General features: G+C 37.3%; 2 protein-coding genes across 3 annotated transcripts; one reads left to right on the top strand and one right to left on the bottom strand.

The window, feature by feature from the left end:
• The first annotated feature begins 39338 nt into the window (after positions 1-39338).
• On the top strand, positions 39339-42551 carry CCN2 (cellular communication network factor 2). 2 transcript variants are annotated; one of them, XM_069487587.1, is made up of 5 exons: positions 39339-39638; positions 39753-39969; positions 40198-40449; positions 40571-40782; positions 41168-42551. In XM_069487587.1, exons 1-5 carry the CDS (start codon positions 39573-39575, stop codon positions 41462-41464), a joined length of 1044 nt encoding a protein of 347 aa, XP_069343688.1. In that variant the 5' UTR covers positions 39339-39572; the 3' UTR covers positions 41465-42551. The 2 variants fall into 2 exon arrangements, with proteins under 2 accessions (XP_069343688.1, XP_069343689.1); XM_069487588.1 differs by having other exon boundaries at positions 39756-39969; positions 41168-42503.
• A 41176-nt stretch (positions 42552-83727) lies between these two features.
• Positions 83728-142245, bottom strand: ENPP1 (ectonucleotide pyrophosphatase/phosphodiesterase 1). The gene is made up of 25 exons (XM_069489166.1): positions 142006-142245; positions 117828-117900; positions 115537-115653; positions 114617-114742; positions 113661-113721; positions 112006-112103; positions 110030-110109; positions 108991-109110; positions 107849-107958; positions 106354-106419; positions 105993-106065; positions 103247-103355; positions 102160-102291; positions 100136-100167; positions 99281-99408; positions 98037-98106; positions 97229-97316; positions 95765-95934; positions 94521-94572; positions 92675-92829; positions 91017-91146; positions 89865-89945; positions 88884-89016; positions 87103-87265; positions 83728-84284 (listed from the first exon to the last, which is right to left on the bottom strand). The coding sequence occupies exons 1-25, from the start codon at positions 142243-142245 to the stop codon at positions 84114-84116; spliced, it is 2778 nt and encodes a 925-aa protein (XP_069345267.1). The 3' UTR covers positions 83728-84113.
• Positions 142246-144179: the final 1934 nt, after the last annotated feature.

The raw sequence follows: 144179 nt of genomic DNA, 5'->3' as shown, positions 1-144179 counted from the left end.
CAGCAAGCCCAGCTCACTGCCTGGCAAAGAAGAAGCCCATACTAAGCATTAGCTGCAGCAATGACAATAATGCCAATGAAGACCCCTCTAAATATGAAGCATCCCCAAAATTCTGTGCTTTCACTTTTCACAAATACATTGTGCTACTGATTTTGTTTTTAATAACAACCAACTCTATCTACCATTTACAGTGCAGGGCCAGGAAAAGAGGATTAGACAAATACCCAAAAACCTATAACACAACGTGTAATGTGATTAGAGAGATACAAACAAAGTATTATGGTTGCTTAAAATAGAGTGTGGAAAGGAAGAAAGACTGTCTTCTTGTAGGAGTTGATATGTGAGCTGTGTTTTGAAAGATGGAAAACAGCTCACTAAAAAGTTCAGCTAGATTACGGAATACATTAAAGGGGAGCTGGCAGGCCGAACCATGGCCAGTTTTGAAAGCTAGGCTAAGAGCTATCTTGACTTTATTCACCAAGGAATAGGGAGCCAGTAAAGATATTTGAAGAAGAGAGTAACACACACACACACACACACACACACATTTATAGCCATATGTTTGTATATATTTACATATCTTAATGTACTACTCCAAAAATAGTTTCTTCCTAGGTAATCAATAATTTATTCTTACATTGGATATGAAAGCCCAAGTCTTTCTGGTTATTAAGCAATAATGGAGAGCATTCTGGGGAAATGATGGTCTGGCTGCAGAAAGCAAGCTAGAAAAACTGGGGGTGTACATGAAGCTCTGCTGACGTCAGGCCCTGTGTCCTCATTTGTGGCAGGTTGGAGCATAGGCCCATGGTGGGGCAACTGGATGAGGATGCTTCTGCCTCTCAAGACCTGGGCGTGTGCTCCAGGCAGGTCGGAGGCTGCCTGCTGTGTCCCAGGAGGAATGCCTAACTTGTGCTCTAGCTCTGGCATTGGAGGGTGGTACTGGAAGATTCAAAATGTTACCCCTCCTAGAGGATGGGAGAGAGCTCCTGCTTAGACCTGGAGGGCGTCTGGGAACAGAAAGTTTTCCTGTCTACATCATTAATAGTTGGATGATTCTTTTTTCTACAGGTTCCAAAACTAACTGGGTAAGTTAAAACAACAGAAATTTATTCTCTCACAGTTTAGGAAGTCAGAGTCCAAAGTCAAGCTGTTGGTAGAGGCATGCTCTCTCTCTGAAGGTTCTGGAGGGGAGAATCCTTCCTTGCCTCTCTCTAGCTTCTGGTGATTGCTGACAATTCTGCCAGTCCTTGGCTTGTAGATACAACACTCCAATCTCTGCCTCCTTCTTTGCGTGGTCTTCTCCCCTGTGTATATCTGTGTCCAAAGGTTCTGTGGGTCAGGACTCCAACATATCATTTTGGAGGACACAATTCAACTTCTAACAGTTGCTTTTGATCACTAAAGACAAAATGTTGTGTCTCCCACCATTCAATGGCTGTTTCTGGTCCAGTGACCCTAATAGCTTAACCAAGGATATACAGAGCCATGAGAGAGCAGGATTCCAGGAGATAGGGGTAGAAAGCTCTAAAAATGCCTGGAAAAAACAGCCTCCAACCTCCTAATAGTCCTTACCTCCCCTGACTACAAACTGTCCAAGAGTTCAGTCTCAAGAAGGAAGGAAGCCACAGTCAGAAGTGATGATTCATCTGAAGTGATGAAACCTATAGGATAACCCCGTCCTGCTTTATATCTCTGTTAACCTCAGTCCCTCAGGAATTTCTCTCCAGGCGCTGCTCAGACTCAGCCCAACACTTCTCAAAAGCGTATGCCTATATGCACAGGTGAGAGCTCTCAGGAAAGGAGGATGTTCTCCTGCAAGGGGGACATGGTTAAGCTATTTGTCCCGAGGTAACCAAAAGAAACGCACCAGAAGGCAGTGTTAAGAACATTACTGACTTGTGCAAAAATAGCCACGTTGACAAATTTCCACTTTTTTCTTTCGTTTAATACAAAATCTATAAAAGGGCAACAAAAACTTCAAATTTTTCTCTAAAACAAAAAGGAAAAAAACCATAGGTTTTACTATAGTTTTTGAGTTGCCAGCTCAGCATCAGTTAGAATTTCACCAGGTTAGACATATGACTCAGAGTGTTGCAGGGAACTCTATTCTTAGGATGTGTTTATGTTTACACTGACCCAGGATAACTAGTGACAGCTGATGGAATTTATCAAAATTATAATATATTTTTTAATACCTTAAGTAAATAAATTATAATAGGTTCTTTGTTTAGTAACTTCTAAAAATTATTTCCTTCAAGTCTGCTTTGTTATTTATAAATTCTAAACTCCATGAAGATTGAGCCTCTGTTTGATTTGCTTCTATGCCCCTAATATGATGCCAGTTATATAGTGGTTCGATAAATATTTGGAAAATGATTATAGGCCAAAAAAATCATAGAAAAATCCCCTTACAAGAGTTAAGGGCTACCCTTACAGGGAAATGGAAAGGAAGATCCCGTGAGTCATTCTGCAGTTATGGTCCATGTCATGAAATGAATATGAATCACAATCAGCCCCCAGGATTATTGGGCTGGGAAATTGTTTACTTCGCAGCTTGGCCAGGCGTATGATTGACTTGATCTGTATCCCACACAAAATTAAGGGACCAAATCCAATGTCTAGCACTAATTTAGAACATAAGTGGCTTAAAAATTTTGCTCATATCTTAAATTCAAATCCAAAGGTATTTTTTTTAAAGTAGTAAAATCTGTATTCATATTGGTTTACAGAAAATTCCTAATTGTTGGAAAAAAACTAATTAAGTAAATTATAGATGAATCCACTGCACTATAGCCAAGAATTTGTATACAGTTGCAAAATATTACTGTGATTTTATTTTTAGTTTTTTACTTTTCCAGTACTTCCTTGGCCTCCCATGGGAATAGACTGCTGTATCTACTAATTCAGGGTTCTAGAGACAATATGGACATACTCATTTTTGATAGTTTTATTCATTAAAATTAGTAGGTATGAAGGTGTTCACTATATAATTTTTTCTGTATGTTTAAAATGCTTCATAATAAAATTTTGAGAAAATTAAATGCATTAAGAAAAAACCAATCCAATAGAAAAATTAACAAAAGAATGAACCAACATTTCATAGAGGCAAAAAGAGAAATGGCCAGCAAACATATGAAAACATAATCAACCCTAACAGTAGTCAAATAATTTCAATTAAGGTAACAATGAATTAAGACAACAAAACCAATATATGAATCTATGGGAATTCTTACACATTGCCAGTGGGAGTATAAAACTTTACATAGAAAAATAAATTGGTAGTATCTTAAAGAGTTGATCATTTGTATACCCTATGACTCAGTAAATTCATTACAAAATATATACAACCCAGAAAATCTCTTTATTTACGTGTCAGGAGAAATGTGTGAGTATTCAGAGAAGCATATTTCATAATAACAAAAAAAACTGGGAAACCATGTACAAAAGAATGGACAAATTTGGACATTTTCACAAAAGTTAGTATTACACAGCAATGAAAATGAATGACTTACAATTACAGACATTACTATGCATTATCTTAAAAACAGTATTAAGTAGGAAAAAACTAAATACAAACAAGACACTCAATAAGATATTATTTAGATTCATATGGCAATGTAGTAAAACTATTTTCTAAAGAGAATGATAAACAAAAAATTTCAGCACGGAGGTTAGTTACTTCTAGAGGGCGATAGATAAGTAAGTATAAAAGGTATTGCTACTTTTCTAATTATTAAGGAGATGACAGATTTGCGAATATTTCTTTTATATGTCACAAATATAATCTTTTGTATGTATAAAATACTAATACATTAAAATGTAAAAGATGTAGAAAATGAGAGGAGTTTGGAAAAAGATAAATAATAGCCTAATAGCCAGAAGGATATCTTGCTGCCATATTTTTAGCTGAGGTGTATTTATTTGGCTAAATATATTTTTTGTAAAACCTAACTAGCATGACACTTAATTAATCAAATGTCTTTTAGAATTAGCTCACTTTTGGAGCAATAAGGCTTTCGAAATTCATGGCTGTGTTAAAAAAATGATAGTCTATTTATAAACTAATAACTTGCATAAAACATATTTTTGCTGATTTTGACATCAATTTTATGTATAGATATCGTGGCTCTTACAACTTAGTTCTTTATCTATTGTGTAAATGGACCCTTCCCTTTGGTTTACAGTGAGTTTGATAGTACTATAAATCAAGGAACTATTCTCATTGAAACAGAAAATATAAAAATATATCATTCCTAAATAAAGTTTTTGAGTTAAATCTTCTCCTTCCCCAACATCTTGTCTAAACTGTAAGGTGCTTTTTCTTTTCAAAATGTGGGTCTTTCAAAAAGATACAAATCTTTTCAGAAGAAAATCACGTATGGTTAATGCTAACTAGAAAAGAGATCTTAAAAATTCTGTGAACTTCTAAACATCAGATGTTGAAAGAAAGCTATTTGGGATCATATTGCAGATTTCCCAAAAAGGCCATTGAGCCTTTTTCTAGTGATGTTATACAGTTCCTCTTGAAAGCAGCTGCGAATATTTAGGGAAATAGTCACAATTTGGAATGTAATTAGATTCTTAGTCATTAGGGTAAAGAACATACCAGACAACAATCAATATGCCAGGCTTTCTCAGACCAAGGACAGAAAGTAATTGTAAATCTATAAAGAATCCCAGAGGGGGGAAAAAATTCCTTATTTGTTTATTCTACTTACCAAATATGTTATAAGTTCTCATGGGTCAGTTTCTCCAATCTGATGATACTGGAACATTAAAAAATAAAAGTCTTAGTGATTAACAGCAGGTAAGAGGCCTAAGCAGAATAAAACTGAGATCCTATTCAAGTGTGGTCTGCATACCAGCTGGAGCTTAATGGAAATGCAGAATCTTGGGTCCACTCAGACTGATGGAGTCAGAATCTTCATTTCCAAAAAATCCTCAGGTGATTTATGTGCACATTAAATTGAGGAATCACTGGTGTAGATTAAGTTTATTTCAAACAAGGTTGCATAAAAATCATTTGCTTTTCTTCAGGTCATAAAAGTCCACAGAAATGCACATGAATAATGAGGAAAGCCTAGAGAGAGGTATTGCTATTTTCTTGTAATCTCTAGTCTAACAACAATGACAAAATTCTATTATTATAGCTCCTTTTCTGGATATTTGTTTTTGTGAACTTGGAAAGCCAGAAAAGCAGGTGTTTCCCTTAGGTCGAAGGACATATACAAGGTCTTCAAGGACAAATACTATGCTTGAATTATTGTTCTGTTAAAAAAAAAAAAAAAAAAAAAAAAACTACTTTCCTGGTTTTTTTTTTAATTAAGAAAAAGAGAAAGCAAAAAACAATTATCCTAGTAGATATTAACCTTTTAATTTATGAAGATTGAGCTAAGAAAAAGAATTGGAAGTACTCAGTTAAGATGTTGCCATTAGAGTTTACCCATAATACAAAATTTAAAGTTTCTAAAATACTTACAAACTAGCCTTTTCCTTATTCCCCAGATGTCATCCATTAGGAAGCCCTGCCAGGCCTAGCTGCACTGTACATCTCCAGTTGGTTTCCATCTCCCCTGAAACCCTCTCGCCCTAATCAGCATCATCTCTGTCCTGGGCCAGAGCCTCAGCCTCCTCACTGGTCTCCCTGCACCCCTCTTGCCTCTCTCCAATCCTTCTCTGGCACCCGTCAGAGGGACCTTCGTACTGTAAATATAAATCAGACTGTCATTGCACTGGCTGAAGGCCTTCCACTGGCTCCCTTACCTTGGCCCACTGGGCTCTGCATGAAAAGGCCCAGGCCTCGCTCACCACATGGCCTCCCCTGCTCTCTCCAAGGCGCCTCTGGTTCTCTGCACCTCACTCCTCTCCTCCCAGCCTCAACACACACATTCTGGCTTTTCCACACCTGACTCATTCTTATCCTTCCACTCCAAGGTTATCTTTGCAGAGAGGCTGTTTCTGGCCTGTCCCCCTTCTCTGAAATACCACCCAGCCCCCTCGCACCCTGGTCACTTTATCAGATCACTCGGTTTATTTCCATAGTATCATCTGTCATACTTTTGTCTTAGTTTGGGCTGCCATCACACAAGTACTATAGACTGGGTGGCTTAAACAACAGACATTTATTTCTCACGGTTCTGGAGGTTGGAAGTACAAAATCAGGGTGCCAGCGTGGCTGGGCTCTGGTGAGGGCCCCCTCTTCCTAAAAACAGAGCTGTGGAAGGAAGAAAGGAAACAAGGAAAAGGGAGTAGAGGGAGAGAAAGAGGGAGGGAGGGAGGGAAATTGACACCAGAAAAAAAGTAAAAATCTGAATAGTACTATATCTATGAAAGAAATTAAATCTGTAATTTCTCTTCCAGGAAGAACCCTTCAGGCCCAAATGATTTCATCAGCGATTCCTATAAAACATTTAAGGAAGAAATTATACCAACCTTACACAAAGTTTTCCAGAGAAGAGAAACAAGAAACTATTACCAATCTCATTTAATGAGGGCAGCATAATGTTGATAGCAAAATCTGATAAGAATTTTACCAGAAACGTAAGAAGCCAATCTGTCTCACGAACATAGATATAAAACTCATACACAAAATATAAGCACAGCAAATCCATGGGTATATAAAAAGTATAAAACACCACAACCAAGATGAGTTTCCCCTCAAAATACAAAAGTGATTTAATATTTGAAATCTATTAACAAAATTCAACAAACTTACAGGGAAATAAAAGAGAGAGAGAAATCATCTGGACATCTCAAAAGATCCAGAAAAAGAAATCATTTGATAAAACTCAACATCCATTCAAGGTCACTCTTTTTAAGGCCTGGATTTTTCTTATTGTAAAAGAAATACCTAAATAATACAAAATCCTGAAAGACATTGTTCTTTCCTATATAAAAATATTTTCTTCTTGAAAAGAAATTTAAAAGTCTGTCTCGAAATATAGATATTAATATTTAAATTATAGACAAAAAATCCCTGTAGCCTTTACTTTGGTGGATATGGTAGGAGGAGCAGAGATTATTTGTGAACAAAATTACTTCCTAAAGTATTATGACAGTTAGTTATTAACATGGGACATTATCCATCTGTATTGGGGTTCTGGGTTATTTAAATCAGAATGAAGCTTTCCCTGCAACTTAAACATTATAGTTCCACATGAATAGTAGAAATAATGGTATTTTGCATTCTTAAATCATATTCTAAAATACAAACAGCAAAATTTTGTGCACATTCTGCTAACCTTGAAAAAGTCTTTTTTTCTCCCTAACATTGGAATGATTCCCAAAGCATAAATACAGTGGCTAGGCTCTAAGCTCCTTGGGGGAAGAAGCTGTGTTAGCCAACTGGCACATGGTAGGTGCTCAATAAAGAGATGTCCAATGAATAAATCAGCTTTAATTAAATTCATTTTAAAATAGAAGCACTAAAACATGCTTGTTACGAAATAAAATTATCATAGATAATAACTGCTACTAGAAAATATTTCCAAATTGTCTGTTAAAAATAAATAAAACATCCGGACTGAGGCAGGAGGATCCCTTGAGCCCAGGAGTTCAAGTTCAGCCTGGGCCACACAGTGAGACCCCCTCATCTCTAAATAAATAAATAAAACATCTGACGATAGCACCAATCTTCGGGAACTTAGCCTGATCTAGTCACTTTACATTTGTTACTTTATTTAATCCTTACAAAAGCCCTGTGAAGCAGATAATATTAGTATCCACATTTTACAGATGGGAGAAGGGAGGCTCAGAGTTACCTGATTTGCATAAGTCACCCAGCTACTAAATGGCAGAGCAAGAATTTGACCTCAAACAATGTCTTCCGGGTTCACCCTTTTAACCACTATGGTATCCTATTTTCAGTTATTCAAACCACTTTTTATTTACTGTACATAGTCTTTGAAAGCCAGTAAGAAAAAAAAAAAAAAAGCGACAGACTCCTGCTTCCTAAAAGGAGATAGGAGACATAATCGAGACATAATGAAAGTGCTGGTAATGGCACATATTGAAGCCAAGATGGTGGTTTTCAATAAAACTGAGAAAGGGTGGATTGCTTTCCCACAGAAATTGTGGAAACATAGATGCTATCCAACCTTAGAAATGTAAAATTGTTCATGTTTTTGATCTTAGGACCAAAGGAAAAACTACAAATTCCACTGTTTGGAACATTTAATGGAAGAGTTTGAAAGGAAACCATTATTATAATCATGGTACCCACCAGCACTGTGAGAATCCAAGCTCTGTCAACATTTTCTTTATAAATTCACTGTTAGGACTTTCTAACTCATCCAGGATTATTCAGCTAGAGCTAAAAAATCTAAAATGTAAGATCTTAAATTGTGAGTGATATTATTCCAAGAATTAAGGAAGAAAATGGATATCATGTGATTCAGACACAATAGAAGAATGTTTGGCTTGTGCAGCATTTTAACAGGTATTAGCCGTCTTTTACCTTGTTTTTCTTGCTTTGGAGGAAGGTTTAGGGAAGGGGGGTTGACCTGGAGTGGAAGGTTGTATCATCAAGTAGCCATGAGAAAAATCTTAAAAGTTGAGTATGCTATATACAGTTTGACAAATTCTTTAAAAACCTAGATGTTGTCTTCACTTTTTGAGTCTGCACAAGGGCTTGGAATCTCATAAAGAGAGATTACTTTGAAGAACTCTGGCACTTTGCTTTTAGTCTGAACCATAAAAAAAAACTGAAAGAACAGCCATTTCTAATCCTGTCCAGTACATTCCAGCTAAATGGAAGTAAGAAGACACGGAATAAAAAGAACTATTCAGTCATTTCAGAACTTCCACAAATACTGAATTAAATTCCTTTTTCAATAAGGGTTAAAGCTGAAGGGCTCTGATTCTTCTGAATGTTTCTGTTATCTCTATATTTTCCTTGACAATTTTTTTTCTTCTTCCTTCCTTCAAACGACTTGCTTTTAATACAAATCAGAGGTGAAAAGATAAATGTAGCAAATCATATCAGACTAAAGCAAGTGAAATAAATGTATTTAACAACTCAATCTGGAATTATGGTTATTTTGCCATTTATCATGCCTCGGAAAGCATAACTGGTGTGTAGGATCACATTAGATGGCTACATCAGAAGAGAACAAATAAAACAATGCAATCCATTGAATTTCCTAAGGCCAATCTACACTGTTGCAAAATGCGGAAGAGACTAAGAAAGATTAAGTTACTCACCAATATTGAAAAATAACACAAAGAATTGTCCAAGATTATGCTACTCACCTGGAATTAAATATAACCTTATCTGGCTTCTCTGGCTAATCCATCCAATTACATTTTTACCTCAGTGTATCTAAAAATGTATATATAGTCTACATAAAGTTGTAACTTTAAACTCTGTCTCCTAGGATTACTAAAAATCAGTTGAATGATTATTAGAGCACAAAGTAATTTAGATTTATTTTCTGGGAGGGCCTGGTATTCCCTACCAAAAGAGTCGTCAGACTATTTTACTCAACCCAGAATTTTTTCTCCTGGATTTATTTTAAATAGTACATTTCTTCATTAAACATTCACTAATGAATGCAACCTTATAAGAATAGACCTGCTATGGTCTAAATGTATGTCCCTCTGAAACTCACGTTGAAACCTAATCCCCAGTGTGGCAGTATTGAAAGGTGGGGCCTCTAAAAAGTGACTGGGTCATGAGATCTCTGCCCTTATGAATGGATGAATCACTTCATGGATTAATGAGTTAATGGGAGAGTAGACTAATGAGTTAATATGGGAGTGTACCTAGTGGCTTTATAAGAAGAGGAAGAAAGACCTGAGCTGACATGATTAGCCCCCTTGCCATATGTTGCCCTGGGCCAGCTTAGAACTCTGCAGAGTCCCCACCATCAAAAGATGCAGCCACTTGACCTTGGACTTCTCAGCCTCCATAACTAAAACAAATAGATTCCTTTCCTTTGTAAATTACCCAGTTTCAGGTATTCTGTTATAAGCAGCAGAAAATAGTCTAAGACAAGACCGTTTTAAATAAACTATCCAATAAATAAGCAAAGTCCTGAAACTATGAAAATGATGGTTTTTTTCCACTATGAGGCATTGTATCTTATAATTCACACAATTTTATGTACATTTTTTGCCTACAAATACATCCTGATATTAAGTAAAAATGGTTTACAAATAAACTGAGTCATGCATCAGCATAATCTAAATACAGCTGGCATCTTCTTATAAGTAGGAATTGTGCTAAAATTCTGAAGTTAGAAGGTTTACTGTAACGGAGAAGCCAAAAGTTCAGACACTCAACCAAAGTTGATCCAAACCTCTTGGGTTGGAAATCTCACAAAACGGGCTTTTCCACGAAATGGCCTCTACTTCCTGTTTTTAGCCAAGCTGGAAATGCAACAGGAACAACACTTCTTAGAGCATGTCATTGCTTCTACTTTTGGTCTGAAAACACTAAGCAGAGACTATGAGTGTGACGAATCAAAAGAAAAAAAGTTGAGTGGAGAGGTGTTCTGGGCTAAGAAAGGGAGAGTTAATGGGAACAGAATTTCCTAACTTGACCACCAGTTAACCATAGCTTGGACGCCATAGCACTATGAGTCACTAGCAACTTGCTCCAAAATAACACAAGAACATCTTGGGCTAGATCGTTACTGGAGTATATTGTTAATAACATTTCCAGAATAAAAAATTAAGCAGAAACAGTTATTTAATGGGTAAAATGGTACTTACATAAACTTCTTGTTATAGAATAATCTGGAAATGAGATGGCACAAACAACTTGCTAGACATATAGTCTGATAATGTTATTCACCATGTTCATTTAGAAAGTTTAAGCAAAAAATCACAGCTTTCATCAACAGGGTTGATAATAATATCTCTTCACAGGAGGAGTGTGGAATTGTTAAAGACAGAACACACACTGAATTCTCAAAAGCAAAATTTCAAAAGTTTTATAGATTGTGAAAAAAAGAGATGTATTTTACATTTTCCAGAAGGGCACTTGATACTGTTGTCTCTAACTTAATTTCTTTAAATAGAGTCTTTAAAGCTTCTTACCTGATGAACTCAAACTATCAATACTCATCCATTCGGTTAATATATTTGTAGGATCTGTACCTTGATTGTGCATTCTCAATTAAGAAATCAGATTTGGAAGCTATTGCTCTTTTCTACTTGATTTCACCACGATAAGTGGCAGGGTTTGAGGTTGGACAAGTCACTTAATGATGCAATATGGAGACATCTTCTATAACTTGGAAATATTACTTGCCCCTTAATAAATAATTCCCAGAGATAAGGTACATACCCCTCCCACAAAAAACATAAATAAATAAACATAGAAGCGAAAGAAAATAAGTATTTAGGATTTGCAACTGAGATGAGAGCACCTTAATAGTATAATATATTGACACCAACCTACAAATGTGAGAATCCCTGCAGAAAAGAGTGAAAACTTAATGAAATGAGACAGCAGGACAGAGACAAAGGTCTAGATGTCACTGGCCTCCTCAGCCATCCCTTTGTGGAGACCTGTCAATCCTAGCAAAAGGAACAGGCCAAGCAGCCTGGTGGTCAAGACAGGATCCTGGGGGTCTGGGACTTGGTGGTCTAGTGACCCAAACAAGGCAATCCAGAAGAGCAGAGGCTGCATGGCTCAGAACTAGTTCAAGTTAAGTTCTCCACCAAGATCACTACAAGAAGCCAAGCAAGGCAAGAGTCAGTAAATTCTAGACTAAGCGAGCAATGCCAGAATCAGAAACAGAAAGATAATGAGAAAGCCCAGACCTTTGGCAGGATTAATGATGACAGGCCTAGAACGTGCTTTAGGTGGGTGCAGAGAATGGGGACTTGCCTTACAGGCTGGGGAAAAATGTGGCCCTGGCGTGCATTGTTTTGTTTCTTTGTTTCGGCAGTCTCTGTTTGGGCACACTTCCTGCCTCTCCCTTGGTTTACACACTCCATACTTCATCTGTGTGTTTCCCCAGTGTCCCCAGGAGTTTGCACTCCAGGTCTGAATAATACTTAACATGAAAACAAGTTAATCAAGTGCACATACAGTATGTTTATAATTCATTTTTACAGCTGGGTTAATAATTTCATAATTTTAGCTAATGGTTTTAAAAAAAAGAGATAAAGTCATAATGGGTCTCTTGTTTGGTGCAGTCAGGCTTCCTTCCTGGAGCCATGCAGTTGGCAGACTCTGAAACAGGCACGAGCTACACTGTGAAACCATATTTAGTTGATGGTAAAGCTGGGGAATAGCATTTGGGGACTTTCATCTAGCAAACTGTGTGTATTTGTCTATTAAACTTTGACTCCATGACAAAGACTGTGTTTGATTTCTTGAGGAGAACTGGCCTGGCGGAGGTAATCCTGAGACAACGAGATTCAAACTACACAGAAACAAAATAAATCCATAAAGAGCGGCTCTCTTAATTTATAAATTACATGACAATGAAACCCTTATAGTGAGCTATTTACTGGGGGCAAAGACCATGTCTTATTCATTTTTTATTTCCCAGCATCTAAGCACTGTATCTGGCATATGGCAGACATTCTGTAAACATTCATTTAACTGAACTAAACTGCACTGCTTCATATCCACACCGCTGCTGGTCCCCTTTCATCAGGTTAACTGCTGCACTTAACCTTGGCTCGGACCCTCCCTGCCCTTGACTCAATCAATTCACTGTAATATCTTTACTGTTATGGTCTCTCCTTCAAAGCACCTATCACAGCTATAAACTACACTTACAGCTTTGTGTTGCATAAGGATGTTTTGTTCACCAACAGACTGCATATAAGACAGTGGTCCCATAAGATTAAAATGGAGGTTTTATATCATATTTTTACTGGATCTTCTCTATATTTAGATATGCTTAGATACACAAATACTTACCATTGTGTTACGATTGCCTTCAGTATTCAATACAGTAACATGCTGTACAAGTTTGTAGCCTGGGAGCGATAGGCTATGCCTCGTAGCCTAGGTGTGTAGTAGGCTGTGCCATCTAGGTTTGTGCAAACACATGTTATCATGTCCAACAACAAAATCACCCTAAGGACTCATTTCTCAGAACATATCCCCATTGTTAAGCAATGCATGAGTGTACTTACAAAGCTCTTTGATATAAACAATGCAAAATATAAATAATACATTCCAAGGAGGCAAGGACCATGTCTTTTTGTTTTTTGGTCATGCGGTAAATATTGTTTTTATTGGCACTCAGTAACTTTTTGTTAAAGTAGTGAACCAAGAATCCATCATTTTCATGGTTTCCTCTCATTCTGCTAATACAAGGCCTCAAATAATACAAAATAAATTATCCAGCACATATGCACATAATAGTTAGAGCTGGGAAAGCAATATTTTGTGATACTCCAGTTAGGGAAAATTCTGATAAGAAAACAAAAAAACACAAATAGCATTCATTATGGCCAGAAGTTATTCTCCATCCTAGAGTAAACCATGGAAATGTTTGTGGAGAAATGTTTATTCTTTTGTAGGCATTTCAATTGTTTTATTTTCTAAAAAACACAATACAGTAAGTTAACCTAAAGGATTTTGACTAAAGGTTAAAAACTCAACCTACTCAACCTAACAGTTTGTTCATATGTAAATACTTTTTCTATAACATCATTCTCGGTACCTTCAGAGTCAGAGTAGAGAAATACTGTTCTGATTCAAAATACAATACTAAAAAATATGAAATCTAGTGATCAATGAGGTTCTTTTCTGGTTAAAGAAAAGGAAAGAGCAGAAACCAAAACAATCATGTTTAATCTAATACAGGAATGTTTATAATAAGCCTAAATATTCAATTATTCCAGTCAACAACTTAATAAATAAAATTCCAGGGGAATGATTAAGGAAAAAAAGAACACCCAAGAGAGCTGTTGCTTTAATTCAATCTGACCTTACGAAGCAATTGCTGTGTGTCAGGCGTACTCAGCACAAAGGCAGCAACAGAGAAAGACACAGACACTGCCTGCCCTCAGGAACTTTCAATCAATGAGAGATTACTCAGCCTGTACCTTATACCCTTCCTGGCTCCTCAGTCTTCCTCCTGATCCCTGGAGTAAACTCCTGACCTCCGGCAGGACCACAGAGGATGCTCTCCTTCCCTTAGGAATTACTTGTCTTCACCTGGCCAGTATTCCTTAGGGGCAGTGCCGTGCACCAAGTCAAGTTTCAATAAATATTTTCAGAATCAATTAAATAATTACTTAATCAATTACCCAATTGATACGAGAGAAAGGGAGATCTGTAAATGAGTAGAGCCGCAACACCAGTGGCTTGCTTTCAGTAAGAGTCAGGTTTATCAGGCGTGGCTCTGATCTGCCAAGCTTTCAACTATGTTATCTGATGACCTCTCTATCACCTGAGATAAAGAAGACGTTTTTATGACTGATTTGATCCAGCCTTACCCAAAAACAAAACTTCCACTTTCTTTTTAACCACATAATATGTTCAGCAGATTCCCCTGGCTCTTAGAAGGTGTTGGAATCTCAGTTCTGTCACTGAGAGACTTCAGAAAAATTACATAACCCCTCTGTGTCCACTTATATATCTGATAAATGTTGATAATCATCCAGTAACTTTGTGAGGATTAAATGAGACAGTAACTATATATCTGGCATATAGTAACCACTCAGCGAACATTGGCATGATGATTAATATTACCATAGTACGTGTAGCGTTATTATTCCTTTCCATGTATTCCTTATTGGGAAAACCAAGATCCTAGTTAGATTGAAGAGCTCTGGGGAAAGGCTTCCAAAAAGACCCCATGCCTCCATTCAATCATTCCACAAATATTTATTGAGCTTCTGCAAGGTATCGGAGTGGCCAGCTCCCCAATTCAAATGGGTGACTTACCGGGGGGCTCAGAAGAAAGAGGTAGAGTTGCAGAAAAATACGAGAAGCACTTATGAATGGGACCAAACTAAGACTGAAATACTGAGTAAAGATCAATAAAAAGTCTGATGGGGTCAGATACAGAAGTGAATGTCAGGGTCGCTGGGCAGTCTTAAGTCTTAGAAAATCACATTGACCTTGAACAAGAAGAGAGCCCAAGCTTGGAGAACTTTCTTATCCATAACTGGGCCCTACTTAATGTATAATGCTAACAAAAAACTCCCAATCTTAAATGAGCATAAATCTCATCAGAGATGATTTGTTGTGGTATTGGTTCATCATCTTAAATAATTAAGAGACAACATGGTTATATTGACAAGAGTTATCATGCCAACAAGACTGGAGGTCTATTCAAAAATGGAAGTCCAGCACTGGGTTAGGGATCAAAATCCAGCCTAGTGAGGAAGAGTGAAGATAATTTCCAAATGTGCTGAACAATAAAATGGAAAAATGAAAGCAGCTCCTCAGACCGAAGACCTATATTCCAGGTTGCTCACAGCAGGTCTTAAAGGGACCGAAGTCAGCAGTGGAGGATGAGCAGCAAATTATCTGAAAGTCTCCAAGCTGTTTGCAGTATTGTTATTTGCTTACTGCTTTTCACCAGCTACATATCTGGTTTTCATAGACAATGGTTAATTGTGAAATGTCAGAATCATCTTGCTAGAAATACAAAACTCAGAAAACTGCATATGCACAGACTCTAAATGCCTTGTGATTTTTTTATTTTGCATTAGGCTAGAGGTGGGGTAGGAGGATGTCCTGTGATTTGTCAAGAACTTCAAAAGCTATTGCAAGCTAATAATTAGCTTATCATACTTTCATGGATGCTGGAAGAAGATGTGACATTCCTGAGTCAGAAACCATTGACTTTAGTACTCTCAGCAACAGCAGCAGTCAGAGTATCAGTTCTTGGAGTGCCAGTTCTCACACGACAACATAAAGAGCATCAGGTGGCACTTGCATACAGTAAGAATCATAGGAGAAGGACCCCGAGCTTAGGGAAACTGAATCTTTTGTGGGGGACGGTATGCATGCCTGCCCTTTGCTCTGGAGGGAGATGCTATTTCCACCTTCCAAGGCTGTTCACTGTAAAAACATTCTTGAAATGATAGAATGGAATAAAGTCAGTTCCTCTGCTCACAAGACATGTAGAAATGTGAGAAACCCATGGAGAGTTGTCTACCAGCATGACCTGGATACTAAGAGTACCTACACAGAACATGCGTACGTGTTTGGCATCATGCTGGTGGACAGTTTAAATGACTGGAACTCCAAAGCCCTTATCTGGACAAATCATTATTGCACATTCCCAGGAACATCTTCCGGAGTTTCTCAAACCACCTATAGGTATCCATTTCCTCCTTTTTGAAGTGTGAATTACAACAGTAAAAGATAAAAGTTTCAAAAATTTCTGAAACTTTTGTCTTTTACCATTTCCCAGAAGAATGTGGGGATTCACATTCGAAAAGGCTTCTGAAATATAGAACACCTATCTTCAACTAGCACTAAAATAGCATTCCAAAATATAGTCTATAACTATTATGGGTTTGAGGTAGGCATAGTCTTACTGCAGACTATGAAGGCATTTCAATAACGATGTTGCCTGCATCCCCCTACCAAGCTACTCAAGCTTCTTAAGTAAGTATGTTAACACTGAATAGTAACAACAGCCTGAGTCCCAGCTTAATGCTTACTAGCTGTTGCTTGGCTGAGTCACTTCTACCTTAGTCTCCTCATTGCGAAATGGGGATGATAATATTCATTCTTCCTACTTCACACAATTTTTTAGAAAGTCAAATGACATAGCATTCGTGAAAGCATTTTATAATCTAGAAAAGATCTTTAAGGTACTTCAATACTGTAATTAGTATTTCCTACAGCTTGCTTTTGCCATCTTTTATATACCAAACCTAGTCTTTTCTTACCCTCAGAAACTGGGGTAGTTTCTGCATCGGGCAGAGTTGTGGGGCAATCACTTACTTGCAATTAGATTCATGTGTTATTGATGTCCAGGGGGTACCTCTTTACCATCAAGGATTTGGGAGGAAGTTGTGGGGTGAGTAGGGAGATGAAGGGAATATCATATTTTTTCTAGGCCAGGAGCCGTTTCTGGATATACAAAATGGTCAATGTTTTATGATACCGAACATTGGCTTTTGGTTAATTTTTTGTTGAGGATCAGTGACTAGGAAAGAGATAAAACATACTATCCACTTTTCATTAGAGTCTTCATAAATAGGCCTTCCATATTTTTATTTTTTTCTTAAGGAACCAATAAGACTATTGTCAAAATATATTCTTTTTCCCCAATGGTGTCAGGGTGGGTCTACAGGCAAAACACAAAAAGTCTCAAGAGAAATAGTTTAAGACTCATAAGAGGTGCATTGCAGCTGGTGAAATTACACCATGTTGTAACTTACAAGGACTTGGAGCAAAAATTCTGATTTCTGCCTAACTTTCCAACAGTGGAAAACCTTATAGACTCTTAATACAGTAAAAGGGCAAGGAGCACAAGCTCTGGCAGATCAAAAGTGGAAAGCAAACAGGAGAAAGTGAAGGGGGCAGGGACCTTCCACTGATCCAAATAGTTTTAGAATGAAAACCAGAATAAATGAAAAAGAAATAAAACATGGAAATATTAATATATTCTTACGACACTGTACTATTTCCTTTAGGAAGAAAACTTGATCCAGATTGTTCCTACTTCCCAGAATCTTTTACTCAGTTCTCTTTTCAGAAGTTGTCAAATGCTGGCAAAGATACTCCTTTAAAAAAAACCAAATTTTTCCATTAAAATTAAACTTAAAAAAATACCTCTCAATTCCCTAAGTTACCTTGAAAACTCAAATGCTTTGAATCAGCACTGGAATTAGATTTGTCTGAGTATGTTTCTAATAGTATCAAATGGTCTAGAAAGAAGTGATTCATAGAGCTAAGTATGAAGTCTCTTTCCAAAGAATAGTGAGTCCAAAAGTCTGTTTGTGTACCACGTGTTTTGTTATACTCTATTCTGTTTTTTCATCCTTCTTCTCTCTTTGCTTCATTTTGACCTGTCTTCCAGTTCGCCATGCTCTGATGAATTCACCCATCAGAACATCCAAAATTCTTAACATTAAATAATATATTTTTCGGCCGGGCACGGTGGCTTACGCCTGTAATCCTAGCACTCTGGGAGGCCGAGGCGGGTGGATCGCTTGAGGTCAGGAGTTCGAGACCAGCCTGAGCAAAAGAGAGAACCCGTCTCTACTAAAAATAGAAAGAAATTATCTGGCCAACTAAAAATATATATAGAAAAAATTAGCTGGGCATGGTGGCACATGCCTGTAGTCCCAGCTACTCGGGAGGCTGAGGCAGTAGGATCGCTTGAGCCCAGGAGTTTGAGGTTGCTGTGAGCTAGGCTGACGCCACGGCACTCACTCTAGCCCGGACAACAGAGTGAGACTCTGTCTCAAAAAAAAAAATAAAAATAAAAATAATGTATTTTTCAGTTCTAGAATATCCATTTGGTTATTTTATATAGACTCCAGTCTCTGAAGTTCTCCATCTTTTCATCTATGTTGCCCATCATTTTCTCTATTTTCTTGATCATGTTAATCAGTTACTTTTAAGTCCCTACCTAATATCTAAATTCTTTATGGGCTTCTTGTCTTTTTTTCTCTTGGGTTGAGGTCATTCCTTCCTGTTTGACGGCAGGCCTTGCCATTTTTTATTGAATGCTGAATATTGTGGATGAAAACTTGTGAGGCTCTGAATGATATCTTCCTTCAAGGAGAGTTAAATTTTCTTCTGGCAGACAGAAAACAATTACTGGTAGATCACCTTGATCCTGTCTAGACCTGATTTAAAATTCTGGTAGAGCTTGTCTATTTCAGTTTTTTCCTAGGGTATGGTCCCTACTCCTAGAGCTTGACAGAGGGTCTCACTAAAAGCCTGTGGTGGTTTGCCATGGTCCTCTATGTTGGCAGCACTTTAATGCCTATGTCTCTCCCCAACACCATGTGGCCATAAAATACCTTAGATCAGCTATTTGGCCATCCAGATGTTCTTTTGCTCTGGGTTTCTTGGGGTCTTGAGTGCAGATGAGTAATTAGTAAATGACTTGAGAAGAATTTATATGCACATATTTGGGCTACTTTTCTGTGGTTTCCACTGCTCCAGAATTTTGCTCCTCTGGTCCTAGCCACTTTGGTTGCCCCAAATTCTGACTTCCTCCTTCAACCCGTAAGAATGCCACTTTCTTCCTATATTTCATTCACCTGTGCTGTGATTTAGAAAATGCCCTCATAGAAGAAGCCAGGGAGAATTTAAGCTTATCTCTTGCGCTTCTCTTCTCTCAAGGACCATAATTTTGTCCAATTGTGTTGGTTGCTCCCCAATGCCTTCAATCTATCAATATTATCTTACACATTCTGTCCTGCCTACGTGATTATTTATGCAGAAGTGTTTATCTACTGAAAATGACTCCATCATGGAAATTGGGATTCTGACTCCTACACTGCGGCCGTTCCTTAATCTTTCCAATGCATCCCCATGTTGACTTAGGTCAAAACAGCTCACATACTCTCTCTTCCACCCATACCAGAGCATTCCCAAAGTCAATACTGTTCACACCACTCCTAAGGTCTGAATGGCCATGCTATTCCTCTCTTCCTCATCCTTTAACCCAGCTTGTGTCCATAAAAAAAATCAGTCAGGCAGAGTTTTTGCATGTTGGTTACTTCTTCCTTTTCACTCATGGAACACTTAGTGCTATATCCCTCCATGACCACTTAATAACTTACCACCAACTCACTGACACTTGAACGAGAACTCTCAAGCCTCAGGATGCATGGCTCTATCATAATCTGTGCCTCAAAGCTCCTCAAAAGTTCTAATTTCAGGTTCATGACATATTCCATTACACCAATCCTTCAGAATTTTCAGCATCCTGTAGTTCTCAGATAGTACAACTATGAGGATCATTGATCAAACTTCTAGTCCAAACAGATCATACTTTTGTAAATAGATTAGAACCTCTGTGTAAGCAAGAACCAGATATCTTTTTATATCCCATGTGATTAACACAATGCTAGAAATATAACAAATGTTCAGAATATTTGTGAATTATTCATTTTATTGAGAGGTAAAGAACAATGAGTGACTGACTGACTTTTAATTTGGGGCATTTGAATATATGTATTAGTCTGGAAGAGTTTCACACTAAGATCTTTTTGTGCCTAAGGTTAGGCAACTTTGACAACTACATTAATTTTTTAAATTCCATCAGCCAGTCGGTTAATCAGCAACTTTTCCTAAACACCTAATAGTGTTACTATCCAATTTTCTAGAGAATTATTTATTCATAAATTATGGCTTGAATAAAATAAACACTGTATTCCTTAGTATTCTGAAAAACACAAACTTACCAGGTATAAATCCATAAGCCTCAGAAATTTTATTTATATAATCAATAAATACAAAATACTCATCTATGAATTGATGTAAATATGCTATATTATATACCATCATAGTTCCTAACACCTTAGTAATTATGCAATTTTAGCCAAATATAGAATATTTATAGAATATTTTAAAGTTCAAGCTTGTTCCCAAATTTTACATAAGGAATCCATTCAATGGTGGATTGGTTCATACTTGATGCTATGTGAGAGGTTATTCACAAATACTCAGAAGTCAACTTCCAAGAAATACCTTAAATTACCTAGAAACTTCAGAAAAAAAAGTAGCAATTTACCAGTAAGCTCCCCTTTGATCTTTGATATCTTTAAACCAAAGAATTTCTATACCTTTCTTTTATAGAATTTTAGACCTTTTAGACAGTCTTTGCCCCAAAATGCCATAAAAATGTTATCATTTCCTATATATTCCATTATGGTTTTTTTTTTTTTCCAAAAAAAAAAAAAGGCTGGAAAGAATTGGTATATCCTAATACTATGATAGAATTTGAAAATGCTATAAGTAATTATATTAGAAAATATTAATGTGAAAGTAAAATTATATCTCTCTCACACTGGTGAAGTCTGTATGAGGTAGGACAGGGGTGGGGAAACCTTTCATGCTGGAAGGCTGCATTAATTTAGCTATAATCAAATAAGGCCACATTCAAGAAACTTCAATTAGGCCAGCTGCCCAGCTCCGCACCACCCTTGCCCAAGGATTTTTACACCTTCTTCCCGGCTGGGGGCACACGCAAGGATAGGGACTGACTGACGGGGAGGATTACCCATGAGCCTGGCAAACCCAGAACCACATTTGAACTGCCTTGCCTTACCCACAGTTCTAAGAGAAAGTGCAGCACACTGGAAATAAAAGCAAAACTAAAGAAACAAAACTGAGATCTGTCAATCAATAACATAGGATGAGAATACCTTTACAGGAGTCTGGGAGACTAGTTAAGAGATTCCAGCACCTCAGAAGAGCAAAAATCTCCAAGAATAGACACACTGAAGAGGGTAAGAAAAATATTTCACTTTACCGACATCATCCTCCCCGAAGGCAGCACAGCTCAGTGCCAAGAGAGGCCCCTTTGACCCACGAGTTCTCCTAGGGGAGAAAGTAAGAGTGAAGTGAGTGGCTGGCTTTCCCAGCCGTCCATGATTCTGCCCAACAGGCCCACTTCTATTTTTCCCACCCAGAACACTAAGGAAATTTTCATGGATGAATAGTCTGGGGATAGCAAAGAACAAGGAAAAGAGGTGGAGGCTCACAGCAACCAACACACAGTTCTCCACAGTTGGCCACAAATCTCGGCTTGCAGAAAGAGATGTGCCCATGAACATCACAGGGACGTTTCACTTGCAGACCTCCTCAGCTAACTGACAAGAACCCCCAGCACTCCATGCTCCCACTCTGTAGCCACCACCTCACCCTCCTCTGCAGATGGCATGTGCAGGCCCCTGAAGACAGCACACAGAAATCAGCAACTGGCTCCTGCTGGACTGGAAGAAGGCACACGTTTTGAACACTTCAGGGCACTGCCCTAGGGAAAATAAACAGGAGATGCTCAGCACCTAGCCTGGCTTTGTGGGATCAAGAGAAGGCACATAATCCTAAGACTTGCTTGCATGCCCCCCAAGAGAAACAAGAGGAGTGGCGTGGGTATATATTCATAGAAAAGGTCTGAGAGAACCACAGAATCTCTAGTCAAGCTGACTGGTGAAGGTCTTTCTTTCCTGAAGCTAGTCAGTAAAGACAAGGAGGTGACTGTTTCTTCACATATGAAGACAGCAATGTCAGACTTCAAAGAACAAACCAAACAAACAAAACACATAAAAAAATAAAGAAAAATTATGACACCACCAAAGGAACAAAACAAAGTTCTAGGGGCTTACCTCAAATAATTGGAGACCTACAAACTGCCTGACAAAGAACTCAAATTAATCACCTGAAGCTCAATGAGCTACAGGAGAACACAGGCAACTAACCAAAACAAGGAGAACAATACATGAACAGGCACGTGGCTCACGCCTGTAATCCTGGCACCCTGGGAGGCCAAGGCGGGAGGATTGCTTGAGCTCAGGAGATCAAGACCAACCTGATCAAGAGTGAGACCCCATCTCTATTGAAAATAGAAAAAATTAGCCGGGCCTGATAATGTGCACCTGCAGTCCCAGCTACTTGGGAGGCTGAGGCAGGAGGATCACTAGAGCCCAGGAGTTTGAGGTTGCTGTGAGCTAGGCTGATGCCACGGCACTCTAGTCCAGGCAACAGAGCGAGACACTGTCTCAAAAAAACAAATGAACAAAAAAAAGACAAAAGAACAAAATGAGAATTTCAACAAGAGATAGAAACCAATAAAAAGAACCAAATTCTGGAGCTGAAGAATACAGTGACTGAACAGAAAAATTCAAAAGTGAGCTTCATTCTCAGACTCAATTAAGCAGAAGAATCAATGAACTGACAGATTATTTGAAATTATCCACTCAGGGGAACAAAAAGAAAAAAGAATGAAAAACAGTGAAGGAAGCCTAAAAGACTGTGGGACACCATCAGGTGAAACAAAATATGCATTATGGAAGTTACAGAGTAAGGAGAGAGAGAGAAAAAGGACAGAAACTTTATTAAAAGAAATAATGACAGAAAACTGCCCAAATCTGGGTAGAGAAATGAACATCCAGATCCATGATGCCCAAAGAACTTCAAATACATTGAATATAAGGGCATAGAAGTATAAGTGTAGAGTTTTATATGAGACTGAAGTTATCAGCCTAAAATAAAACATATCCCCAAACTCATTGTATTTTATACAGAAAGTATGTACAGCTTTTTACACATCAATCATACCTCAGTAAAGTGGATTTAAAAGAAAATCACCATGCTGTCTCCAGAATTGTTGCCTTACAATTCATAGCCATTAACTCGGAAGCTTTCTTTACCTTCCAAATGGATATAAATACAACATTTTTTTAAGTTGAAAATGAACTCACCTTGTATAGTTTCTGAAAATCATCTGATGCTCCCACAGATGCCAGATCTATTTCTTGTTAAAAGTAAGCAAAGAAATACTAGGATCCACAAGTTGTGCAACATGTCCCAACAGTTTGTCACATGTGTCTCTAACAAGAAAAACATCACAAAGAATTGTTATACAAGCTGCTTTAAACCACCACTGGTAGAACGTTTAAAATTCTAAATATAACCCTTGTTACTATAATTAATTACCATAACCATGTTTCATAAGTTCTAAGACTTTTTATCCAATTTTAAAATCTCAGAATTCCAGATGCATCTTAAAATCAATGGCATCTTAAATTACATGATATACAATATTTTGAATAAAATAATAGTAACCACTAAAAAAAGAAACTTCAATAAGATATACTTAAAAATGTACATTATATTGTAAAAATCTAACTACTATGTACTTAATATTAATAATTTCAAACAATGAAAAGTATTTGTTAATTTTAACGTTAACTAACCTTTTAATGACTTTGTTGTGTCTGCTTTTTATTGGAAAGCATTTGAATATTTGGTTGCAGTATGGAGGTCTGTAGTTTCAGTTAATGCTCTAGATGGGTATCAGCCATTTGTGACCTAAGGGCATCTTGATTTGGCTTAGGTAGGAGAATATAGATTCACAGCAATACTTGTTTGAAAGTCAAGAAAGCATTTTTGGGGCATGTTGCCAAACACATGGGTATTCTACTGCATTTTTCCATATTTCAATTGGATCTTTCTTAGCATCTTACAATGACTTTAACATGTCATCTACTGAGAGCTCAATCAATTCCATCTGCAGTTCTTTCAGTGCCTTGGGGATATCAAGGCATCTAAGTAGAGCTGCAATGCTAATTTGAGTGAGACGACATGATTTTCAATGTCAGTGAACCTTTCATTGTATTCTCTAATTAATAGGTTTATAACACCTGCATATTCTTCAAATGATTTATATATATCATCCTGCTCATCGGTGTTTGCTAACTGGGGAAAATGTTTATCCAATATTTCCTTTTGAAGAAGTTTTTTGAAAAAAGATAGCTTTTTTCTGAAATGCTTATACTTTTTGCCACATATCATATATAGACTTAGTTTTACCTTGCAAAGAAATATTCCAGTCATTTTTGATTTGACATGATATGATATAGAAATGCTACACTCCTATAGAAATCTTTCAATAATTCACATTGCTGATTCTGTTCTTCATAAAGTTTAACTATCTTTTCTCACAGAGATAAAATTTTGGCTAACACCTGTCCCTGCAATAGCCAATGCACTTTGGAATGATATGGCAAATCCACACTGAATACTTCGTTGTTCAACTTTAGCATGTTACAAAACTGAGGATGCCAAGTTGCATTTGCATGAATACAGTTAACAATACTTATAACTTGTTGCAAGGTCTCACTTAAAATAGTAGCTTTTACACAGAGATTTTGCTGATGCAAGATACAATGAAAAGAAATGAGAGCATCTGGATCTATTAATATTTTTTTTTATCTGTACAATAAACCCTTCATGTTTTCCTGTCACGGAAGGTGCACCATCTGTACATACACTCACTAAATTTACCAAATTCAGTCCAACTTCACATTTATCTTGAAAGTTGTTAAAGATATCTATTCCCCACATTCTCTTTGTAAGAGTGCCCAAAGCAAGTAACTCTTTGAAGCAAAGAAAAGCTGTTTGACCTGAATGAAGTATAAAACCTGCACTGAGTCAGTAGTGTCAACTGACTCATCCAAAGCGATTGAATAACATATATTTTCCTTTTGAAGTATTGCATGTTGTTCTGTTAAGTTAAAGGCTGATTCATACTGCTGATCGGTTATGGTTATCCTTGAAAGAAGCAGTTGTTTGTACTTTGAAATGTTATTGGGGTCTAAGCATCCTACAACTTTGACAATGCATTCTTTCACAATTTCTACATCACTGAATAGCTTCCCTTTTTTCCCAAGGATGTAAGCTACTTTATAAGTTTCTTCAGTGACACTATTCCCAGGTCTTATTGCTGCTTGAAACAATTGTCTTTGCTTTTAATCTTTTAATTTCTGCAATACAACCTTTCATGTCTCTCCCTCTAATTTAAAATGTTTGTGGTCCTTTTGAGTGTTATAATGCTGATGAACATTGAATTTCTTTAATGTTGATATTGCAATATGACAAAGCAAGCAAATCATCTTATCTTTAGCAGAAACAAAATAATATTGCAGTTCCCAATCCTCATTAAAAAATCTGTTTTCTTTCTTCAGCATTCTGTTGGTCTTCTTTGACATGATGAGCTGTTAAGCAGACAGAATTAAAAATACTGTGGAGCTATGCAACTATTCACAAATTCCACTTCAAACAGAAACACAGTGCACCATTGTCAAAAGCTGATAACAGACTGGTGTACTCAAACCCCATAAACTCTCACCAATCACCCTCCCGCAGGTGTGACACCAGTCAGGTGGGGGCAAGTTAGAACTAAATCACGAGCATAGCAGCTGTCCAATTAGCTACTATGGCTTACTAATGTTTTGATTGTGCCAGTTAGTCTGGGAGGATTATTTCATTGAAACACATTTTATTCTTTGATATTTTAAATATATTCCTTTTAAATATAAAAGATGAACAAAAATGTATTAATAAAAATAACAGGATTTGTTCTGTTAAATGTGGATTCAGTCAAAAGGCCACACTTAAGGACCTAGAAGGCCCTAGGTTTCCCACTCCTGATCTAGGACATTTTGTAGTACACAATACCCAGAACTATATTTTAAGTGGGAGTGGGGGCATATTGGCTCATGAAACTGCTAAGTTGAGAGACAGGGCTAACTTGATTTAGCACTAAAAATCAAGGTGTTCTGCTCTGTATTTCAGTGTAATGCCTTCATCATTGGCCTCCCAGAAAACTACAAGTGCTCCCAAAATGTCCACAGCATCTCTGCATCCCCAAACCTCACATCCTCACACCATCTCCCTCTACTTCTCATTCAGATAGCCTATCCTGATCATTTGGGATTCAAGAAAATACACACACACACACACACACACACACATAAATCTTATTTCCAATATTAGATTCAACTAGACAATAAAATAAACTTGGTGATGAAAACTAGAATTTTCTTTAAAATGGAATGGAACAGATTTTAAAATAACATGGGCAGCACATATAGTAACAATAAAAATTTTTTCTATAAAGTTTGTTTCACTGTGTATGTATATGTGTGAGTATATATTTATTGGACCAAAATTTAAAAAGAGCTTCCTACTATAGTCAAAAGTTTATTTGATGTGAGTACACCTTACTGCTCCTCCAAGCACTAAAAGAGCAATGTGAGCAAGTTACAAAGGCATTAAGTAGCATGATAGGCCGGGCACGGTGGCTCATGCCTATAATCCTAGCGCTCTGGGAGGCCAAGGTAGGAGGATCACTCGAGGTAAGGAGTTTGGGACCAGCCTGAGCAAGAGAGAGACCCCATCTCTACTAAAAATAGAAAGGAAGTAGTTAGAAAAATAAAAATATAGAGAGAAAATTAGCCGGGCATAGTGGCGCATGCCTGTAGTCCCAGCTACTTGAGAGGCTGAGGCAGGAGGATCGCTTGAGCCCAGGAGTTTGAGGTTGCTGTGAGCCAGGCTGATGCCACAGCACTCTAGCCCAGGCAACAGAGTGAGACTCTGTCTCCAAAAATAAATAAATAAATAGCATGATAAAATTTTAAGTTATTCAGATGGACTGGAGCAAAGTAGGAGGTAAGAAACAAGGAGTAGGGCAGGAGTGGTGGGCAGTGGTGGTAGAGAAGAATGAAGAAGACAGGCGCGAAACAAAGGGCCTATCTTAGAGGCAGGGGAAGCCATGTATGGTTTTAAGCAGGTGAATAAGCACTTCACATTGGTAGATTCTTCAGGCAGAGGTGGAGAGAATGAATCAGAGAGGACAATAATGTAGGTCAGACGACCAGTTAATAACAGGAAGACCAACGCATTGATCCAGGTAAAAGATGTTGAGAACATGATGTGTGAAGAAGATACAATGAGAGGTGGAGTCCACAGAGCTTTATGACTGCCTGAATATAGGGATTGAAAGAGAAAAAAGAATGTCAGACAATGTGCCGGTTTCAGTACAGAGTGATTGGGAAGATTGTGGTTCCAATCACTAAGGCAGGGAACATATTTAAAGGGAACAGATTTTGGAATGAGGAGGAAGAGGTAATTAGTTTACTTCATAAAATATTCTTACTGTAAAATCTGCGTAGGACATTCACATGAACATCCTCTTAACAGCACAAATGAACTCAGAAAAGAGTTTCTGGTTGGGATCCAGAGAGCAGGGAACCATCAACAATGTGGCAGTTAAAAGAAGACCAGGGACAAAAGACTATGGGTCACCCACGTCACAGCAGGAGGCAGAAGGAAATGAGTCTGCAAAGGAGATCAAAGGAAAGGGTGGAAGAGCTGGAGAGAACAGGATTTAATGTATTACCTACAGAAAGATCAAGTTACATGAGAGCTGAAAAGAACCCACTAGATTTGGTGACAAAGAGGTTATTTGGTGAAATTTACTGTGCAACGGTCGGAGGGGTTATTGCCATGGACGGAATGGCAACTGGAAGGTGTGTATTTGGAGATGGTAGACACAGGGGATTTGCATGCATGTTTGTCATGAGTGTGAGTGTGCATGTGTTTTAGGAGCTTCAGGGTGAAAAAAGCAGTATCAAAAGGGCTGTGTAAGACAAAAGGAGTATTGTTTTATTTCATTTGTTTGGGTTTATTCTTTTTCATATGAGAGAAATGTGCACGTTTATAGGTTGAGAAGAAGCCACTAGAGAAAAACAAATTGAAAGATAAGAGAAAGGGGAAAAGAGAGAACATGGTTCCACAGAAGACAGGAGGAATTTGGATCAAAAGCACGAGTAGAGGTCTGTCTCAACTGGCACTACCTGTTGAACTTTCTGCAATGATGGAAAGGTTCCTCACACCATCCAATACAGTAACCACTAGCCATATGTGGCTCCTGGGCACTTGATGTGCAACTAGTACAACTGAGGAACTGAATTTTTGATTTTCATTAAATTTAAATAGCCATATACATGTACATGTGTATATACATATATGTGTATGTATATACACATGTGTGTATATATGTATAAACAGATTTATCATAAGGTATTGGCTCACACAATTATGGAGGTAGAGAAGTCCCACAATCTGCCATCTGCAAGCTGGAGACCCAGAAAAGCCAGTGATGTAGTTAGAACATGAGCCAGGAGCTCATAGTTTAGATTCCAGTTTGGGTCTGGAGGTTTAAGAAGCAGGACCACCAAGGGCAGGAGATCAGTGTCCCAGATTGAGCAGTCAGGCAGAGAGAGAGAGTAAATCAAACCTTCCTCCACCTTTTTGTTCTATTTAGACTCCAATCAGTGGATTGGATGAGGCACACCCAAATTGGGGAGGGCCATCTGCTTTATTCTAGTCCACCAATTCAAACGCTAATCTCTTCTGGAAACACTCTCCCAGACACATCCAGAAATAATTTGTCATAAGATATCTAGGCATCCCTCAACCTAGTCAAGCGGGCACACAAAATTAACCATCATGGGACACAATGGAAGGAAGTGAGCCATGTACAAAGGCCTCAACAAGTCAGAAAATCAATAAGCCTGGTGTGTTGCAAACAGGAAAGACACACATGAGGAAATCCCATAAGAAAAAGAATCTTTAGCCTGGGGCTTCTTCAGAACACTGCACCAAATGGGGAAGGGATGAAGGCGAGGAAGAGTGTGGCCAAGGTAGCACCAACTGTGGCAGATCAGGAGGTCCTAAGCAAAGACTTGTAGGAAGAAGCAGAGAGACGGAAGGAAAGCTGACCAATCATCTGCAAAAGATGATCACCTCCCATCAGGAAAGGGTCACACTGGTGCCATCATCAAACTACTCAACCCTAAAGATCCTCTATTCTGTTTCCCTAAGACTTTTGCTGTACTTCACTTGTTTCAAAGAGGCAGAGGAAATAACCATGTCTTTGACTATTAGTATTATGAAATTAGGTCACGGCTTTTGTAGCTGTTGAATGCATTGTATTATTCAAAGGGATATTTCATTTTCCACTTGAACAGTTCTCTCTATTTTGGAATCGTCTCATCTAGTTATTGAATTTCATAAGGTTAAATACCCCCATATGTACAGAATGCGTTCAGTATTACCCATATTGTGAGGCCTTATGACATCATTGCATCCAAGCCATTCTCATCCTCATTTTATACAGACTAATGCTTTCTCATTTTCTTTCTCTCTCGCCCTCCCTCTTTCACTTCATGACTTTAATGGCAAAAACTACAAACTTACATTTGTCCCTTCTCCTACATCATCAGTATTGTGTACACAAACACATACACGCACACACACTCACATCTCTGTGTCACACCGAGACATTTTCTAGATACAGCTTTTGCAATTATCACAAAATTATTAAATCCAAGATTACACAGTGGCTTAATTTATTATTTTACCATAAATATTTCTACTTTCTACAGGTATTAATATGATCTCTTTAGATGCTTTAGATATGGACATTTTTAATAATAATTGGTACCAAATTCCTTGAATTGCATTTTTCGCTTCTTTCAAGAACTTATACTCCCCCCTGTGGCAATTTGATGACCAAAAAAAAGTGAAAACAAGATCCTAAAGACAGAATTACAATTCATAAATCATTCAATAATGGTATGTTTCTTGCTAGAAAAAGGCTGTCAATATGAACTTTCATGATATTCCTACTTTTTTTTCAGTGTGATCTGCATAATACATGACCCTAAAAGCTACTGGATTAAGTGCTAACATATGGAAAATATGCTAAGGTAGAAATTTAGTATCTAAAAATATTTAGAGATGAACTAAAAGGAAAGTTTTATTTTACTTTAACAAACATTTATTGAGTACTTAGTCTTGACAAGTATTGTTCTAGGTGCTTTATAAGATTTTTGGTATTTAATCCTTGCTAGCTGTCACAACTTTATGAAATCTCATGAAGTGGGTGCCAATATTATCTCCAAGTTAAGAGAAACAAATGGAGGCTTAGAGGGATCAAGAAGTTTGCTTAATGTCATGCATTTAATAATAGGGCTAAATGTACAGATAAATAGAGAAAAAAAATCTCTCCTAAAATAATTAGAAAGAGAAATACAAAGTCCTGCAAATTCTATACTCAGATTAATTCTATATTATTACCTCTACATATAGAACACTTGAAATCAAGATAAAAATTTGGCCTCTCTAAATTCAAAATGGTAGCTAGTTTTATGAAATGCTTTAAACTATAAAATTAACTTACTTTAAGTCATAAAATTTCATACTAGAATGTCAAACTATAATTGTTAAAAATCTTGTTTAATTAATTAAATGTGAAGCACATTTATTTTGTCAGGCTCTGTTCTTAAGATCTTAAAAACAAAATACAAATACCAAGTGTTTTAAAAATGTTCTATTGGTGTCTTCCCCACGCTACCGCCCTTTGCTTTTGTAGACCTAGCCTGGTTGAATAGTGGACTGCCCAAAACAGTACAACAGCAGTATTTCCCTACCACCACCGGTGCCAGGAAAAACAAGGAAGCCTAAGCAAAATGACCCACAACATTGCTTCTCTAAAGGATGCCAGGCGATGTGCCTGTCAATGCATTTTGTGCATTGCTGCTGCCTGTGGCCTCCTGCCCCCACATGCAGGTCTAAGAATTCCCCTCATCCTTGGCAATTACGGTAGATGAAATGGCTTCCAGATGGCCATTTCTGCTCAACATAAAGTCATTTGCCCTACTTGGCAAGTTGCATGTGATGCATGAGAAATATAGGAGTTCGGAGTTCTTGAGTCCTCTTTAGATTAAGGCCAGGCTTCCGTGTCTACAATGAGAACATATGAGAGACAGGAGTGCTACCACCATGCTGGGGCACTCACTCCCCCAGCCCCTGCATCCAGCTCCCTGCCCCCACCTCCCATGAGAGCTGCTTCAAAAGCTGGCTAGGAAAAATTTGCTTGACCCACGAGGGATGGACCTGCCTGGAAAGGGGTCTAAGCTAACAAGGGATACATTTGGCTATGGCTGTGTCCAGCCCTACTGCAAAGTAAAATTGGTTCAAAGTCTATCTGAAGCTGGGCCAGGAGTTTGCTTGCTTACCTACAGAGCTGAAAGCTAGTACTTGGAACCTTAGGAAATCACCCACACATGGAACCAACAGGGCAAACCACCATCAAGAAGAACCAACACAGAGATGTCAGAAATGATGAAAATGCTGCCAAAAGTTCATTCGGACAAAATAAGCTTTCATCATTTACATGTGAAAAATAGCTTAACGGTGAAATATTTCCAGCCATTAGCAAGTCTATGGTTATATGAAACTTTATCCTTTAGTTGTTAACTTGCACACACATGCATGGGTCAATAAGAAAATTCCCTCATTATAAACCTGCCATTCCTGGATAACACTCTCAATCTCTGCCATGTGCAGTTATGACATAAATTTCATTCCATTAACAACGTGGACTAGTCATGATTCAAATCAAATCCTTTCATGGCTAAAGGAGAGAAGGGGAAAACTGTAAGCCTGAAACACAAAGTATATGCAGCTTGAGGAAAGTACATTTGCAGTAAAGGCAAGTGCATAAAATAAACACTGTGTCAATAACATGTCGGACATGTTTATTAAGGGATACTTGTGAAAACCCTGTTTGTAGTAGATATTGCTTCAGTGCCTGATGGCCTGTCCCATACTCTGTCACGATATTTACTCATTAGGGTAGCTTGTCAGTGCGTGGTGCAATTATTCAAGAAGAACTTTATGATGCCTGTGGTTGGTCCCTGTCTCAGCCTAAACAAGACTTCACAGCATGAGAGACAACACTTGCAGTGTGGGCTGAAGCTGATGTCACAGCAGTGCACGCCCTGATATTAAGCCGCCCAAAGCATACCTATCATCTTGATTCATTTTTCCTTTTTTAGCTGCATCAGTTCATTAGCAGATAAGAAGCAACACATCTGTCTACATAGCAAAATCACAAAAATCTTTATTGCTAAAAAATAATCTAAGCTCAACTTTCTCTATTAATACAGTTCAGTAAACATTATCTTTCTACTTTGTGTTTATTATTCTGTCTCACACCACAGAATAATATTGGTTGCTCATTAGCCCACGGGTTTTACTTGTCTTCTAGGGTGCAAGCTTTAAAGGTTTAAGATCTGAGATAACTATATTAAGGACAGACAGTGTTCAGAGATCACTGTATACAGAATGTGAAGAAAAGAAGTAGTGAAGTTTGGAAGAAAAGGCAAGGGTGTTTTCTTTAGAAGAAATGAATTAAAACTCACACATTCCCTCTCCACCTCTAACCAAGTTTGTGTTATATCAGCATCCTCGGACCTCAATTTCCTCTCTTGCAAAATGGGGAGAATAATACCTCATGGGGTTGTTATAAAACTAAAGTAAGATAGTATCTGTGAAAGGGCTTTGTAAATATAAGATTTATATATATAGGCTGGGCGAGGTGGCTCACGCCTGTAATCCTAGCACTCTGGGAGGCCGAGGTGGGCGGATCGTTTGAGCTCAGGAGTTCGAGACCAGCCTGAGCAAGAGCGAGACCCCATCTCTACTAAAAATAGAAAGAAATTATATGGACAGCTAAAAATATATATAGAAAAAATTAGCCGGGCATGGTGGTGCATGCCTGTAGTCCCAGCTACTCGGGAGGCTGAGACAGGAGGATCCCTTGAGCTCAGGAGTTTGAGGTTGCTGTGAGCTAGGCTGATGCCATGGCACTCACTCTAGCCTGGGCAACAGAGAGAGACTCTGTCTCAAAAAAAAAAAAAAAAAAGATTTATATATATAAATGGAAGGTTATATAGTCAAACTTGGATATCCATTTCACGTCCCCAGACATAGCTCTAAGAAGCATTCCTGTTAAATTGATCAGACAAAATCAGCACTGTGCATTCTAATGTCAAATTAAACAATGCATTAATTCACTTTTACTTCAAATCTCATACTGTCAAGAGTTAAAGTAGAAAGTGATTTTCTTCTTTATGTATGGTGAAAATTCTAACTTAGCAGATAAGATACTTTCTCAAAAAGCTTTATCCATGTGTTAAGATTTTAATATATGATTCCCACAGGCATATTTATTTAAAAATTTACACATACAAAAATAGTTCAGAAACTCCTTGGACAATGTGAACAACTTAGTTTTCAGCATTCTAGGACATACTTGCTACTAGTTTGCTTTTCATTTGAAAACTTACTTGTCGTCATCATGGCTACCTAAGTTCACATTACAAAATGAAATGAAAGAAAACTGTCAACCCAGCCCATGCGGTGGCTCACACCTGTAATCCCAGTAACTCAGAAGCCTGAGGCAGAAGGATCACTTAACGCCAGGAGTTTCAGAAAACTGTCAGCCCAAATACATGTAGAGTGTAAAAGTCTGTGGCATCATGTTAAGCAAAAGGATACAACGTTGGTTTCCAAGAAATTCAAATCTAAACAAAACCATCATGGACACAGTCAATAATAAATTTTTAGCTGTTTCTTTATTATTTATTCTTCTTAGCGGTAGCTTACACATTTTCATTGAAGAAAAGAAGACTATTTGGAACTCCTTAACCTCTCCCGAAAAAATGAATGAAAACTATATACATATAATGGAAATTAAGGGATTAGATGCTATCAGGTAATGAAAATAAGCTGGGTATAGAATTTCTTTTTATGCATCCTGAAAACTATGATTAAAACAGAAACACACTGCCATATTTCTGTCATACAGGTGACATATAAGAGATGTGAGAGGTATAAGACAAATAAAAAAGTGACATTTGTTACATGTCTCTATCAATTCTGAACATCTAATCTAAAAAATGCAGAAGAAGGATTTGATTTTCTCTGAGTTCTCACCTAGTGGTAACTCTTGAAAATCCCTGTGGAGTTGGACAGTGTTATAAAGTCAAACTGTGTTGGGCTTTTAAAGTCATTCTGAGTTAGACTTAGTTTTAAGAGCAAGGAAGAGCCATTGAAGAATGGAAGAGAACGGTAATTTTAAAACTCTAATACCTTGTATGAAAGTGATTTCGTATATATTGTTTCCTTGAACTGCACAGTAACTATGAATAGGTGGGAAATTTTAGGCTCAGAGAGGGTAAATGCCTTCCCTTGAGTTCACCTGGAAGGTAAATGGCAGGTATGGAACTCACACCTTCACCTCCTAACCAGTCCTCCAGGCTGTATCGAATGGTTTTCTAAAAGTATCCCAGGGATCCCAAAAGTTGTGCGAGGGGACCTCAAGCCTCCTGGCCAGAAGTAGGAGCTCATTTCCAAGAATGCATGATGGGGCCTGGCCTAGTTCACTGCCCTCCCTCTCCTTCCCCCACCCCAAAATCCCTAGGGAAACATTCATGTATATTTCACTCCAGTCCTTTCAAAACATTTGTCCTTTCACTTACTCCTATTCTTTGAAATAAGTTAGCTAGTCCCAATTCTCTCTTCCTCCTAAACCTATTGATTTGGTCTCCCCAAAGCACACTTTTGAAGGAATGGTCACCTCCCCTCTTTTTCCTTCCCACTCACTTAAATATACCTTCAGTATCACCAAGGGGACTCTTCACATTCAGTTTGATAAAACAAGGAATTGTAAATACTCCTGGCTGCTAAACTGTAATGAATTTGAGATTCTAACCTGGCAGGGAACGTGTTAGAGGCCACAGTGGCTCTAGTGGCATCCACTTTCTGTGTCACCACCTTAGATTAACAAAAGCCGAGTACAGGCAACACAGGATTCTAAGTAAACCAGTAAAACAAGAGTTTAACTAAATGAACAAAATCAGTGAAACAAATGGTAAATTGAAAGAATATCTTATTAAAAACTGAAACTTTCTTCCCTTTCTCACGCCTCTGGCCCCCCACTCCATGGACAAGCAAGGAATAAGCAAACATAAAACACAAACCACATGCAACAGCCCTGACTGCCTTCTGACAAATACCTTTGCATCAGAAAATATCCCAAGAAAGTCAGAGAACTAATTATAAGGAGGAAAAAGCATGAAGGTAATGCATGTAATTTAGATAGCAAACATCCGCGCTTGTCCCCACTTCTGAATGCCCAGCAAATACGCCCTCTTCTTGACCTTCATCTGAAGCAAACAGAAGGTCACATAAGCCAAGCCAGGGTCCCTGAAGATTTCAGAATAATATTTATTACTATTTCTCAAAAGCCTCTGGCATACCTTTTTTTTTTTTTTTTTTTTTTGGTGGAATTAATTTACATGATTGAATTTGAGGCTCTCTAGAAACATCAGAAGCCCACTCCCAACCCACGGAAAGGACAAATGGCTCACTGTCCACTGTCCAGATGACCATATACGGCCAGACTTCCTTTAACTCTGACAGCTCAGTGTATGCATTGCGTATGGGTCTTGGCTCTGAGGCACATTCCTCCCGTATGTTTCCTTGGGAGCTTTGATTTCCGCTTTGAGGGCTGGCACTGACTCCTACTTGCTCTTATAAGAAAATGTCTACAACTAAAAGTTGAAAATGTGCAAGATTCCTTCTTTAAGTACACAAACACTCCAAGTCTGGCCACTTTTCTGTAGTCCTGCCAGGTTTTCTCTGTGTCTGATACCTGATCAAGTAACCTTTTTTTGTAGGGGGGGAAAAACAACAAAAAACATAAGGGAAGGAATGTAGTACATCCACAGCTGAACATCTTACAAGACTTAACCAAACGACCAGTACAAATGATGCCCTAGTAAACACACACGCATACCTCATATAGCTTGGTAAACAGGACTCAGTGGCCAGCTTAGTGAATTCCTCATTTTACCAGGGGAGAAAAAATGCTCTCTAAAAAGCATTTGCTAGATAAACACTTGCTTACAAGTCAAAATTAGTGCATCTTAACCATTTTGCACGCAAATTCAAAGACCTTTTTCTCCCACTTCTGACCTGCTGTCAATCACAAGAGTTGGGATAAGTCAGAGTTGGACGAAGTCATAAAAAGCCACTATTTCCACTTTACCGCCCAGGCACACACAAACATTTGCTGAGTCATTTATAATAGTGCAAGAATTCAGATTCCATGGCAATGAATTAAGGATGGAGTGTCAGCCTTTCCCTTTAAATTTCCTGGCACTTGATGGTCTGTATCACAATGAAAACATACTTTTGAGTCTGTGAATGTCTTGGGTGTCTTCTCTTATTCTCTCTCTCTCTCTCTCTCTCTGGGAGCATGTATATGTGTGTGTCTTTCTCTCTCTGTCTCTGTGTCACTCTCTTAATAATAATCTTTTATTTTAACCCCTTCAAAAGAAGTTTTGATTATAAAGCCTCAACCTAACGTTAAAATGCACAGAATCTTTTCTATTCTGAGATTTCATATATTCTATATATCTCAGTATGCTTATTTTCTCTTAACCAATATTAAAATCATCCATTTAAAACTTACTATAGACTTTTTGAGACTTCGAGGGACCACGTGAATTTTACAATATAAACAAACTCTTTTTATGTGTCTTGACATTTTTAACAAGAGAGTAGAATGGAAATATACTTGTTATATATGGATAGAAAGAAAATCAAGAAAGATTAAAAAAAAAAAAAAAAAAAAAGCAACAAGTCCCTGAGAATTTTCATCTACTTAACCCTTGCAATAAAAAATTCTATAAATGGAAACTTGGGAATATGGCTCTTGCTTGTGACTTACTCTGAGATTTATGAAAGGCAGTTCCAAGAATACAACCTAGGTCACCCAACTATAAACCAGTACAGCAGTTTATCCCCTCCATGAATGAGAGTGTCCCTGCTGCCTGCATGAAACTGTTGGCGGTGGCTTTCAGACTCTCCTGAGGATTCAAAAATTCCCTGACCATTGGCCCATCTACCTCAGCTGCAAGCTACCAGGGCTCACCACCAATCCCACATCCCACCTTAGGTGAGGCTCGCACTTCACATCCCTACCCTTCCCCATCCACCACACCTTTCCAACCATTAGTGGTGGATGTAATTGGGGGTTTAGGTCTTGAAAGATTTCACTGTGGCTTCCCACATATTTTGGACTTTTAAAATCATCCACAAGGGAAGAAAAAGTTGGGGGCTAAGTTGCCTTTAATACACATGTGGCTATTAACTTGGAATGTTCCTTCTTTAAATAGGAACTCTTAGGACTCTTCTCTTTGAGGAATGCTTGGAAAGAACATTAAATAACAATGATGAAAATTCTTCCTGAGCTTCAGAGGCTTCCTTTGCTGGCCCTTCACACTATTGACATGCAACTACACTGTACAACATGTGGCTTGCTTAACGAGGTAATTGTGCACAGATGATGCGGTCAGGGCTGCAGTTGGAGTGGTTATTTTTTTCTTGGCTATTTTTCAATCGAATGAATTGAAACTTTAAAAATTTGGCCAGTTTAAATAGGCTGTTTTCAAGTGATAAATCTATAATGTGTTGTTTCTAAAGCTGGCCTTTTGTATCAGAAACAGATATGCTTATCTTAAACTTACACTCTGAAGCATCAGGAATTTAAAGGAATCTACTCATTGGTAACACCGGTGTCAAATGATATGTCATTACAGAAAACAGAAATGGCACGGTCATAGAATCACTCTCTTTACACAAAATGGTAACTGGCGTTACTAACCCCAAAAAGCCACTAAACCAACATATTCTAAGTGAAAGCACAGTGAATTAATTAGGTCCTTAGTGAAGCTGTGGACATATGCTTAGATTTATCGGTCATGCTTGACATCTGCACACAAGCAGGAAGAAGAAAACCTATTCTTTCCTTGACTTGACCTCCCTCCATTAGGCCATATGCTTCTTGGGCAGTAAGTGACATTCGCTAGTCACAGATGTGCAGGGAGTCACTAAAAACATATTATTCACTGACAATCTTAGTTTGTAATCAGATACAACAGGGTACACTACTCTTGTTAGAGAAGCAAATTTTTTACTTCAAGACAAACCAAATCCAATCCACCTTTGACGATTGCAGATTTCAGTATAAGAAAATTCACTCATTTCTCAAAGACCCTAGCACACTGTGGTTAAAGTGACCCCAAGTAAACCCCAAGCCACTTGCTGTCCTCCTCCTGCCTTATTCCCCCTTCTCATCCCTGTGTTCCCATCCTGACACCCAGAGCTTCTACCTGCCCAACACAGAATCATTTACTCTGACATAACAACTGACCCACTTTTCAGGAAATGTGGATGGTCACTTTTGCTCTTTCCTTCCATACACCCACAACAATAAAACTCCTACATGTATTAAAACAAAGCAAGAGTACTAGAAATCTACCCCAGGAAACTGCATCCAGACTCAGACCCCTGGCTTTGTTCTCTTTTTTTGTCTGGCAACGAGCAACCAAACCGTTATCTCAAATGACAAAGGATCAAATTCCTACTTTTCGGATATAGAATTCAGGGTTTTGCAGGTAGACGTCTTGGTGATTTCAAATGGTTAAAAGCAACTCACTCCTTTTCTGCTCTCTGGAAAGTTTCAAGAGCCTATAGCAAATCATTACAAAATCAATAAAAAGGAAACCCTTTTGAATTTTTAGGAATCCCTGAGGTCTGCCTCTTCAGCTACCTACCTCCTAAAAAAAAAATCTGTGTCAGTGGATAGAACAGGGAAAAGCTATTAGAAACAGAAGTGGTATTTAAAACATAATAATTACTGGTGTGTTTTTAAATGATATATATCAGGAGTAATGTGAAGAGGATAGGAGGAAAAATCCTATTTGATGCTGGAAATACTGTGCTTTTTTTTTTTTTCTGGTTAGCTGGAGTGTGCCAGCTTTTTCAGACGGAGGAATGCTGAGTGTCAAGGGGTCAGGATCAATCCGGTGTGAGTTGATGAGGCAGGAAGGTGGGGAGGAATGCGAGGAATGTCCCTGTTTGTGTAGGACTCCATTCAGCTCATTGGCGAGCCCCGCCGCCCGGAGCGTATAAAAGCCTGGGGCCGCCCGCCCCAGCCTCACACAACAACTCTTCCCTGCTGAGAGGAGGCAGCCAGTGCAACTGCAACCTCAGGCGACCGACCGCCTCCAGCCTGACAGCAGCCGTCCGGGACCGACAGCCCCAGAGACGACAGCCCGGCGCGTCCAGGCACCCATCTCCGCCCAGAGCAGCGCCCCCGGTCCTGCCACCCGCGCCGCGCCCCATTCGCCGCCGCCGTCTCCGCGCCCTGCTCCCCGACGCCCGCAGCGCCCCGACCATGTCCGCCGCCGGCGTGGGTCCCGTCCGCTTCGCCTTCGTGCTCCTCCTCGCCCTCTGCAGCCGGGTAAGCGCCGGGAGCCCCCGCCGCGGCCGGCGGCTGCTGGGAGGGACTGGGGCCTGGCCGGGGAGGGCGTGCGCGCCGACCGAGCGCCTGCTCACCGCCCCTTCCTCCCTGCAGCAGGCCGTCGGCCAGGACTGCGGCGGCCAGTGCCAGTGTCCCGCCGCGCCGCGCTGCCCGGCCGGCGTGAGCCTCGTGCTGGACGGCTGCGGCTGCTGCCGCGTCTGCGCCAAGCAGCTGGGCGAGCTGTGCACCGATCGCGACCCCTGCGACCCACACAAGGGCCTCTTCTGCGACTTCGGCTCCCCAGCCAACCGCAAGATCGGCGTGTGCACCGGTAAGACCCGCAGCCCCCGCCGCCCGGCGCCCGGCCACCTCCTCCCTGTCGCCCACCCGCCCGCTAGAAAAAGAAAGCGCTCCAGCGGAGTTTCTTCCTCCGGCTGCATCCAGCCCGCCCCCTGCAGCCTCGGTCCCAACTCACATCCCCGGCGCTTACTGTGAGAGCGCGGGGAACCCGAGCCTGACCTCCGCATCCCCTCTCTTTCCCTTCCTTCCTCTCCTTCAGCTAAGGATGGTGCGCCCTGCGTCTTCGGCGGGACGGTGTACCGGAGCGGGGAGTCCTTCCAGAGCAGCTGCAAATACCAGTGCACCTGCCTGGACGGGGCGGTGGGCTGCGTGCCCCTGTGCAGCATGGACGTTCGCCTGCCCAGCCCTGACTGCCCCTTCCCGAGGAGGGTCAAACTGCCTGGGAAATGCTGCGAGGAGTGGGTGTGTGACGAGCCTAAGGACCAAACCGTGGTTGGCCCTGCCCTGGCCGGTGAGTTGCGTCTTGTCTAAGGCAGTGTTGCCACTCTCTGTCCGAGGGAGTGAGTCGAGCGAAGGGGGGAAATCTCTCATCCAGTCGTTTTACCTCGTGTTTGTGTGCTCCGCTCTCACAGCTTACCGACTGGAAGACACGTTTGGCCCAGACCCAACTATGATCCGAGCCAACTGCCTGGTCCAGACCACAGAGTGGAGCGCCTGTTCCAAGACCTGTGGGATGGGCATCTCCACCCGGGTTACCAATGACAACGCCTTCTGCAGGCTGGAGAAGCAGAGCCGCCTCTGCATGGTTAGGCCTTGCGAAGTTGACCTGGAAGAGAATATTAAGGTAAGAGTTCTGCTCCTATTAGCTAATTTTCACCGAATTGATAGCAGATAGCACCAAAGTTAGGTCTCTTGTCACCCTTGTTGTTATGCCCCCATTATCTCCAAAAATATCTAACCATGGAGCTGTTTTGCTGCAGTGAGAGATTGTGTAATAGGAACCACCAATTTTCCACTACAAAATCCTCCACAGTGTTAGTTAATTCAAGACATTCCAAAAGAGGCCATGTCTATTTTTGGAAAACTGGCAAATGAGACTCAAACTTCCTCTCCTCAAAATATAAACAGAAGTCAGACAACACAAGACTAGAACAGAGGGTTGAAGAAAGCCACTCCCCTTGTAGAGTCATTGATTTTTTTTTTTTTCTCTTCTCCCTTGTTTCCCTTAGAAGGGCAAAAAGTGCATCCGTACCCCCAAAATCTCCAAGCCTGTCAAGTTCGAGCTTTCTGGCTGCACCAGCGTGAAGACATATCGGGCTAAATTCTGCGGAGTGTGCACCGATGGCCGGTGCTGCACCCCACACAGAACCACCACCCTGCCTGTGGAGTTCAAGTGTCCTGACGGTGAGGTCATGAAAAAGAGCATGATGTTCATCAAGACCTGTGCCTGCCATTACAATTGTCCCGGAGACAATGACATCTTTGAGTCACTGTACTACAGGAAGATGTATGGAGACATGGCGTGAAGCCAAAGAGTGAGAGACATTAACTCGTTAGACTGGAACTTGAACTGAGTCACATCTCATTTTTATGTAAAGATGATTTCAGTAGCACAAGTTATTTAAATCTGTTTTTCTAACTGGGGGAAAAAATTCCCACCCAATTCAGAACATTGTGCCATGTCAAACAAATAGCCTATCAACCCCAAACACTGGTTTGAAGAAAGTTAAGACTTGACTGTGGGACTACATTAGCACACTGTGCCAGAATGTATACTAAAATGTGGCTTTAGGAGCAGGGGGAGGGTACTAGTAGAAAGGATGGTACCATCACATGTCATGTTAAAGTAGCTATATGCCTGCTATTTGGAATGTAATTGAGAAGGAAAATTTTAGCATGCTCGCTGACCTGCCCGGAGCTCCAGCGACAGCTAAGATGGGCCATTCTCCAGCCATCATGAGGCTGAGTCAAGTTGTTCTTTAAGTCACAACAGCAGATTCAGCTCTGACATTCTGATTCAAATGACAGTGTTCAGGAATCAGAATCCTGTCTATTAGACTGGACAGCTTGTGGCAAGTTAATTTGCCTGTAACAAGCCAGATTTTTTTATTGATATTGTAAATATTGTGTGTGTGTGTATATATATATATATTTGTACAGGTATCTAAGTTAATTTAAAGTTGTTTGTGCCTTTTTGTTTTTGTTTTTAATGCTTTGATATTTCAATGTTAGCCTCAACTTCTGAATACCATAGGTAGGATGTACAGCTTGTCTGATAATTCAAAGCATGAAATGGATACGTAAATGGAAATTCTGCTCAGTTAGAGTGGACAGTCCATCAAAACAGATTGTTTACTAAAGGTGAGGCAGCAATGTCCTTGGAAGTCTGAATTCTAGGTAGGAAATGTGGTAGCCTCACTTTTAATAAACAAATGGCCTTTAAAAAAAAAAAATGGGTGACTCTATATAGCTGATCGGTCTTTTCACCTGGAAGCATTTGTTTCTACTTAGACTATGACTGTTTTCTGGACAGTTTATTTGTTGAGAGTGTGACCAAAAGTTACATGTTTGCACCTTTCTAGTTGAAAATAAAGTATATATTTTTTCTATAAAGGGCTCGATTATTCATTTATTCTTCTATACATTTCTGAGTTTTCTTGAGTATAAATAGGAAATATTTGTTTATCTTAAAATAATTCATCAATAATGTTCTAAATTTTTTATCGTATATATTAATACATTGGTTAATTCATAGTATTTTTACATAAACATACTTCACACTGAATCGAGTGTCACAGATTTGTAGGCATGCACGCCACATTGAGTGCACAGGCATTTTTTGTTACCTTCACAGTAATTTATAGACACTTTAAATTCAATTCTCTCTAGATTACTTCAGTCTCCATTAACCCCTGTTATATTACACCGGTCCTCTTTGCATTTAGGACCTCTCTGGCCATTGCAAGTTAATTTCCAACCTTTCACATCACCAATTAGTCTACCTGCCTTGCACATGGAAAATGTTTAAATATTTTCTTAAATTGTATGCTCTACTGTAGGTCTATTTCTGAACTTCAGTATCCTATTGTTAAATCTGAAATGTATGAAATGAACTCTATATTAAAATGGAGCCATTTAATAAGTCTTATTTTGTATAATTCTGTTTTCAGTTGCCATAGCAACCAGTGACCAATGATGGCATAAATAGGAAATAAAGGATAAGCAAATCTTCCATTCATTAACATTAATAGAAATGTCTTAAAAGCAATTTTTCCATGTTCCCAAGTCTTTGGCTTTCTCAGACCTCAATATTAGTAAGTCTCACCTTACCAAGTGGTTTGTGAATAATAAAATGAAATTGTTCAAGAAGCCCTGGTGTGGAAATTATACCATACCTACCCAGGTAGGTTTTTACTCTCCAGAAAAGTGAACTGAAGTGAATGGCAAACGAAAGAAAAACTCCAGGGGCAACTAGAAGCCCATTTTTTTCCAGATGAGAATAGCTGTGGATTACAGGAGGAAAAAATTGCAGACAGACTAACCTTTCCCAGGGTAATTAGCAATGTTGTAGTGCCAGTGTCATTCTGAGAGACAAAAATACAACTGAAAATAAAGACTCGTTCTACAAACAGTGCCCACACCACAAACCAAAGGGAAAACTTCCCGTGTTCAAAATGTGAAGAGTATTTCTGGTCAAAACATTTGGCTTTTAGAATACACCCACATATGTACATAGCAACGCTGTCAGCAGCAGCACCCCACGTCCCCAAATAAACACACACCACGCACGCACACACATATACACGTACACAGAGTGCATTGTTAATTCACATTTACTTTCTGTCAGTTGACAGGTGCAAAGAAGAAAGGCCATGATAAATGAGCTTGACTGTTCTGAAAAGAATCAGAGAATTCTGGAAAGATAAAATTAGTAGTAGAAGCATAGATTTCAGATTTCCCAAATCCCCACATAAAAACAGAATAACTAGATTGCAAAACCAAACCCTATAAGCAATATTTATAACAAAATAAGATGATAAGACACCCCTTGGCCCCCAAAATATGAGTGGGGACAAATCATCAACCTCCCTCAGAACTGCTCTGTGTCAGCATGTGTGTGAAAAAAGCAGAGAAACAACAGGGTATTGGATGCTTCTGAGAAGAGGAGACCTCCAAAACAGCCAGCAAATTTCCACAAGAAATACAGGAAGCCAATTTGAGAACAATTGCTGAAACTTGTAGGGGTTTTGGCCAACCACTCCAGCAAAACTTAAAAGCCAGGGCGCCTTTCCAAGAGAGGACCCCCACACTCTTGGGAGTGGAATCAAAATTGAGCAGGTCACTGAATAGATATTTCTCAAAAGAAGGGACACAAATGGCCAATAGGTACATGAAAAAGAAATGTTAACTAATCATTAGGGACATGCAAATCAAAACCACAATGAGATTTCACTTCATTGTTAGAATGGTGATTATCAAAAACATGAAAGATAGCAAGTATTGGTGAGGATGTGGAGAAAAAGGAATCCTGCACAATGCTATTGAGAATGTAAATTAGTCCAGCTATTATAGATAATTCTAGAAAACACAATGAAGATTCCACGAAAAATTAAAAATAGAATTACCATATGATCTAGCAAGCCCAGTACTGTGTATATATCCAAAAGAGATGAAGTCAGTATGTCCAAGTGTTATCTGCACCCCTGTGTTCATTGCAGCACTATTCACAATAGCCAAGTTATGAAATGCACCTAAGTGTTTATCAACAGATGAATGCATAAAGAAAATGTAGTATATATACACGACGGAATACTATTCAGCCATAAAAAAGATGGAAACCCTGTCATTTGTGACATGAATGAACCTGGAGGACATTACGTTATGTGAAATAAGCCACATACAAAAAGACAAATACTGTATGATTTCACTCATATGTGGAATCTAAAAAAGCTGATCTCATAGTAAAGAATAAAATGGTGGTTACCAGGGGCTTGGGTGGTTGGGAGAAGGGGGTTGGGGAGATGTTGGTCAAAGGATACAAAATTTCAGTTAGGAGGAATAAGTTTAAGAGATCTGTTGTACAAAAGTGACCCTAGTTAATAATACATCGAATCGTATTCTTGAAAAATGCTAAGAGAGTAAAGTATTATCAACACAAAAATGATAACTATGTGAGGTAACACATATGCTAATTAGCTAGATTTAGTCATCACTCACGTAATACATGCTTCAAAACATCATGATGTACATGGTGAATTATGACTTTATCTGTAAATGTAAAAAAATAATATGATAAAATAAAACTTGAGAGGGTCAGGGACAACAAGGACATTAAGAGAAGACCTAGATTAAAATGAGGAGGGGAACAGAGGCTCAAAATCTCAGGAAGTAAACTGCCATATTTTTAACACTGCAAGAAAACAAAGAGGATGCTCTGTGAATTTAGAAAAGCTACTAAACCAAGCCTCCTTCTTGAACAAAGTTTAGGAAAATTAATTTTACATAAATTAGGAAAAGAAAATTATTGAAGCCAAATCACTTACAAAATTACCATATCAAAATAGAAGATAAAGGACAGAATGACATTTCTCCAGATAATAAAAGCATGTGAGATATACATGTCTACAAAACATAGCAAAACAATAATGTACTATTTCAAAAGAACATTAAGGAAATGATGTTAGACATAAATGATAATAAGGAAACAATGTAGCATGCCATGTACCTAATAAAATCAGCCAACACCAAGACATATTCTAGTAAAATTGCTGGGATTTAAAGAAAAAGGTAAAATTGTCTGGACATGAAGACAAAAAGAACACGAGCCTTTTAAGTAAAAAGAAAATTAGCTCATCATTAGATTTTTTGACAGCAATACTTTATGCCAGAAAATAATAAATAACATATTTAAGATACGTAAGGGAAAAAATGTGAGCGAAAGAATTTTTTTCCTTCAAAACTGACACTCCAGAATGAAGGATACAAATAAACTATTAAAAACATACAAGAACTCAGGGCACATTGTTCCTGTGAGCACTTCCTGAGGAACCTCCTAGCAAACACCCTCAAACAGTGAAAATGACTGAGGGATATTATTAATAACACAAGTACTGGTAGTGAGAATTGAATATAGTTTATCTTTAGAACTAAGACTAAATAAAGGTTAAAAAGGAGAAAGTACAGTGTAAAGTGGCTATATGCTCTGACAGTGTAAAGTACAACTAGAAAAAGTAGGGTAGAGAATGGAGATAGTATATGCCTTACCCTCTCAAAAATTTAATTGCTTTTATTGATGGTGGTGATATTAATATTGTTATTCGGAGACTGTTGGGCGTGGGATATGGAATAAAGCAAATCAGCCACTGTGGGTATTCTCATCCTATCCCCAGGGTTCATAAGTACTGGGATTCTCAGTGAGCAAGTCAAAAAATATAGATATAATATTAATATGGTAAGTAAAATTCTGTAGTCCTGAATTTGAACTGGAAATATCAGCATACACTCACGAGGTATTTTATCTTTTAAAATGCACACACGCACACGCACACATACATATAAACATATTTATTTCCGATGTCTGCCCACTGAAGAGATTAGGTAGAATGACAACTCAAGAACAATGAACATCCCTAGGACTGGATTGTACTCTTGAAATTTTACTTTCCTCTGAAGAAACTAGGGCTTCTTGGAGAATGGCTGATTCCAAGTCTGGGACAAGAAATGTGTAAGATAAATACATTTATGTTCAGAACATCTTTTCATATTAGGTAATAAAGAAGTTAACAAATGCCCTTAAGATCATATCGAAAGGACTCAGAAGACAAATGGAAGAGATTCCTAGTAGAGATAAGGCAATCTGAGGCAATTAAGCTTCAATAAGGATGAGAATGGCAGTGCATAAAGCTTACCAACTATGCTCACATATTATTAGTTCATAATAATAGTTAAAGAAAAAAACCTAACTGGTTACTTTCTGCAGATGATAGGAAAGCAATTCAGTATACACCACATATAATTTTTAATGATGACTTTAGTATCATTTCTTTGTACACTTCATACCTCATAGTGCCTCAGAAGATATTGGCCCAATCTGTACCAACCCAGACATAATCTAGAGATGGCTTTTAAAAAAAAAATAAATCTTTGATCAATAGTATTCATCTCATGATGGTTAGTTTAAAGTAATTTTGTATGCTTTTTAAATAGTTTTTTGTACTTTTATAAATTTTCTGAAATGAATATGCATTATTTTATAAGAGATTTTTTTTAAATACATATTCCACCTCCTCATTAAAAAATAGCAAAGAGAATGCCAAAAAATGTTAGAGTTTGTCATGGTTTTGGATTTAGATAAACAGCTCATAATACATACAAAAATAAATGGCTTAGCTATTCAGGCCACCATATCTTAATTAGCCATGTGCCTAGGAGTAAATGCAACACACATACAACCTCTAAGGAATTCATATTCATTGCGTATTAAGTATATTCTTTTACCCCATTTCTCCATGCCACAAATAAAATCATGGAAAGTTATTCTCTGTAAGTTTATGACTATGGTTTACCTCATGAATCATTATATATAGACTGTAACTAAGACTAAGATTAAGTAAACAAAGTAAAATACATTCTTAAAATACTAAGTTAGATTCACAATCTAAATACAGGATCCAAATAGAAATGTAGACAATCTTCTATGTTGATGTTTAAAAGATAAGCAAAGAAGAGTTATTAAGAAATGTAGAGTATCGTTGATTAATTAGAATTTATATCTCAAGAACATAAAACATGTTAAGATTTGCATTAGGTCAACAAATTCTAACATTTTTGTCAGTACAGTTAACATGTATAATTTAGAGAAACATGATAACTTTTAAAAAAGTATGTGGTAGCATTTAATAAAGCTAAACATACCTACCTATGACATAGCAAACTTACTCTTTGGTGTATATATCCAAGAGAAATGAGCAAAAGCCATATACAAAATTCTTAAAGCAGTTTTATCTACCCCCAAACATAAAACAATCCAAATTTTATCAACAGGAAAATGGACAGAGTGTAGAATATTTATGCAATGCAATAATATACATCAATAAAATGGTACCATTATACTGAGTGAAAGGAGCATATATACTGAATAATGTCATCTATATGAGATTGAAGAATAAGCAAAACTAATCAATAGTGACAGAAGTCAGGCTAGTGGTTACTTTGGAGGTGGGGGCATAAGAGAACCTGGCACACTTTATTAAAGTATATCATATTTAAATTAAAAGTTTAAGAATTAGGCCGGGCGCGGTGTCTCACGCCTGTAATCCTAGCACTCTGGGAGGCCGAGGTGGGCGGATCGTTTGAGCTCAGGAGTTCGAGACCAGCCTGAGCAAGAGCGAGACCCCACCTCTACTAAAAATAGAAAGAAATTATATGGACAGCTAAAAATATATATAGAAAAATTAGCCGGGCATGGTGGTGCATGCCTGTAGTCCCAGCTACTCGGGAGGCTGAGACAGGAGGATCGCTTGAGCTCAGGAGTTTGAGGTTGCTGTGAGCTAGGCCGACGCCACGGCACTCACTCTAGCCTGGGCAACAGAGTGAGACTCTGTCTCAAAAAAAAAAAAAAAAAAAAAAAGTTTAAGAATTAAATAAATGCATTCAAGCACTTTTTACAAAGAACTTTACCAAAACATTAAAAGGGATTATCAGGGAGTTATTTTTTTCATCTTTATAATATTTTATGTTTTCCAAAGTATTTACAAAGAGTAGTTATTACTTTATAACCTGAAAAAATAAACTTGTTTGTAAAATTTCACATGATGAGTTGCAGAAAGATAATACATAGTGGACATAACAAGTTGCATTTCATAGTTAAACTACTACAGCACCATACGCATGCAAGATGAGATGAACCATTTAATGAGGGTAGAAACTCAAAGGTAGAAGTATCTCTAAGAATAAAGTCCCCTGAAGTGCATAAGTATCTTAAGGAAGCATTACATGTCCCTTTTAACATCAGATGGACTCATGCCAATTTTTATTTAAATTTCAGAGGACAGGTTGACCTCTTTCGACATTTATTTTATTAACATATCAGCAGGCTCATTCATTAAAACATAATTCCAAAATGAAACTAATGAATAGAGACTATGAAACTATTTATTTGATGTATATTTAATGGGACACAATAAACATCATTTAATTATACAGCACGGCAAGATATTAAGGTTTCTGGAGTTCATGTAGAAAACAATGTCCCACTATGTATGTTCCACTTCAGTAATAATGGTTATCAACACATTATATTATGTGTGTGTGTGTTTCAACAGGATACTGACAGGCAAATGGACAGAAAATACCACTTTTATGAAAAACAAGAATTGCTCTTATCCTCTTTGCTCTTACCTAATTAAGAAAAAAAAAGGCTGGGCATGGTGGCTCACGCCTCTAATCCTAGCACTCTGGGAGGCCGAGGCAGGAGGATCACTCAAGGTCAGGAGTTCAAGACCAGCCTGAGCAAGAGCGAGACCCCATCTCTACTGAAAAATAGAAAGAAATTATCTGGACAACTAAAAATATAGAGAAAAAATTAGCTAGGCATGGTGGTACATGCCTGTAGTCCCAGCTACTCCGGAGGCTGAGGCAGAAGGATTGCTTAAGCCCAGGAGTTTGAGATTGCTGTGAGCTAGGCTGATGCCACGGCACTCTAGCCGGGGCCAAAGAGCAAGACCCTGTCTCCAAAATAAAAGAAAGAAAGAAAGAAAGCAAAAACCAGAAAAAACAGCAACTTGAGACACTTGTTTATGAAGCATCGCAGAGTAGGGTGGGAGAAGCCCAAAGAAGGAAGGAGGTGATACTTTGTCATTTTTTACTCACTTGTGAATAAATACATATTTTAAACCAAACCCAGATGTTTGGGTTTTGTTTTTTTTTTTTTTTCAAGTTACTCTGCAAAGACTCACTTTCATATAAGAAACTAGGCTTGATAAATGTCACTTAGGGCATCCAGGTCCATTCCCTGCAAAGGCTAGGCTACAAATAAATATTAATACTATAGCAAATATGTTTCTAGTCCAAGATTTACTAATAATAAAGACTAAGAGAATTATAATAAGGCCCATGAATCTAATTGTTTGAGGACCATCTTGTATTCATTACCTTGTATTTTCAAGTGGCCTCCAGTCTGTCATCATCTTTACAAAAACAATATAAAAAAACACATAAAGTTCTCCAATTTAACTGCTGATGTGATGGGTGCTACATAAAGAAGTTCAAATTTAGAAAATAAAGACAAATTTAAAACAAACCAGATGTAATCCAAGATTCAGAAAAGCAATTTGAATTGGGAAATTTTGATCCACATTTTGAATTTACAAATCTTCATTCAGTGTTGACAATGTTGACTGTTCTCCATTTTTTATTCCAATTTACACTGATTTATTCAATATTTGGGATTAAAGTCCTTTAAAATTGAAACACTTTGCCTTTAATAAAAGATAAACTGTTATTCTTTTCATTTTTTAAAAAGTGTTCTTTTATGTCATTCCAGAAGGATTTTTTTTTTAAATGAAAATAGGCCCAACTCCTTATTTTTCTCCCTAATCTGAATTCCTCCCTAGCTAAATTTTTTCTGAGCTATGTCATCCTGGTTCAGTCTTTGTTATATCCTCTCTAGGGAGGTATCATCAAGCACTGAAAATTACATTAAATCCAAGGGCTTAGGAAATATTTTCTGTAACATGACTGCTGTTATTTTATTTGCTTTTAAACTTTACCCATAATTTGGTCTGATGAATCCCAGTGTGTAGATTATTCCATATCATTCATAATTTTAATCTAGGACTCCGTTTGCTTAGATGTCTCAATATCAATATCAGGATATGGCAAGAGAAGAGAGGCATGGGAGACATTAGCCTGCGCTATAGTCTTCTAGATTTGGATATTCGGGGGAAGGAGTTCTGGAATTTCTAGTGTGACCTTTGGGAGACAACTGCTGGAGAGGACAGGAGGTCTGCCTGAGCACTGAGTCAGTCCATATGTTCAGCCTTGGTGAACAGCAAAAGAAAATGAGAAAGGCAACTAGGAACAGAACCGTGAGTAATATTACACACATTCATAGTTCACTCATACAATTCTTGGTGGCTTTCATCCTTTTTTGGTAGGAGTCTTTGTCTATTTTCTATCTGTGGTGGTAGTCTTTCTGTTGCATCATTCCAAACGTGGTTGTTTTAGTGACCTCTGGCATACACAAATTTCTCAGCTAACCAGAATACACACAGCACCCCCCTGATGAGAAAATGCTCGTCCTTCTTTCAAGCCGAAGCCCAGCGTCTCTGTCCATGGGACTTTTCTACCAGAGGTATGAATAGTAGCTGGTAGAGATACAAAAGACCTTGAAAGAACAGTGCGGCATTGTAAGTAATTGCTCCCAAAAGGCTTTGTAAGAGGTGCTGCTAAAAGTCTCATTAATGCTCCCTCTAGCCATTAAGGGAGTTCAGAGGCTTTTTTAAGAAGATGTTTGGGATTGAGATTGAGGTCCTTTAAAGTTGAACCTTTTATAATTGAGTGAGATTCCAGGGGAAAGAAGTCAGGAGCTGCAGGTAATCACTTAGAGCAGCATTCACCAGCAGGAAGATCTGCAGGAGGACTTGCTGCGGTAAGGATCCAGGCCAAGAGGAGTGGCCCCTGGAAGCTGCTGCTATGGAAACCCATGCTAACCACTGCTGGAAGCTGCCCTTGCCAGGAGCAACAGCCAAGAGCTTCTACTGGGAGATGTCTGAAAGCACCATTGGGTGTATCTCACAGAGAGCTAGGTCTGGGGACCACCTACTTGAAGAGTTTTTGGGTGGAGGGTGTTGTTTTGGTTCTGTTTAAACACCCTTAAGTGAATCATCTTTGATTTTGGAGAAAAACAGAAAGACTATTGGTCTTATTACCTTCCACACTAAGACAGCTTCATAATTTCCCTCAAAACCAGCTTGTCCATGTGATGTTCCATTTCTATTAATGGCAGTATTAATCTACTTGTTACCCAGGTGGAAATATTCCATTATCATTGAAACCTCCATATCTCTTTCACCCACATTTAAGTATTTTAACTTAAATTTAGAGATTCATTTCTATAAAAAGTGGACTCAGACCCAGTCATGGGGAATGCACTTTGGGGAGTTTTGCCTCCCAAAATATTGGAGAAAAATCCCCCCACACTTCTGGCAGGGGAAGGGAGAAGTAACCGTTTTGAAATATGTCAGAGTGCTCTGTTTCCACAAGGCCTGCCCTCAGGAGAAACTACTTTGCCAGAGTCTAACTTACTGATGTTTTATCAGTGGCTTTCTTATGTACAACAGTCATTTGGATCTTGTTTCTGTATCTACTCTGACAAGCTCTGCCTTTTAATTGGTGTATTTAGACCACTAATGTCTAAAGTGATTATCAATGTAGTTAAGTTAATATCTACCATATTTGTTACTATTTTTTATTTGTTGTCCTTGTTCTTTATTCCTACTTTTGTCTTCCACATATTTTTTTTGTCTTTTGTGGCATTAAATGATCATTTTATATTATTCCATTTTTTCTCCTTTCTTAGCATATCAATTATACTTTTTTCTTTACTTTTTTTTTTTTTTTTGTGGTTGCCCTAGAATTTGCAAGATACATTTACAGCTAATCCAAGTCCACTTTCATATAACACTACCTGCTTCATGGGTAGTGCAAGCACCTTACAATAACAAAATAATCCTAATTCCTCCCTCCTGTCCCCGGTATCACTGCTGTCATTCATTTCACTTATATATAAACATACATAAGCATATGTGTACATAAGCATACATAACTGCTCCAAAAAAGTAGAGCTTATTAATTTAAAAAAATGTGGTCCTGGGCTGTGATACCAACAAGGCAGCTGGTAGGAGAAAAAGCAAACTGTCTCTGGAGGAAGACATCCTTAAACCACATCTCATCTTCTTCCTTTTCTACGTCTAGTTCCTAAGGATTGAAGGGAGGTCCTGGAGAGATGACAGAAGCAGGTTTACCTTATGTATCTGGTCACTTGTCAGTGAAAAGGAAGATTTCACCTGGGATCACCCGGGCTGCTGTTGATGAGACTGTGTAAGTGTTGGGCCCAGCTTTTGTGGCTTGGTGACCAACTTTATTCCAGCCTCTTCTATCTTAATCTTCATAGAGGGACAGTTATGCCTCTCTTTAGCCCCGCTATCTATACAGACAGCCCACATCTGCCTCAGTGTGGCTTCCTAAGGGAACCAAGCAGTCCCTGGATTAGTCTTATCACTTTTGCCCTTCCTCTAGCCTCTCACATGCTTCAGTAAGCAATAGAAATGCTGCCTTTTTCCCAGAAGTCTTCATAAAACCGAAATTAAGCCAGGGTTTCTCCCATCTTATTCCCAGGTGCCAAAGTCCCCTCTCACCCTGATTGAATTTACGACTACAAGCCATCCTGACTTCAGAAATTTCTAGATTTTGGGAAGCAGCTACCAATCTCTATTGACATATTCACATGCCTTCAAACTTAGAAAATCTCTTTAAACCATCTCCAACTTTCCATTTCCGTAATTCTCATTACAGGTCTCACTATTTTTGACTGCAACATGTGTATGAGCCTGCTGGTTTGTTTTCCTGTTCCACCCCAATTCTCATTGTAAATTACTGCCACCAGATTAATATCTCTGGTCACATAGGCTGGTTGCTCACCAAAAAAAAAAAAAAAAAAAAAAAAAATTCAATGGCTCCTTAACTATATTATCAAGGTAAATCTATCTTTTCAGCATGGATATTAAAGATCTACAAAATGACCTCAAAAGACTCACTCAGAAGAATCTCAAATTACTCTTGTACATAATTTTTACACAAAAGCCAAACTGGACTTACTCATATTTTCCAAATAGTTTCCACATTTTACCTTTACTCAATCTAGTCCCTCTGCCTGAAAAATTCTTCTCCTGCTTTTTCCATAATGCATGTGTTTGTATGTGTATACAAGCAAAACACATTTACATATAAATCAACCTTATCCATCCTTTAAAGTCCTTCCCAGAAGTCATTTCCATGAATCCTTGAATCTTCTCCTGAATCCTCTAAACTTCTAACAGTCCTCTTTCTTTTAAAATATCCTAACAAACACTGTCCATAACTTTTATTTTATCACTTATGTCAGTTTTACCTATACTCTAGTTTTTTGCTGTCCATGGTTGCCAATAGACAAATGCAGATATTAAATTTAAATGAATTAAAGTTAAATAAAATATAAAAGTCAGCTTCTCTGTCACACTAGCAATATTTTCAATGCTCAGTAGGGACATGTGGCTAAAGGCTTCCATATTGGACAGCACAGATACGGAACATTCCCATCATCACAGCAAGTTACACTTGAAAGCATTGTTCTAGTTGCTTATGAATTTATTTTAGTCCTCCCCCTTTCAGTGCTAAAGTTCTTAAGCTCAAAACTCATCTTAGACATGGAAGATTCTCAATAAATTTATTAAATTAAATAAGTTATGTAATTATATTATCACATGAATATATGAGGAGTCTCTTAAAAATAAATTAATCTATCAGGTCTAATGTCATTAGTAGGCCATTTAAAGAATTTAATTATCTTTCTAAAGAATTGATACTTTGCATTTAAATTCCAAAGTCAAAAAATACAAGACAAATAATCAGCCATAAAATATGTAAATAGCTTATGGAATGGACTGAATTCAGTAGAATAAAACTTTATTTACAAAATCAAAAAGCAGGCCATAATTGGCCAACAAGCCATAGTTTGCCAACCCCTGCACTAGAGAGAAATTGAGTACAGTTATCAGAGTGGAAGTGAGGCAATAAAAACAAAAACAAACAACAACTGTCTACTACATGCATGGTGTGATATAGATATGCCTACTTCTCTAGGCCTTTAGCCTTTCTCTCTCTCTCCAATGAGAACCATAATAGATGACTTTTAGGAGCCTCTTTTTCTTTCAAAGTTCACCTGGCTTCCAATGAAAATGGTCCATGGAATATCTAAGTGGCTCTTGCAAATGCTCGGAACCCGGGAGGAAAGGTGACAGCCTTCATGGTAGCAAGCCTGTGGACAGTAGCAGCCACAGCAACCAATAATTTGCTTCTAGATGTAACACTTTCATGTGCCAAAATATGTGTTCTGCCTCCCCCTCCATACACACAAAAAAATACTCTTCTTCTTCCCCAGTCATTCCCATGCCAGGTAGCAGCAGTGATTTATCCAGTCATGTAGGCCAAAAGCTGAGGTGATATCCTTGATTTTTCTTCCTGCTCACATACCACACCCAACCCGTCAGCAAGTCCTGGTGGAGAATACATCCTGACCCTGACCACTGCTCCCTAATCCCCCCACCCCCACCTGGCACAGCTCCTCTCCCCGTCAGCAGGTCCTTCTCCTGGATTTCTCCAATAGCCTCCCCAGTTTCCTTCCTCTCCTTTGCTCTTCTACTATATTTTCTTGAGTTAGCAGCCAGAGTAATCTTTCTAATACCTAAATCCTCCCATGGCTTCTCATTAATATTAGAAAAAACTCTAAAGTCCTTAGAGTAGTTCACAAGGCCCCTGAAACCTAGACTTCCTCAACCTCCCCAGCCTAGTCTCCTAACACTCTCCCCTTTTAAACTTCAACCCAGCAAGGCTGCCCTTGGCCGTTTCTTGAGTGCTCCCAGCTCAGCCCTGCCTCATGGCTTTTGGACTTGCTATTTCCTCTACCTAGGCAGATCTTTTCCTAAGAATTTCTAAGAATATTAAATCAAAGAGAACAGGCTGTTTTATCTCTTGTTCTCTACTAAATCTGCAGTGCTTTGACCTGTAGTGGGCAATCAGTAAATATTTGCTGAATGAAGGGATGAAGCCTATGTGGCAAGACAAATAAGGTCACGTACACAGACATGAGGTAGTACAGAAATGTTCAGGATTGTGCAATAATCCCATGCTTCCAAAAGAAAGACAACTGCTTTGTTTAAAATTTCATGGCCTGGGCAGATGGCTACATTAAGAAAATTTAAAATTAGCATTCAGTCAATCAATAAAAATAAACCAGAGACAACAACAACAACAGAAATCTTTGTAATTGCTGCTTTACTTAATAAAAGATTATGTTCTTCTGAGTCAAGGTACTGCATTTATCTAGAGCTCAGAGAAGAAAGAATAGATTCACACCTTGCGGAAATAAGCAGTGTGCTAAGTGCAGCCACTGGGAAAGGAGTTGGTTTATTTAATGTTGCTTTTCCATGAAGTGCAGAAATTACCTTGCAAAGAATTCCCAACACTAGCAAAATTGGCAACAAGAATATGTCATATTTGTAATTGGAAAAATGCAAAATGCCTATGTTGGTAAATCCTAGAAGATGTCATTAGGGACAAGTAAGTAACTTTATTGGCCACTCATATATCTCAATGACTTCATTTCATATATCTCAATGACTTCATTTCGAGCATTCTGCCATGGAACCCCATGGCACTGTGACATGGGCAGCACAAAAATTAACTTATATTAACTCTCCAATTCTGTTAAAGTGCTAGTTACTATAAAGTATGCGCAGCACTATCCTTGGAGAGCAGAATACACTCATTTTCTTTACTACTGATTAATGCGAAAAGCCTCTTTTTCAAATTAGATCAATAAAAGAACTATTGGGGATTTTTCTTCCTGAACACCGATATTAATCAGCTTTCTTGAGTAGCAAAATCCTCCAAATCTCAGTGGCTTGTAATAACAAACATTTATTTCTGGCACAATTACAGGATCTCTGTTGCTGTGGCTTTGCTCCATGTGTTTTGTCATCCTGGGAACCAGGCTAAAAGATTAGCCTATTTGGGACATAACATCATTCTTGAGGCAGAGGGGAGAGAGCAAGAGGCAGAGACAAATCTCACAATTGCCCTTAAAGCTCCTGCTTAGATGTGGCTGAGGCAAGTCACATGGCCAACATGACATGGTGCAGGAAGTGTATTCTGCCAAAGGGGGCGCTGCAGGTAACACGGCAATGGATGGGGAGGGCATGATTATCTTACAGGGACAGGAATGGATCCTTGGGAACAGTAATGGAATCTACCATGAGACAAAATTTGTCCAATCATCTTAAATGTATCCTTCACTCATTAGGTTATATCAAATTTGCTAAGGTTTGAGATTCTGAAGTTTCCTATAGTTTTTAACTCCTGAGTTAAGTGCTTGATCCTAAGTTCATTTCTATTCTTCTGTTCAAATCTATTTTCCCACAAGGTATAAGGATTGAATCCATCTCTCTTTTCCAGACTATACTACCAATCTACTAGGTCACATCTTCTGAAAACCTCCCAGGAGTATCTGTACATTCAAATAAATGAAAGGACTGAGGAGCTAATGAAATTGCCAAAATTCTTACTGCTGGAAATTGGCATGTTCCACTGGCTCTTTTCAAAACAGCATGCTGCCTACTATGTGAAATGGCTTTACCCAGGATAGGGAAAGGCCAGGTATGGGCTGGGTGGAGAGGGGTTTCAGGGTCATTTTAAGGCCATGGGAGGCCCTCAGAACCCTACTATGGAGGTTCCACTCTAAATCCTACAAAACATATCAAAACAAACCCTCATTCCACATTAAATATAATTTTTGGCTGTAAATTTTTTGAAAGGATGTTTATAATTTTGCTTTTGAAGTTATTTGGCTACAAGTAGCATTTGATTTACGGTTGGTTATGATTTGTTACCTATCATCATCACGTATACTTAGGAAATCTTTCAAAGTAAGAAATTTCATCTTCCAAAATTATTTTTGAATGCAATGAAATTTGTACAAATCCTAAATTTGACAATTAATATAGTTGGCATAGTGTTATATTTGTAGATTTTAATTAAATATTTTTTTACTTTCAATTTTAGAGTTTTCTGACATTATTTTAAGCATATATATATATTTTTTTAGGACTTGGACATTTTCATGGGCCTCTGAAAAGCCCATAGGCTCCAGGATCTGTGTGTATGTGGCCCAGTGAATAAAATAGCCCCACAGATGTGTTACCCCAGAACTATTCTGGGTGAGGAAGAACACGTTTTCAAAATGGAGCTCAGAAACAGAGCCTGAAGAAGAAACTTAACTGAAAAGTCAGGTATTGCCCAAAAGTCAAAGAATAGAATCTACGTGTGAGACAGCAGGACACAAGCTAGAAACTTGAGATTAAAACTGAGAAATAGAGGTGAAAACTAATGGATGTGGTGAGCATCGTATGGGGGAAGGGCATGCCTCTAGCCCTGGCTTGGGTGAGGCAAAGTCAGACCTTGTAACCAAACTGTTTGTACCCCCATAATACCCTGAAATAATAAAAAAAAAAAAAAAAGTCAATTGGGGGAAAAAAAAAAAAAGAAAGAACTAGAGATGAAGGGGTGGAAGTAGGGGAGAAACAGACATTAGCATCTCTGTGGCCTCCTAGAGGTGGGAGCTGTTGAAGACCTTGCTTTAAGTACATGTTTTTGCACCTTTCACTTTCTGGCTTCAAAGAACAGCTCCCCTAGGCTCCAGAACTCCTGCCCTGACACCTGTTCCTACCGTCTCCAGTCTTCCGAGAGGCCTCTTAGCTCCTGTTCCAGCCTCCTTGCAAGAAGTATTCTCTTCCTGGAGTGGCCCTAAGTGTTCCTCCCTTGGACATTTGGCTGTCCATTTGATCTTTCAAGGAAGGGTCTCTGACTGTCATCCCAGAAAAGCCCATATTCTTTCTCATGTGTTTCTCTCTTCTTGATTTCATTTGTCTAAAGCAAATAATCTGCCCAGTTGCAGATGCAAATTCCTTCCTTAAGTAAAGCCACACTCCTGCTCCCAAAATTCAAAATGATTTCCACATCTTGGTCTCATTTCTTTATGCTTACACTTCTAACCCTATTACTCTTCCAGGCACGTGATCTCAATGATGAAAGGACTTATCTGACTGTGCTGAAGCATCTCAGTCCTCTGAGTTTTCCTGTTTCCCATTGAATTCATGTTTTCAGTCTGAATATCACCAGGTTTCCATTGGATTTTGAAGGAGAGACAATTGTTATACTGTCAATAGAATTGTTTCCATGAGTTCTAATGATAAAGTCAGATGCCTTCTCACCCAGTTTCAGAAAGTAAACTTCTTCCATGCAATTACTGTTTTGCTGTTTTACTGTCATTTTTTAAACAATTTTTTTCCCTTTAATAATAATGTCCTGATTGATGCGGGCCAAGTGGACGAGCCTGACCCTCCGGCCTAATCTCATCCCATCTTCATGGATCTTCATAGAGCGTGAAGACAAGACACTTCAAGAGATCTCTGATCATGGAGCTATTAAGGAGCTCCATGATCAGAGATCATGGCAAAAAGCTCTTCTGGAGAGAGTGTCACCAGAGGAACCATGGCCACTGGCCCCAACCAGGGGCAGATTTGGAAGGGGGTTGAGGCGACCAAGCAGAGCGCATCATGGAGGAGGTGGGGGTGCTGGATGGACTGACACACCAGGCCAGGCTTTAGGTAACTAGGCTGCCTGACCTGATGGTATCAGTTTGTGGCCTCTAGCAGTGCATGACAGTGTGCATGGTGTCTCACGGAATTATGCAGTGTGACACCTATGTCACTGCACACCGGGAGCCTGACACAGAGAACTGAGCCCGGTGACAGAAATAGTCCTGGGAGCAGGATAAGCTAGCAGGAACAGGAAAAGCCATCCTCTGAGGTCTGTGAGTGCAGATGCAATTTCAGACTCCATGGAAATATTTCACCACTGCACTGTCCAGAACGGTAGCCACTGGCCACAAGTAGTTACAGAGCACTTGAAATGTAGCTAGTGCAGCTAGAGAACTAATTTTTAAACTTTATTTAAATTTCATTCAAGAAGTGATACTCAATTCACTTTTTATAAAATGTTTTTTATATGACTAGAATAACTTAGGTATATGAGCCTATTTTTTCAGCCATAAATTTTACAAAGTCTATGCAAAGATCAGATATTTTCAATGAAAATTCTGTCCAAGTTGAGACATGCTGTGGGTATAAATACCAGATTTCAAAGACTAAGTATAAGTAATGTAGACAATATCAATAATTTTTTTGTTGCTTATATTTTGAAATAATTTATATTGGGTTAAATAAAATACATTACTAACATATTACTATATAGTATTAACATATTATTAATATATTATTAAAACATGTTATTAATAGATTAACTTAATATATAATTAAATATAAATAGGTTAAACATTTATATATTTTATATAAAATATAATTATATAACTATAAATGTATAAATTAATATACTTAAGAATATATTAATATATTATTGAAACTAATTTTACCTGTTTCTTTTTTTTAATAAGACGCCTAGAAAATTTTAAATTATAAATGTGATACATATTTCTACTGAATAGCACTGCTCTATTACATGTTGGTGTGTACATCCATCTAAATTGTTTAATAAATATAATATAAATATAATTTTCAATCGTTAAATACAATGCAACCTATTTGGTAACCATTTTTTCTACTTCTCAATATATCAAGAACATCTTGCCATATCAATAGATACTCATCTATAACTTCATAAGGACTAAAATAAATGAGAGCTCCTTATTTGCTGGGATGAACTTATTGCTGCAGAAATTATATGTCATGGATCTTCATTCCTTAATTAGATTTCCTCCTAAAATACTGAGGGCAGAGAGGTAGAAGGTAGGGGAGCCCTGGGCCATTCAATGGGATGTTTTTCCAAGAGTCTGAGTAGGGACTTGGATGAAAGGAGTGTTTATGAACTAAACCTTTCTTATTACGTTTGCCCTAGTTGCAGTAACAATAACAGACAATCATCTGTCAATAGTATCTATGGTCTATTCTGTCATACAGGCTTATGATCAAGCCATAAATACTATTTTTAGGAGGTGACTGTATAGTTGACAAATCATGCAGTAGCCACGGACTACCTCTAAGCAACCAATGCAAAACAGATTGATGGGACTTGCTGATTTTCAAGTCTTAATAAGCAAGCAGGGAGTAATAAAGTTTCAAAATAGATTTTCTTAAATGAAATTTTTCCCTTAAATGTCAGCTTTTGAATTTCAACTCAAATATAGCAAATCTGGACTTCTTGTACTTAATGAATAATTATTTTGTACATGTGCCTACATATACTGGCATAGAAAGCTAAATTATTTCACAAATTTTCAGATCCCAAAGGAATAGTTAATGGCACCAATAATTCTTGCACAGTAAAAATTATCTAGAGACAATATTCACTATTGACGCTACTTCTCAGAGAGGCAGCAGGGTATTGTGAAAAAAAAAAAACCCACAGGTTTCCAGTGCTTCAAAGACCAGCATTTAAATCATGGATATACATTTACCAGTCTGTGACCTTAGAATGTAATTCAACCTTCCTAAACCTAGGTTTCCCCACCTGTAAAAGGAAGCAATAATAGATGCCTTGTACGTCAATGCGAATATCAAATTTACTATTTCATTCAATGGATCCTTTGAAGTATATACTATGTGCTAGGCACATAGTGGCTGATAGATAACAAGCACTCAGTAAAAATTCTTTTTCTTTTCCACCTTATGTTACTTAAACATCTAAGCTGATTACATTAGAGAATACACAGGTAAAAGAGCAGGGAGAAGAAGAAAATAGAATAAAACATGACACCCTGCCACAATAGACTAATAGAATTGTATATAGTTTTGGTGTGGTTTTTTTTGTTGTTGGTGGTGGTGGTGTTGTGTTAATTTTACTTCCTTATAATGCTTTAGTTTTAAAGGACATTTTAATGGGACTCCATGGCAATAAAGCCATTTGTTCTTTCTTTTGTATTACACTGACATCTTGTGGTCATCTGAAGACATCTCTGGAAATTGACAATTGTCATTTCATTCCCAAATTTTTAACCTTAATCTGCAGAGACGCCATATGAATAGTTGAGTCTCTACATTCAAGAATTAAATAACAAAACAAGGCCCAAGTATACACTTACTTTTAGAGGCTTTAAACATACTACATATGTAGATAATTATAAGAATTCAGGTTAATTGAATAATTCGACATATCGTTTTGTGCTATAGGTAATTAATGAAATATTTATTACTCTTGATTTACAGTTTAGCATTTTTACCTTGTGATGTGGAGAAAAACTTTTTTTTTCAAATTACAAATATTTTTGTAGGCCTTCAAAACCTTATGTCCATAGGCACTCTATCTAGAGTTCCTAACAGACCACAGGGCAGGGCTTGTTAAAACAAAGACTGCTGGTCTACATCCCCAAAGTTTTTGACCCTATAGGGCTAAGGTGGACTCTGAGAATTTGCATTTCTAACAAGTTTCCTGGTGATGCTAATACTCCTGGTGCAAGGACCACACTTGACATCCATTAGTGTTGTGTTTGCAGCTGCTAGACTCTAGAAGCTCAAGATGAATAAGCTCAGAGCTGCAGACCATTAGTGAGGGGAATTACTTGTAAATGAGCAAGGGCATCTGCAGACATAAAGGAGATCTCTGGGCTTTTTTTTTTTTTTTTTTAAATCTCTGACTCCTTACCAAGTGTCCAAAAGACATGTTGGTGATACAGTGGGCACTGACGTTCTAGCTCTTCCATTAATTTGTAGAATTCCCTGGGTAAAGTCACTTCCCCTCTCTGGGCTTCTGTGCTACCTGCATAGAGTGGGTTTTGAGGATCAATAAATTATGAAATGGTAAGGCACTGTATCAGTGAAAGTTATTACCTTTATTAGTATTAAGTAAGAACTTAAAAGAATGTGGAAACCTCAATATCCTTGAAAGAAATATATGCAGTCTAAACACTATTGCAATGCAAGAGGATAGGAAAATCTGAGTGAGAAAGAGCCAGTTTGGCACCTCGGCGGTTGGCTCAGGCTAAAGGCCCTCAAGACTGGCTACTCTGTCATACTTTAGAATACAATTGCTGAAAATCTGGAGTGAACTAAAGAACTGTAATCTTCTTGTCCAAATGAGGCTACCAGCAAGGATGAAATTGTAGCAGCTCACAACTGACCTCGGGACCCAGAAGGACACATGTTCAACAGTGACACCATGTGGCAATGACTGGCATAACTGCCCTGAGGGACAACAGACTTTCAGTTCTCTCTGGGGCTTGGAAGAGTACTGATTCTCTTTGTATTGAATAATCCCTAGGAGTTCCTGAATAATTTGTAGGAGAGAGTAAGGCCTCAAAACAAAGACAATGGATTCTTTTGGTAAAGGCAGTTGTGTTTTTAAAAATTACACAGAAAAATTGTGATGATAATTATACACTAAATATTGGTGATATGGGACATGCCTATAACATAATGTCTTTTTATATCTTGGGGAGAGTCAAACAGGACTCAGTCTTCTGTATCAAGATATGTAAAGGGTTCAAATAACCAGAGAAGGAATAGCTGTCACTGGTTTAACTCTGTTGTTATGTGGGCATGGGTGCTAAGGACTGCTTGAATGACCTTAGGTGTTAAAGATTTGCTGAATGGATTTCTGTTTCTGGGCTGTAGATAAACTGACATTCTCCCATCACAAACCTAGGAATTCTTGGTAAAATATATCCAATGTTCTTTAAAATCCATTTTTGAGCTCTCAAGAAAAGAGGAAAATTCTATAGGCCTTCAAATAATAAGAAATTTTAAACTATAGCTATGAGTGACAAATAACACTGAGGCTCTCCTGGAAGGGAAGAGGGTTTTCAGTACCAGTAACCAAGAGTCTTGGGTCTTAGCATCCACATGAGCACAGAACCTGAAACTCAGCAGGTGAAGCTAAAACTACAACCACCAACCCATGGCGATCACCCCAATAAAGCCAAACCTTTACTCAGCCAGAGCCTTGTTGGTTGAAGAGATGGACTAGAGAAAAATCCACTTACTAGCACAAGGAGAAACACTTTGGTTTTCCTAGATAGAAAAAAATTGCCCCTGGCATAGGTATCTGTGAGTCTTCTCACAAAACAGCTTGAGGTTTGAAATAGCACCACCTATGTAGTCTGGGAAACCCCAAGCCAGAAGATTAATATAAAAGTCCCAACATCTCCAGGGTGTCCAACTAAAGCAAACTGGAAATGTCTTTGGACAGGTATATTTCCAAGCCAGGTTGTGGAGGATTTCCACAGATAAAGCCTAAGATGAGTTCACAATTCAAAATTACAAAACATATATCAAAATGATCCTTCATGAGAGAATGTTAAGTCACAAAAACAGGAGTATTAGATCCTCATCCCAAGAGTAAACAGAAAGGAGGAGCAGAACATCAGTTAGGGAGGAGAATGAGATGAAAACTAGTTCTCTGCTCTATGCAACTGGGAACTGCCTGGTAGTGGCTCCCCTGAGCTCTGTGTTGAGAGTATTCCAAAGTCATTTCCAGGTCTGGTGGAAAACATTAATTGTCATATATAGTGTTCTCTTCCTGTTGGAAAAGTGTGTTTATTTTCTCTCTCTCTGTTTATTTTATATGTCTGTCTTCCCAGACAAATGAAAACTATTCACTTTACTTGAAGCACCAAAAGAAAGAAAAAATTAACATCACATATTTATCCTTGTATCTCTCCTCTAACACCCCCTACCCCCATTCCAGTACCTGTCACTCTTCTTGGCACATAGATGGTGCTCAAACAATTCTTAAGTGATAGACAGATTAGCTTTCCCAAAACAAAGCTTCTCTTACTCTTTGCTAAGCTACCTGTCTCCCTAGAACCGTTGGCCTGAGTAGTGACAACAGCTGATTAGAAGCATCAAAGGCAGCAACCAGCCCTCAAAGGACAGTCCCCATGGGGCCTGGGCAGTCAGTTAATGAAAGGGTTAGCAGCCAAACTTCCTCATAAGCCACCTAAAAGCTACTATTTTTACTTCTCACAAGATATTTTCTACTTCAAAATTGTTGCCTTTTCCCCCTTGATATATCTTCTACTTCCCAATTAAGTTTCAGGCTTTCTTTCTTCCAGTTTCAAACCAAAATTCCCTCCCAAGAGGTATCTCTCCAAACACGGTTTTAAGAGGAAAGCTAACAGATCCGGACGGCAGGGCACCTTTGATATGAACCAGAGCACAAACAGCCCTCTCACCTCCAGGAGTGCTGCCAAACAGGCAACCGCTATAAATAGATAGGACTCTGCCTCTGCCAGCCTTGCCTTCCTCCCTCTCCTCATCTCCTACATCTGAAACCTCTATCCATCATCCACACTCTTCCGTTTGGTCTGGACAAGGGAGTGACTTTGGCAAGGCTCTCAGAATATTCTTCATGAACTCCGACATTCCACTTTGCGGTCTAGTCAACCACAGTGGATTAGTTCAGTTTCCCCTTTTAACAGAATTGTAGAAGTTGGTGGACAAACTTAAAGACTCATGCTGTTGAGAGATCAGATTACTCAGAGTGGTAGAATTGAAAGGAAAAGGAGAAAATAGCTTCATGGAGAAAATGGCATTTGAGCAAGACCTTAAGGAAATGGAAAAGGCAGTCCATGGGGAGGGAAGGGCACACCCAGACGTGGAGATGTGTGGTAGATACGGGGCACACCAAGGGCCAGGGGTGGAGCACAATGGAGCAAATATAACAGGAGGAATGAAGGTGAGAAATAAAAAATAATGTTAATAGGTTGGTTGGGGTCAAACAGTGGAATGTGAAAGAATTTGAAAATTATTCTGTGGTGATAATCAAAACCACAACTATTTAATGAGCATCTGTCTCCTGTGTGCCAAGATCTACCGCAGCCACTGAGGTTACCACAAAGTCTCAGATGCAGCCTCAAAGCACCCTTGAGACGCATAATCTAGGGTCTATCACTAGACTCTTGAGAAACACACATTATAAAAGAGTATTTTACCCTGTGACATAAAGAATGTGCTTCGGGAAGCCACAGGCAAGGGAGGAAAAGGCGATGGTAGGAGGGCAGCCAAGTTCAGTGTCACTGCAGGAGGAGGTGAATTGGGACTGGGCTTTGTAGAGTGAGACATGAAAGGTTTGGGGATTGACGGGATGTGTGGACAGGAAAAGGGGTGTTGTTAAGGGAGCAGGCAAGTGTGTTCGGATCAGTAGAATACTGGTAGATAAAAACAAGCAGCTGAAGATGGGGAAGGTCTTGGTTTGTAACGTTAGAAGATTCTATTGCAAATGCTTCCACCATGGCCAGTTTCAAACACCAATGTGAAGTCAGCCAGCTTGCAAAATTTCTGACAATTTATCAATTGGCTCTTAGGAGCAGGTAGAGGCTGGCTCCAGTACACCACGGCTTGGTTTGAACGTGCTGAATCTGAGGTGACTGGTAAGAATTACAGGCCTTTTGTTCCACTGAGAAGCTGAGCCAGAGCAGGGTCTTCAAAGTCCCAGAGTTCTGCTGTATTTGGGGCAGATGGCACTGAATAGGTAGGATCCGCGCCTCATTCCCCTGTTCAGCTGAAACAGCTCTGCTTCCCATCTGCTTATACTCACGCAGTACGCACCGATTCCCCAGCTTAGAGGCACCAAATAAAACAGCATTTCAGTCTATATCCAACTTACAAGCTCACTTCATATTCTCAGGATGCACAAGAGTTACCCTTTCCAGGTAGCCCTGAGTAAACTCCAAAGTCCCTTACACCGATGCGTGTCACAGGCTTTCTCATAATCACTTACTGCCACCTGCTGGCGGAAGAGATGTAGCGCTCAAGGACAAATTGTATCTCAAGATCCAACTGAACTTTAAGCAGCTGTAATTTTCAATTCTTGGAACTCTGATGTCACTACAGTTGTAAAAACAGAAGCCAGTTGAAAAAAGTCAAGACAGTTCAGAGATATGTCCCCAGTGGCAGCTGCAGGCATTTCCAGTCATTCTGGGAGCTTCACAAGCCTGGTGAAGATCCCACTGACTGGCCCAGACTTCCGTGGCCCTTGAAAAACAGAGCTCCCAATGAATACTCAAAACAGACAGGCCCAGGCCCTAGTTCCCAAGGAATTCCCATGGCATCTGTGTACCTAGTTCACGAGCATTCTTGCATCGGATGCCCCTAATATTCCCTAAACTAAAAATATCCAAGGGTGATATTTCACTAAGATCTAATAATATTTTTAAAGTTTTATATTATCCAGTTTACCCTGTTGTTAAGATGAGACTCAGCTCAATTTTTTGGCAGAGTGATTATAGATTATCTATTCTAATAAAACATAATTGCAAGGGTCAATTATAGTTACTGATTTATTTATTATTCACGAGGATAAGGACTTCATTATGAGAAGGAAAAAACAACAAGAAAAGGTACAAAATATATTTTAAAGTTATTGATGAGTTAATTATTAATGTGATACTGATTTTCATGTAACCATTGCAAAGTGGAATTTAAAATTATTTGTGAATATGCTAATATGATTATTATAAACTTTTACCAGGCATGCACATTGTTTCTTTGCATTATCTATTACTTTTTCTAAGTGTTTTTTGAAAAATAACTACTATTTCATACAAAAAATAGAAGCTTATCATATACATAGCAACTAATATTCAGATTTAATTTGATTGAAAAAATCAAGATAAAGTGGTGTTTTTTGCACTTTTGAGTGGTACATAAAATTTTACATTTCTTTCTATTAACAGAGAATACTAACCTCAAAAAAAAAAAAAAAAATAACCCACAGCTAACATCATCCTTCAGTGTGAAAGACAGTGTTTCCTGCTGGGATGAGGAACAAGGCAAAGATATGCGCTCATCACTGTCATTCAACGCAGTACTGGAAGTTCTAGCCAGTGCAATAAAACAAGAAAAGAAGTGGGATATATATTAGAAAGGAAAAACTAACACTGTCCCTATTTGTAAATGGCATGGTTGTGTATGTACAGAAATCCCAAGAAATCTACCAAAAAAAAAAACCCTGTAGAACAGAAATTATTTGCATTTCTATATACTAGCAATAGACACTTAGAAACTAAAATTTAAAGTACAATGTCATTTACAACCACTGAAAAAATTGTTTAAGTGTAAATCTAATAAAAAATGCTGAAACTACAAAACAGCAATGAAAGAAACCAAAGATCTAAATAAACAGTACCATAAATACTGTGGTAGATTAGACAATTCAACACAGCAAAGATGTCAATTGTTCCCAAGTTGATAAATAGGTTTATTGCAATTCCTATCAAAATCCCAGCAATATATTTTATTGATAAGGACAAGATTATTCTAAAATTTATATAGAAAGGCAAAAGAACTAGAATATCTAAAACAATTCTGAAAAAGACAAAATGGGAAGATTCACTCTACTCAATTTCAAGACTTATTATGTAGACACAATGAACAGATAAACTTTTTGGTGGAGGGACAGATAATAGATCAATGGAAAAGAATAGAGAACAGAGAAATAGACTTATAAAAATACACCCAACTGATTCTTGACAGAGGTCCAAAAGCATTGCAATGGAGGAAGGATAGCCTTTTCTACATAAAGTGCTGGACTATTGGCTATTCATAAGCAAAAATGTCAGCCTTGACCTAAATCTCACACATCATTCAAACATTGATGCAAATTTTTGGATTATAAATTTAAAAGTAAAATGTAAAACCATAAAATTTTAGAAAAAAATTATAGGCAAAAATCTTTAGGACCTGGGGTTTGGTGAAGAGTTCTTAGACCTGACATGAAAACCATGATTTACAAAAGAAAAAAAAAATAATAAATTAAAATACATGAGAATTAAAAACGTTTGTCTTACAAAAGTTCTTGTAAAGAGGTGAAAAGACAAGCTACAGACTAAGAGGAAATATTGGCAAACCACATGTCTGATAAGGGACTCATATCTAGGATTTATAAGAATTCTCAAAATGCAACAGTAAAAAATTAAGCCATTCACTTAGAAAAAGTCAAAGATACGATGAGATATTTCATGAAAGAGGATACACAAATGGCAAATAAGCACATTAAAACATTGAATTTCATCAGCATATAAGAAAATGCAAATTAAGATTACTATGAGATATCACTGCACACCTATCAAAACAACAAAAATGAAAAATAATGAAAACACAGAATGCTGGAAAGAATGTGGAAAAATTAGATTTTTTATACACTGGTGGTGGTGATATAAAATGTTATCCCCACACTGATAAATAGTTTGGCAGTTCCTCAGAAAGAAATACACATTCACTTATTATACAACTTAGCAGTCATCCTCCCGGACATTTAACCCAGAGAAATAAAAATTTTATGTTCACACAAAAACCTGCACACACTTGTTCCTAGTAGTTTTATATGTAATAGATAAAAATTGGAAATAACTCAAAATGTCCTACACTAAGTGAATGATTAAACAAACTGTGTACATCCATACTAAGAATACTACTCAGCAGTAAAAAAGCAACAAACCTGATACGTGCAACAACTTGGATTGATCATAAGGAAAGTGTGCCCATTGGAAAAAAAATGCCAATCTCAAAAGGCCACATACAATATGATTCCATTTATATAACATTCTTGAGATGAAAAGCTACCTGTTTATTTTCTGCATTTGATTTATATTATTTACATGTCTATGTCTCCCTATAAGATGTCATCACTGGTGCCAAAATCATCTTTTAACAGATTAATAGTTGCCAGGGTTTAGAGATGGTGGCAGGAGGAGGTGGGCAGTATTGTGAAAGGGTAGCAGGGGGAGATCTCTGTTGTGATGGAATAGTATCTTTTTTTTTTTTTCCTTTCTTTTTTTTTTTTTTTGAGACAGAGTCTCACTCTGTTGCCTGGGCTAGAGTGCTGTGGCATCAGCCTAGCTCATAGCAACCTCAGACTCCTGGGCTCAAGTGATCCTCCTGCCTCAGCCTCCAGAGTAGCTGGGACTACAGGCACGCGCCACCATGCCCGGCTAATTTTTTATATATATTTTTAGTTGTCCTGCTAATTTCTTTCTATTTTTTTAGTAGAGATGGGGTCTTGCTCTTGCTCAGGCTGGTCTCAAACTCCTGAGCTCAAACTATCCACCAGCCTCGACATCTCAGAGTGCTAGGATTACAGGTGTGAGCCACCGTGCCCGGCCCTGGAATAGTATCTTGATTGTAGTGATACTTATCAAATCTAACCATATGATAAAATGGCATAGACTATGCACACATTTCATACCATTGCCAACTCCCTGGTTTCGCGGCCAGGCATGGTGGGTGGCTCACGCCTGTAATCCTAGCACTCTGGGAGGCCAAGGCAGGAGGATCTCTTGGGGTCAGGAGTTCGAGACCAGCCTGAGCAAAAGTGAGACCCTGTCTCTACAAAAAAACAAACAAACAAACAAACAAAAAAAAAAACCCTCCTTGGTTTTGATGACGTAATCACTAGGGAAACTGGGAGAAGCATACACAGGACCTCTCTGTACTGTCTATCTCTGCAACTTCCTGTGAATCCCTAATTATTTCCAAATAAAAAGATGTTTTTAAAAAAAATCCAACTAACAAAAATAGAGAGAGAATGCTCTTTGACAATTAGTGTATTTGTGTGCCTATGTATGATCAAATTACCTCTTCTTGGGGATTTCTAAGGGCAGGGATCTGATTTATTAATTATACTTCTGCTGAACATTTTTACTGCTTCCTTCATGCCTCAGTTCTTGTGCTCTAGCACATAAATGGCTTCTGTCACACTTACAAGTCTTTATTGAATTTGATGTAATTATTTACATGTCTGTGTCTATTAAATATCAAACCTGGGTCCACATCCAATGTCATCTGTGAAAGCCCAGTGTTTAGCACATCGGCGTATATTACAGGTTAAATAAAGGTTGGTGAATGAGTGAGCTATAGTCAGATAAATTGTACGTTCATTTTAAGAAATGGAGGGATGTGATTTAATCATTCCACAATGTATACACATTTCAAAACATTACATTGTATACTGTAAAATACCATTTGTCAATTAAAAATTTCAAAAAGAAAGAAATGAAAGAATTCATGAGATAATAATTTAAGATAACGGCTATGGGAGTTTGGTATTTTTAAAGGAAATATTTTGGTGAACAAAAGCACCTATATTTTAAGGAAAAAAGCAATCTTAACAGAGAACATTTTCACTCTAGCTGCCCTGGTTGTCACAAAACTGAACAATTCCAGGACTGGCCAGCAGGGGGAGAAAAAATCCTTAGTTTAGAGTTGGATTCTAACTCCTTCCTACTTGTGATGCCTTCATTTGTGGTGCTAACAATGTTTCTAAAGTGGCAGTTGTATTTACTGCTGTTATATTTATTATTGCTGTGGAACATACTCATAACAAACTTGCCAATTTCCCATCCCGGCAGGATTTAGCGTTTATGTTGTCAACACGTCCTTTTCCTCCTCCCTGTCCTTCCTCACCGTTGTACGTGCTGATGCAAACCCGTGTTCATAGCAGCACTATGTATGCACAACATTTAATTTATCCATTCAGCCATCGATGGATATTTAGGTTGTTTTCACCCCTTGGCTATTGTGAATAGCACTGCTATGAACCACAATTAGGTTCATCCACACAATACAGGGATGGACGCCAAAGTGGATTAAAAATGACAAATTGTATTATAAGAATGAGCATAGCCGAAGACTGGTTTATGCCCCACTTAACTGGAGAAACAGAACTAATGCTTCTGAAATACACAGAAGATTCTGAATGAGAGAAGCAAAGCCAGAACTGGCTCTAACTCTGCCACTTAACCCTTCAGAATCCTGATTATTCTCACTAATTCTCTGCACTATGAAGAAAAGCAAATTGACTGTGTATCTTTACCTTTTTCCTTTTGTGACTACTTTGGGATAGAAGCCAGTTATCTTATTTAGCTAGTGCTACATAACAAATTATACCCCAATTTATTGGTTTCACAATTTTCTATTTTTTACAATTCTGTGGGTTGTCTGAGCTCAGCTGGGTCGTTCTTACAGGCTTTTGTGGGGTAAATAGTGTAACAGCAGTCATCTGGCAGCTCCACTAGGGCTAGAGGGCCCCACATGGCCTTACTGGTGCCAGGTGTCCGCAAGACCGCTCTCTCCACATGGTCTCTCATCATCCAATAGTCTAGCCTGTACTTCCTTACATGACTGCAGGGAAGTTCCATGAGAGTACACAGTGTCCCTTCCACCACGTTCTATTATGCAAGATAATTAAGTCCTGGAGATCTGCCGTACAGCATTGCACCTATAATTAACAATATTCTATTATACCCACAAACATTTGTTAAGAGGGTGGATCTCATATTAAATGCTCTTGTCACAATTAAAAAAAACCTTGAAAGGAACTATATATAGTGTGACAGATATTTTGACGATTAGCATTTATTACAGTAGTACCATATGCTAGAAACAAAACAAAACTGAGGCATGAGTCCAGATTCAAAAGGTGGAGAAATAGACTCCATATCTTAATGAGATAAGTGGCAAAATTACATTGCACAGGGGCTCGTGTGCGAATCTTTGCAAACAATCTTCCACAGTCTGGTCTCTGGCCACAATACTTTACATTCCTCCCACAGGCAAAATACATTCACTCCCTCCACCAAACCCCCAAAGTCTTACCCAGTCTTGCATCTGACTCAAGGCCCATGAATTGCGTAAGTTCTGAATGCAAATAAGGCTCCCTAGGCGCAGGTCCTCAGATGTGGCATCTCTCAATATAAAGATTCTTGAACTTAAAAACAAGTCCTCTTCCTCCCATGCGCCCCACGTATAATGGTGAGATTAGAACAGGATCACTGCCATAGATGCTCCTGCTCACAAAGGAAGCATGGGAATCTCAGAGCAGTCATTGATTCATAGTGATTATAAAATCCGGCTGGGGCTAATTGCTCCTTCCTCCTCATTCAAGGGCAGGGATAATTACTTGATGAGGCTCTGATGGGCTTTCTGGGAGTGGGATCCTAATGCATTTTATCCTCAGCTCTTGGCCCTGCCCTTTCAGAGGCACTTGCCTTTTTTTTTTTTTTTTTCCTTTTAATAAAAAATGACCCACATTTCTGAGCTTACTACTCATAGAAATTTGAGGTTCCAGAGGCCTCGTTTTAACTGTCTCTATATCTTTCCGTCCAATATGATACAATTCTCTCAAAAACTTTCAGTTTCCTATGAATCTTATTGGGGTTCATGCTAAGCCTTGAAAGCCATATCCACCCATAAGTCTTTTAGATGCTGATACCTCACTTAGGATGTGTAAAGTACTAAGGTGTGTGTATTTCTTTTCGATTCTGGTTCTCTCTTTAGCTTATCACTCTCTTTCAATACTTTATTATATACAAATAACAAAAGCCAACTGGCACTTACTACTTCTGCCTGAAAATCTCCTCAGCCAGAGCCCCCGGTTCATTAGGTATCTATTTTCTAAGTTACTGTTGGAGATAGATTATGAATAATTCCAACACTATTCAACACATGTACTTTCTTCAGCCTTCAAAAGTCTCTTTACCATTTTTCAGCCTCTGCCAATGGCTTGGTCCCAAAGCCAATGATATAAGTTTTCAGTTGCACTTATCGTACCACCTGCTTTCAGATGCTCATATTTGTCCCATTAGACATTGTTGCATAAAAACCACACTAAGACTGAGTAGCTCAAAAGAATGATTTATTATTTAACATTATTCCATGGCTGTGCTCGCTCAGCTGGAAGGTTCTTCTGATGGTCTCAGCTGGGACCACGCATTCAGCTGTGGTCATCTGGCAGCTCTGTTGGGCAGGGAGGGCATAAGACGACCTTACTTTCCCATGTAGGGCCATGGTGCTGGCTGTGAGCTTGAGCGTCTCTACTACATAGTCTCTCATTATTCAGTAGTCTAAACTGGGCTCCCTTACATGGTGGTAGCAGCATTTTCGGAGCCTCAAGCAGAAGCTGCAAGGCCGCTTAAGGACAGCCTCATAAGTTGCAAAATGTCACTTCTGCCATGTTTTATTGGCCAAAGCAAATCACAAGGCTAGACCACATTCAAGGAAAGGGGAAATGGATTTCACCTTGAGCCCAGAAGTTTGAGGTTGCAGTGAGCAATGATGATGCCACTGCACTCCATCCTGGGTGACAGAGCGAGACCCTGTCTCAAAAAAAAAAAAAAAAAAAAAAAAGCCAACTTGTTAAAGTTTCCCCCAAAAAAGGGAGAGGTAATAAAGTCAGGAAATGTAAACCACTTATGTGTCCTGTCCCACAGTAAAGGGAGAAGCTGAGAGAGAGGCAGAGGGAACAGGGTAAAGACTTAGAAATATGGAAGGACAGGTGTATATACCAGCAGAGAGAAGGAAGCAGTACACAGGTAGAAATCACAGATGAGTGTGTGAGAGAGAAGAGTTAATGATTAGGGAAACAAAGCCTGCAGGAAGGAAGGAGTCACGTCTGAGAAAAAGAGACACACTTCCTCTGTGAGGAACTGGAAGGAAGGTGGGCAGGTGTGAACACAGGAATATGGAAAGTGGAAAGGAAGATGATAAAAAACAAATGTCTTGTGCAGTCTAGCAGAATTCAAGCCAGAATGAGCCTTTTGGAATTGTGTTAACATCGCTAAGGCAAACAGCAATATAAGGAGGGAATATCACTTATTCATTCTTAAACTGCACCTAATCAATATTCTTAGGTACTGGCTATTTTCTGCTGTTTGAACACTTATTATCACATATATAGATATGGGTAAAGACACTTCAAATACTTTAAGCCATTTAAAGATTTTTTTGCCTAAATGAATTTTACTGATGTTTTTTTCCAGGACTTAAAAGTAATGCATTATAGGGGAACAAGAAAATGAGAATCACCCCATGACTCAAATATATTAATAACTGTTAACATTTTAGAACTTGAACTTCCAGAGAGAACAAGAGGACAGATAAGGAAGCAGAGGAAGAGAAGAGAGAGGAGGGAAGAGAGGAGGAAAAGGGACTCAAACTTTCTGTTCACCAAAATGGATACATTATCTTATACTACTTTAAAAGCTGTCATTTCCAATTAATATATTGTGAGATTTTCCACTTCAGTAGATTTAGATAAACATCAAATTTTTAAAAAATATTCTGTTATATAAACATACTGTATTATCACCATTTCTCTAAGAGTCAACAATTTTCATTAAACATCACTTTGCATTTAGATTAAACATCACTTTGCATTTTCATAAAATTGTACAATGTTTTCTTCAGAGCAAATTTTAAGAACTGACATATGGGTCAGAGTTTATGGACAAATTTTAGACTTTTGGAACACAAGTATCAAATTACCCGCATTTAGGTCATAGCACCTTGTGCCATAAGATGTCCCCAAGGTATGACTGCCTATAATCCCACTTTCACAGCAGTGGGCATCTGAATCTTTTTAATATTTCCCCAAAATATGTCATTTGCATATCTTATATTTATTAATAATATAAAACATATTCATTACTTTTCTTTTATTTTATTATTTTATTAGCTCTTTGTATTTGTCCCCTATGAATGTTTTCATCCACACTTTTGCTCATTTTTTAGTTGAGAGTTAACTTTTCTTGGTTTTGTTTTTAAGTGCACTCTTTCATTGGTGATATTTCATGCTATTAATAATATACTACTAAAAAATCTATCTACATAATTGGTTTGGAATGTAACTCTTGATGGAGAAGAACTTGATGAAGGAACTTGAACATTTTCAATGTGCTTTTTAAGGAGACAATATGACATACTATTTAAATGTATGAGCTTTGCCAAGACCTGGATTCAAATTCTTGCTTGATCACTAGCCAAGGTTAGGATTAATATTTTCACACTACAGAATTGTTGAGAAAATATATGTAAATCATTTAGCACAATGTCTAGAACAAAACAAGCACCGAGTGAATGGTAGCTACTATTATCGTATTTGATCTATTTTCAGAGATGTCTCAGTTATGACAATATTACTGATTCATTGGGTCTATGAAAATTGATGTTCCATATTTCAGTTTCACTATCAACTTTCCACTAGACACCTGGCAGATAGGGTGACTTTAGTTACCGCTAACACTTCTTACTTCACTATTGTCTTAGTCGATGCCAATCCATTGTTCTGAATTTCAAAGATAGAAGAAAGGGTGGGAAAATGTCTTCTTTCCTCTTGGGTAAAATGCATGGAAATTTCCTGAAAACTCCAGGGATTACCTGGACTTGATGGATGTGAGAACCAAGAGACATTTCCATGCATCTCCACCTTTGCCAGAGAATGTTTATGACAGCAGCTCGTTGCTGGAGAAACACTGTGTGATTTCTAGAGAGGTTTTCATTTGAGATGCCAAAACTCTGCCAAGTTCATTCTTTCCTCTTCAGCTCACAAGGCAGCAGACTTTCCACTGGATGGAGTCATTGAGACAATTGTGAACGGCTCTTGAAAAACATTCTTGATTTTTTTCTTATTTTTAAAATTTCTGCCTTGTGCACTGGGAAGGATATCTACAAACTTTGAACTCATTTAAAAAAAATTCCATTGAAAATATCACCTGGCACATAAAAACTAGGGAGGTAAAAATAATTGATTTCTGTGTGATTATCCTCTGGCTGCATGTCCGCAACCTGTCATTCCTTAGCTATCTTCAATGGATGTCTTTGGTAGGATTGTCCCATTGGTTTACATTCATCTGGACATTTTTTATTGAGCAGTTCTTATGTGCCAGACCCTATGCTAGAAATGGTGGATATAAACATGTTTTCTGTTCTCAATAACAGATGACTTTGGAGACATGACGACCAATACATGAAAGGGAATCTATCAACATAGGAAATATATGCTAAATGCTAAATGCGAGTTACAGCCACTGGGGAAAAAAAAAATCCCACAGTACTGATCTGTAGAGCTTGTAAACTAGCACACTCTGGACGCATAAATCTCATCATGGTTATGGTTTTCAGGAACAAGCTCGAAGAATACAGCCTAGGCAAATACAACAGACATCTATTTAAAAGAAGAAACTGAGGCAAAATTAACATAAGTAAGAGTTCATTTGGGCCAAGTTGGAGGACTGTGACCTGGGAACATAGATTCAAGTTGCCCTCAATGTATGCTCCCATAAGCAGCAGTTACAAGTGGGTTTTTTAAAGGAAAAAAAGAAGAGGCAGTTCCTAAGTTGTTTACCAAGAGGTTACATTAAAGTAACAGAAGTTATTAATTGGTTATACATAGTCCTTTGTTATCACAAATTCCAGGAACATGAAAGATCATGGATGAGGCAGCAAATCAGGAACAAAATGCCTTTAAACAATTGCCCCTGGACATTTGGGGAGGGGGATATCCCATACACTGTTTCTCTGGCCGGATAAATTTTGCATACCTCACATAGCTCAGACTGCTCAGAGCTATTTTTCCCTTCGCACAGAGGATCACAGGCTGGGAGATGTTTAGACAGTGCAGCTTCTTTGGACTTTCTTATTTCCTTATGAGGTTTGTGTTCTCGTTAGGATAAGATCCTGCCAGGTCCCTGGACGCCCCAAGTGGAAGCTAACAATTCCCTGATAGCTATAACCACAATACCCTGAATTTATTTTACTTCATTTTATGATCGCAAAGACCGCCTTTAGCAAGCCGTGTATTTGGATTTAGAGCCTGGGGTCTGGGTGCAATTTCTTAGTAGGTCACAATGCCATCTAAGAACATCGTGTACAGGTTATGGAACAGCAAATTGTGTTACACATCTGGACTAGTATTGCAACTGCGTAACAAGAACTAGCCTGAGGATATGAGCAGTCTGTTATCACCAACGCCGAGGCCGACCTTCTCCCAAGACGAATGCCTCAGGGGTAGAGAACAGGACTGGGCTCATAAGGATTTGGCCTTGGGCTAGACCTTGAAATAAAGGTAAAATGTTGATAAGTGAGCACCAAGGGGGCACACATCCCACCTGTCCTGTCCCCCATTTTGCCCCTAATGCTTGACACCCTGACAGAGTCCCCATGGCTTTGAAATCTATTCTCAACCCTGATCTAGTCAAATCTATTCCATTGCCAGTGTCGTAAAGCGTGCTATTAAGACTGCAGTGACAGCTTCAAAACAAGTGCACAAAAAAAAAAAAAATTTTTTTTAAAGCCAAAATGCCCCACAGATGTGGACCTTAATACAAGTGAGTAATTTTTCAAAACAGTGAAATTGTTTCAAGATATAGAATACTTTATAATAGAGAACTTAAAATTGTAGGTGTCCTCTGAGATTTTAAGAACTACAAATTTGAACAATGAGATCCAATAATCGGACTGAGAAAATTTCAGTCTCACTTAAAATTTTTTCGTTTTCAGTAACTTACAAACTTTCAGTTCTGAGATCCCTGTTTTATTTCCTTTATGTCACACTCAGCACAATGCCATCTAAGTATGTCCATAAAAGTTTTTTGAGAGTGAAAAATACCTGAACATTGTAGGACACAATTACCAAGGGATGTAAAATTTTTATTTCCTGTATATTTATTAAATTGCTTTGTATCTCTACTATGTAAAAGCTGAAGTACATTCCAAATTTCTGCTATATAATGAAATAGATAATGAAATTAAAAATACATCATAGGCCAGGCGCGGTGGCTCACGCCTATAATCCTAGCACTCTGGGAGGCTGAGGCGGGAGGATCACTCCAGGTCAGGAGTTAGAGACCAGCCTGAGCAAGAGTAAGACCCCGTCTCTACTAAAAAATAGAAAGAAATTAACCAGACAACTAAAAATATATAGAAAAAATTATCTGGGCGTGGTGGCACATGCCTGTAGTCCCAGCTACTTGGGAGGCTGAGGAAGAAGGATTGCTTGAGCTCAGGAGTTTGAGGTTGCTGTGAGCTAGGCTGATGCCACGACACTCTCGCCCGGGCAACAGAGTGAGACTCTGTCTCAAAAAAAAAAAAAAAAAAAAACAAACAAAACAAAACAAAACAAAAACATTCTAAATGAAAGCATTAGTTTTTATTAAAATACTACAATTGTCCCTTGAATTAAGTTATGGACAAGAGTAAAATTAAATTTAAAACAACAGCATTAGGCTGGGTGCAGTGGCTCACGCCTGTAATCCAAGCATTCTGGGAGGCCGAGGTGGGAGGATCGCTTTTGAGCTCAGGAGTTCAAGACCAGCCTGAGCAAGAACAAAACTCCATTTCTACAAAAAATAGAAAAATTAGCTGGCATGGCGGTGCACGCCTGTAGTCCCAGCTACTTGGGCGGCCGAGGCAGGAGGATCGCTTGAGCCCAGGAGTTTGAGGTTACAATGAACTATGATGACGCCACTGCTCTCTAGCTGGGGCAACAGAGTGAGACTCCATCTCAAAATAAATAAATAATATAAAACAACAGCATTGGGATGGTATGGAAAGGGTTTCTTTTATGTTGCTTCCTTTTAGCATCCCATGGGTATAACACCCGAAAGAGCGAAGGATGTGCTACCTCAAAATATGCCAACTGGTATTATTATTGCAAGTTGAAAACATTGAAAAAAATTTAGCTTTAGAAAGGGCTAGCTGACCTGTCCTTTCCTGCATGAAGCAAGCCATAAAGGTCCCTCTGGAAAGGGTATCCCCCCCCATCAGGGTGAGAAAAGAGGCCCATCACCGAAGCCTAAGAACTGGGGACTACAATGGACCTGAATATACTTAGCAAAGTAACCCTCATCTTCCACGAGTTTCACACCTCCCCATATATTTCCTGGTGACTCCTGTAGAAATTTACCGCCCCTAGCCAGATGATCTTTGTCCTGTCATTTTTTTCTCAAATTTCTAGTTGTCTAAAAAGTATAAAATCATCTTGCTTTGGCCATGTCTTGGGACTTCACTCTCTCGTGCTTGTGAATATCCCCAAATACACATAAAACTAACAAAATTTGTATACTTTTTACTTCACTTGTTAATCTGCCTGATGTCAATTTGGTTTCTACATCCACACGAAGAGCCCACTCAGAGCTAATGGTGGGGGCCGTTCGAGGTGATCTCTGGCTCCCTACATACCTATTCTAGCAATGCTTCCTTTTCTGCCATGCTAAGACATATTGTATGCATCAGTGGGTTCTGGTTTGGATATGATTTCCAGTAAACATTTTTTTTCTTCAATCACTATAATAGAAAGGATAAATACAAAAATTTGACATTGAAAGAATCTCTGTAGAAGTTACAAGTTCTGGTTTCAGATCATGCTAAACATTAGAAGAATATATGTACCTGTTACTTGTTTTTACCAGGATGTAGGATTAAATGTAATTAAAAACATCAAAAGCAAAGATTTGGGTTATGGATCAGAAATGTTTACTCTGTGAACCTGAAGTGAACTTTGGATCTTTTTTCTTCTTCCAGCAATACAGCATCGTTAATTGTCAACAACCCTTGGCCTCCCTTGAACCCACTATCATATCCTCAGAGAAGCACCACCTCGCACTCCTCTGCACCACCCCCAATAAGCCACATAGGAAAGCAACCCAGATTCTGTATATATGTAAGTTTCATTTGTAAATCCACATTTCTTAGCTGAGAGTTACCTATACTCTGCAGAAGTTTCTCTCTCTTACAATATTTAGATTGGCTAGAAACCAGGGGAAATGTCCTTGGGCTGTAGCCATAGTAAAATTTTCCTTAATGCTTGTGAAAGCACTCACTCACCAAATTCCTGTGATAAACTTCAGCACAAAGTTTCAAAGTTCAAATGCCCATTCCTATGATAGATAAGCACGTATCACAGTGCAGGGCAGGACAGTCATTGTGGCTCATGACAGAAAAAAAGTCAGGGGGCAGAGGAAAGGGTTGTGTCTGCTTTATCCACATCTTCTCTCTTTGAACAGAACCTGGCCAACTGGTAACAGTCATTGAACTCTACAAAACTACTTATTCTGCTGGAGAATGAACATTTTCCCTCTTCCCCCTAAGGTTTGTGCTCTTTTCTCTGATTCTTGGAAATATTTTAAAATTCTGCCAGGATTTTTGTTCTGTCATGAATGAGTTAACTAGCTACGAAATTTCCTATGGAAGTTACTTACCTCACTTAAGAAATACTGACTTAAGGTATGGTAGGAAAATTCAGGGTAAATAAAGGTTTCTCTTTGCATTTGAAAAGCAAAGAATAGCCTTTATTGGAAAAAGTAAGATAAAGACATTTCCATATATGGTCATGTGAATTTACCATTCAAATTAGGGGAGCGGAGTTCAGTCACATATTTTAAACCATTGAAATAGTGAAAGGAGGAGTCTCTTTTAAGAAAAGAAAAAAGGAATATTGTGTGAGAGCAACAGAAAAAAAGCTAAGTAAGAGATGTGGATGCTCTTTCAAAAGTCAGCATAACATTTACAGTGTGACATTTCCTTTCAAAAAGATTATTATAATATAGCAAGAAAAATAAAGCAGTTGTACATCATAAATTGGTCACGATGCCACTCGTAGAAGATAATCAGAAGTCGCTGTAAATAGCAAAATGCCAAAAATGTATCCATCCAAGGAATGTCAGAATGCTCCCTCTTTATTCTGCTAAAGAGCTCTAATTTATCCTTCAAGTCTTAGCCCCAAAACTGAGAAAGCACTGCTGATATTGCCAATAAGCACCCAGTGTCTCCTCTGTGCTCCCTGGCACCCTGCCCAGGGCTTCATTATAACAGCGACCACTCTTTAGGCATCATTTATACTTCTATTGCCTCCTCTCCGAGACTGTCAGGATTGTAACTTCTTTTTTATATTCTCAGTGTCTAGCAAAGGGACAGGGGAACAGGCATCTATCTGCCCATTTAATTAAGCTCTGCTAAGATGCTTTATGTAGAGTCAATCATGTGTCTGCACATTTTGAAGAATATATAAAAATCTGTGAGACACTTCAACAAAGACAGATATCTTTCTGCTATGTATAGATCAAAATCCTGGATATCATACATAGAACAAACATAAGAAGACTCTGAATGGTGGAGAAGGTAGATAGGCTGGGAACTTTGGAAACTGAGGAACAACACTGTGTTGAGTTCCCTGAGTTTTCTTTTTAGCTCATATATCTCAGACTTGGCACTGAAGAAGTCAGCAACCTAGAAATGCCAATGAGTGCTGATAAAAAAAAAAAAAAAAAAGCCCTAAGAGAGGTCTATTCTCTCTCTAGCCAAAGGTCCAGAAAATGGGTAGACTAGCAAGAATAAACACTGCTCTATCCCAAGAAAACACCATGGGAAAAAAACATGGCCCCACCTACCGCAGCAAAGGCTCAGTGGGGAGCCCAGACTTCCACCCTTGCCAGGCTGTAAAGAGGTACCCCAGCTCCCCTGCCAGGGCAGTGACAGAGAAGGCTGAGTAGGGAACTGGGAATTTCATCCTCAGCTGGGGATAATGCCTTTTGGGTCAACCCTGTCCCATAGCATCAGTGGAGACCATAGGGAGTATGAAAAGGGACCCCACATCCTAGCCATGGAGGCAGCAATGGAAGCCTAATAAGGAGGTGACTTCCCACCCTGCCCAGCAGTAACAAGGGGCCCCTCACACCCCAAGTGTCAATGGAGACTGAGTGGGGAATCTGGACTCCTAGCCACACCTGGAAATAATGAGGCAATTCCCCTGCTGGGGTGGTATCAGAGAAAATCAGCTAAAGCAGAAGTTAAAATAAGATCCACAATCTCATAACATAATACCTAAAATATCCAGCTTTCAATTAAAAATTGTTCATCATACTAAGAAGCAGGAAAATCTTTTTGAATGAGAAAAATGCCATCAATAGATGCAAACACTGAGATGACAGACGTTGGAATTATCTGATTTTACAGCAGCCATCATAAAAATACTTCAACAAGCAATTACAAATACACTTGAAAGAAATGAAGAAACAAAAACTCTCAGAAAAGAGATAAAAATTCACAGCTAATAGAAGATATAAAGAAGAAATGAATGGAAGTTTTAGAAATAAAAAAGACAATAACTAAAATATAAAACTCAATGAATGGACTCAACAACAGAACAGATTTAACAGAGGAAAAAATCAGTTAACTTGAAGACAGAACAATAGAAATTACCCAATATGAACAACAGAGAGAAAAAAGACTGAAAAAATATTTATACAGAGCCTCTGGAAACCATGGGACTAAACCAAAAACCAATGAAACTTTTTAAGCTATTAAATATAATTTTCAGTTGCAAATTATATTTGAAGGTCTTTGTGGCTGGCCCTTAGGTTGTTGAAGAGTGATCATATGAAGAACATACAAAAATCTTTGGTGTACTAATATTATACCTCAATAGGACCCAGATAGCCTAAAAGTTAATGTAGGCTCTGACGGTTCATAGGTAAGGACAAAAGGGTATGGTCAACACAGTGGGGAAATCAAGATCATTGGGTCATTTATCATGTTTACCAAGAAGATATGAAGAGATTGGTAACATATTCTCTTCAAATCTATGAAACTTTAAAATAAACCACTTAATACAAAACAGCTCTGCTGCCGATGGGGTCAATCTTGCGCACAGAGGGAAACATTCCTATCATGCCAGTGAAAAATGCCTCCTGTGTGCTGACAAGTTCTCTGAGGTTTCACCAAGATAAGACACAATTTTAACAGTCTAAAAGATCATGTTTAAAGCCATTTTCAGCCTATGTTAATTACCAATGAGCAGGATGGGAATATTTTTCTTTTTTTGTACAATTGGAGAGTACGATTTTTCCCTAGGTAGGTATACGCAACTCACAGATCTTCCCTCAAAGTTAAACTTGTTTCAACCATTAAGTCTGAAGAAATCCAATCACAATTTTAAAAAGCCTACAAGATTAATAATTTGGCTTTTGAGGGAGAATGCAGAAAATGTAGAAATAGGGTCTCACAAATATTTTGGCTTCCATTAATCTTTTTTTTTTTGATGAAAACTATAGAAAATTAAACTCCAAGTTAAAAGGAATACAGAACCACTTTTAAATCTTATAAAGAAAGAAATGTAACATGGACAATTCCAATTCTATTAATTAGTCTAGTCAGTGTTTGCCAATGCCATCCAGGTTTATTACCAACAATAAGATTAAAAAATCTGGTGTCCAGACAATTTGTTCACAGCCACTTCCCCGTTAAGAGAAGTAGAAAAGCAGTTTCGGGTATGGTCTGTCTTTATTCCTCAAAACTTGAATATGTACAATTCTTACACAGTCAAATATGTGCAAGACTCAACAGGAACACCCTCCTACTGCTGTGCTGAGTCCACAAGTTTCCCTGAGATGTCTGTATCACAGAGGATTCCATTCTAACGCTGGTAGACAGTTTCTCGAACAATACAATAGTGTGGATAGAGGACTGTATAAAATATAAGGTTCTCTCAAAAAGATTTATGGTGTTTTGGGAATAAAAAATATTAGTCTTCTTGGCTAAAAGTTGGTAAATGTGTTTTCAACTTTAAAATGTCTGAAACTGGCTCTTTTCTTTGTTGATAGAAGCTGAGTCCAGTGATATGCTCAACATCTGTGATCCGTGCTCTGTGTAACATAAGCAACTCTTCAACCCATGAGGATTCGTGCTTCCCGTGCTATGAGGATGGGAAATAAAAAAGAAACGTCACCAGAGAATAGTCAGTTCACGTCTATAAGCTCTCCATCTCCCCAGTTCAATCATTTATGACATTTTGGTTCTGGAAGTGGCAGAGGGCGCATGACTTGTTAGATGTAATCCCCACTCTTGAGAAGTTCACCCTCTAATATAAACCATGTATGTTTGTTTAATTGGGAAATTAAACAAATTTGGGAAAAATAAATTATATCTGGTCATGCATTGCACAGGTGCAAGAAACTTCAACAGTTCAGGGTTAAAATAAATATTGGAAAACAGAAACCAAATGGCATGGTAGAAAGAATATGGGAATTAACATAAAGAAAGTTGGATTTGAGTCCTGGTTCTATAACCAGTCTATCAGGTAAACTAAGGCAAGTCATTTAACATATGAGTCTTGCTTTCCTTACTTGTATCCTCTTTATGGGGTTATTTTGAGGATCAAATGTAATGATATGTGCAAATGTACTACACAAACACTAGTTCTTGTGAGAATATGTTATCTACATAGTTGCATGAAGAATGGGTTGGGGGAATTTCATTTCTGGTGACAGGGTAAGTCCTAGATGACATAAGAAAAGAATGAAAGGTAGATATTTGGCAAATGGAAGCAGAGATGGTAGTCGACTACCAGAGATGGTAGTAGGTGAAAATCATACACCCACGTCAGTGTAAGTTTTTCTGAAAATGGCCATTGGAGAAGATGAGATGAAGAAAGTATCTACTAGTTGGTGGGCTACGATTATACTTTAAAGATGTCCTTCAATAAAAGTTAATATGCCCTTGGGACATTATTAGTTGAAACTCATAAATATAGACTTCTCATAAATATAGACTTTACATAAAAAACAGACCAACAACCTCCATTTTCCTTTTAGCCTCCAACCACACACTATCCAATACTCAGTCTTTCTCTTTGCAGCAATCCTTAGAGACAATTCTTTGGCTCGAAGGGGAACAGCCCTGACTCAGTGGACTACTTGACCAGTGGGTAATTGCCATCTCTTCCAACATTCACAGGAGCAGATAAAAAGTACATTCAAGAAATCTGTTCTCTCAGGCCAATATCCAACTAATCCTTCACTACTTCAGAGGTGAAACAGAAGGCATCAATAAATATGCATGATATACCTTAAAATAATCCTCTCTCTGGTTCAAGTCCAATATTTAGTATCTTCTAGGCATGTTGCCATTGTAGAATTTGATAAAATGTTTTCATTTAAGATAGCAGCATAACAGCTTTTGGAATGGTGGAGTTGGAAAAGGAACTCAGTGCCTAACTCATAACACTTACCATCATTTTGGTCAATGAGACATAAGCACAAGCCTATGGCTGCCTTTTTTATTTTTGGGGGAGAAGACAGAATTAAGACATGATATGTAAAGAAACAGATGTCATCTTTAGCCCATGTAGGCCAAAGCCACATCCTAACAGTAGCAGAGCAGAAAGACAGGAAAGGTCTGGGTCCCTAACGGTGCCACTGACCCAAAGCACCATCGCAAGACTCCACACAGCTGGACTTCCTGTTCCAGGAGGAAACCCTGACTTGCTTAAGTCACTACAATGGGGTTTCTGTTATTTGCTGCAGAACCCCACTCTAACTAATACACCTAATGACAATTTAATCTCTCAAACAATAGAAAGTAACGAAGAAGGGAGTAGTTGGTATGTGTCCAACAGTGCCCCAGTATTGACCTTTTAGCAGAGTTAGATATTCTTCAGGCATCTAACCAGCTAAACTCCTGCTATTCTGTATTTGATTCTGAAGAATAAGGAAAATTAACTTAATGAGAAATGTGTTCTATGAGGTACAAATAATTCTGAAAGGTTATCACAGAAACAATAAAGGAAAGACATAGCTTCATGAATATTAATGATCACTACATAGAAACACTATTACATCAGGGATGGCAAATGGGTCGTTGCATTCCACTCCTGAGCCCATAGCAGAGATTACTGTTTTGTTCACGGCTGTGTCCTCAGTACCTAGAGGATCTGACAACAAATGTTTATCAAAGGAATGAATGGCTGGCTCAAAGAAATGACGAAAGAAAGAATAAATGCAGCACTCTTTCCTGCTGAGCTCAGACTGGGTCTCAAGATCCTTTTGACCACAGAACTCCAGGTACCCACCTATCCATTGGGACTGGTATGAAAGCTAAATCTTTTGCCAGCTCAGGTCTAGACTTACTTTGTGTTACTTCACTGGGAAAAAAAAATGGGAAGTGTGGGAAGGACTCTGAAAGAAAAGCATTTTGGCTCACAATAAGGAAAAACTTAAAAATTGCTAAAGTTTGATATAGTTTTGATGTTCAAATCTATAATTTAGATTTTTAAAATTCTGAGCAAATAAGATAATATAAAGCAATTGTTTCCAATCACTAGAATGACAATAGATAAGAAAAGATTTTTATAATAAAATGGTACAGAAAATTTATTTGAAATGCTTTCTAACTACAACTTTAAGACTAATTTATAATGGTGCTGATACTTTTGGAATTATAAATCCAGTTTTGAAACAAGAGAAAATTCACCCTTCTCATAAGCCTAGAATTCAGTGGCTGGGCTGTATAAAGTTTGATTCTGATCTGATTTTTAGTGTCTTTAATAGACAAGGGTAGTCTTCTCCAAAGATGTCATCTTAAAGGATCAATTTAAAATTATCTTGTAATTCCAAAGTCCATGTGTATTCAAAAGTGTGTTTTCTCCCACAGTAATGTCAGATGTAAGGCACATACTCAAATATACATACGTTTGTATTTTCAGTATATAAAATGAATGTACAAAGGCTACTTACCACACAGTTCTCACTGTTATCAGTCCTGTGAGGCAAAATGAAAGCTAAGGTATCTAAGTTTTCACAGTGCAAGGGAATCTCGGATTTACTTTTACAACTTGTTAGCACAATGAAGAAGTGAGTTGGAATCAGAATTTCTTGATTACGGATGACTCTCATGTTTCTGAAAAATATGTCAATATTCGCTTTTAAAAAGAAATAACCATTTTCCTTTTAATGAATATTTCAGCAGAGTAAGTTTTTAATACAAGACATCTAAAAATCAAATTCAGAGAAATAATTAAATTTATTGTAAGAAGTTAGTAATCATAATGCTTCAACATAGTCTGCCAGATTGAGAGTAATGAAAAGACAGATAAACGCAGTCCATATAATTTTTATTTTCTGTAGAAATGTATTGGATTTTGAATTTTTTTTTTTTTTTAGTTTTACCTAAAGACACTGGAATTGAGACACTAAAGAAAATATCATTTTTTGAACACCTATAACCAAGAATATAAACCATTATTGTTAGTCTTTTAAATTCTATGCCATTATGAACAAAAAATGGGCAGAGAGTGAACTGGTTAGGAATGCTTTATTCCTATTCCTTCGGAGATGACATGTTGTGAATTCTCCTTTGTTTTAACTGCATATTCTCTCCTATGTAAGGACTTAATTTTTTTTTAATTGTAGCATATTATCAAAGACTTCCCAAGCATCTTTCCTTCACTCTAATTCTCCTATTTTCTTTGGTTTTAAAGCTGTGTTTGTTTTTTCAGCATCTTTCAAAATTTAAGGTAGTGGAATCATTGTTTTCAACTATGATCTTATGTGGAATCATAATATGTAAAATAGATTTAAACAGAAAGTACCAGTTGAAGCCGTAGGTAGGATCCATATGAAGTTCTCCTTCACCCAGTCTAGTGCTATATCCTGTGAGGCACCTTTATGCCTCAAGGGATATAATAAAAAAATTGCAATTTACAAACTGACGTGCTCTCAGATATATGTGTAAGTCACATTCACCTAAGTCAGCTTGGGAGAGTAGGAAAGTTCTCAAGAGAAGGGCTGAATCTCAGTAGAGTCTTAGGTCTTTTTCTTATAGCCTTAATAGCAAAATTCCTTCAAAAAAATCTTGTAAATATTGTTTTCACAAAGATCAACTAGTTTCCTCCTTCCCTCTCTCATTTTATAAAAACAGCACCACTGATAGTCTCCTCAAGATGATTGCTCCATCATTCCCCTCCAACCAAAGTCTACCAGACGTGAAGCCCAAGTTTTTAAATGCTGTTCATTCCTAGACTCAAGGTATCTGTAGCCACACCATGTAGTCCTTCATCTCACTGACAGTATATGAAGACTGCATCTTGACAATTAGCCACACACAGATCTTAAACACTGAGTTCCAGCGTTGAAACTGAGCTCAAGTATTACTCAACTGAATGGGGATGAAACACTACTTCTTTTACCTAAAAAAATATTTTACTGAACATTTAGCAAAACATCAAAATTAATCAGATATCTCAAGAGGCTTCCAGTATAGTCAGAAATGTCATGTCCATAAATATGAATAGTACCAGATAAAAAAAGTTCTGCTTACTCAACTGGATGCTGATCCCATTTGATAGCTATTTTTTGTTTTTTTCTTTTGAGAAGGAGGTCTTGCCATATTGCCCAGGATGGCCTCAAACTCCTAGGTTCAAGCAATCCTCCCACCTCAGATTTCCTGAGCTGGGATTACAGGTGCACACAATAGTGACTCAATAGTGACTTTTAAGAGTAATGAAATATGTTCTTACTGCCTCAGAGTCTCTGGAGAATCATAATGTCCGTCATAATCAGAGTCAAACACAGGACCACTGACGACATTGACACCATTTCTTTCTTCCGCATATCTTTGCAGTAGGGTATCATGAAAATAGCGCCATATAACTGAAACAAGAAGGAAGACAGCAAAGTTTCAAAAGAACAAGGTACCATGCTGTCATGTGAAATAAATTAACACTATAATTCAAAATCAGCATTAGTAACAATTAGAGATAAAGTCAAGTTTGGCTTTCGTCTTTGTGTGAGGCCAAAAATCCATTGTTCAGCTTTGGCCTTTGGAAGGACTAATAGGCAAATGTTAAATCCAACTCTATTTCTGGCATCCCTGAACAAATGCATCATGTTGAACATGTGTTCACATATCATCATTAAGCATAACAACGTCACAAACACAAACAAGGTATGTTATTCAGATTTACTATTAATATCTGAATATTCCCTTCAAAATATTCACAACTATTCTAAATATAGAGTAAAAATCACCTTATATGCTCATATTTTGATATTCTAAACATCAATTTACATATAAATGTGTATTTATTCTTCTAAAAGTCAAATGCTACAATAGTTAATGATGATGTAAAATCTATTTATTTTAGAAACAAAAACAATTATCAAGAACTTCCAAATAGTTAAATAGGGACAGACTGAAAGTTATTATAAGTGCTAGTAGACTGTATTAGTTACATAACTTTGGGATGAAAATCATATACTTTTTCACCAAAAATATTTATAAACATTTAAATACAAAGCAGAATACACATTGGAATATATAATAATTCTAATATTTGTAGAATTTTTGTGTACTAGTATTCTCAAAGTTAAACAAACCTTTAAGAGTACATTTGGTATTTATTCATTTAATTTAGACCATTAGGTCTATTACATGTAAATTATACCTATATGTACAGAAATTCATTAAAATCATAAAATATAGAGTTAAAATTTTTTACCTTGAAAACTCTGGTACATTGGTACTATATTAGTAGAAAGCAAAGCTTCAGAATATATTTGACTTGAATCTTTACTTAGTTCTACAAAGAACACAAAAAGGAAAACTTTATAGTTTCTCATGGTGTAGGGGGAAGAATTTTTAAAAAATTAGCTGAGTATCATCTTAAATCTATAAAACTTTCCCAGGTACTGAGTCCAGGGAAAATGTAATGTGTTTGGTCAAGTTCTTAAAAAAATAAAATATTTAAATCTTTTCATTTCAAGCCAAATTCGTCAAAGAAACAAAAACTTTAATAAGAAGAGCCCCAAATTAAACATATTTAAACTTTACTTTATATGCCTTGTTTCAACTAGAGTGAATAATGTTGACAATCTTCTTTCCTTAAACTTTTTCATAGTGAAAAGAAAAAAAGACAGTATCTGGCTTCAGAACAACACCTACTACCCAGAAAAAACATCACGGGATGTCTGCCTCAAAATGCTGCACAAGGCTTCTTTGTATGAATTTGAGCCTCGGACCTGGTCTATTTTTATAATGTGATAGCCAAGTTCTGACTTCAGATTCTTACTCCGGGGACTGAACTGGATGCTGGGGGCATTTGAGCACCTGGAATCTTCTGATTTTTTGCCTTTTAAGGCTGGCCCCAAAATGTCTTCTCATTCACAAATTTGCCACTTCAAAAAATAGAACACTTAAGCTTCAAAAAGGTCATTCCCTAGAGGCTCCGTAACAGTGAGAAAGCCAGCATACTTTAGCCTCTACCTAATTCTCTGACAAATCACATTGTCTTTTTAAACAACAAAGTTGTATCTCCTTCCTAAGAACCCTGACATAGCCTTCCAATTTCACACAGTTTTCTCAAATTTCATTTAAAAGAAATGCAGAAAAGAAAGGTAAAAAGTGTTCTACCTACAGTATCTGCACTGTATCAACTACCCTCCAAACAAAAGTAAAAAGTTTTATAAAATTCAGTTTTTAGATGATTAAAACTTCTCCCTGATATTTATATTTCTAATTCACAATTTTCACCAATAAATAAACAAGGTTATGTATCTCGCCCCATAAACTATGATAGATTTACAAACAAAAGAAAAACCAAAAAAGAAGAAGAGGATAAGGAGAGGGGAGATCGGGGGAAGAAGAAACTTACGTGGTGGGGAGAGGAACCCATAACTCACTTTGGGATTATTTTTATAAAATGAACATTTGTGGATAGGACTAAGAGAAATTCGAAAGTCCTGGTAGAGACAATTGGAAAAGTCTTCAGTAGAGAAATTGTCCTGAAGAACAAAATAAAAAAACATCAGGTGTCAGGCATAGAGAAGAGAAGGAAATTGCTTTATAAATAATTAAAGATGAGCTATAGCATCACATTACGAAGCTCTAGTTATCTGTTCGTGTCCTTCTCACCACTTTTCCACTTTTCTACTAGTATACTCATCTTTTTTCTAACTGAGCTATAAAAATTCTTTACAATATTAATTGTTATATATGTGCAAAGAATTTTGTATTCTGTGATAATTTTGTTTATAATGTTTTTATCTACAGAATCTTAAGCTTTCATATTATAAAATGCTGACTTTTAGAGATTTAAGTCTACCTTCCACCCCAAATACAAAGGCAAAAGTTGCTGGGGACAGGGAGGAAAGCCACTGAACAGCAATGTAAAAACCTCAAGAATAGCGATGACTGAATTCATGTAGCTTTAATTATACAAGAAAACTGAAAATTCAAATGAAATCAAAGAACACAATAATTAAGGTATTAAACAATAATAAATAGGATGTGGTGCCTACACAACATGATGTAGACTGCTATATATCACAAAGTCAAGTTTAAAAAAAAGCATTTGAAGTGTTTGAAGGCCGTCTTCGAAAATTAAAATCAAAGTTCAAGAAACTTCATAGAAATATATGAATGTGTATATATGTTTTTTAACATAGAAATTATGTACATATACACATGTCCCTTTTCTTATTTAGCAATCTCACCGAGTATTTACAATAGTTATTTTTTAAACCCAAGTGGTACCCTCAACTATGCTCTCTCAAATCCCTTTTTCCCTTCCTTAAGCGCATGCTCTAGCTTGCCACTCACTGTCAGTTTCTGAAAATCTGGTCAGTTTAGTTGAAGATTTCAGTTGCACATAAAATCTAAATCTCATCTTCTCTCCCTTCTCTCTTTCAAGGACTATCTCCTTCACCACTCCTCTTTCTACCCCAGCACTTGGGGCGGTGGGAGTGAGGGAAAGGCTGGCCCTGTTCTGGGATATCTACCCTCACTTTCTTTCAAGGCCTGACTCCTCTGGTCTTGGTGGTGGACAGGGTTTGGGTTCTGGCGTCTCCCTGGTTTGGGGTGGGGGTCTTCGTGTGGATGCTCTATGCAGTGATGTTACTGAGCTTTGATGGTTTTCCCCCTCAGCGAGAACCCCCGTAGATTTGGGCAGCTGAGGTAAATACTTATACTCATACAGCTATGTATTTAGAAATGAATAATTGTGACTGATCCTAATTTCATGACATTATAAATTAGAATCATAAAATAGTAAAACTAGGGGAAAAAGGCAAGAGAGAATCCTTTACAACACACCCCTTATTTCACAGAAGAAATTGGTTTTGAGTCTCAAAGTCACGTAGCCGCTTAGTGGTAGAGCTAGAACTGACTTTTTTTGACTCCCTGTTCGGTATTCTTCTAATTTGAGAACTGATTACAGTGCCAAAATTAACAGTGAGAAACTATGCTTTCAGTGTTTTGCTTAATGATAAGTTGAAATAGCTGTACATAGCTAAAGAGGTGACAAATACTTGCATTTCTGTTGACAGTGTAGGATGTCCAAAGGGGCATCTGGATGTCCTGGCTGTAGCCACTCACAAACTGGTGCTGGTAAAGGAGGCAGACGGTGTTTTTCTTCTGCAGAACTCTGGGTCTTCCATAGGGTAAAATTTCATGCTGAATAATCTTCTCTTGGGTCGTAGGGAGAAAATGAAACCACCATTTAAATGTAATCAGTGTGCATTAAGTGATAATATATGATGATACACTCATCTAACCCTTTCCTCTACTTAACCATATAGAAAATTTCTTTGTAACTATTAAGAAAACTAATTATAAATAGCAGAATCATAAACAATTAACAAAACAAATGGGGTTTACTGCAAGTTTTGCCCATACTGAAAGGTCAATGTAATATCAAGATATCACAAGACAGCACTACATGAAATTGCTAGATATTGCAGTTAATTAGAACTTGTATTACCAGAAATTCTTTAGCATTATTTTAATTATTAATTCTTCAGCACATATTCCAGAAAGCAAATTTTCTGGATGATATGTGTACTTAGAAAGCAAAAAGTTCAGAACTGAAATCATGAGATTAAATTGAATGAAACAATAACAATATAGATACTGTTTATTGCCCTTTTTCCAAGTGTCAAGTGCTTTGTATACATTATCTAATTAATTTTTACATCTCCCTATGAATTAAGGTTATAGGGATTTTACAGATGAGGAAATAACAGCTTACAGGAAATACCTTTTCCATGAAGATATAGTTCCTAAGCTCATATTCGAACTCAGATCTACGCAGTTCTGAAACTGTTATCCTTTAACACAATACTTTGCTACCACAGGGCTATCAAAGATTTCTCTAATTCCAACATTTACAGTAGGAACTTTATATAGACAGGGGCAAGTCAGGATTAATGCAGAATTTACTTCTTTATTCCAACAGGAAAACAATGAGACCCAAGGAACTTAAGGATCAGAGTGGGCCGGGCGCGGTGGCTCACGCCTGTAATCCTAACACTCTGGGAGGCCGAGGCGGGTGGATCGCTCAAGGTCAGGAGTTCGAGACCAGCCTGAGCGAGACCCCGTCTCTACTAAAAATAGAAAGACATTATATGGACAACTAAAAATCTATATAGAAAAAATTAGCCGGGCATAGTGGCGCATGCCTGTAGTCCCAGGTACTCGGGAGGCTGAGGCAGTAGGATCGCTTAAGCCGAGGAGTCTGAGGTTGCTGTGAGCTAAGCTGATGCCACGGCACTCACTCTAGCCTGGGCAACAAAGTGAGACTCTGTCTCAACAAAAAAAAAAAAAAAAAAAAAGGATCAGAGTGTATCAAAGTGGCTCTGAACATTCAATGCACAACTGAAAAATTTCATCAATTTTCTGCATATTCTTAATTATTATTCAAAAGTTATGAAGAAATAATTTTAGATAAACAAATCAATTTATAATCTCTTATAATTAAGAACTACAAAAACATTTGTAGCCCTTTAATATTTTGAAGTTAAAAATAAAAAAGAACCAGGTGAGATAGGAACACAGGAATTTTAAATGTAAATCTGATTCTTTACTATAAAACTATAAAAGTCTTCAAAATTTCAAAACACCTCCATTGTGTTCATAAAGGGTGATTCAGCTTCCACTAAATATATCACATGTTATTTCCACTGTAAAAAATTTTTTCTTTCCTTATGACTAACAGCCTAGACTATCAAGCAAAGAGATCTCTACGTTTCATCAGGAGATCCACTACTCCCTTTATGTTATGGTTACTCTCAAATGATGCCCCAAACCAATTTTCTGTGGCCCATGCTGTCCAGAAAAAGCCTGCTTTCACAATTCCAAGCTTGAGAGTAACATGCCTTACCTTCTTCCGTGGTGAGTTCAAACCGACTGTGAAAATCCTCCATTGGCAAAATCTATAAAAGTTCATAAAACTATTTTGAAGGATCAAGAGACATGTTTTAATTTTGTAACATATAACTCCTATAGGTTAATCGAGCCAACATAGAACCAAGATCAAATTTATAATAGTCTTTTATTATTTAAAGTTTTTTTTTGATGAGGAGGATAAAAGGAGAGGAATGACAGCTACAAAAAGACAGAATTGTTAGCACAAGCCTAACACCAGTAATTAAAAGACAAAAATACAATTGCTGCTTTGTAATTCTTATCTATACTCTATAACAGTCTTTCTTCAAGTCTAAGTCAAGTCTAAAACAAAACAGAAAGCATAAAATAAACTGCTATCTCTATAGATGTTATCAATTTTGTTCCTAACTTGTCTGGTATTTTTATCTTCTTACAACTACTATATATTAAAATAGAAGTTAAAAAAAACAGTGTACATATCTATTTTGTACCCCCCAAAATGGGTTTTTCTCCCTAAATTTATTTTATTGATTGATTGATTGACTGAGTGATTGAAGGAGTGAGTGATTGACTGAGACCAGGTCTCACTTTGTTGCCCGGGTTAGAGTGCAGTGGTGTTACCATAGCTTATTGCAACCTCAAACTCCTGGGCTCAAATGATCCTCCCCTCCTGTTTCGGCTCCCAAATAGCTGGGACTGCAGGTGCTCACCACCAAGCCCAGCTAATTGTTTTTATTTTTTGCAGAGATGAGATCTCACTATTGCTCAGGCTAGTCTCAAACTCCTGGCCTCAAGCGACCCTCATACGTTAGCCTCCCAAAGTGCTAGGTTTACAGGTGTGAGTCGCCACACTCGGCCTTCCCCCCAAATTTAAAATAGGTTGAACTGTACTTTAGAGAAGGAACATTGTGATTGGTTTACTTTGAACTCAAGACCTCACTTCTAGGATAACAGCACAGATTTCATGATTCAGGATGCTCAAGGACTCAACTAGACTTCTCACCTGCACCCAAGTCAAACCATGGCACCAAGAGACAAAAATAGAGTTGAAAAATGCAAAAATTAGAAGAAAAATAAATTATAAAAGATCTGCATGTGTCCCTAGAATTAAAAATAAATATATGTTTACCCACCTACTCATAAATTTTAGTTTGATTATTAAGTATTTCCACAGCATATGCTATACAGAAGGTTTTATAAAACCCTACATAACGGGCTAAACTTCTCCGTGATACTTACCGATGGGTTACATGAACAGCCAAGGTTATCTCTGGGGTTTGTTGTGAAGGGGCAGTATTTCGGGGGGTATGCTTCTTTGGGATGTTTTGGGGTATAAACAGGATTCTTTAGAAGGTGGTTAAGACTTCCGTGAGTTCCGTTATTAGGAGCTGGTGTCAAATTCAGTAAGTCTGCATAATTTCAAGAATGATAAAGAGTTACTTAGAAGTTTCAAAACCAAATAAATAGTAGACTTGTACTATGATCTTTATTTTTTTAAACTTTACATATATGTATATATATATCCTTTACTTTTTAACTAAAATAAAACTATAAAACTCTTGGGTTTGAAAGTATTTATGACTATGCTATTCTTAATAGAAATACCGATATGTATGTTGTACTTCACTATAAAATTTCTGATTTTAAAGTACACGGTAAGTATAGTTACCATCTATTGAATGTGTATTATATGCCAATAACTGTGTTAATATTTTTCTTAATTCCCAAAATAATTTAATATGTTATCATCAATATTTGGTAGATAAGTAATCCAAGTGCTTTGCCCAAGGTCTTCAAGTCACTACTGTAGTAGACCTAGCATTCAAAACCAGCTCTGAGTCTACAACTCTTGCTTTTTTTTTTTTTTTTTTTTTATGGCGTCTTGCTCTGTCTCTCAGGCTAGAGTGCAGTGGCATCATCATAGCTCACTGCAACTTTAAACTCCGGGGCTCCCAGTGATCCTCCTGCCTCAGCCACCCAAGTAGCTGAGACTATAGGCATGCACCACCACACTCAGCTAATTTTTGCTTTTAATAATAATGACAGCAAATACTTATACAGTAAAGCACTTAGAAAATGCCAGGTGCTATTTTAAGTGTTTTAAGACATATTAATTAACTTATTTAAAGTATATAGGCGCCCACTAAAAGAATTATACTTAAGACATATTTAAGGTTTGTAAATGCTCAGTATCAGTATCATAAAAAGGAAATAATATCTAAAACTCAATACCCCACCATAAAAGTACTAATACACAAGGTACTAAGTAAACCAAGAAGACCCCTAATGGGTCCTTCTTCATTTCTATAACCTTGACATTGACATCCATTCAACTATTATGGCTACCAGAGGTTCTACCTGTTCTGTTCACCTTTCACTGCCCCCATCTCTTTTCCCTTGCTGCTATCACTACTCTGACTCATGAGTCATATAATTAACAAAGGGCGAGACACTGGGGCTGTACAGACCACCCCGCTGTGAGTGTTGTACTTCACCCATGTGCAGCCTAGTGGGAAAAACAGGTAAGTCACAGGACAGTATGTTCCCTGCATTTCTTCAGTAACTCTGGGTCAGGAAGAAAAAAGGTGAAAATATGTCTTGCCTTAGCATCCTCTCCACAAAGTTGCCCACCACATGACCTACTTTTGACAATCCTATTCCAGCTGTTTTCAGAAGGGAAAGAAGTTACCTGTTCACACTTACCACACATTAAGTTATAGACTTCAATATTTTCAAAGGTGTCAACCTCAACACCATGCTTGAATGCAGGTCCATAGCCAACAAAAAGGGCCTAGATTGGCCAGAAAAGGAACAGTTATAAGTGTATTTCAATTATGTATATAATTAGTCAAAAAATAAGATTATCCATGTTGTATGTACATAAACCGGTTATGTTAAGATAAAAAGAAAACTACCATGCCCAATGGCACTTGTGGGATATTGTTTTAACCCTCACTGCACATATATCTCAGGACATCTCGGGTATTTCTCATAGTTTTACTACAATTCTTGACTTGACAATCAGAAAAGAATGGATGAGAAAATCCTTTTTCATCTATGACATGGGATATAAACCTCACCCTGCCCACCTCATGCAGTGCTGCAGGGATCAAATTAAATAATTATTTTGACTGTATTTTGAAAATTTTAGAGTGCTAGGTAAATATAGTATCTCCTTTCAGAACATAAGTATGATACCTTCTTCTCTATTAAATCACTCTTTTCTTTTACTGTAGAGCAATATTCTCAATGGAACACAAATAAATGCAAAATAATTATTAGAAATTTAGTAGGAGGTATAAGTCACATGTTCATGAAACATGAATACAAAATTTTAACAAAGTTCTTTACTTTTTTGTCCAAATAAAAACAGCTCTGTGAAAGTATATGCTCCATAAATTCCCATTCAAGACATACAATCATAGTCTGTTTATAAGTCTAAAACTTTATGTATCAGTTTTTCTATGGATTTAATCCTATTTTTTAAAAAAAGTACAACAGGTTTACTCACTTGCATATTTGAAAATGTATTGTCAGAGCCATGAAATCCAATTCCACAATATTTCCTTTCTGAGGGATTCCTAATTTTGACATACATAAATTAATAAAGTCCATTCGTAAAACATAATTGATAATCATAACATTTCATCAATAAATAATAAATAACTATTGTGTTAAACCAACATACAGGTAACTAACACTGCTTGGCTTTGAAAGTAGCAAGGGGTCACCTCTATCTTTTATTTCATGGACAGATCAACTCTAAGTAATATAGTAAAGGAAGGAAAAACCACTAGCACTGAGACAGAAGTGGTTTTGATCCTGACTATGCTATAAACTAGCTGTGACTTTAGAACATTTAATTATCTTCTCTTGGTTTCAATTTCTCATGCTGCTTATTTGTAAAAATTCAATGATATAGGCTAAAACAATGCTTAGAACATGGTATTTAGATGTGGACTAAATATTAGTTCTCCCATGAGGGTAAGGACCGTCCTTCCTTTCATATTCTTTTCCTAAACACTAAAGACCTAGTGTTCTCATAAGAGTGGAGACAGTGAAATTCTGTTGACTGGATTCTGATTTACTGCTTAGGTTTTGCTTATTAGGAATATTTATCATGACCAGCTTCTTGGCGATCATCAAAAAAGTTAATGAATAGGTTTTGAGATATTAACATTAACCATCCAAATAACTAGCCAAACACACCAATTAACTAAGGCTTATTGAATGTATTGGTATGAGGAGAATGAAAAAGCAACTGTGTCTAATGAAGACAGTTGCTTATTATTATAAAGTGCTTTTACCAATTGTGTGCTGAGCTTTGACGATATGGTTAGACATAAGTTTAATGTGTAGAAGAGAGGTTACGGCAAGTGGTAACATTTAAGAAGTAATAGATCATAGGAAGTAATCAATATGGATATGAAAGGCCAGAGCAATGGTTATTAGCCAGGGGTGATCCCCCTTCTCCTGGGACTTTTGGCTATGGCTATGACATTCTTGGTTGTCACAACTGGAGAGAGGTGCTACTTTCACCTGTTCAGGGAGAAGTCAAATATCCCACAAAGTACAGGATTGATTACAAAGAATTATTCAACTTAAATATCTTCATACCAAGGTTGAAAAATCTGGGTCAGGGTGAAAAGAATCATATTTGCAGTTTTCACATAACATTATGTAAAAGGGCGCAATGGTTACCCTGAATTACTAATAGATCAGGCTAAGTTTACCTGGGAGACTGTCAGAACTTACAATGCAAGTTGCCACTGAGGGTCCAGATAGAATGTCAAGGGCTCGATCCTCTCATTTTTGGCAAAGTGTAAACGCTTAGGTAAGAAACGTTTCAAGTAAGGTCTGAAATGCTGGTTTGGTTCCCGGCACTGAAATTTTAAGAGGCAATGAAAACTATTATCTAGAGTATAAACCTTTCTTAAGATTGTTTTCTAACACCACATGAATTTTTTTTCACAAACATTTTACCAGCCTGCTTAATAAGTCACAGATGGAAAACTAAGAGTTCTTACTACTTGTATGACGTACAAGGCAAATGTTCCAAGCTAGTTCAGATTTTTACAGGAAATCATAATTATTATTGCATAAAAGCCCCAGGAGTCTTAGACTGTCACTAGATTACATTCATGTTACCACTGATGATCCTATTTTCAAACACCCTTATAATTACAATTGTAAGAATTTTCTTCATGACTTAAAATGTATCAAGTATAAAATATAGTGTAGATAACTCAGCACTAGAACAGAAACCTATTTAAAAAAAATAGGCATAAAAAAGACTGGAAAGAAATACATAATGATGCTAACAGTGTTTATGGTGGTACAGTTGCAGGATTTTTTCCTTCCATTTTTTAAAATTATCTCTTGTACTATCATATAAATTTAACAGTGCCAATAAATAAATTCTTAAAAATTTTCAAATCTAGATTGTGGGACATAGCCTTAAAGATCTTTAAAAACTATAGAACACGTACATGTTTACCCACATACTCAAAAATTCTAATCCTCCAATTTTAAGAACAGATACTAAACCTTTTCTCTAAATGTATATTATACAAAACTAACAATAGATAATGGAAAAATATAGATACTCACAGAAAGATTTTTGGCAATGCCTTCATAATTAACTGTAGAGGTACAAACGTAAGAATTAATAGTTGATGGTATGCTATAATTCAAAATAAAAATAATACAAAAATGCAGAATATCAGACTCAGATTCTACATTTAAATGCCAAAGCAGGTTTCAGACAGTTCATTTAAGTCATTACATATTAGTCATGGAAAGGAATTAGACAGATCTATAGGTACCACCCTGTAATGACACCCATGATATAATGTCATGTTGTTAAGTGAAAAGACAAGTTACAGAACATCTATCTATCCATCCATCTGTTCATCCATGTCTATTCATTCATCCATCCATCTATTCATCCATTTGTCCATCCATTGTTATCAACCCAGCATCTAAACATCCATCCAAATATGTATCCATCTATCAATATATCCATCTAGAGCTAGTATGATTTCCTGTGTAAAAATAAAAATGTGTTTTTTATATTAATCTGTATAGCAAATACCTAGGAAGACACATTCCAAATTTAACAGTGGTTGTTTCTAGAGAGGGGAACTGAGTTGGGAAGTAGAAAGACTTAGGGTGGGAAACTGTCACTTTTTACTTTGTATATTTCAATATTCAATGATAATTCCAAAATTTTCAAATAAGAGGGGCATAGGGAAACTCAGAAGAAAGGGCAAGTAGACTAGTTTTAAAACTGAATTTGCAGAGTAAGCCCATGCATTTACTTAGGGTATGTTGGGCTACAAGTCAATAACTGTCTAGCTTTCTAAATTTTTTTAGTCATATTTTATATAAGTTTGGAAAGTTATCCAGATAAAAGAATATATGATATATATTTTATGTACATATATAGATAAATTGATATTCATATAGTTTTTGCTTTAATTTGGGAAACTTGGGGGTCTAATTGAGGTCAGAGTGGGGCTAAAGCTTAGCTATCCTATCCTAAACACCTCTGGGGACTGCCACTGCCTGTACAGTTTTTCTAACAGGTTTTATAACAATCATGTGCTACTTTTCCAAATTAAAAAAAAAATACTAATTAAAACTCATCATTGTGCTTATAGAGCCTGCACTTTGTGCCACTGTTAATATATTTGCATAATTATTTTCCTGCAGTGGAATCTATTTTTCCTCACTAATATTCAACAGTATCTATTGAAATATATCTGACTGCAGTCTTCAAACCTATTTTTGGTAACTGTCAGAAAAGCTTATCTTATTTTTCTTTCTCTTTCAAAGTTAACTGTAACACAAAGATAAACAAAATTTGCTTTACATATCTGAAACTTATCAAAGATAGTAATCAAAAAAAGAGATAGGTAACAGAGGCAGAAACAGTTATGAAATAGGCTTGACTTGCAAAAGAATGAATTTTTTTCCCTAAACACTGAGATGGAAACAAAACAATGAATATTTTTAAACATTTGTTGGCAGTTTGTGTTCCACATGTGGTTGGGAAAATGTGTGATTTTTACTTCTTCCTTGTTTAAAAGATATTTTATTTATTTATTTATTGGAATGGTTTAAAGAAGGCATCTCTGAGAAATGGAATCAACTGCTTTTAGAATTAATCATTTCTGCCAGCATTCCTGCTTGTAACAGAATATTATTCTAAAACTAAGTTATTTTAATGGAGCGTCATTAATTAAACTTGAATAAATATAGTTGTTTTCCCTTAAACTTTTTTCTAGTACAATCTTTAAGCTGATACAAGTAAAACACACACTAAAATAAAATAGCACTAAGCTCATCACATAATATGATTGGCCCATGAATAATAAATAGATTATCTGTTACACAAATAACAAGGTTACTCTTGTGTCCTCATATCCAGTTCCATAAAATCCCTTTGGGCACAAAAGATCTGTGCTAACAATTTAATCATGAAAAAGAAATTAACTTTAATTGATTCCTTTTAGTTTAGAAATATAATGTATCTCTATAATGCATCTCTATCTGTATCATGTATAAGGATACATTAAAGAAATATATTCTTAATATGACTATATTCAAAGTTATCATAGAGATATACTTACATGAATAGTATTTATCTGGGACATCAGAGGGTCTCAATCGAGCTGCCGGTCCAGAAACAACTTTAATATTTTTAACATCCCCCAAATATTTATTCAGATATATATATTTCTTACAACTGCCTTGTTCCATGCCTAAGAGAAAAAAAATCCGAAAACATGTTAGAACTTTAATGAAAAATTTAATATGTAAAAGTAGAATTTCTTTCACTTCCAGAATTTATTAAACACAGGCTTAGCGTTCATATTAGTTAAACACCTGGTAGGTAAGACACAGAATTTCAGCTATATGCACCATTTCACTTGTTTCAAAATCTTTTCCCTTTCCTTCACCCAAAATTAGTTTGATATTTTTCCTTATTTATGTGTTAAAATATCATTATGTGAGTGAAGGGGAATGTCTTTTCACAGTTTTAGACTGAATATAAAAAGCGCAGTTACTTGCCCCAAATCATTGAGGATATTAACTGGGAATACATGACTGACTTAGTCTCATTCTGAGACTGGAACTTTAGCATGTAACTTCTTAGACTATTTCTAAAAACAGCTTTCTGTAATTATTTCTGAGTCAAACAACAAGAACAAAAACAAACAAGAAGAACCTACTTTCTACTTCTTTGTATGCATACTGCTGCTATAGTACCCAAACTGTACACAAATGTGTTACAAAGATCATAGTGAAAATCAAATTAAAATATTATCAAAATTAATATATACTGCCTCTAAAGTCAGATTTGTCATGCTAAAGAACGTTGAAGAGGTAAAAATCTGTTCCAATTAAATCTAAAACTGTAAAGTTAATGTTGAAAAAAAATTTTTTAACTATTCAAATTCCTGGTGTAGGCTTTTCCCAAATCAGATGATAGATGCATTGTAGTTGGTGGACTCTTAGGTTTCTGTGAATTCTGTGTTTCACTAATATTTTATATTTAATATAATGTTTCCCTAAAGACTTTTTTCCACAAGAAACTACATTTTAAAGAAAGAATTAACTATAACATTCAGAGGAAATCAGGAAACAAAAATCAATCAAGTAAGCTTCTTTTGGCACCATTTAACCTGGAGAGTAAATGATACAAATTCAGAGTACCATGATCTGAAATGAGGATGAGGTTCAGGCATTTATGTAAGTTCAGCTCTTTCAGACCATCCATCAGCATGCCAACCATGTTGTCAACCCTCTGCAAGGCTTTGATGACCTGTGAAAGGGAAGCAATCTTATGTGATACATTCCATACTAATGGCTATCTCTACACAAAGGTAGCTCTGTTAAAAAAAAAAAAAAAAAAAGGATGCAACTATGATGAGCTGACTCAGGTTAGATTAGGACAGGCCAAGGTCAAATACATAAAAAGCAGTAAATAATTGCAGATCATTAACAATGGAAGGGCCCAAACTTTAAACATGCTTAATCTTAAATTTTGGGAATGACATTAGCTGATCTGATTAGCTCTTCCTTCCTGAGGTTAGAATGCTGCTATTTAAACTAGACTCAATTTATATGAAAATATTATAATATTAGCTCAACTCTTGTGTTTGGCCAGAAACCAATGTATTCTTAATTACCACTTCACTTTCTACAATCAATTTCTTCTTGTACTTTCTGATTATTTAAATGGTCACTTGTGTAAACACACTGTTTCCTAATTTTCAAAAATGTTAAAATTACTTACAAAATGCTTCTTATAATTCTATGTACTTAATTTTTAAATTAGAACTCACAGAAATACAACCTATTATTTCCTTATAAACTGCATGCATTTTGCATATGAATATCATAAGAATAAAGAATGACAAGTGGTTCTGGCAAATTGCTTTCTGGCATTTATCTTTTCCTCTCTCCTTGCAAAACCACATGAGGAAAATTCTTGTGCCATTTTCTGTGTATTTTCTTTAATGTATCTAATCAGTTTAATCCTCATTCTTGGTTAGTATATTTCACTGTAATATGAGACAAACTCTTTCACTGTAATGTGAGAGAAAGTCTTCCATTCACTCAAAGATATCTAAGCAACATACATTGGAATTTTTAAGTATTAAAAGTGGGTTTGATATGCCAGCAAATGCTAGGGTTTAACAAAATTTTGAAAATCAATGAATATGATTTGAAAAGTAATGGTCTCAACCTTAAATGAAGATAAGTCAGAAAAGCAGGCAAATTGTTAGTGAATTAGAAAAGGCAGTACCAATTTTAAAATGTATATAACCTGATAATCAGTTACAAAATGATCTTTAGGTTTATCTATAGCCAAACTGACCTAGACACAGGTCTTAGGTGTCAGTGACTTTAGTGAAAGAGTAAAAATCACACTAGCATCTGGCCAATTGTTCAAACCAAGACAATAGCTATTGACCAATTATGACACGGCCACTTTGTTGGCCACACACCTTCCTTACCCCATGTCTAAGAGGGAGCATTTCTGCTTAGTGGAAGGACAGAATGAAAGCAAGGACTGATGGGTTACTAACTACAGTGGGGCTGGTGGAGATGGATTTTGATGGAAAGAATACAAAGGCTATAACAACGGACCTAAGGGAGGGTCAATTTCCTTCTCTCTTCATTCTCTTTTATGCGAGGTGACTGCAATCCAGGCGGTACCTACTCTGTAAGACGGGCAAATCTAAGGCAGACCCAGGGTAAGGAAAACCAAGGGAAGATGGCTTAGGCAGCTGTTTCAAATTCAAGTGAGAAAAACGAGTCTGCTTTTTTTCTCTCTTCTTTCCTCTGATAGTACTGAAGTAAGCATTTAGACCAAGTAGCACCCCCAAAACAGGGCTCACAATAGACATGTCAGGCCAGGCATTGGTCTGAAGAGTCCTTGAGGCTCATAAACTATCCAGTCTGGGATACCTGGGTATGAGAAATTTGGGGGTAAAGCCCTTGCCATTAAGAAAGAGTGTATGTTTGTAGTCTATTACCACTTGGAATCACATGGGGCTAAAGATAACCAGGCAAGGATTCTGACACGAGGGATCCTGGCAATACCTCTTCTCCCTTTTATCATGACCAACAATAGTCACAGATCCTTACTTATTGTTCCTTTTCACATCTTAGGTCACAGACAAAATATATATCAGAAGCAAAGTCAACTTAGAGGCACAAGAAAAGATGCTCAAATCATTTTCTGTCCTAAGGCTTCGTGCACTCCAAGATGTAAAAATAATATGGCCACATGAAAAGTGAAAACAATATTTGTTGTTTTAAAGCACTACACAGATCACCAACATAGCCGGGGATTGGCTAAGTTCCTGAAAGGGTGTCAGGTCAAACAAGATGTTGCATTGAGAGCATCAGTCCATGAGCTTATTTTCCTATTGCTAGGAAACTACTCGATAAAGAATAATTATTTGAATACCTCTATGCTTTTGATAAAAATCTCTCATCCTTCGATGCCCAAGCTCTGTTGTAAGCATGATATCATGAACAAAGACATTCTCCTAAGGACAGTTCATATGAGGTTTCTTCTGCTATTTGACTTACTATCCTATATTTGCATAGAAATTTGGAGTCCTACCTGTTTATGAAATTCTCAAAAAGCAGTTAGTTTTTAGGCCACTGGAGAGGGCTATGGAGTGGATAAAGGCTTTGGAATTAAAAATACAGAATTTAACTCATCATTAGTTCAAATTTAGCACTGTGGGAAATATAAGGAAAACAATTCTCCCAACTCTTATTTTGTTTAAAGTACATCCTTTGGTTTAGTAATATTGCACACAAAACTCACTCTTTGTAGAAATCACAGAATTTTACAGAATGGCCTAGAAACCTGCTTCAAAGCAAGGTTCAGTTAGCTGACTAGGTTTAACGAAATAATCAATGGTAAAAATGTACTTACTTCACTGCTGACTGGTCCATATGAATGACCTGAAGAATCTGGTTCTTCTAAATACAGAGTGTAAAAGTGTGGTCTAAATCAAACAGTATCAAAATGTAATATTTTACGAACACATTGAAAAACACAATGGAAAATATAATTCAGCAATTGACAGTGATTAAAAATTCTGTAACACTGGGGTAACAAATAATTTACAGGTTTCAAATTCTTCAAAATGTGGCTGTAGTAGTTCACCAAAGAGTTTATTTGGATAAAAAATATCATAGTCAATAGCAAAGTTTTATTGTAGTCTATTTTTAAATAATATGTCATCTCTACTAGACAAAGGCATATTTACAATAGCAATTAATTGTGTACATACCTTTCATCTTTAGGAAGCTGTAGCCACTGAAGAAAAGCTAAAATTCTTTCTTCAAATGGTATTGAACTAAAATTAAAGATAAACAAAATGAAACAAATCTGTGACACCTGAATGGATTTAAAATATAAATTTATTTTATTGAAAATAGCATTAAGAGATACTAAAGCAATCCAATGCATCTACTGTGTTTGAATTCATAGAAGAGTTTTATTTAAAACCTTAAATTTGTTTTCCCAATGGAGGAACAAAAGTTCAGTTTTACACAAACAAAAGTTGTAATTGGGCTTAAAACTTTGCTGCCTATCCTCTACCTGAGGGTATTATGCATGTACCTGAGAACAGTCATTGCACACCACATGGATAACCATGTGTTAATACATTCTACAAAGGGTACCTCATGAAGAACTCACTCACTGAGAACTGTTACTACACTTGGGAAGGAGGCACTTGAGCAGCAAGTAACAGTTCTCCAGGCAACATTTCCTCAGCAAAATTAATTCTGCCGTCCTCTGGACACAAGGCTTTGTTTATACACCTCCATCAGAGTGCTTGCCCAACCCCAAGTACAGTTAGTTGTGTTCTCCACTAGACCTTGAAAAGCCAGACACCATATACTACTAATTTTTGAATCTCCCATGGAACATAAAAATCTCAATTACTATCCATGGAGTAAAAATAATTACAAATAATAAGGTGGAGAACAGTCACTGCACTGTGCTCATGTGGACCATGAAGAACACAAACCAGCATCATATTACCAAGGAAAATTGTTATGCATTTCTTGCCTGAGATTTATGATCTTTTCTGTTTGCCCTTCCAAATATACTGTTGTATTGCTTTTGTGATAAAAACTTCATAATTATAAAATAAATAAAATTTATTTTGGTAGTCTTGCTAAAATCAGCCAAAGAGATTCTTTCCCAAAAAAAAGGTTTTTTTTTCCTCAATACATCACGGATTTTGAATATCACTGGCAGGTTATTCTAATTAGATTCTTACCTTAGAAAGCTGATTTATTAAAGTAATTTGGAAGTATAAATCCAGAAGTGCCATTAATATTTCATTTTAAATAATATTTCCAGATACCAGAGGGTAATTCTTACCTGTGTCCTCATTTTTTTCCCCTTTAATTCATTCATCTTTTCCTTCTCCTAGTTCTTTTTCTTCCTATGGTTATTAATAAAATATGCAGTACCTCCCACTCTCAGATCTCTGCTTTCACCATGACTTCATTTTTTTATTTCTACCCAAAGGTCTGAACTCAACATGTTATCAGTGTTTCTAGAAAAGCTCTAAAAAACACTTGTCTAGTTTTACTGTCTATGTATCATCCATCTAAAACTTACTGAGATAGAGTTCTTATTCGGCCAGTTCTCATTTTTTAGCCAACATATCACTCAAATATTAAAGCTTAGGACTCGGTAGGAAGGAAAGGATGACATAAAAATAAGCAGTTCCACATTACAGATCCTAGAAAAAGTTCATCTATACATACCCATTATAGACTTGATAGATGTCTGGGAAAATTCCATTAATTTGCACATCTGATCCTGGCCAAAAATATGTGCCAGACTTGAGGCCTTGATGCTTAGCTGTGAGCCAAATCTGGAGGAGATAATGAAGGAAAATTAGGAAATCATGCAAACATTCACCTCTTAGGAAAATACATGTTCATGCAACACCAATGCATTCTTCTCTAGTGCTAGAATGTTTCTAAGGTCAACAAGCTCCAGCAATTAGACTATAATAATCACATAATATGACTCTCAAGCAGCAACAAAAATATATTAAATAATCAGAGATTAACTCCTGCAACTTTTAGAGCTATATCCCTAATTAATATAATAGGTTTCTCTTGGAAGAAGAAAAATCACAAATATATATGTCTTTAATTTGATGACATCTTTGCTTTTGTAACTAACATTTACTAAGCACTTATTACTGCCAATCATGGTTCTAAATAGTATTCTTATAAGCATCCTGCATTATTAACTTACATAATCTTCACAATAACCCTACAAGGTAGTAAACAATATTATCTACAGTACAGATATGAAAAAACTGAGTCACAGAAAGAATGATTTACCCTAAGTCACATAGTTTTAAATGTCAGAACTAAAATATGAATTCATAACCTGCAAATTAAACATGATCTTTTTCCACCTAAGAGGAATATCAAAATTATTCAAGTGGACCCTATGTAATTATTGTAGCAATTAAAAAAAATAAAATGAAAAGGAGAACACATGTAAATCACAGTTAGAAAGAACCTCCTAAATGAGCACATGCAAATGAAACCAAGGCTTCCCTCTTTCAAAAACAAAATAGCTTTGTGTAGATCAAAACTATCACCCCCAGACTACTGCTATATGCTACTATTATAAGAAGGAAGAATTAATCAGAAAAGAAAACTGGCCCAACACAACCCAAACCCATCTCTGAGATAAACTACTCTCATTTTATGCAATCATATAAATTGTGTTTCGGATTATCAGTATTCATCTCTATTTATGAAAGGTTAGCCACAGACACAGTAAATTGAGTAAGTTATCAAAAGCTCCAGGGAATCTGCTTATTTTACTCTGATTGATGAACACAGCAAACTATTTTAGTAGCTAAAATAAACAAAGAACTCACTGGTTCTCCTCTGTACCACTCAGGATTAAATTTTTCTTTACTCTTAAGTGAAAAGGAAGCATTCATTTGAGGATCGTACATTTTATTATCAATTATGCCATGGGATTCCGGATAAAGTCCCTAAAAAAGATAAAATACAGATTTTATGCAAGTTATGAGTTTACTTAATGCTAAATAAAGTCACAGAGTAATAAAACTATCAAAGAGAAACTGATAACTAAAGCTACAAAGAATTATAATAAAGTTTAAGGAAGAAAGAACAAAAAATTGAGTAATGGCAAAACACAATCAACCATTTAAGATTTTATGTAGTATTTGTGTTTTAAATCATGTAACAGGAGAAAATAAGTCAGTAATGCCATAGATGATAATCTATATAAATAAGCAACCTCCCAAATTTTGAAAAAAAAAAAAAAACACTCTGTTGTCCTTTTGTATTCCTGAGTAAATCATTTCTACAGAACAATCTCCTTTTTGGCTAGGTACCAGAGTAGCTGGTATCAATACAAGCTATCATACCCATTTTCTGGCTTCAATTCTAAAGGTTAATGAATTCTACTTCTTTTCCTGATTCAAATTTAATATGGAAACTATGGTAGAAACAAAAACAGGACTATAATTCTATCTGGTGTCAGGCAGAGTGGCTTGCTTAAATTCCTCATCAAGATGATTGGAAAGGCAGGGTGATAACACAGGAGTACGGGCCAGTGTTTTTGGCTCAAATAAAGCAAGCTACAAAACCAATGAGAAAAAACAGGATACAAGAATCAGAGACTTAAAACTGAAAGGAAACCAGGAAATCATTTCTTTGGGTCTTTAGATACCTCTTTTCACAGATGAGAAAATGGAGACCCAGAAGGTAAAGGGACCTTCCCAAGGTCAGAGCTAGTTAGTAGCAAAGCCCAGTACCTAGGTTTCCTTGTTTAACTACCCTTTAGAAAAGAAGTTATTCTTTTTTAATCTGAACCCTAACTAGAAAATATTACAATTCCATCTCACTTCTGTGACATATATATAAAAGTTGAAATGTAGAGCTTACTGTGACAATACTGTAGTGATTGGGGAAAGTTTTTGTTGGATATACTGGTCTCAAGTTTTTAGTATACGTTCCACAGTTTTCTAGAAAGAAAAAAAATAAACATCGTTAGTAAACACATCTGACAATCCATTTACCTGACTTAGCTTTGGTACCACAGCAGTCTAAACCATGTAAAAAAAAAAAAAAAAAAAATGAGCCCAGGAGGGATTTATAACCAGATAAAAATTCAGGATAATTATAAAGCAACACTGTGGATACAAATTCAATGTTAAAGATAAGAATTAATTTTTCTCTTAGAAAATCATTAAACAAAATAATTAAGTCAATTAAATAATTATCTCATACTTATCAATACATTAAGTTCAAGAAGGACAAGTTATAATAATGTGATGTTTGCTAGATCTTTGATACCACGTAGTAGTGGTCAAATACCTAAAATACAAGAGGCAGTAAAAAACAAAAAAAAAACTGCACTAATAGCTAAATGTGCAAATTAAAGTAAGAGTGAAGCAGTGGCAGGGGAGACAGCATCCCAGGCCATGGATCCAGACGCAGCCAACCCTGGACGAACTCAGCTGCATTAAAGACAAAAGGCACCTTTTGGTTCCAGGTCAGAGAAAGTACATAAGTTAGCTTGTTCCTGATGCCCTTCAGATTTAGCCCTGATGTTTCCTTCCCCGTCACCTCCCTCTACTATTAAGGAAGAAACACATAACTAATGATTCCAGCACATCAATACTCAATTGCTTGAAAATGTTCCTTGGATTGGCATGTGTCTATATACCTCACTGCCTTCCTAATGGTTCAAAATTACAGGCTGCATTCCTCAGTTCTCCAGAGCTAGGGCTTGGGTTCATTGTGTATTGATTTCTTTTAAACTTCATATACAGGTAGCTGTAGCTCCTTAATATTGAACTCAGGATGCCATGTTTGGTACCAGGGAGACCAACTCTCTTCCTAATAGTAACAAAAGGCTGGATTCAAACTTCAAAGCCCATGGGCCTGCTGGTAAAAACAGATCTTTGTCCATAAAAAGTTGAAGACTTTTTACGGTGAATGGTGAGTTATTTTAAAAAAACTATTATCTTTTAGGTAAAAATTAAAAACTGAAATTTTAAAAAGCTCTCCAAAAATTATTTTGACACTTCACAAGACAAGCATAATGACATACATGTGCATTTACTGAGAGTGATTTTAATGTTTAAAGCAACCTCATGTACTCAATTCTAGTAAATGATATTTTAGAATTTTAGAAGAACATTAAAAGAGTTGTATTTACTTACTTTCTTTTCAGTCCAATATTTTACTGTATCTACTTAAATATTAAAGACTGCTGACTAGCAATGTTCTATAGTTTTTATATGCATATATGATTTTTTCCTTTTTCAATAACAATGATGAAACAACTGACACATATTTCTGGTTGTTAACGTGATTTAAAACTTGGGCATCAATATTAAGAAAAGACCATTCTACTATTTCATCAATAACATATACAATAATCATTCAATTAAGGCCTTGATTGAGATAAAAAAAAATTGGAAAGATTTAATTCAATCCAAAGGATAACACGGAATAACTAGCAGACAAGTATCTGTAGTCTGTACTACTAATATCACATCAGAAATACCTTTAGTTTCTGAAATTTTATTTTTAAAATGAAATGTTTATAAAATAAATGAAGGATTGTTCCACAAGAGGAATCCAAAATTCTAAGAGAGAATAAATATGTATAAAAGTGGACAAAAGTTAAAATCCTAAGATAACTACATTAACTTAGAAGTATTCAAAGGTCATCTTCAGAGTAATAACAATATTAAAGACTAGTGCCTTGTCACCAGGTTCAACTACTTTGCCAAAGAGAAGTTTTTGATAAAACCGTTAGGTTCTGCCAGTACTTTTCCAAAAAAGACTGCCATCCTCATCTATCTTACTGAAATCACGACACGCCACCAGTAAACTCCGAAGTTACTCACTTAGTTTGCTAATAACAGGAAGAAGTCCACCCCAAGTGTGTAAATATTCTGCCCTGAATCCATCCAAAGAAAATAAGAGGGTAGGAGGCTTTTCAAACCTGGGTAATGAGAAAAAAAAATGTTTAAAAATGCTAAAAAGAAGACACAGTCAATGAAGATGTTCTCCTTGCCTTTTCAACCCTATCTCCTCCTATCTGAGCCTCACACACAAACACACACACACACACACACACACACAGCCCATAAAAAAGAAGAAATTTTAATACAATTTCAACTAATTAGTATCTGTAACATAGCTCCACTGGGAGAGTATAGAATCAGTTGCCCATAGTCTCAATGATCCATATCTGTATAAAACTATTTCTATTTAATCAACAGAAAACATAAAATCAGTTTAGTGGGCCACCAGGTAAATATACTATATTAATTTACAGTATAATAAGAAGAGTCCTAAATTATGATCCTTTGTAAAGAAAGGAGGCGTTACATTTCCCACTAAAAGATTCAACATTGCAATTGAAAAACAATGATCAATGTTTAGAAGGCAAAGAAAGATTCAAAATTCACTAAGTCTCAAATTTCCAGTATACCTTGGCCTTAAAAGACAGTTTAGAGTACATGAGACATTTCCCTTGAAAAAAGGTTCTTCTGTTGAAATTATTTGTTTTAGGTTTAGTTTTCGCTGCTGTTATTACTGCTGTTTTAAACTAAAAAATGTACTCTCCCATCCAAAAGACATAACAAAAATTAAAACATGAACAAAATGAGCTAAAATATAGCTTTAAAATTTTTAATAGTTTGGAAAAAAAAATCATCTTAAAGAGGTAAAAATATATATTTCTGAAGATGAATAATTCAAATTATATGAGATAGTAGACCTCGACAGGAACAAAAATAAATATGTCAACACCTTTATAAAATCTCCACCCCTTAAATTCCACACAAACTCTGTTTGATGGCCTGGTATATGTAAAGTCCTGTACAAAATATCTTAAGTACAAGAAGAATAAATATGAATTATATAAATTATGTAACATCTTCTCACAGACATGTTCCCTATCCCAAAAATTTATAAATGGACCAAAATACTAAAATATTTTAAAAAGCTATAAAGTAATTTGCCACATGTTCACCTCTCAAAACTCCAAATGAAAGTAAAGATCCTTACTTCCTAACAAGATAGAAATATTTCTGTCTAGCACTCATGAATACTAAAGACTAAATATTCATGGCCTTTTTTCCATTAGCTTCCAAAATAGAGGTCACTCTATAATCATCTCTATACCACCAGTGCCAAACACAAGATCTGGCTAAAAATACAGGTTGAGCATCCCAAATCTGAACATATAAAATCTGAAACGTTGCAAAATCTGGAACTTTTGAATGTTGACATGATGCTCAGAGGAAATACTCATTGGAGCATTTCAGATTTGGGATGCTCAACCAGTATAATGCAAATATTACAAAATCCAAAAATAATCTCAAACCTAAAAGACTTCTGGTCCCAATCATTTCAGATAAAGGATATTCAACCTGTTTAGTAAACATTTAGTAAACCAATGATTATTATTTTTATCTTAATTTAGAAAAAGAAAAAAAGTGGTACTACACTCCCAAAAAAGAAAAAAAATGAGTATCTCAGAATATAATCTTACCCTGCTGGGCACTGTGGCATACTAATGTTCTCACATGGTTCTTCTACCCAACTTTTCTCACCTGAAATATTTTCAAGAAATAAAACGAGTTGTTCACACTTAACAGTAACAATAATTGTGATGCTTGTGAGACACATTAAGACAGATTCCAAAAACAAAGCATGTTAAGAGACATCTAGATAACATGGGACATAACACTAGAGAAATACGATAAACGGAGCTATTCTGTTTCAAATAAGATTTAGTTTATATCAGAAAGGAAAAAAATGGATGTATAATTGCAAGACTAAAACATCCTACTGTATTTGTGAGAACTTAAAAGTATCCTTTCCATTTTCAAATTCTTAATATTTTCAGCCAAAATGTACAACTCTCCTTTATCCGCCCCCCCCCAATCAAAATCTTTGGTACTTTGATGTCTCAGTTCTCTCTCATATAGAGCCACGTTCTGTTAAGGGAGTTCAAGGAAACCTGTAATACCTGAACATGACATTATAATACTACCAGTTTATAAAATGCTCTACAATCTTTCGAAGTAATTTCACATCGACTCTCTCAATGCATGGTAGACGCTGTCCTCATTTACTATGAGGAAACTGAGGACAGAACAGTCAGCCAGGACTGAAAGAACGTCTTTCCACAAATCACCATTAAGTATGCAGTTATTATCAAAATAACATGAGGAGCTCGTGAGAGAGTGAGTGGCTAGAGATAAAACAAGATTGGTCATGTGTAGATAATTATTATTAAGCCAGGCGATTACATACACTTTCTTCATGCATATGTTTGAAATTTTCTTTAATAAAAAGTTTTAAAAGTATTTTTTCAGCTAATATATTTGGCCAATATATGACTCCTAGTACTAATATAAAAGATAACAAAGAGCACGAAACCTAGCTAAGACCTGGAAAGATGCCAGGCTGCTGCAGAACCCAGTAAGAGCACGGAAGCCTGACCTCGACACACAAAGCTGTAGTTGACGCAGCAGTCGCCCCGGTCTTTGCAGTCATCTGAACAGGCACAGAGGCTTCTAACCAACCTTTTCTCACCACACCTAAATTTGGTGCAAGTCCATATATGTTCTAGAAACAAATAACAACAAAATGTGTTTTATGGTTCAAATTCAACACATCCAAAGTGAACACAGAATTGTTGTCCTCTGAAGTAGGATCCATGAGAGACCATGAACTACTAGCATTTCATAACTCTTGGTCACTCACAGAATCTGCCTGTACCATGGCCACTCTGAACAGGGATAAAGGCAGGCATCAATTTATATTATTTCACTAAGACTCCAGAATTTTGTCATTTTCAATCTTGGACACACATAGTTATTATTATAGAATTCACACATAGACTTGGTTTCTTCCACCAGCCACTTTCGGGTTCTAAAAATTTAATCTAAATCTGACTCTTTTGCATTTAAATATTATTCCATGTCATATGTAGAGAAGTCTCATTCAAAGAGAAAATCTTCATATTCTGATAATTTTATTTTTAAAAAGTATAGGTGGGCATCTAGGAACTCTTGCTATAAGAGGTTCATAATGAAAATATTTACATATTGCAAGCAGCCTTTTAGAACTTAGTTTAAATGCAAATTAGACTACAAAGGCTTTCAGCATACATTAAAAATAGGCACAATTTTGCTATTCATAAAATGTTTCACAAAGGCACACTATGCAAAATTTTTTCTCTAAGGAATGGTTGAAAGAAAGTAAAAAGTCTAATGTCAAAATGTGTATGCATGCTAAATTAATTAAAAAACTCAAATGAGTTAGGTAAGTCACATACCTAAAAGATGCAGAACTTTCTTTGATCTTTTTCTAATGCCCATAAACTCCATTAACTCCATTTTTCCCCTGCATGTCTTTACCTGGCTCTATACATGTCTCCTGGTAATCTAGACAGCAGTTTCCAAGCTCAACACAGGCAGCATCACAGCGACAGTTCCCAAATGTTCTCTCAAAACAGCGACCTTTGCAACTCCTAACTGAAAATATGAACAATGAGTTAGATGTTTCTAATCCATTACATAATTACAAAGCAAACATCAACTAATACAGCTAAGTTAGTTAGGTACAGAATAGGTTCAAATACTCCTTTGAAAATACAGGTGGGATAATAAAATGACCCAAGAATCTTTTCATAAATACACACAAAAAGTGATACAACCAAAGATAACTCTATGTACAGAGTTTGTGATTTTATCTCTTGCCATAGAAAAAAGAACTTTTGCCTTCTATTTATTACAAGCCTTACTGATAAAACTTAAATACCTATAATACAATAAAGAAAAGTCAGAATAATGACTTTTTCTGAATATTTTATGCTATGAAAAAGTTGGCTTAAGCAGCCATAGGGTTCCCCAAAATTTTTAAATGTGGGGAAAGATTTTTTTAAGTGATTAAGAATATTGTAGAAAGGGAAAGAATACCTAACTTACGTCACCCTCACGCTTGGTGAAAAGAAGTAGTGTGTGCAGAACATGTTCCTCAGCACTGCCTGTCCCGCCACAACCTAAAACACCAATTTCACCTGCAGACCCAGCCTAGCTCTCTCTAAAAGGCTTCCCCCAGGCTAGACCCAATTTCCATGTTTTAATCTCTTATAAAACCTCATCCTTTCCCTCAGTCACTTAATTCCACTTGTAACCAAGTTGTTTGATTAATATGCAGGTATCACACTGGACAACAAACTTCTCAAGAACACAGATCACATCTGGATTTTGTCCAGCAAACTGTACCCCTAGTACCCAGCAAGGTGCTTGATATATAGTTGGTACTAACAACTTTTTGCTAAAAGGATAAATGGTGAATATGGAAGGCAAATACTTTTCATGAAAAACAATTTTATTGTTTTAACTCTTTACTAGATACCTTGACTAAGTTAGGTTTTTATTGGATTATAAGAAAATTAAGATGGTGAGAAAAAGAAACAAAACACATGTAAAATAATGGACATCCAATAACAACAACAACAAAATCTTAGTTGGTGACTATGTGACTTCCCAATAAGACACTGCCATGGAATTTAACTCTCATTTGACACTGGGAAATTAGGCAATTTTAAGAACATGAAGTAACAATAATAATTTCTAGGGTCAGAAATACTAACTTTCCTGGCCCAAGCAATGGGAGAGGAAGCTATTAAAGTAATACATTCTTATTAATTTTTTAAAATATGATGCGTACTATAATGGGCTTGGATTAAAATTGCTATTTTCAATCCTTCATTTTTATGTGTCAAACTGAAGTCAGGATAAATTACTTCATGTCAAAAGACCACGAGTGAACACTAAAGTTTGTAACTTTTTACTGTTTTTTAAACTTAGATACATTTGTTCTGAACAGTTTACAGACTAAATACATCAAATCACTACATTTCATTCATTTCAAAAATATATGACAGCTTAACAATCACTAAAAGTTTTTAAGTGACTAAAATTACAATTACATAATGGTTGAACAGGAGATTTTGTTCAATTTTCAAAACTGAATTCTCTAGGATGACTATCAATAATTCAATTTTCTGGGAGAAAAAGCTACCTCAGAGCCAAGATAATAACCACTATAATTTACTGTGATTCAGTTTGATTATTCTTGTCAATGTTACAGAGATTTCTGCAATTAATATAAAGAAAAAAAGTATCCAAAAGCTTAAAAATATCACCATTGTTTTGAAACCACCAAGGTCTATAATTTTAAAAACCTTGAGAGCATGTATTGATAAGTTTCTGGTTGCCCGGGGATGCTAACCGGTAACCTAGTAACCTCCAGGGCGCTTCAGCAACCAACTCCTTAGGGGAAGAAAGTGTCCTAGGAGTCCCTGGGGGGGAGAGGACTCCAGGGGCACAGCACTAGAACCTGCCGCCCGTGTCTGTTTGTACCTTTGTTCTTAGTTGATTTTTTATTATTTGGGGTTTTTTTGTTTGTGTTTCAGTCATAGGTCCTCTTTCTTGTTTTGTGATAAGTTTTGTAAGTAAGCAAAATTTTATATGGCTAAAATAATAAAAGAGCTTCAAGAAGGAGGCTCAAATCAGCATTAAATTTGTAGTATGTGTGGAGTACTCCTTGGATTAGGAGATAACACTTAACCTCAGTCACATCCTGAATAAGGGCGCACGCGCTCACACACACACACACACACACACACAGCACTAATTACCTTCTTTGGCACAGCTTGGTTTCAACCCAAATATACAACCAAGGATTGTTGTTAACACACACACTGACAATACCTGTGGGGGGAAAAGAGAAAATTATATAGTTTCAAAATCCTTTCATTCCTCTAAATGTTTTATTTCTTCAAATGTTCCTAAACTTGCTGGTGCTACCCTTTTTCCTGATCTGGATATGTTCACTTTTTGAAAATTCAAACTGTACACATGACTTATATATATTTTTATAGATACATTATACTTCAATAAAAAGTTTACTTAAATGTCAGCAAATGATCCTATGCCAGCCAAAGTTAATATAATCAGAAACTCTCCAGTTAGTAGAAATGAGTTAGTCAGAAAAATTATAATTATGGGAAAAAGAGAGAGAAATCTACTTAGAGACTCAATTTCCTATCGTTAATCCATTAAAGGCAATGAGAATATTGTAAGCCTCTTCTAACAGTTTAACTACACAAAGCTAAACATACTATAACATCCTCGTATGCACGATGGCAGCTTGCGGAAACAAGCACGGAAGAGGGTTAGTTCACTACATCCCAGGCCCAAATGTTACCCCAAACTGGTTGTGTGATTTGCAGCAGATCAGTTAGGCTTTCTAGACAGCAGTTTATTCATCTATAAATTTTAACAGTTGGACTACGTGGATCTCTAAAAATCTTTCCAGCGCTGCGCCACTTCCATTCTCCACTTTTCTGGCCTTTGGTGTTTTAAAATAACTGGATACAGCATGGTTTAAACCACACACAGTTTATGCAGTTCTTCATCCTCTCGTTAAGTAGCAGAAGACACATGCTGGTTTTTAAAAATCACCTCTTCATTGTTAAAAAGAAGTCACTTAGATTTACTTTTAATAAGACAGCATAGCATGGGACTGAAACAAAAGTATGACAATAGAATCATTTCTTATTTAAAGTTGCATCCGTAAAAAATGAAATTTAGAATATCTACTACTCCTACAAAACACCCAATCAGAATAGTTTTCAGTAAGAAATTTCTCTTCAACAATTTTCAGAGCTGTGAACTCTAATTGAGTTTGAATTTTCTTCTCAAAGTAATTTAATTCAGAAATGTCAAAATCTATCATCTGCTTTTATCTCCATAACAGTGTAGATTTTTTTTATATTTTCTTAGAAACTATAGAAAAAACATCTTACCTTAGAAAACATGAAACTGGGAGACATAAAGTCAAAGCAAAGTTTTAGGAATGTTTTGTCTCTATGTTAAAAGAATATTTGTTTGGAGTTTTCTGCTTGTTTAGTTTGAGTCCCTGAATCTTTAGGTCTTTCTTAGACATTTAGTGAGCCAAAAGACATACATACTTAAAAAAAAATTTATTTTCTGACTGATTCCCTCAAATACAATGGCGTTAATATAATGTGTACTATACTTTCTTTTTAATCAAGCATTCATTCAAATAGGAGTGTCTACCATGCACAGTTCCTGTGCTAAAAAGGTGCTAAACGCCAGAGATACAATGAAAGCAACTCCAACCCTTATAGAGAAACAAAGGGTGGGGAAGTGGAAATTAAAATGAATGATTGCAATGGAACTAGACAAGAACTACAATAGAAATATGCAAAAAAAAATGTTAACATGTTAAATGAGAAAAGAAAAGGAGAGAAGGTTTTACAAAGAGAGATATGGAAAAAAAAGGGATTTTCCCCTCTATCAATAAATAAATGTTTGAGTATCTGCAATATGCACTGTATTTAGATTCTGTGGGGAAGTATAAAATCAAAACAAAAAAAGAATTTGTGGTGAAACCTTAATGTCAGAGTTTATAACCTAATAAAGGCAACAACAACTCTGGAATGATGCCATATGTTTATGATAAAGATATGAATTAAACTAATAAATAGTTTAATTCTTAGGGAAGCAACCTAAGAATTAAACCACCCAGGAGTGACCATATATGCAATGGTGCTTCATGCAAAGCATGGAAGTATGGAAGACAACAGCAGATTGAGGAAGAGAAAACAATAACACCAACAATGGCTGTCACTTCCATAGCACTTCCTACGGCCAGGCACTTTTGCAGGATCATTTAATCCTTACAATAATATTATGAGATAGATTAGGATTAACCCAGTTTAAGGAAGCTGAACTGCAGAGAGGTTAGAAACTTGCCAAGGACCGTGGAGTTGACAAGCATCAGTGACAAGATTTGAACTTGGACAGGCAGGGTGTAAAGGGAGTGGGGCAGGAGGGGGAACGGGAGGGGATGAAAGGCAACTGATTCCTGGAAGCAGTCAGTGGGGAGCTGCTGAGGCACTTAAATATGGAAGTGACATGCTGGATTTACAAATTCTAGATTTGGGGAAATGAAGGCTTGGACCCGCCTGCCTCTCTCCTCACAGGAGAGGCCAGGTGTGCTCCTCTAGGTCTTTCCTCATCACTAGTTACTGCAGCCCTGGCCACATGCCATGACATTTGTTTATTTGCCTGTCTCTCACTGGACTGTGAGTTCCAAGGAGGCACGAATTTACTTATTCATTTCTGTATTTTCAACATCTGCATAGCAGACACAGTGGACATTCAACAAATAATCATTAAGCTGAAAATCAGGAAGATGCGATTTAATTAAATATAATTTTGGGGAAACCATAAATCCCCCAATTTTTCCCATCGGGTTGACAAAGTCAATCAGTTTGTTAATAAGTGACTTTGTGTCTGCTCTATATAAAGGATACCTATAATGAAATTTTTTTTTTTTTTTTTTTAGGAAATGGTAGATTGCTGGATTTGGTATTCAAAGGTCACAGATGGAACAAAAACGCCATCTGAAATGAATTAGCTGACCACATTGCCTATCAGTTCTGACCTTTGACCAAAGCTGCATGCTTTCTGAAAAAGAACTGAGAACTCGGGCCAGCACAGTGCTGTGAGTCTTTACGGGATTTTGTTTCTTGGAAGATGGGGATTAGATCCCTAATGAGTACATCCAGTACCAAGAAACTTCCACAGGAGATTCAAAGGGAGATGCAAAGATAACAAGTTCTTGAACAACTTGTAAGCATTACAAAGGTCAAAGCAAAGGTCAGAATCTTTTCCTAAAGAAGTTTTTAAGTCCACTCAAGCAGTTTTTCATGCACACTTGGCTTCCTATGCATTCAGCATCATTTTAGTTACATTCAACTTAATCTGAAGATGATCCTCCCAAACTGAAGTGAAATTTGATGTGAAGCCATTTATATAACTGGTCACATGAAAATGGAGAAAAGAGACTTCAAGCACTGACAAGCACATCACTAGGGAGCAAACTTCACACTCCATCTCTCAGTATAACACTTCTGAAGAAGTTCACATCTGCCTGGTAGAATGAGCTTCAGGTTCAAAATGACTTGGGTTCAAATCCCACCTCTGTCAATTCATCTATTCAGCATTTAACAAATGTTTCTTGAGACCCTACTACACCTCAAGCACTGACTGAGGTGTATATACCCAAGAACAAAACAAGTGCAGAGCTCTCAGGAGCTTACACTGTGGTGACTTCTAGACAACCACCAACTGCGAGACCTAAGAATGTCTCATATCCTCTCTAAGCCTCATTTTTAATCTACAAAGTGGTGATAATACCCACCTCACAAAGTTGCCAGGATCCTTGGGCTGAATGTACAGAAAACACCTAGGTAGGTGATGAGGGCACAGAATTGCTAGGAAAATGACAGTTCCTACTAAAAATATTCAGCTAAGAGGACCAGGTCCACTATAGATTCTTCCAAATGAGCAATACAACTTTACCAGTGTTATTCAAACTACAGGACACCCTATTTGCTATTAAAAGAAATGCCATAAACCAGTGCATTAACATTTCTCTCTCTCTTTTTTTAATTCTACAGTAATCTGTATTCAAAAGTAGTTGAAGACTATGCAGTGGTAAAGAAATTGGTCTAAAAGATATAATAGAGATGGGAAGAAATGTAACAACTATTTTGCAGGAAATGATGGTACTGGACATTTTAGTTATATCTATACAGCAGCTCTCCAACCCATGCTAGTGAAAAGGGCAACCATGTAAACACCAATTTGTATATTAGAGATTTCCACAGATTCATGTCCTCACGTTTCATAAAGTGTAGCCTTACACTGATCCAAGCACTTTGGGTACAAGAAGATATAGAAAAACCCTAAAACAAATGCCTTAAAATATCCATAGCTTTGGCTCAAAAATGTTACTTCCTGGAGTTTATCCTAAGGTTAAAAAATTATGTACAAATATTTAGATGCAACTATATAAGTTGCAGTACTATTTATAATAAGAAAAAAAAGACATACAATGTCCAACAATAGGAAAATGATTAAAGAAAATTTGGACTAGTTATATACCTATTATACAGCCATTAACAGGGACAACTTAGAAGAATATTTAATGACATGGGAAAATGACACATTACTGAGTACAAATAGCAAATTATAAAACAGAATAGACAATATCATTATATTAATACATAAATCCAGGGTTGATGAATGCATTTACAAGTGATTTTTGTTATCTTCCCAGTGCTTACCTTATTTTCCAAAGTTTGCACAAGGGACCCATATACTTTTAGAATCAGTAAACATGACAACTACAGGGGCTAGAATAGGTATTAGTGACCCAGAGTGAAGTCCTTCCCACTCTAACATTTTAGGGGCCTAACAGTAAACTCCCTCCCTGCCTATTTACCTTAAGCAAACTCCAATCAACAAACTTTGTCTGAATACCCAAAGCTCCTAATCTACCTAATCCACCATCATTTTTAAATATAAATGAACAACCGTGATTCACCAGTCATTTGAGTTAAGCCCATAACAGAGCTCAACAAACAAAAAAGGTCTAAATAAACACAGAAGGAAAAAAGGGGGAGAGGAAAAGAAAAAAATATATCAGAAATAATCATCTAATTAAGTATACTCAATGGGATTCAAGAAGATATATACAAGCCTTCAAATCAAAAGGTCCTAATATCAAGTATCCAGAATAATAAATCAAAGAAGGCTTATACTTATGTATGTCATTATGAAATTCTAAGACACCAACATTAAAAAGATCATCAAATGAAAGGCTATGCTGACTTCTTAAAATAAGCTGTTAGAATGGATAGAGAATTAGTCTTTCCTTGGAGGTTTAGTAGAATTCAGTGGTGAAGCTATCTGGACCTAGAAATATCTGTGTAAAAAGTTTATTGATTTCTGCTTCAGTGAATGATCTGGTTCATGGATTACAGAATTACTTATATTTCCTAATTTTTCTTGAGTCAGTTCTGATAAGTTGTATTTTTCTTGGAATTTGTCATTTCACCTACATTTTCAAATTATTAGTATAAAGTTATTTATAATAATTTCTTGTTATATTTTCAATCTCTGTAGCATCTCTATTTGTGTTCTTTTTTCATCCCTAATATTATTTGTGCCTTCTTTTTCTTGTTTGTTTTGTTTAATCAGGCTCACCAGGGAGCGGTGACCTCACCTTTTCAAAGATTCTACATTTTGCTTTGTCAATCTACTGTTTTATATGCTTTTTAAAAAAAATTAATTTCTGATCTTACCCTTATTTTTTCTTTCCTTTCATACCTACGTTTCATTTTCTAGGTTTTGTTTGTTTGTTTGTTTGTTTGTTTGTTTGGGGGTTGGTTGGTTTGTTTGTTTTACTAAGCTACTGATATGCATGCTTAGGTTGTAGCTTTTTAGATTTTCTTCTCTTTTAATATTACTTTTATTCTAACTTTTAAACCATTTAAGACATTATTATTTTATTAGTACATTTATATTTACCCAAATATTTACCACTTTCTTTATGCATTTTCTCTTCTCATCTTTGATCTGAAATCATCTCCCAATAGCAGACCTTTTAAAGAGTTTTCCTGATGGCAAACTCCTCATTTCTTAGTCTGTACATGTCTTTGTTTTGTTCTCATTCTTGGAAGATATTTCTACTGGGTATACAATTCCAGTTTGGCAATTATTTTCTTTTGGCACAGTGATGATATCATTACACTATCTTATGCTTTAATCCTTGGTATTGAGAATCCAGCCATCTGATTGGAAATGTCTTTTTTCTCCAATACCTTAAAAATTTTTATTTTTACCTTTGTGTTCTATAATGTTATTGTGTTGTTTGTCAATATTTATTTATTTATTTATTCTGCTTAAGATTTAGTATATTACTTGAATCTGAGGACTGGTGTCTTTCATCAGTTCTAGAATTGTCAACTCTTCAAATAGTGCCCAAAATAAAATAAAGCAAGATGGATAATAGTTAACAAAAAATAGTAAACTATAAAATATGACCTAGAAAATTTTATAAAGAGCCAAATAAAATTTCTAGAAATGAAAAATGAAATGAACAAAATTAACTCAATGATTAGACTCAACCGTAGAAGAGACACAGTAGAAGATACTAAAGAATATTAATGCCTGCCTCTACAGTGCCAGGGAATAACTGTCTTAGAGCAGAATTTTCTTCATCCTAGTAATCATGGCAGCCTTAGCAATTAAAAGAACAATATTTATTATCTCATTAACAGGTGTCAGTATTTACAGAAATCATTATAGGAATATCTACCAATTTATAGTTGGTTAGCCTATAGCATAGGCTGAAGACTACAGTGATAGAAGAGGAAGTAGTAAAAGAAAGAGTAATGGAAGAGTTACTCTATAAAGTTTGAAGCAATTTATCAAACTACGTACACACAATGATAACAGAAATCCAAAATAAGCTAGTGAACTCACTATTGTTCTTGGCCTGGCCAACAAAGCCATTATTACCAAACCACTGCTTGTAAGAGTGATTAGAAGGAGCAGGCAGAGGGTAGGGGTAACACAACACAGAAGAACACTGCTGGTTTTCTTTGGCTCTGCACAGATCCATAGGTCGAGGTAGAACTTGTCATTACCTGCTCAAGCCCAGCTACTAAACCACTTTTAGGACCTCTCTGTGCAAGGTTCCAAGCTAGCTAAAATCACAAGCACTTTCCCTAAAAGTGACTCCTACTTCAATGGGTAAAAAGAATCTCTGCCCTTTGGATGCCAGTACAGTACTTTTCACAAACATAAAAGAAAAAATATTGGCTTTAAAATGAGTAATGTTAAGACAGGTGGCTACAAAAACCTGCTTCAAAGACATATCACAGCAATTATATTTGACTTTCCAAGAATCCACTGTAACACATTTTCTACAATAATGATTAACGAGTGCTGGATATATGCCATCATTTCAAATAGTCCTTGCTTCTAATTTATGTCAGAAATGGTGCTGTGAATCTGGTGCATTTTAAAAAATCCCAAATACTTCTCTTATTTAGTAAGTAGGGAAAATCAGTAAACAGACTGAGTTTAATAGACTTATCAAAGTAGATTATAATTGTGAGAAAAGAGAACCATATTCACATTGAAAAACCACATACTCTTCTTTGGGATCTTTTTTTTTTTTTTTTTTGGTCATATCTTTCTTTTAAAAGAACAGAAGAAAAATGAAGTCAGAGGAAGTAGACAAGTTTTGTGATTAAGGCACAGAATAGGAATCCTTAAATTATTAATTTAAATACAGGTGTTCCTAAATGCTCCCCACAAGTCACTTAGGGGCTCTGGGTAGTTCAAAACCATTATTTTGAATAAACACAGTATAGATTTGGCTGAATTCGTCTGTTGAACAGATAAAACCATCAGATTCTTCTCTATATTAAAATTAGTAGTCCAAAAAAAGTATTTTGGTACCTTTGATATTTAAGCAAATAGTCATTTTATCTTTTCCCTGCTTTTCAATGAACTATCCTGATAAACAAGTATTTGAAGAAAAGACTCAAAGAAAACTTATATCAGTAACCCATAGGAGTTGGTAATGATAATTGAAAAATAAATTTTTAGGAAGACAGGTTAAAATGAAATATCAAATTAAAAGGCTGGCTTAAGAAAGCAGAAACAATGTTAGCACTATACCAATTACATATTAAAATTCCAGCCACTATCAACTAAAGGTATAACAAAATTATGGCCATAATCACAAAGGGATCAATAACTCTCATGCCTTTATATCTGAATTAAGATACACATTACTTTTGGAGCTTTGTGATCTTAAGAGAGTCATATCATCCAAGTCCCTTTGTTGGTAAAAACAATAGGGCTGGACTGGATATTTTCTGTGATCTCTAAAAAATCTAAAATATTTTTAAATCTAGTTCTCCCTGGCAACTGATTCTACCTTTATTTGGATTACTCCTGACCCTAAATCCTGTACCGTCCTCTCTTAAAGACTACTACCGTAAATATATACGTGGATAAAATTCTTTGTTGAACATAGGCCATTGGAATAAACTATCAAGCCTGTCATAACAAGCACCTGGAACACCTGTCCTGGAGCTTCACTTCTCCAGGTAAAGTAGAAAAGGGGTCGGGGACTCACCTGCACCACAGCCTTCATATCTAAACTCTTTCCTGGATCCTTGCAATCCCTCCACAGAACAAATTTATCTAGGGCAGCTATACTCTTCTCCTATCATGCACATTTATTTTTGTTCAGTAAGTACCGAGCATTTTCAAAGGAAAGAACAACCAACCAGTACTTATCATTTCTGCCTCAGTGAGCAAATCACTTCTCCAAGATCTCACCAAGTGCTTTCACAGACCATTCCTCTCTGTAGTTAAAGGTCAAAGAATAAAACATCCATTTGATAGTGTAATGGTTTCCCTCAGCTTTGATGTCAACCCGCACTCCGTGACTTGTACACCCTCACTGAATCTTGAGACACAAGCACCTCATCAACAAGGTCAATGACAGAAAACACCCCAACAACAAAGCAGGATCACTCTTTCAAAGGCTGGAGGGTCTCTCCTCAGATACAGCCTCCTGCCATGAGAGCTTCTATTTATATCCACAAATAGTTAACACCTAGGAGTGATCACTGAATTATTAAATATCAACACTTCTGTTCTTGGTCTGATGGTTTATTTAAATTTTTTCTCTCTTCAATAGGATTGCCATTATAGCAAGATGCTTTTTTGTGGCCTTTCTTTATATATTCTTCTGATTTACTTCAGCTTCTTAAGAAAAGCAATTTACTGAGAAAAAAAGAGATCTTGAGGAAAGTGTCTAGTGAGATTTCTATCTCTTGCCTTCTCACAAAATAAAGTGTCATGGTATTCCATACAGCAAAAAAATACAATACAATACAATAAAAATGGCACATGGAGTAAATATTTAAACATAAAATCACTATAAGAAAAGATGAGGAAATAATTATAAGTGGTGGACACCTTTACAAGCATGGCACAAAATCCAAAAATTAGAAATTTCTATAAAGCCAAAAAAAAAAAAAAAAGAACATCCACTACAAGCAAAATTGGGTAGGGCAAACTACAGTGAAATATTTTCAATAAAGGACAAAAAGCTAATTTTCATGATAAATAACAAGGTATAAAAAATCAAGGAGAAAGAGACAAACGACCCAAGTTTTTTAAATACCAAAAGTAATAAACCAGCTATTTGAAGAAATTAAAATGGCTAATAAAACATTCGCTTTCATTAAAAATTAAAGAACTATAAATCAATGAGTCCCTTTTCTACCCAAAAAATTAACAAACATTAAAAATACTGATAATTGCAAGTGTTGACAAGGATGTGAGGAGAAATAGGCACTTCCACACTGTCATATAGAAGTATAATTCCCTTTCTAAAAGGTCATTAGCCTGTCCATATTTTCCACTCCAGCAAGTCCAACTCTCTTAATTTATATGCTAGCAATAGTCACATAAGCACACAAAGACATGTACACACATATTTATTTATTGTAGCATTGTTTGTAATACCACAAACTTGTAAATAACCTAAATTTCTGTTTAAAACAATGGAGTAAATATAATACACTGTGGTGAATCCAAACATAAAATACTTGCCAATTATTTTAAAATTATGTAGCTCCATCTCTGGAATAGTTGCTCTTAAAGCCTAAGCTTCCATGTAAATGGCCACCGTGTAAATAGTCACCATGCTGTGAGGAAGCCCAAACTATCCCATGCATAGAGACCCTGAGGCTAAATGAGAGAGAGAGAGAGATGCCTGGTCAGCCCCTAGATGCTCCATCCCCTGCTGTTCCAACTCTAGTTACCTTGTGACGGCAGCTGCATGAGAGACTCTGAACTGCACCTGCCCAGCCAAGCCTTTCCCGACCTGATGACCCACCAAAAACTGTGAGAGATTTTCGAGTCTTACAGAATTGATGGTCAGATGCTGAACAGACATAAATCTATCAAGTTGGTAGTACAAACCAAGATGGCTCCCTTGAGGGAGGACATTTGCCTTTCTCCTTCTCCCAGATTTTATGCTGAAATCATTCCCAAGGTAAAATGGTCAATGAAGGAATCTGAGTTGGCTCTGCCCAAAGTACACACCCAGCCAGCCTCAATCAGAGGTAATGACCTGGTTCTCCATCACTTCATTGGAGGAAGAGAAATACTGAAAACCACTCCACACACATAGCACTATGGGGATATAGGTGATGTAATGCATACTTTCTTCCTTTGGTAAAGGCATAGAGTTCAGGCACTAAGGTTTATGTAAATTCATCCCTAATTTGCAGGTGGAGAAATGGCCTTTTGATTATAAACACTAATTTTTATGTATCAAGAGTAAACCTGTAATTAAAAAAAAAAGGACAAGATGAGCCTGAAATATCTTATAATACCAGAAAGTTAAGAAATGCTAAGTTTACACACGCACACACACACGCACACACACACACACACACACACACATCATGGGAGTATGTCAGAGGGTCACAGAAGCTAACTCCTGAAAAACGAAGTAACATAGTACAGAGTATATTAAATTTAGATTAGATTGTGCCTTGGAATGTGTATACATCTTTGTCTGATTATTTACTGTGTTACAATCTACAGAAACACAAAGACCGTACCCAGTAACTTAATCAAGAGAATTTAATATAGAAAACAAATTCCAAAAATGTAGGAGGAGCTAACATCCAGACAGGGGATGGTGGGTCCCTGAGGCAACCCAGAGAAGAGTAACTGAAGGAAGCTGCTACCACCTAGAGGGCAGGAAGGGCAAAAGGGAAAGGTGATGAAGCCAGAGCTTGGGAGCTAGAGCTTCCCTGTAAGAGCTGGGACCCTGGGGAGATGCAGCCACTGTAGGGGTCCCTCCTGGAGCCCGGAGAACAGGGGAGCTAATTCTGATTTTTCCCTTCTTCCCACCCTCCAGTTTCTCTCATTGTTTCCCATTGGCTTATTCTGGCCTGACACCTGGAGGCAGGGAGCCTGGAAGATGTAGTAGCCAAAGTCATTTCACTGAGCTAGCAGATCAGGGGAAAGGCAGTGTTACAGTTTGGGTTTCTTGGGAAACAGACTTGCAGATGGAGACATGCATGCCTTGGGTTTTATTGGAGTATGTGATTGAGAGCAGCCCCTGTAGAAGGGAAGGCAAGGAAGTAGGACTATGCAGAGGGGAAGGTGAGCTGCGGTGCTCACTGGATGCTCAATGCATGTGATGCTCAGTGGAGGCCTCACCCACTCTGTGGGCCATTCTGCTCTGGGAAGGAGTGTGACCTTGAGCAAGGGGGCTCTCTTCAGCTGAGGCAATCCCTGTAGGGGACCACTGCCAGTAGCTGGGGGAGCAACTCCTTCATCCCTGAAGGGGATTGCAGGCAGCTGACCACAGTGTCCATCAAAGCAAGGAAAAGATATGAATGCAGTGTTGATTTTAAAAAAATTATACATTTCTGAAATGTATGAAGTGAAAGTTCAGTCCCCACCTATGGACAGACCTACCTAAATTAGATTGAAAAAGATTTATTGCTAATATAAGAATATGTTTACAGAGTAGTATTACATGCAAAAAGAAGAATCAACATTGTATACAGAATAATTTCTCAATTATGTACATATATGAGTTTGATTGCATAACTGTATTTAAAATAATGAAAAGAAAATAGACCAAAATTTTAAACAATGGAAATTTTGTGGTAGAATAACATGCAATCCTGCCTATTTTTTTTCTTTTTCAATAAATATTCTATTTTAGAATAGTTTTAGATTTACAGAAAAGTTGTGAAGTTAGTACAGAGAATTCTCATATACCCAGTTTCTCTGTCATTAATGTTTTACATTAGTATGGTATACTTTTTACAACGAATGAACCGATAATGATACACTATTATTAAGTAAAGTCCAAACTTTATTCAGAATGACTTAGTTTTCCCCTGATGTCCCTTTTGGTTTGTTATTCCAGTATCCCATCCAGAAACACCACATTACACTTAGGTGTCACGCCTCCTTCGTCTCCCCTTGGCTAAGTTTCTCAGACTTTCCTTGTTTTTTGATGACCTTGACAGTTTTGAGGAGTGTGAGTCATGTGTTTTGTGGAATGTCCTTGAATTGGAATTTTGCTGATGTTTTTCTCATGATTAGACTTGAATGATGTATTCTGGGGAGGCAGACCACAGAGGTAAAGTTCCGTCCTCAGCACATCCTATCAAGAGTGTACGCTATTAATACGATGTATCATTGATGACGTTAACCTTAATTATCTGGCTGAGGTAGTCTTTTTCAGGTTTCTTCACTGTAAAGATACTCTTTTTTGTCCTTTACCATACAGTAACTTTGGAAGGAAGTCACTATGCCCAGCCCATACTTAAGAAGTAGAGAGTTATGTTCCACCTCCTTGCTGATAGAGTTTCTACATAAATTATTTGGAATTCTCCTATATTGGAGATTTGTCTGTTCTTGCTTCAGTTGGACTTCCAAAAAAAAAAAAAATTGCCCCCAAATCCTGAAAATAGTTTCTCTTTTGAAGCTACTATCAAGAAAGATATGACTCATTAAATACATGTAGTATTGAATGATTTTAGCAAAGAATTTTTAAAGTTTAGTTCCGCTCAAAAGACAGAAAAGAGAGGAAAGCAGTTTGTTAATGGTGCAGAACAGCCCTTCCCACCCTCAGGCGGTAGACAAAACAGATTGACTAAAAGGTAAAGCCTTAGGAATCTTGTCCAAAAGACATGTTTTTTTTTTTTTTTTTTTTTTTTTTTCTTGCTAGGCAAGTATCTTACCTATGCAGGAAGTAGGTCAGAGATGAAAAACAAAAGGTGGAAAGAACATCATGTGCAATTTAAGTTTACGTAATTTATATTTTTTTCTGAAATAATTTTTGGAACAGTCACTAGAGCACCTTGTGTTTATCCTTGAAAAATGGGCTCAGTGGAAACAAAAAGACAACCATACAGAGGACTTCTAGCAATTCTTACGGAGCACAGGAAGTGGGATAATAGGGAGATATAAACAACCATTTCATTTCTGTAAAGGTGCAGTGGTTACTCAATCACAATTACAGTGGCAACTTAAACACAGAATTTGAAATTTGGTAATGGATGCATGCATTTATAATTTGGGAGGGAACATAATTTCATAAATGTATCACCTATTCATGTGTATGTTTAGGGTTAAGTCGATTAGATTCCATAATCATTTGGCTAAGGAATCTTAAATATTTATAAGAACATTCACAACTTAACCATTTTAATTTGTTCTGTTCTTTTGGTAAATGTTTCTTGAACAAGTGCTACATATTATACATTTACATTATTACAAGCTGAAGAACTATAAAAGTTTTTTTAAAAAACTCTGATATCACAATCTTTATGTGCTATTCAATAAGTTTTTAAGATGATAAATACGCTCTGTATATCTGTGCCACCTATATGGGAGCAATGGCCATATGTCGCCGCTGAGCACTGGAGCCAGTGTGATTAAGAAACTGAATTTTCAACTTTATATATTATAACTTTCATGAATTTAAATTTTAATTTAAATAACCACAGGTAGCTAGTGGTTATCATCTTGCACTGAACAGGTGTTAAGAAGTTAAAATGTAGTAGAAAAGAAAAACAGAGTCATGAAATGGTCAAGTAAAAAACATAAGATATTGTGCTTCTACACCCACCCTTTGGGCTCCCTTTAATTTGTTCCTGCCACTAAAGGTATTATAAAATGATATAAATCAGATCTTGTCTTGTCGCTAAGACCAAAAATAAAAACAAAATAAAACAAACAGAAAAAGACTTCAATGATTTCCGATTATTCTTAAAACAAAAACCAAAATCCCTAAGACGGTCTGCAAGGCCCTGCCCCGACGTGGCCCTGACAACACTGCCTCCTCGTCCCCCATTACACACCACTCAGTTCTGCACGCCAGCCATCCTGGCCTTCTTCCTTTTCTGGGATGCAACATGTTCCCTCCTACCCCAGGGCCTTTACCTGTGCTGCTGTCTCCGCTCAGAATCCTCTAGCATTCACCTGTCACTTCCTAAGAAACACCTTTTCAGACCTCACGATTAAGCCAATTCTCACTATTCTCTCTCTCTCTCTCTCTCTCTCTCTCTCTCGGCACTGTGCAAGGCTTCTAGGTTGCACTTATCAAAGCGGCAACTTGAGATATTCTTGTGTGATTCTTTGATAACTATCTGGTCCCCTGGGGATCAACCATGAGAACAGAGAGTACATCCTCCCTTTGAGCATTTGGCCCCTGGCCTCTTGCACAGGATTGCTCACACAGTAGGAATAAGTTACAAACCATGACAATAATAATAGTAAACCCCAATCTAGCAACCACTATCTATCAAGCGCTCTTCTAAATTAGTTTATAATTAATTTAACCCTAAAAACAAACCTACTAAGTAGCTACTATTATCCCCATTTTTATAGGCAAGGAAACTAAGAGAAGTTAAGGGACTTGCCCAAGGATACATAGCAGTTACTGGCAGGGACAGGATTTACACATCAGCAGTCTGGCCCTTAACCACTATGCTGTATGGCCTCTATAAGATTAAGTGGCAATGGAGTGGCTCTGGGATGTGGAAGATGGGGCCAAAGAGCATCTAAGGAATGTTTCATGCAAGAGGATACACTGAGATGGATCTTGGGGAGTACCTGCTGTTAGATGAGAAAAAGGGAGGTAAAAAAAAAATCACTCCTGGGGTAGAAAACCGATATAATCTGCACAAAGTATGTTCTGATAACAAGTCTGAGAACAAGTCTGAGCTGACTGTCACGTGTGTTTCAGCAGAGTTGGAACATTTGAAAGACATATGCACGAGTCCCTTTTTGACTCTCTAAACTGGCAAAGTACCAGAAGCAGAAGTTGACTGAAAAATACTTGAGCCCTTCAAACTCCTAACTCCAAGTTATGCATATAACATATGCATGTCCCAGACAAGATATGGGACACTGGGTCCTACTGAAGTGTGGGTGCCAGACAAAACACACTCCCCAGCCAACAAGTTTGCTCCTTCCTACCTCCAAGAATTGTGCCAGTTAGAGGAGATAAAGTGCTTAGCGTAGGGTCTGACAAATAGTAAACTCAATAAAAGCATGTAACAAACACTTACGTGCACTTACTAGGGGCAAGGGTCTACTCTAAGTGGTTAACAAATATTAACTCAAATGACTACATGCATATATCACAGACCTTCAGGACTGGTATAAATAGATAAAATTGTTCATAAACACTCAAACAATTCAGCCTAGTGTTAGCCAAGTGATGAGAAATAGCCCTAAAAAGGAGGCTGAGCTTAGGAGTACACATCTTGCCATGTATGTTGTGGCAGTCCCTGGAAAATTCTGCGTGGGAACATAATGTAGGGAAGTCATTGTTTTAGGAAAACTAATAATCTAACCATAGGCAACATGGGCAACGGACATGGGCAACGGACATGGAGCTGAGGAATGAATAAAACAGAAAACATACACAAAAAAATAATAAATTCTTGGGGACTGATTATGTCTAAAGTACGAACAGAGATAGTTTCAAAGACTTCCTATTGAACTAAGGTTAGTAAAATAAAAGTTTCAAAATCTTGTGAAAAGCACATTAAAAAGCTGTCTATCAGTGGTAAAATCTCATAAATGAAAAAAGGCAACAGAACAGTATGTATAATACAATATGATCCCATTTTTGTTATATACATATAGAAAAGTCCTGTGAGGGAACCCAAAATATTAAACAGCAAATAACAAGATGAAAACAATTTTTATTTTCTTCTTTACACTTTTTTGTATTTTCTGAATTTTCTACAATATGTATTAGTTTCATAAGAAGGGAAAAATATTGTAAGTTTTCTATACAAATATTTTAGAACTAGAAGAAATGTACCTAATGCAAACCCCTCACATTATGGGTGAGGAAATTGAAGGTTAGACAAGCAAAGTATTATAACTGTTCACAGGTCACACAGCAAATAATTCTTGTGACTGGAGTTTAGACTCTTTACATGATCCCAATCTCTCAAGACCTTTGCTTGAATCATTCCATAAAAAAAATCAATGTTCTTTTTCTTTGAAAGTTTCCAAGAGATGACAAACATATAAATACTTGCATATGTCAATATTCTTCACATTTGCTTCCTTTGAGCTGATTAGTAAGGTATTTAAAAAAATCATGTATAAGTAGAGTTGTTTCATGCTTATTTCCCTGGTTAATCCAAAAGTAGATAAGACTACCATAGCCTATTCATGGTACTCCTAACCCACACCCTTCTCCTGTGAATATTTCATTCACCTATTTCCTAGTCTCCTAGAGATTTTAATCTAGATGATTCTGGGTGGCACTTTATAGGAAGCTAGTATGTTTGGATGATTAAGTATTATGGAATAAAATCTGTGCCAAGGACATTTAACCTGATTCAACACCACCTGAAAGAGCCCTGGTATGAGATTCCTTTGTTTTGGTTTTGTGTCAAGTGTGTTGTTGGTTGTTGAGAAGGTATTGCAGTAGAAACTTTGAATAGGAGAGTTCTATGGATGGTGTGTTGGAAAGAGAAATCTACAAGATGTTCTGATAGACAGACGGCTAAATTGGAAAAACATCTGAATGTTATCACGTAACAGCAAAGGCGGAAGACTGACACTGCTGAGAGCAACAAAAAACAATTAAAAGACAAGCCAGTGCAGAGTAAGGAAAAGGCAATTAAAGCAAAGGTGGCAAACAAGAGCACAGGTAGGTTCATGAAAGACAAAAACTGGGCATGTGAAGGGAAGTAAAAGACTACACGGTGTTCTCTACATACAAGAGCACTGGGGCCACTTGTATCAGTGTGCCGCCAAGGTCTAAGGAAGGAAAAAGGGCCAAATGCAACCAGTTCAACCCAATGCAACCACAGCTGATATCATGGAGAAACATTTAGTTTTTCTGCTTTATTTTTTCAATCACAGCACCATGTATGGAGGCAACGGCGCAGCAAGTGTTAATAAGAATTCCCAGCTACAGAAATCCCAGTTGCATGCCTTCCATACCACCTCACAGCCCTCTGGAATGCTGTTCCTCAAACTTTAGTGTGCACACAAATCTCTGGGGATTTGTGAAAATGCAGACCTTGGTTGGGTAGGTCTTGGCTGGGGCCCAAAATGCTGCATTTCTTACAAATTCTAAGGGAATGATGCTGATGTGCTCGTCTGCAGACCACACTTTGGGTAGCAAGGATGTAAAGAGAAAGGAAAAATAAAAAAATTCACAGTCACACTGAAGTTTATCAATCACAAAAAGAAAAACTATCACTTATTCAGGGTACATTATGTGCCAATTTATATATCTCACATAATTTACTTCCAACAACACTCTAATATGGTTTTGCCTCTGTTTTACAGTGTGGAAACTGATATTTAGGAAACTTATTTATCCACATTCAAATAGATAATAACAATAGCAGGACTTAAATCCAATTCTGTCTGACTCCAGAACTATTCATCGAGATGAGATTAACATAATTATTCATTTTGTAATCTTGGAAAATCCCGAAAAGAAATTGAGCCATGATTATTTTTTTCATATCTAACATGGAGATAATGATAGAGTTGTGGTTTGGACCAAACAAGGTAGTAAATATAGAAGTATTTTAAAATCTATAAAAGGACTTAAAGATATAATCATTTTAACCAGATTAATCTCCACTCTCCTTCTCCTTAGTTCTTAAAATATTGAATGTACACCTTTCCTAAAAGCAAATATTCACAAAACTTTTGGTATCAGGATCCCATTATACTCCTAAAAATTACTAACCCTAAGAAGCCTTTTCAGATGATGGTGGACATTCCTCTTTAAAACTACACCCAAATTCTACAAGTGGTAATTTCTTAAAAGTAAACTGCAACATGAAATTTGAAATGATACTAACAAACGTTTCATACTGTTACATTAAAATCCATTAGTCTATCTTGTACTTTGAACAGAACTTATACCAATGCATAATTTTGTAACATCATCCTTTGGAAAATATTGGTTCACTGAGTTATATCATTATTCCAAATGTTGACACATGTCATTAAATAATATGAAAAAACATCACCTGCCTTACTATCATCATCAATTTCATCAGAAAAGTCCTTAAGGACTGAGAAGCTCTGAAGCTCTCAATGGCACATAACAAGTTTTTCCAAATTCTAATTTTTGCTTGGAAGCTTAGATTTTATCATAGACAACAGATATCTTCACTGATTTTCCTTGCAGTAACAAGCTAACATCATTCATTTTTGAGAAAATGTGTGTCAAATACCCAAGTCTTTATAAAAACAATTTGTCGGTTTCTTCAAATAAAAATGCTATTTCTTGGAGGGTAAAAAAGCAGCTAGTTCAGCTTCCTACTTAATCACACAACTGCTTTTCCTCAAGAAAACAACAGTACTTCAGTATACAGCAGATATGCTATATGGGTACTTCCAATTTTGTCACACAGAATACTAAAAGCTTCATCAAGGACATTTTTAATGACTCACCTAAGACATTCTTTTTAGTGAAAATGACTTTTTTTTTATTGCAAGTGCATGACTACTTGCACAATTGGTACCACACACTGCCTTAATTTCTGCTAAGTCGCCAACAGTTTTTACCCACAACTACTTTAACACCATCAGTGTAAAGTCAATACAAGGAAAGTGCAAATAATGTCTACTATTGTTAAAAGAATTTTGACTTTGAGGTTCCCCTGAAAGGTCCTTAGGGAGCCTCTAGGGATCCACAGACCACACTTTGAGAGCTGCAACCTTAAATATTTTAGCTTAAACTTTGTTCTACTTGTGTTGTCTTTCACTTATAAACATATTTACCCCAAATCACATAAAGATATCTGGAGTAATATGATACTGTATTTGGGGAAAAAAATCCCATAATGACAGTTTTATTTATTTGTGTGACGTTCTAAAATGTGATGAGATTGATCTATGCATAAATGAGATAAGCTTATGAAAATTCACTCCCTCCAAAATGACTTTCTATCATGACTCTCTATTTTCCTATTCTAAAAATCTGTGAAGAAGGAAACTCAAAAGCAGAAAGCCAAAAGTATGCATACATTGGAAGCTCACGAAAAAAACATGTGTATTATTGGCTTAATGCTATTATTAAAAAGTGCACTAATATTGCTTTCCACCCAGGAAATTTTAGTCACTAAACACATTTCTCTCACTATAGCCACAATCTTTGGCATCACCACACTAGAAATCTCTTAGGTTCTACTTACATATTGTTTATATAGAAGTGGACAAAGGAGAGATGGAAACCCAATGGCAGACCAAGCTTGATCAACAGGATATAACATCTAGTCATCATGGAGAAGGCAAATGAATGGGAAGGCATTAGACATTACTCTACAATAAAAATCTGTAATTAAAAGTCCTTCTTGTTATCATAGTCTATTTCTTACTAATGGTGTGGCGTTTGCCTATAAATTGAACCCATTTTTTCTAGAAACGGAATAAGTGTACCACCTACATCTGAATAATATGAGGTGCTTGTGAAAAAAAATTGCAGATTCCTTGGCTCCATTCCAAATATTCTAAATCATCATCTCTGAGATTGGAGCTCAGGAATCTGTCTTCAACACTGCCCAGGTGTTTTCTATGCACATTAGTATTTGAGAAACTTGATTGAACCCTTCTGAGCCTCGGTTTCCTTATCTATAAAATAGAAGTGACTGTCACCATACTTTCCTATTTCAGAGTTGTTGACATACTGAAGAGCAATTAAAAATATACAAGAAAATACTTTCTAGAAGTGCCATATAAATGATTATAACCATCTAAACTTTTATACCACCTACATTTCTACCAATAGTCCTTCTAAAAACTAAAAGGACAAGAAAATAATGAAAAATATTATAAATGTTATCCTAATTGTTGTAACTAAACCTCAGATAACCAAAAGACTCAGGAAGTAGAGTCTTGTAGTTAATATTTAGCTGAACATTCTGGTCATTCTCTTGAAAACCCTTCTTAAATGTGTTACTACAGTCTTTCCTTGGTAAATACATAACAGTTTTTATTTGATGCCAAAGGGTTTTCAAGTTGGGTCTGCATTCTGAAGACCAGTTCTTGTTGCACAAGACTTATGCTTAGAAGAGTAATCTATGTTCTGCCTTGGGCTCATTTGCTAAAAGCTTTCTTGTTTATTTTTTCTTGTTTGGGGGATATTTCATGGTTGATGGAGGTATGTTTATTTTAACCAAAGGCAGATCTCTAATTACAACTTGTATTCCAAAAGCTTACTTGTTCCTAGGTTGTCTGGAACTCAAAATGCCTCTTCCTCTAGCAAAAAGAAAAAAAAAAAAAAAAAGAAAGAAAAAAGCTATGAATAATTATTGAGCCCTCTGGTTTGTCCAAAAAGCCCATAATATAGATGAAATTCTTAAAAATTACACAAATGTTTTGCAATCATATTAATCAAACTAGAAAAATTTGAATATGAAACTATATTCATTTATTTTAAATATTGATACCTGAGGGGAAAATGTTAGCTAGAGAAAGATGAGAATCTGATAGATAAAAATTTCTATAAATATTCTAGAAAGGTTCATGGCCCCAGTCCTTCATTGTACAGAACACATAAGGTCTCTCAACATGGCCACTAGAGATTCTCTTCAGGGTCCTGATTAGGATATGATGGGGGCAGGAGGTGGCAAACTGAGTGACAGATTTAACTGAACAAGTGAACAGAAGGTAAATAAAAACTATTGCTGACAGGGTAGCTGTGGAAGCCCGAGAAAGAGATTACATGGAGAGGAAACAGCTGAGACATAAGCAGTGCCAGTGCAGGACATACCAGAACATGACTGAAGGCAGAAGAAAAGAATAGAAAGCAATGCTGGAGGAGAGAGTTGCCCACAAGTGTCATAAAGACTGAATTTAGGGAATGACAGCAAAGTCACCAAAACAAAAGAGGCCTTGGTATATGTGAGGGAGACTCTCACTCGTACCTGCAGGATGGCCTTACTTGTACATGCCAGACAGCCACACCTGGGGTGTTTGTACCTGAAGAAATGCCCAGTGATTAGATTTCTGATTCTGAATCCAAGTTATCACAGAGGCCCTGTCTGGCCTCTTCTTAGACACATTGACCTTAGTTGGGAAATTTTGTTCATTCACTACCTATTCCATCTCCCTGTGCCCAAATAAAATGATGTCCCAGTTTTGATCTTACCCCTGCTCTTACCCAAGTGTCTTCTCTCTCTGGATTCCTGACCTTCACAGGCCCTATGGGTCTGTGGTTATGTATTCAGTCTTCCTATCTCGCCCTTTTCCCAGTCAAAGTATGACTCAGTCTAACTAAAAGTGCAGTGCGTTCTTTCAGCCAACCAAAAGCTGACATTGAGTGTTAGGTACTATTTTAGCTCTAGTAAACACAACAGTCTTGCTGGATTCCTAGAAATCCTTTGCACATTTTATTATAACATGTGAAGCAAACATCGTAAGGGACACAGGAGACTTCTCTGGCCTCTATGATGCTCTGGTTAATTTGAAATAAAATGTTAAACTATGGCTGGGCAGATACTAAATTGTATAAACCAAATAGCAATGTCAATTCCAAGTCTGGTTAAGAGCAGAGAGTTATCTGAAATATTCTTCATGCTGTATTCCAGAGATAAGATAATGGATTGCAAGAGAAGGGAAAGGAAGCTAACTGAATTGATAATTTTCACACCCAAATCTCAGATAAGCAAGGCCAATTTCTGCCCCTTATAAAGAACTCTTTCATCAAAACACGAAAGTAGTTTTCAATAACCAGCACCCAGACACAAAGCCCTTTATACACAGAGAGATATATGTATTTACAAGTACAGCAGGTCATAAAGGCACAAAAATACTGCTTTAGAAGAGCTAACTGGGGAAATGTATTGCAATGTGGTTGAAAATTACCTGCCCCTTAAAACTACGCCAGAGAACAAGAAGGATATTTCAAACACATCTCTATATCTAACCTCAGTGGAAGTCTATATTTGGTTCAAAACTTGATTTGGAAGCAAGGAAAGACATCTAGTATTTAACATACCTACCAAATCATATAGAGAATAATACTTCATATTCCCTTTTGCTGTTTTCTTCAGTCTGGCTCAGTGCCTAGGCATAAGCATTCCCAGGCCCCACGGCCAAAAGCCTCTTGAGCACAGCTTTCTGGTCCACCCCAAGATCAAATACTATACCAGTGAGAAGTAAGAGTAGGACAGGATCTTCCCTTCTTCGTCCACTCCCACACACCCCCATCATTTTACTTTATCTAAGAAAACTGCAGGAAAATGTAACAATCATGTTGCCACTGATTAATCATTACCCTGCAAGGCAATTCTTGTTTATCCTGCTAGATTAAAACTATGTAGCTGAGGACCACAGTGGTCAACCTCTCCTACTCACAACCCCAAAATGCAATTAGTCCAATCCACTTCTTCAGCTTTATGAAAAGTGTGCTGATGTTTAATCTGAAACAAGGAATTCTCTAATTGCAGCTTCTCTCTAGAAGACATGTTCCTTAGCTCTTTGGTGACAACTGTCAGGCTCCTTTTGGGGACTTTTCTCTTTGGGAGTCCATCACTTGAGGAAGGTCTAGGGCAAGAAAGGTATGGAACTAGGAAAGAAAAGGAAGAATGAGTAGGAGGTTTCACTCTCAGCTGTCATTAAATAAGAGTTTCAACAATAAAGCAAGGAGTCTGGTGATACTTAATGTCCCACAGTAGTCCATCAAAAGACATGAGGTAAGAATTCTTTCCAATTCCTGTTACAACAAAAGACCCCAACTAATGGGACAAAAATATCCATGATAGTCGTACTTGTGGAAGTTCTAAAACACTTCCACGCCAAATGCCCAGAGCTGTATCATCAGAGCATAATGGATGCCGTTTGATCAGCTGACTACAAGTGTCAAAGACTGAAAAGCTTGTTCCAAATGTAGACCTCTGCTGATACCTATTGTGGATCTGTAACTAAATGAGTAGGAAAAATATGAAAACTGAACTTAGCAAATGGAAAACCTTTCAAGACCTCCAGCCATGTAGAAATGGTTTTACACTGGAGCTACAGGCAGATGCAACGTACAATTATTGAATAGCGTGAAACACCTGAAGGTATTGATACTAAATAATTTAGGTGATCATGTTGTAAAAGCTAAAGTCTTCCATTAACAACAAAAAGGTGACTCAGACTAAAACTAAACGAGTTGTCCTCAATATTGCATTATTATAGACTCAGCGATATATGATGCAAAATATACCTGGAGATGCAAACATCGTGTGGTTGGGGGCACTTATTCTTTGAACTTTAAGTTTGTTCTTAAGCACTTAGTATTCAACACCACCTCTTTTCTAGGAATGTGGTTCCTCAAAGTACTGTAAGAATCACAAACGTTTCTTCAGTCACATAACGTGAATATTGGTGGAATTTCTGAACAGCGGTAAGGAAATTCCGAAACAGAGCCAAACAGAAAAAGTGTCTTCTAAAGTTCCGGATAAAATGTAAAAGAGTTCTGCTAAATCTTTCCAATCGGCGTCTGTTAATCCAAGCAGTCATCACAACTGCACCCAGAGCCGCCCAAAAGAGGGGGAAACACCGCTGCACCTTGCTAAGGCCAACATCTCTCTGGTCGGTCATCTTTCCCCTCTAGGAACCCTGTGCTCTCTCGGGGAGGAGGAGAGGAAGTAGTATGTCTAAAGATGGCAATTTTTAATAGCCTGTTCTCATAAGCATTTATAACACAAGTGAGAGGGAACATCCCGCCGGGATCCAGACAAGGCGCGGCGGCGCTGGGCACCTGCGAGGCCCGCAGAGGAGCGCGCAGGCGGAGGAACGCCCCGAGGCTGCCCCGCTGCGAGCGCAGGAGCTCGGCGCCGCCCTCCCCGCCCTCCCCGGCGCGCGGCCGAGACCTACCAGCGACAGCACTTTATAGGTGTTGGGGTCCTTGGCCGGGCGGGCGCGCGCCGCCTTATCCAGCGGCTCCTCCCCCACGTCCATGGGGGCCAGCAGGGACGCGGACGCCTGCGGGTCCGCGGGCGCCTCAGCCGCACGGCCGCGGCCCGGGTCTCGGCCGTTCCCCGCCGGGCCCTCCCGGTGGCCGCGCCCGCCCTCGCCGCCGCGGCTCCCGCCCCCCGCGCAGCCGTCGCGCTCCATCGTGGCCCCGGGCGCTCCGGCCCCGCAGCCCCGCAGCTGCTTTAATAGGCTCCGCGTCGGCCCCGCCCCGCCCGCCGCGCCCCGCCCGCCCCTCGCGGTCAGACCCTTGGCTCGGCTCCCTGCGCCTGGCGCGCGAAGTGAGGGCAAAGCGACTCAACGCCCCGGATTATTTGGCTTCCTGTCTGATTTCGGGCACTCTGCGTGTCGGTTATTTTGGGTCCTTTACGTGGGCGTGTCTTGAACTTCCCCCCTAGCCTCCCCCGGCCCGCGCCCCGGCCACCATCCGAACACTTGCAGGAATCGCCCTGCGTGGCCTCGCGGCGCGGGCTGGACTGGAATTGCAGCGTGTGGTCTGCAGAGGGCATGAGATCATGGGGCCCCAAAATAGCGCGGGCAGGAGGAGAAAGATGCAGCCGCTGATGCTGTTCCGGCTTCTCAAAGGCGGGATGGCGGAGTCTTGGGACCCACCTGGGTGTTTCTGGATGGAAACGCAAATGATCCCTGGGGGAAGGCGACTTTGTTTCTCCCACGTAGGACCGAGTAACACTTCCCGCAAAGTCCTGTCACCCACTACCTACGCCACTCTGTCTATCTTAAAATATATAGGTTTACATATACTGTACACACACACACACGTAAGGCATAGTTTCCCACGGTTTTATGTGGTTTCTGGAGTTTTGTCGCTGCTGCTGTTTTAATGTATTTAGTTATTAGTTCTTTTAGACTTTCTATATCTAAAAGTTTCAGAGTGTTGGTGTTGCGCTTTCCTGAGATTGGCACTGATACTTGGTTAACAATATAAAAAATGTTAACGCAATCCGAAATACTTTGATAAGCCTTATTTTGGAACTAGGACAGGAACAGAAGGCTATAATTCTTGGTGGGTTTTGTTTCACCTTTGCTTCTAGAACTTCTACATTTCCTTGCTCCTCAGCAAAACCACAAGAGCTAGTGAAGTGAGTCTTGACTCGTCAAGGGCAAACTAGAGACTTTGAACTGCTCTACCATTCCCAGGGCCGACTTCAGGAACGAAGAAAAGTTTTGCAAGCCAAAAACAATTAATTTTCAATGCATCTTGATTACATGTATGGACAGAAAAGAAGCTAAACTCTGTAAAATAATTTAAAGAGGTGTATCCTGAGCCGAAGTTGAGGACCAAGTCCCAGAGCCACACCCAACAAGCCTCGAGCAAGCGGACTCACTGCCATTGGGTTACAGTTTGGTACATTCCAGGGAGATAAGAATTACAGGTAAAGTAAATCAATACATGGAAGGTGTATATTGGTTTGCCCCGAAAAGGTGGGACATATCAAATTCAGGGCTATACAGGTTATAGGTGGGTTTAAAGATTCTGATTTGTAGTTGGTTGCAGAAATGAAGCTTTGTCTAAAAGCTTGTAGTGTTTTAAGTTAAGATAAGAAAGCCTGTTAGTCATCAGACACTAGCCACAGGCCATATACCCAGATTCAAGTGATTTGTCATGGAAATTGAGGACCTGCAGGTTTGTCTTGCACAGCCTTAGACCTGATAATGGGTTACAAAGAATATGTCCAAGAAGGAGGGGGGGGCATGATGAGGCAAGTCTGACCTCCCTTCTCTTGGCCAGTAACTCAGTTTTAGGGTATCCCCTTGGCCTAGAGGGAGTCCATTTAGTTGGGGGAGGGTGCTTAAGATTGTATTTTAGTTCAGAAATATATACAAATATTTAGAAAATAAGAATGGATGTTATTCCCCTTAAAATAGTCAACTTGGGATGCTCTCCATTTATACTGACTGATTTATTCATTCATTAAGTAATGAATCCAATCTTTTGGCCCCCACTGTGCATACCATATAAAAAATGAGTCAAAATGCATCTTTCTTTCAAGTGACACTCATTCTGGTAAAAGTGGGGGGTAAGACCAACTTGTAAAAAAAAATTAAAACCTAAGTCA

The sequence above is a fragment of the Eulemur rufifrons genome, chromosome 15, assembly GCF_041146395.1.
Source record: "Eulemur rufifrons isolate Redbay chromosome 15, OSU_ERuf_1, whole genome shotgun sequence".
NCBI lineage: Eukaryota > Metazoa > Chordata > Mammalia > Primates > Lemuridae > Eulemur > Eulemur rufifrons.
The sequence above is the reverse complement of the archived record's forward strand: the minus strand, read 5'-3'. Positions and strand labels throughout refer to the sequence as shown.

Bases quoted from the DNA above. Each gene is read 5' to 3' on its own strand.
- CCN2 (XM_069487587.1), top strand. From the start codon at position 39,573: ATGTCCGCCGCCGGCGTGGGTCCCGTCCGCTTCGCCTTCGTGCTCCTC. The intron at 39,970-40,197 runs GTAAGACCCGCA...CCTCTCCTTCAG, and splicing joins CAAGATCGGCGTGTGCACCG to CTAAGGATGGTGCGCCCTGC. The intron at 40,783-41,167 runs GTAAGAGTTCTG...TGTTTCCCTTAG, and splicing joins ACCTGGAAGAGAATATTAAG to AAGGGCAAAAAGTGCATCCG.
- ENPP1 (XM_069489166.1), bottom strand. From the start codon at position 142,245: ATGGAGCGCGACGGCTGCGCGGGGGGCGGGAGCCGCGGCGGCGAGGGC. The intron at 99,409-100,135 runs GTGAGTATCTAT...TTAAAATTTCAG, and splicing joins GCATTGCCAAAAATCTTTCT to TGCCGGGAACCAAACCAGCA. The intron at 98,107-99,280 runs GTAAGTTCTGAC...TGTCAAAATTAG, and splicing joins CCTCAGTGGCAACTTGCATT to GAATCCCTCAGAAAGGAAAT.